This window comes from Dromaius novaehollandiae, chromosome Z, assembly GCF_036370855.1.
Source record: "Dromaius novaehollandiae isolate bDroNov1 chromosome Z, bDroNov1.hap1, whole genome shotgun sequence".
NCBI lineage: Eukaryota > Metazoa > Chordata > Aves > Casuariiformes > Dromaiidae > Dromaius > Dromaius novaehollandiae.
In genome coordinates, this window is record NC_088132.1 from 30,551,411 (window position 1) to 30,695,589 (window position 144,179).

At 39.7% G+C, this 144,179-nt stretch overlaps 1 protein-coding gene across 3 annotated transcripts; it reads left to right on the plus strand.

Moving 5' to 3' along the window:
• Positions 1–21,238: 21,238 nt before the first annotated feature.
• Positions 21,239–116,732, plus strand: LOC135324718 (death-associated protein kinase 1). 3 transcript variants are annotated; one of them, XM_064501548.1, is made up of 26 exons: positions 21,239–21,568; positions 21,914–22,076; positions 66,135–66,356; positions 78,126–78,264; positions 79,691–79,820; positions 80,104–80,152; positions 80,303–80,329; positions 80,776–80,928; positions 81,090–81,135; positions 83,301–83,390; positions 84,786–84,878; positions 86,463–86,582; positions 87,747–87,845; positions 88,651–88,749; positions 89,530–89,628; positions 91,191–91,388; positions 92,423–92,620; positions 95,469–95,567; positions 100,885–100,962; positions 104,051–104,273; positions 106,663–106,851; positions 108,642–108,839; positions 111,097–111,235; positions 112,326–112,446; positions 113,468–113,656; positions 114,304–116,732. In XM_064501548.1, the coding sequence occupies exons 2-26, from the start codon at positions 22,015–22,017 to the stop codon at positions 115,534–115,536; spliced, it is 4,293 nt and encodes a 1,430-aa protein (XP_064357618.1). In that variant the 5' UTR covers positions 21,239–21,568; positions 21,914–22,014; the 3' UTR covers positions 115,537–116,732. The 3 variants fall into 3 exon arrangements, with proteins under 3 accessions (XP_064357618.1, XP_064357619.1, XP_064357620.1); XM_064501549.1 differs by having other exon boundaries at positions 21,239–21,404; XM_064501550.1 differs by lacking the exon at positions 80,303–80,329.
• Positions 116,733–144,179: the final 27,447 nt, after the last annotated feature.

The following is a 144,179-nucleotide window of genomic DNA, read 5'->3' on the forward strand; positions in this document are numbered from 1 at the left end:
TCTTGCTAAAAAAGGATTAATAAATAGCTCAGAAGGGAAGATCAATTGTTTAAATGTAAATTAACTCAGTCTTGATCTCTTTTCATTTTAGAAACAAGTTTGACACAATTAATTCAATATTCATGCTCCAAAGCAAGGACTTGTGAAAAGAGCTGAAGGACTGAATATCAATGAACGCTAATGGAATTCAAAGCATTTTCTCAGATAGTAACTGATAATCCCAGCATCCTAAATGGCAGGGTTATATACAGAGACAGAATTGCACATCTGGTACGTTATAGTAACAGCCAAACGGAATCAGATAACCCCCCATCTGCAGGAGAGGGGCCAAAAGTGAAGAAAAATAAAAGGCCACCTGGTTTCTTTCTAGTAAGGGTGCTTTCAAAGGGAAATCTTAAGACTGACGGTTGCCCAGACTCTTGAGAGTGCCAAAAAGACATGCGCAGAGTTGATGCTCCATGTCTTTTCCTTCCCTCTCAGCAACCAGCAGCATCTGCAGCACAGGGAGGGATCAAGGGCCCAAGGGCTGGTTCTCTCCATTGCCCATGCTGGAAGGAAGCACCGAGAGCAGAGTGAGTAGAAAATACAGAAAGTCTAGGCAGAAATAGCTCTTCCTTGGTTGAACTGGAAGGGGAGAGTCCTTTAGAGCATGAGAGAAGGAGTAGTCCAGACACCTAGTCCTGCGCATCCTTCTCACCTTTTAATCCATGAAGGTGAGAGCATGGTTTTCATAAAAGCAAATGCTCCATCTCCAGTAAGCTCTGTCTGAGGCAAAATCCCAGAATCTTACTGCAGAAAGGATTCTCTGAATTCAAACAGTATCAGATAAATCTGTATTTCATAAGAGTTTTCAAATTTACATGAGGCTAATTAACAAAATGGTCTTTTTACCAAAATATAACAGCTATAGACTGCCTTTGTCCGTACATTTATTTCCTATTCATTTGCTTTGACTTCAGCGAAAAATGTAAACACTTTTATACTTCAGGTACACATTGCCTTCAAATTAAGTATTTATGTAATGCAATGCAGCGTAGGGTAGCAATGCTGAGAAATGTAATATGTTACTGGTAAATAACACCCAGTATCTTTAGGAAGATCCCAGCTAAGCACATAATAACCTATAACAACTGTCTAGATTACATTCATCTACTAAACAATCTTTCTATCCTGACAGCAGGCAGACTATTGTATCCATTTATTTTCAACATCCAAGAGTTTAAGTTGTATCTGAAGAGGATCCTGTTTCATTTTAAACTCTGTTCCTGTCATATTCTCCAAGTTTTGCTTTAGATTTTGCAAATAAATATTCAGCCTGAAGTTATAACATGAAATAATCACACAAAAATTACTACTTTCATGATGATGCAGATGCTTGCTGTCTTCTAGTCTCTGCATCAAAGGTAACTAAAGGGAATGTTTTGGACTTCTCTTTACTTTTTGTGGGTTTCTTGTGCTTTGAGAACGGTATAGCGCCATTGAAGTGCACCCTTTCATAATTCAGCACAGTGAGCCAGAGGAGAAAATAACAGCTCTGAATTTCCAAGGTAAAACCTAATTTGAGATCATCTCAGACCTGTCCTGGACAATTTGCCCATGTCTTTCGCTATCCAGCTAGCCTTTTTCTGCCCGTTAAGTGTACAGCAAGATCCATAGTAACTTCATTACCTTGCACTGCTAGACTTGACCATTTGCTAGGAAAGGAAGGACTTTCTGAGACCTGCTGAGGTAGTCAGGCTGAAACCAGTTGTCAGATCTGGAGTCATGAAAGACTTCCTTGCTTTTCATCAGCAGGACCATTGAAGAAGGGGAGTATTACATTACTGTGCATCACTTCTTGGGCACTTTGGGGGTAATAAATTCCTCCTGCCCAGTGACCGTGTGCACCTGCAGGGCAGTGAGCTTGGTGCTCAAGGCAGTCACTCCCATTCCTTCCTGCATGGGAGACTCAGAGGTGCTTTTCTGCAAACACCGAGGAAACGCACAGGGCAAACTTTTCACAGAAGGCCTCAATTTCACCCAGCAGTGCAGCTCTGCTGGCTGAGTTTAGATGATCAAAGATACAAGGATTTGCAAAAAGCAGGTTTTTTTCCACCTTCATCTGTGCCCTGAGCTACCAAATAAGAAACCACAGAGAGTTTTTCAGAAACACGTAACTCTTTTTTTATAAAAAACTTGTCATTATTTATCAGAAGATCTTCGAAAATAGAAAGTGAGCAGTTTACTTCTGCCTGCGTACATAAAAGAACTGTGTTCAGTCTCATGCTTTACATTCTTTCAGGCTCGTGTGCAGGCACAGTAGGGGTTTTTCTTGTCAAAGGAAATGCGGATTCAACACCAGGTTTTAAGCTGTGGGCTTTAGGGCACTGCGGTTCTTGAAACATATTGTGAATTGCAGCAGCAAAACAGATGATGCCTTTTCCTTCTGCAAACCTGAGTTTAAATCTTCCCCTTGGCTACAAGCAAATATGAAAATGGGGCTCTGAGCCTGCTTTTCTTGTTTTGCATACATCATGGAGCTGTTGCAAACCAGCGTGTCTTGCAACTTCTGTTAAGAGGGACCAAACACCAGAAAAGAAGGGGAGGCTGTAGCAGGCAGGAGGCAGCTGTGGTAAAAGGTCCTGGGGAAGGGAGAATGAGCTGGCGAGGAGCGTGACAGTACGGTGGGAGGGATGCAGAAAGCAACTGCTTGTTCTGTGCCTTCCTGTTGTAGATGTTTGGTCCTTTTCACTAGTGAATAACAAACCTCACAGAGGTCGTCTTTTTTAATCCGTCAGTCAACAAACCTGAACAATCTGTGCTAGCAGCAAACACTGCAAACTGTTTTCGATTACAGACGTTATAGAAAATTTCCTTTCTAATTCTGCCTGGCAACATTTAACTACTGCAAACATGATGCCATGTGATCTTTCTGCATCTGGTCACTAATACAGTCTTGTCTGGGATTAGCCTGAGAGCATCAGCATTCTGTCTTCCTTCCTTATGTTCTGGGCAAACTACAGAATTAGGGTTCACGTGTGGCAATCTAGAAGCTATCTGCGTATCGAGCTGCATGTGCACTCCTGCATAAGTGACTGTAGCCTGCTAGATTCTGCTTTTTATCATTTCTTTGACTATTGTTTTTCTTTTCTGGAAAGATCTAGACTTGAGAATACACATGTAACTATTAAGCCAAATGCTCAAAGCTTCTTAGGTCCCCATCTCCTGCTGATTTCAGTTATACACCTGAAATCCCCTGGAATATGAATGTGGAAGCCACAAGAGCAAACTATTTCTGGTGAGGAGTAAAAGGTGTTTGATGGGAAGTTTAGAGAGGAGAAAAGAGCCATGATGGGCATTTTTCATTCATCTGCCTGCCACCAAACTTCCCTTCCCAGAATCCTATATTGGTCAGTGGAGAACAAGCTGAGTTCATGGGGCTGACTCTTCTCCTTATTTCTTATCCACCAAGCTGGCTTATAGGCTGCTAAAAATATATTTCATTCTTTCCTAATATTATGTTTCCATATAAGTTTTCAGTGCTGTTGCCACGGAGATGGTATGCAATGATGAATGAGAGTAAAAGATGTCCTTAGGTTCAGAAAACAAATCTCGTAGTAACATAGTATGAAGAAGTTTGAAAACCACGCTCTGCCTTTTCTTATAGCTATACCATTTGCCTCTCTTCCTTATACAAAGGAGACCTGTAAAGCAAATGCAGGGTACATCTTGTGTCAATAGCTAATGGTAAAGAGAGAATATGCTTAATACTTTCTTTAAAAGACTGTTACCCTAAACTGAGTAAACAAATCTGATGGTGTACCACTAGGGTTGACTCAGAAGCTACAGATAGGAGCAGGATGACACTGTTTTTGGAGAAATTGCCACCCTCTTCATTTTCCACAACCTCATGAGGAGTTAATATCTAGAGTACAGTTCCTTGGAACTCAAACCAGATACTGCTCCTGATAGTCCCGTGGGCAGGATCGGAGTCATTTGCACCAGCACCGAAGAACTTTTGTTTGCCTGGAGGCTGATGCCATGCAGGAAGACTTTCATTGGGGATCTCTCCTTCCGTTGCTCTAAGTTCTTCAGACTGTATTGTTGTCTTGCTGCATTTAACCTGGAAAAATATATAAATAACTCAGATACAGAACAAACTAGCATCTAATAATGCCCATACCTAAACAGAGATTTGAACAAACCTCTAGATGAAGCTTAAACATCCCACTGTCACCTAGAACTGCAAAAGCTATGTTCCATGTCCCCATCCTATTTTCCATTGCTCACCTTTAAATAGGTCTTACGCTTTCCTCTTGCAAAGCTGTAAGTACTCATTCCTCAGTCACTGTTAATTCTACCAACAGGAAGCAAAATCTGTGTGACGTGCACAGTTATCTGTGTTTACACAGTCACATTTAATTATTGACCATGGCAGCATTTCTTTCAAGTGATTGCCTTTCAAAAGTGGATCCTCTGATGGTGTTATTATGCTACACTTTAAGAGGTCTTCTGCCAGCCTTGGACATAGGACTTCTTGAGCTTGGATAGCAAGTGGCCAATAAATATCCCACAGTTTCTTAGGGCTTCATCTTCGTTCCTACCTCCTGAGCAACAAACATGTAAGTCTCTATAGGTTTCCATACAAGACTATTCCATTGCCTTTCCCACTTCTTTGCTTCTAAAACAGCTTTTAAAAAGATAGTATAGCATAACACATGTAGGTATTGTATCGCATCTTTTTCTTATCATGCACTTTTCAGCACGGAAGGGTACAGTGCCATCCCCTGTGATTCCGTGAGGTTCAGATCTATCACAAGACAACAGAATGTGGGAAGTTTGCTGTAAATAGAAAGGCACTGGATTCATTGCTAGCGAATAACTGCAGTTGTAAAGTATTTGTCCCAAAACACAAACTAAGATTAGCTTTCACAGGAGGAAAGAACAGGGTGACTCACCAATGAAAGGCAAAGGTACTAATCAAAGGCAACTTTAGCAGCCCTGAAAGGCAGCTTCCTCAGCAAGCAATGTTCTCTCCTGCTGGGAGAGAAGCGTGTATAGCCTAACATAATTTACTTCATTTAGAAGTAAACTTGGTCTCTCAGTCTGAGCTATGCATAGAGTGGAAGAATATGCAATGTAAAAAATGTGGTCAAGCTGGAAGAAGAAGGAAACAGGAGGTGTGCTGTACTAAAGGAGCAAGACTCTGAGCTATTCTCAGTTATGGTTCCTCCTGACTTCTAAGTACAATGAATCTAAAAATGAAAAGACTTCACTTACACTGCCTAACTACAAAGAGGAGTGCTCTGTCCCAGCAGCCATTCGAATAGATGCCAGGGATCTGCTACCAGTCAGTCTTCTCCTTCAGGCTCAAAGGAGCTCATGGAGTTCCAGATCTAGAAGTGGGCAAAGAACACAGTCTCATCCTGGAAAAGAAAGACCAGTTCAGCTTCATCCATTCCCCATCCTCAGCCTACCTAACAAATGAGAGTAGATACCTGTTTTTAGTGAGGCAAGGCTTGTCAGCTCCTTTCACAACTGTTAAAAAAAAGATTAATTTTATTTCTGTTACTGCAGCCATTAGCCACACTTCCCACTAGCAGTCTCACAACAACAATGAAGGGCAAATATCTGAATTAGAAAGAACTGGAGATGGAGATTACTGTGGTCTCTTTTCCTAACAGAAGGTTCACTTTGGCCTTTGAGACATGTCCCCACAGTAGGAGGCTCTGCTGAAGAGCAGGATGCCAGGAGGAGCCCGGAGGAGTACTGTGTCTCCATCAGTACCCTGGCAACCACGAGTGCCACTTCTGTTCCCACGTCCTTTTAACCAGAATCTATATGGGAAGCAACCTCTTTTACAGGCTGTCCTGTGCTCTAGAGAAAGCAGATATGCTTTCTTTCCTACGGTAACACCTGCATGAATACACTCAGAACAGCATGCTGTGAACTGAGGCCATGTTGCAGAAACTCTAAAGGTAATCTATTATGTAAGGAATATCATGTTAGCTATTAATCTTTTCTCTTCTTATGTTGAATACTACATCCACATTCTTGCATGAATGAAGGCTTACATGAAAACATGAGGCTCCGTGTTTTGACTGGACACTGAACTGAGATTGCTATTTATATGTTTTACGACTACATCTGAGGCAAGAGATTCCTCAAAAACTCCTCTGCTGTCAAAACATATATATCCTTTAAGGAAATTGCCTCATTTGATGGATTTGTTTTTATTACCAGCTTCCTGGATACCATCTACTTTTTTCATGAGGTAACACTTTTCCATGGTCCCGTCTTACTGAACATCACCATCAGAGAGTATCTTTTTGTTTGATTTCCATTTATCTGTCATCAGTGTTGCTCCTGTGTTTCCCTTTAGATTCATAAAGGACCAGCTGCTACAGTGTGCCCTCAATATGTGGTGAAGGACACCAGCTTCACATGAGGCAAATAGGTTTTCAAGAGCTGTAAACAGATTATACCTTCAGACTGTTAAATGTCAGGAAGAAGAAAGGTCAGGTATCTGGTATTGCCAAGCACTGTAAGGTCACTCTAATGAGCCCTGCTAACACAGGAAACCAGAGATCAGGAATTCATCATTGTCTTCTGGAAATAACGACTGGAACAGCAGAAGAAAAATAGGAGAGGGCACAACACACTTGTTCCAGGACTTCTGCAGAAAACCCAGAGAGACTACCTCAATGTTTTTTCTGATTTCTAGGTCATTGAAAAGAAAAAGACCAGAGGCCAAGACTCAGAGAGCCTCGATCCCAGATTTGATAGACCGAGGCAGTTTGTGACTGCAGATCTGACCCTGAAGGAAGCCAGCACAGCACTGGACAGGACTGCAGTTGTGCCTCTGCCCTGTGGGACCAGGCAGCTCACCAGGCTGTTGGAAGGAACTTAGGTGCCATGGAGTAGCCAAGGCAGAAAGAGTCTCCAGCAACCAAAAATGGGAAGGGATGGGAAACAGAACAAGCTAAAAAGATAGGAGGAGGAACAGCCAAAAGAGGGGTAAAAGGCAGATAAGAAAAAATATACCACTGAAATAAAAGAACACAGGATAAAATGAAGGAGAGTTACACAGCATTAGGTCCCTCTAGAAACTACATCTGTAATTCCAGAGTGAAGAAATCACTGTGAACTCATCCCTCAGCATGTCCCTACCTCATTGAGAAAGAACAAAGGTAGTTTAAACTGTGAAGAACTACAGCTTACCAGCCATGCTTAAAGCAATCTGTAATATTTAATAGATATCACTGATGCAGCAGATATAACAGACACCCCTGTGCAGATAAAATCGCATGAGCAAAATAGTTCTTCTACCAGTTTCATATTAGAGTGAGAAGGAAAGAAAGGGAAGCAAAAGTTTTTACACCGGTAAAAAGGCAGAACTGTGACCACACCAGAGTGCTCTGCCAGCAAAGTACGTTAGTATTTCCCTGGAAGCAAAACACTTATGGTATAGACACAATCATTGTGTTACTCACGTCTTTGGTCTCTCTGTTAACACCACAAATAAAAGTTTGAACAGTGAAGGTGGCTTTCATTCTGTATAAGGGCCAAGGCTAATGTTTACCTTCCCATCGGCCAGCGAACTTGAAATCCTGGAACTGAGGTTAATGCGTGCATACACAGAGCCACCACCTATCTCTACACAAGAATGAATAGGGGAATCTTTCTTATAGCACTGACAAGAAATATTTACATTTCTTTCACGTTCTATAGTTTGGATCTGAAATACTTGTTTTCACCTAGAGCAAGATGTCATGTCTGATCTTGATCCTTACAGTTCATTTTTGAACTCCCGTGTTTTAGTTCTACATTCTGCTATATCAAATTTAGGTTATTGTCAAAAAGCTGTGTTTTGAACCAAGATTGCAAACATTCAAGTTACCAGCTAACCCAAAATGCTCTTTCTCTGGAGGAGGATGTACAAATACCTCTGAGGCTGTCTGGTGTCTACCATGCATCTTGCCTGGTAAGATTATGAGCTTCTAAGTTAGCACTAACTTTGTCTTTGCAGTGGTATCTGCGTTGTATGTCGGAATCAGTAACTGCAGTTTAAAAAACATCCACGGGCTTATGGAATTTTATAAGCTGTTAAATGTAATATTCAAGATAGACATTCATTTTATTTTATGAAAGTCAGTGTGTTTTGATTGCCATATATAGAACCTCAGGAGTTCAATGAAAGCTCTTCCCTTTCAGACCAATACAATCTAGATGCAATGGCTTTAAGAACCAGTTATTTTCCATTTTCAACAAATGCAAGAAACAATACCGATGACAGCAGAAAAAAATGAAACAATCAGAAGCTTATGTCTTATTCTGCTTGGTCACAGTGATGATTCACTCTTTCTCTCCTTGTTCACCTTTCTGTGCAATACTTGACACTGTGGTAGGTTATCTTTTTTTTTTTAGGAAAGCCGTAAATGAAAACACTTTCTTTTGCGCAGATATTTTAGAGTCCAATCCTACTGCAAATGTGAGAGAGGAAGAAAGTGGAGCCCAGTGGGAAATGTGTAGATCCAAGGTTCCCTTCGCCAGCCAGAGAAGATGGCGGTGAGCATAAGCAAAGCAAATCACTTAGGGTCAGGCATCAAAGGCATTTACTTTCTCCTGAGCCGCCCCCTTCTCAGCTCTGAGCCCACAGTGACCTGCTGAGCACAGCGAGGAAGGCCAACCACACAGGATTACTCAGTGTGAACAGACTAACTCCTAAAGTTTTCTCTCTTCTTTATTTTTGGAAGAACACATTTGGAAAGGGCTGTTTGAAGTGATATTTCCTTATTTTCTTTGTTATTGCAAAATTAAACCTTTCCATCATTAAAACGGTGTAACTGTCAGAAAACGCAGTGGGTGCTAATCCCTGTACAGGCACCTAGGGTGAACAGTGCCTGCTGCAGGGAACTCAGTGTGAAAGGAGCCAATTCTTCCCACTGCGATTCATGCTGAAGCTGGTGGGATCCCTTCTGGAGTCGTGCTATTCATTTCAGTGTGGAGCGGAAGACCAGGCCCCAAGCTAACCATGTTTTTTATACAAACAAGTCACAGAGGAACAAAGATAGTGATTCACGGAGGTTGCTATGCTACCTGAATTGCGTAGACTCGGTGTCATTCGCAGGGGTGCAATCCCTGAACGTACGATAGGATTTCCTCCTGCAGCCATCAGGCAGAAGCAATCCCAGCGCTTAGACTATAGTAATTATATACCATTTGCCGGCCTCTGAACTGTATCCAACACTGCAGTAGTATAGCTAGTGTGGATTATATCACCATATACGCTGACTTGAAAGAAAAAGTAAGAATGAGGATCCCACTTCCCTTCTCCTGTTTACCAGGGTAAAGCTGCAATGAATCCCCCACTTTATAATGGAGATGCTGGGTGACTGCGTCGCCGTAAGTGAGTACGGATTTTGGATTGCATTGTGGTCCCAGAGGAATGATAGCTATGTAAGGCAGATTAAATGATAACTTTTAATAGTCCAACAAATGGATTGTGCTTCCTAAGCCTTAGGGTCTGCTTCTTCCAGTGCTAATAGCTTAAAAAGCAGCATTTAGGGGAAATTCCTATAGAGTTTAATAGGGAATGATAAGCTTTCTGTGGAATGTGTAGAACAACCCGCAGAGTGCTACAGCAAGAATATAATTCTCCTTTCAAACCTATTGGCTGGTAGAGTAATTTCTATGGAATCTTACTGATTTCATCCCTATTCAATTCAATAAGGCTTTTCCATAAAAAACTGCCCTTTTACTGCAGCCCACACAGATAGAAGACACAGTAAATCTGTATTGTTTAATAGGAGGTAAAATTACTACTTTTCTGTTACATACAACAAGGTGGGAAGTCGCTGCTTTATAACTTCCAAGCATTTGATATGCAACAAAAGTCAGTTCACACTAAACACAGCTTGTTTCAAGAAATATCTTTATAATTATGCTGAAGTAACAGCAAACTAAAAGTCCTCCACAATATTCTCATAGATCTCTACAGTGAATATCAGCCTTAGAAGAACACAGAGGGTAGATCTGTGCTTTCCATAAAATTGTTCCTCATAGTAGGGAAATAACACAGATGAGAGAATCACAGAACGGTTGAGGTTGGAAGGGACCTCTGGGGATCATCAAGGCCAACCACCCTGCTCAAGCAGGGTCACGTAAAATGATGAATCTAGCTACTAGTTATTGCTATAAAAAAAATACTGTGAAAAAACAATCAGCGTGAAGTTACTGTCCAAACATGGCAGAAAAGTTGCGTTCACTTTAAGTCCCGGCGGGGAGAACAGGGTAACGCCCTGGAGCCCCTGACGCAATGCCAAGGCTCCAGCTCACTTCTGTGGGGCCGGTGCTCCTACCAGAGGGCCTGCCAACAGGAGGACTGGACATATTGTTGTGAGAATAATAATAGAAAACAAATATTAAAAGCACTAGCCAAACCTAAAAGGCACCTGAGCTTGCCCCTATTCGTTATGCAGCAACAGTTCCAAGACCAATTTTTGCTTCTCCAGTGTCATGAAAGTATAATTCAGTCCCTCTCCAAGTACTAGCGTAGCAGTTTCGGTGAGCCAGTAATTACATGGTAGAAGCTTTGTCTGCTGCACAGAGGCCTTTGATTGCAAATACATAATTTATAGGCAAGACACTCAAGGAGACAAGCAAAAATTGGTCTCAGAAAGTTGCTCAGCGCAGCAGCTACTTGCAGGCTGTTCTCCCAGCCCAAGACTGCCATGTCTCAATATACCCCAAGAAGTCTTCCCTTTGCCTCCATCTTCTCATCTCAGGATACCCAGCACATGCTAAGGTTTGCCTGCAGCCTTGTTTCACAGCAAAAACGAGGAAGTGGGTGCCGCAGAGTTATCTGTGGAAGGTCAATGCAAAACAGAGATCCCCATGTGCAGCAGAAGTCCCCAGCTAGCTTCTCAAAGTCTAAAGGTGACAGAGTACATGGTAATCTAATTTTCTATATAAGTGTGCTAAATATAGTGAAAGTACGCAACATCAGTTTTTCGGCATCTAATAGCCCATTTTACTTGGCTTCTAAACTGACCTTTTCACAGGTCCTTGTCTCCTCCTATCTGCATGGTGGAGTGCAAATCTCTCTCTGACTATGTTTATCCTTGATTTTATTCAAAATGAGTCCATGGGGCTCTTCAGTTCCTTGTCTGAGTCTCATTTTGATTCCGAGTTTGGTTTGTTTGTGTTTTTGTTGTCATGCAAATTGTAGTCATATAGAGAACAGCTCTGTTGAATTTGCTGCCTCTTGCTCTGGGCATGCTGCCTTTCTTTACTAAATTTGTAATTTGGTTATCTGTGTTACTGATGTTCGCAGAGGTTTTTGTGCACGGAGCTCAGGAAATTTCACAGCAGCAGAGATCTCTTTGGCAAGTCCTACGTTAGAAACAAGGTGTGAAAAAATGTATTTAAAAAATGATAAGAAGAGCCTGCAAATATTGTCAAATATGTGGAAGATAGAAAGAAAAAATGTCCAATTGCTTGTGCCTGTTTTGGAGCTAGAATTGTGTTAATGTAATCGTGAGTGTGTAATTGAAATGGACATCATGCTTTGAGCAGGGAAACAGCAAACATGATCGTATTGCAGGCGTTAGGAAAACAGGGTGGGATGAGTCTAAAAAAATGAAGTGAAGATGTCCTGAGGGAAAACAGAGGAGCACAACTAAGGACTAATACGTGGCTCGTCTAGCAAGTAACTCATAATTCTCACTTAAACACAGGAGAGGGAGAGAAATACAGAATCGGGCACTAATTTTTGTGTCAATGGCTTGCCTCCAGCAGACTCCAACTTGTGGTCCCAGGGGTCTGGCAGGCTGTTCTGGCATAAAGCCACACCATATCTATCTGGCTCCTGGATTTCTTTTTTGGCCTTCTGACAAAAGGCCTTACTCCTTCACGCAGAGGGGTGATTAGCACTGCATTTTCATTTAGTATTACTGCAGAGCTTAGACCCTTCTCACGCAGCAGAAGTAGGAGCGCCTGCCCTTATCACCTCTCCCCCCACTCAACCAGCTGCAGTTCCTGACGTGAAACATTGCTGGCAGGGTGTCTTCTCATGACCAGCCAAACCTACTTCAGTGGCTTTAAGGAAAAGTAATTGTTTTCATGAATTCTTTATAGCCATGAAATAGAAATCCATACAGGCTGAATCCTGACCTCAGTTACATCTTAAATCTGGAGGAACTGTTTAATAAGTGTAAATGGTATGTATTGTCTCTGTAAACCAAAAATTAAGAATGCCACAAGGATTTTTGCTTCATACCAAGTGAATAAAATTAAAACAGAGATACCTTTATGTATGGGAAATGTTCCTGGGCCCCAAACATTTTTTATGCTGATAAACATTTCATTAAGAACATGAATGTACAAATGAATAAAATACAAGCAAAGAGGAGAGAAGGTTTGTTAAAAATCATCTCCCTGCTTCTGTGATACTTTTGTATCGAACCTTATTTTTCAAAAAATCTGTTCTTTGTTGCCATAGCAATAGATTCCCAGGGTGAAATTATATCATACTGCCTTTCTTCCAGGTTTCTGCAATGTGCAATCACCACCCACTCTCCTTCATTACCGTCAATAATCAGCAAATCCTCCCCACCCCCAGCCTCTATTCATCCACATGTTTTGGGGCGGAGGGCGAAATATGTGCTGCTGTGACAGGTAGGGAGAAGCCCGGAGAATTCCCGGAGTGTTTCGAGGCAGCGGAGGGCCCGCTGGCTGAAACGTCGCCAGTCCGACCACCCGCAGGCATCGCCTGTGAACGCCCTTCTGTCTAGAGGCCCCAAGTCTCTTCCGCGAATGTGTCAGCTGCCAGGGCCGGGTGTACAAAACCACGCTGCGACCTGGTGCGAAGGGTGGGAGCAAGCACCTTCATTAGACCACCACTGCCAAAGCAATTTCGGATTTGAAGTAGAGCCCCGATTTCCTGAGGTAAAACGTTACTGCATTAACTCAGCGGGCCGCCTTGCCCTCACACCACAGTGGCTTCAAAATTCACACCTCTATAGCAAACCTACAGGCTGAGCAGAGTTAGCAGAAGACGTACCACTCTCTGAAGATTAGAACAGAATATCGTGTAACTTAACAGAATTGTACTGGCAAAAAAAAAAAAGGCCTCCATGTAATTTTATCGTATTTTTAAATGATATATAGGTAGCACTCCATCACCAAGTGCATAGCTCTGCATTTAGCTGTATGCATATTTCTTCAAGGTTGAATTCCTCCAAGCTTTTCTAACACTAAATCCCCAAAATCAAAGCAAGTGTGCAATTTAGATAATTAATTTATGTTAAACACTGACCTCGCTTAAATGATCCTGGCCCCATTACTTTAGGGGAGCATGTCAGTTTGTTATATTGATTCACACTAGCTCAAGAACTAGCCCAGGATAATTTTCTACCATTTCGTATTACTAAAAATTTTCCAGTTGGAATAGTCTAGTGGTTTCTGGTGGTTCTTCATGTTCTCCATCTTGCTACTTACAGAAAGCAATGCAACTGCAGATTTACAAAGAGTGCTGAAGGGACCGTAGTCCTGCTCCTTCCTCCTCCTCCAGCCCCAGTCCTTGTCTACTAGCACTGCTTTCACTCCGGAGTCACAGCTCACGGTCATACAACCGAGCAGCCAAACCTCCCGCTCCCCTGCTCAGATTCAGGGCTTTATCTCCCCTTGAGCAACATACACTGGTTTATCAATAGCCATTTTTAGTTTTTATCTAAATTTCTTGGTATGTCTTCGTTATTCTTTTACACATCCTGACCAGATTTTTCTCTTGTTCACCTGCTTGTAAAATATTTCTATACATCGATATTACTTAGCGGAATAAAATTGCTCTTCAAATGCAAAACAAAAGTTTCTACTTGGCTGAATAGAATGTATTATAGAAAATACACTCTTTGCAGAGTATTATGTATCAGGTCTTTGCAACAGCATGGTAGCTGAAAGTCAAAAGAAAAAAAAGAGCTGCATGACAGAACTCTTTCTCTTTGCTTGTCAGTTAAATTAGCTACTAAATATAGTTTCAGGTACAAGACAGATCAGTGTTAATGTATGTCTTTGTTAATTCAGGAACAAGATGTTGTGATAGCTCACTGCCCATTTAGTAATTTTGCATGGAAACAGTAGCATCTAGTTAAGCGATATTCATGTAAATAATGTATCATTATTGTAATGTAATTATGCATGAATCCATGATGATACTTTTATGCTGAGAATATAAAAATGCACATTCTCTATTTTAATGCTGGACAAAACCATGCTATTCCGTATGTCTCAAAGTCAGCAGAAGATTCTGGGCTTGAAAAGCAGTTCCTTTACGTAAGCACATAAATAAGAATTTCAGGGCTTTGTTCTGCAAGGGACTGCATGCTCTGACCACCACCAGCAGAATAAACACCCCATCCAGTACCAGTAGTTTACTTGACCAGATGCAGTGTTCTCAATATCTAGCATCTAGACATCCAGATCTGCTTTTTATAATCTTGGCTACAGTTTCCTGCAGGAATTTTCCATCCTAATGGGCAACTGTGACAACCACTGAGAAAAACTATATTGTTTCTGGCAATGACAGCAGGAACACCACTTGTCACACCTCTTTTATCTGCAGCTGATGAGCCTCCAGGGGTATTTGGAGAAGGAAGGTCCTTGTAAGACTCAGGATTTAAAAATCGTACTGGGGCAGTTGAGTATATAGGTACAGAGCAGCTGTTTTTCCTTTAAAAATTGCACAAAAGAAAATAATCATCAAAACATCGGAACAAATGGCCTATGCAGCCTAGCAGCTGAATTCATAAAGTAACTTGTTCAGCTTTGTCTGATACAATAATAAATCAATTAAAGGCATGCTGGGAGGGATTAATTCATCTGGGGGAAACCGATTCTAGCCGCCTTTTAATAAATTGTGCCTCACAGGACATGGGAGGTGCTTTCTGCTGTGCAGCCTGTTCCTCCACACCACAGCTGCATCTGGCCCTGCTTCGGAGATGACTGTTTTGGCCCAGATCCCTTGTTGCACCAAGTTTACTCCCAGCTCAACAAATAGATGTTATCATGGAAACTGTCATGACTCCCTGATATTCTGCAGGCTATCTGAGCCATCCATAGTGAGGTGGAGCAGTATTTAGGCTGTGTTATCTTGAGCTAGCAATGAAACCAGGGGGATTAAGGGGAATCAGGGCCAAAGAACCAAAGTTCAGCACACCATGGCTGGGCATTACAACCTCTCATTACTCTTTACCTGAGGTTGGGTGAGGGATTAGTCTCAGAAACTGGCTTGGGACAGATTTTTCCAAAGCACAGGGGACTTCAACTGACTGGGTTACAGGACTTGAACAATAAACACTATCTCAGTCAGCCAGGATAAAGTGTCACTTAAAGAACAGAAGCTTCTTGTATTTTTTTCCATACATTTTTGCTTGGTGAATCCACCAATTCACAAATGCTTTGTTATGCTACCTAGCTTTCTGCATTCCATGCACAGAAAAAGATACTGCAGGTTTTAAGCATGGCATGAGCAGTACCTGGGCAGAGGAATTACATGCAAAGAAAATGGCATGCAAACTTCAAATTCCTCTTTGCAGAAACTACAGGACAAATGCTGTCTCTGCTGTACATGTAGGCAAGATAGGCAAATGGAAAGCATGTGCACGAAACATGCCAAACATGATTATTGTATCTCCCAAACATCTAGATGACAACTCCATACAGACACATTTGTTGTAGATTCATGTTTAGGGATGTTTTGCTTTAGGAAATGCCCAAATACACTGAGCAAATGCTGCAAAACAGTCAAACAGGCATTTACTGGTATGCTAATGATTTCCACATAGGTATTTCACCAACAGCTGCACGGTGCCAGGTAGCCGGTGAGTTCAACCCATCCCATCCCATGATTTTCAAACTGCTGTCCCTGGTTCCTCACTATTTTGGAAAAAAGAGCAGTGTTTTACATGCATGCCTATATCATGTACTAAACCAGCAAAAGAAATCCCCCATAATTTTGTCTTTAAATATCACTTGTTGTATCTTAGTTTGCTTTAACACTATCTTTTATTAACAAATTTATTAACAAATCTTATTAACAAATCTTTCTGTGAGTTGTTCTACCACAAAAATCATGATAGGCACATAAAAGCACCAGCATGAAGACAGTTTCTGATCAACACAGTGTACAGATTTGGGTATTCCCTTGGTAAATGTTCTTTCTGAATACAAGATGCATTAATGCTAGCTTCAGTGCATTTGTATTTGATGTGGACTCCAAGGCAGTAAAAGACATCTGTTGTGCCAGAGCTACGGAGACATGAAAGATCTGGGGCAGCAGTTAGAAGCATTAATGACTTCACACCCAGACGTTCCCGTGCTTTCTCGAAAGGCACACCATCGCATAGGTGTTTTAACTTGTGGGAGCTCACCGAGACGGTCTCAGTGAGAAACCAGAATAAGGAGTGAAGAGGTAGGACAGCGTCTTTTTTCAGTCATTATCACTCCCTTTAAGTGTGCTACTGTGCAAGTCGGACTGATCCTACAAACGCTCTGCATGTATGTTTTAGTCATGTTTAGCTCAACAGCATTACTTCTGGCAGTTAAATACCTATCTATGCTTTTGGAGATGAGCCGTTATCCAGCCTATCCTTCCAATGCCTCATTTATAAAATGAATAATGCTCTAATAATATAATATAATAATGATTATTAATATAATAATAAATGAATAATAAATAATGCTCAACACTGATTTCCAAGGATAAGGCTATGACTGCCACCCTGTTATCCCATAACGCCGATGGAATTTGAACCCACAAGTGGCTCCGTCAGCCAGTGAGCCAAGGCCAAGTGCCAGCACGCACATTTCCCATCTAAAGGCTGGGGTAGGAGGGAAGTAGTGCGAGAGCTTTCACGGGCTACAGCACTAAGACACGCCTGCGCACACGCTCTCCCGTCGGCTCCAGGCGGCCTCTGACCAGCCTGCTTGGAAGGTGGTTGTGCTAAATCCCTGGCCGGCACGGTGAATGAGTGCTGTTGCCACACAGCAGCGAAAAAAATAATTCTACCTTCTACCACCCATCAGAGCTACAGAGGTGTGGCGAAGCGTAATTGAAGCAGCCGATGCTTGCAAAGCATTTTGGGATTGACGAATGAAAGTCATGATGTAAATGTAATTACCATTATTAACTTTTCTCCTTTAGCGTACTCTGGATTTTTTGTTTGCCTCCTGACTCAGGTTATAGAGCCTCTCGAAGAAGAGGAGAAAGAAGAAGCAGACACAAGGACAGCAAGTGCTACCTCAGCCTGTCAGCCATTGCCCCGGGAAGCTTACTGATCCGAGGAAATTTGTTTTCATGGTATCATATATTACTGATAATATTAAGCTTCCCGGTCTGCTGAACTTTACATTTCACAAGTTGAGCAGCAGGAATCCTAGTGCACACTGTGCAAGAAGCCGACGTAAAGCCCGTTATTATATGACAGTAAATGCTGTTATTATTAATATTAAACAAACATACCACAATACTGAGGTTGCCAGTCAAGTTCAAGGTTTATAGCACAATAAGCTGTACAAATAGTGGCAACAGATAGGACCTGCAATTTCCCTGAAGAATTCTTGAGGTGGCCTGAGAATTACCAAGGACTTAAAGCAAATGATTTCTTGATTTCTTCTTTCAGATGTAGGTTTGGAGTATTATTTGATCATACTGACAAATATTTACCCAGCATGTTGTTCCATATTTGTTTGTTACTGCAGGAAATCAACCAGTTTGAGCCCTGAATTAAAAATCCAAAAATCCAAAGGACTTTCTCTTGCTTCTTTAGAATAAATATTTTGTCTCACAGAATATGTAGTCCTATGTGCAATGTAAAAATATATTATACTAATAAAAGTAATATTTTAACTAAATATAACTACAAATTATACATTTTACCTTACTGAAAGAATGTGTTCACAAAATCTTTGTCAAAATGTTTTGATTTAGAGTAAAGCTTCTTTTCAGAAAGAAACAGTTCTGCCAAAAAAAATTAATCATCTGCAATTTGTTTTCTTTTAAATAAATAAACAGTAATGCAAGGACCTAATTTACATGGGAGAACAGTTACAGGAAAGCTAAGTCAAAGGGATGGATTTGTATTTAATTCTGATTGTGGTTAGTGGTTATTGTTAGGTCGTGTGGCAGAGAGTTTCATAATCCCAGTTCAGCTTCAGAGAAAGATCCATCTACCGTAGATGTGACGCTTCCTTTCTTCATCAACAGCTTGATTTTTCCAGCGGAGCAGAGCTGTGCCTTGGGGTCATCGTCACCAAAGGGCTGACATACGGCTCTCAGGCAGCTGGAACCACGCTCCAAAGTGCTTTGCACTGGACTCTGGGTTCAGACTTTGATTCGGTGAGATGCTGAAACACGCATTTAAACTCAGGTAATTCAGATAATCTGCATAGACTATGCACTGCTCCAAGTCAGGCACTCGATTAATTGCCTTGCCAAATGGAGGCTTCATAGGGGGATGTGTATTCTTGACCATAATTAATATCTCACATTGTTAGCAAAGGCATCTTACCTGGATGACAGTAATACATGGGACATTAATCTTGAAAAGATCTATCCTGCAACAATATATTTGATATGCCTGCTTTTCTGTTATTTTTACGTAGAAATGGGTATGTAAATTCTGTGTAAGTGTGCCTGAAGAGGGTTATGAATCTCTTGATGTGCAGAAATAATGTAGCTTCTATTTCACAAAATACTGCTTAGAGATATAGAGGCTCTCAGCGAATTTGAATTCTGTGTAGTATTTATTAAGAAATAGCATGGCCATTTTTCTACAAAGCAAAATATTCCTGAATCACTTGACATGGTAAGCTGACAGGCGCAAATCAGTAATGGAGTTCAATCCTTTGAAAACACATTTGTTGTTACTAATCTTGCACCTGCTCGTCTTCTCTGTCACACTGAAGTAATCTTACTGACATCAGTGTGATCACTCCTGATTTACATCAGTATATGTAAGGGGTTAATCTCACTTTATTATTTCTGTTATGTTACAATAAACAAAAAATATACATCGGTTTGAAATCCTGGAACCATGAAATCATGGAGATTTTGTTATTGATTTTATTGGGGTAGGATTTCATCCAATGTGCTATTAAACCTGGTAAGGATTAACTGCAATCACAAATTACACTTTGATAGCAATTTTAAATGATTTTTCTGATATACTACATGTGCAATCCAATATTTTGTCACAGAAGTCAAATAGCATTTTGAAAACCTAGCAGCGAGGCTGGGTCCTCACCTAGATTAAGGGTTCCCGAGCTGCAGGAGAAGTACCACTAGGGATATACGAGCTCTTTCAAACTGGACTGCAACAAACACAAGCTGTTGAGCATTGCTCTAAAGAGGAATGGTGCTTCAGGTGAGAAATGTCTCCTTTTGTGTCTCTGTATACCACTACACTGACGGGCTGCTGCCACGGCTGTTTTCACTTGGATGGAGCACGACTCCTCCTCATGCACACGACGCAGTGATGTGCTGTTGCTGCTGCCATCGCAGCAGTCAAACGCAACTCTTTCTACAAGTGATGTAGTTGAACAGAGAAACAAAATTCAGGGATCCCAGACCTAAATGCCTGGACATGCAATAATAGGAGCAAGATTTCCACCTCCAGATTCAGTTACTAAGTGAAAGAGAGAAACATTTTAAGTAATTCATTTTTCCGTTTACCCTATGCATCTGGGTAATTATCTCAGAAACAGTGTATTGATCCCAGTGTACCCCTGCTCTTGAATCAATAGTGAAATTTCAATTGCATCAGTTGAAGCAGGACTGAGTCATAAGGAATAATACTGCACTCTGTATCTGAGTAGCAGTTGCAATACAAAATATATACAAGCTACAACAAATGTTATTCTTTTATGCGCTCAGGACTGTCATAAAAAATACTGGAGCAAAAAAATGAAAAAACATGTGAAGATCAAGTAAGGTTTAAGATGGGTAAAATATGAGTGTTTCAAAAGTTCATTGGCTTGCTCCAGTGATATTCCCCATTTAGGACAGAGTAAGGGTCTCTGAAACCAAAATGAACTTTTGAACATATATCCAATGTTTGCTAAAAATCTTGAGCTGTGTTGGAAATCCAACAGCCTAAACTGTGTGAGTCATGACTTTGAAAACTCATTAGAGATAAATGCATAGCAGACAGACTGAAGACAAGGTGCAGCATCACAGGCCTGCATGCCTGGCTATAAATCAAATAGATCAAACAGTGTGGAGTGCGTAATCCTGAGGGTTACTCAGCCCGAGGAGAAGTCAGCGCTCGGCCCGCTCTGAACAGTGTTATATAACGTCACATCCAGCGAGCCATTCCGATGTGTTACCTTCATTTTGTGGGTGACATCAGTGGAGGCAGAGAAATTTTTAACACTTGCCCAAGGTCACGCTGTGAGTCAGTCAGAAAATTTCAGGGCTTCTGTGCTTGTCGCCCTGTACTTGAAGAAGGCCAGGCTCTCTCAAGTGCTACATTAAGTAAGTGCAAAATCGTACGGCTGCACTGAACTTTTTTCACCTTTGATGAGCAATTCTCTTTCTGAGAGCGCCGACAGTTCAGAGGGAAGTTAGAAGCTGTTCAGCTACCCAGCGTCACATACTCCCTTGGGGCTGAACAGCAGGGATGGCAGGAACTGGAGCAGCTAGCAGAAAACTTGCCTCCACAATGTAAGCAGCAGTCCAAGTCTCAGCTTGGCGTGGGACCAATATACTTACTACTGAAAATATCGAGCATCAGGAAAGCCAAACGCGAGCAGCAGCATGTACAAAGCTAGGCAATGTTAGCAAACATCCAACGTAAAGCGCAACACCCGGCAGAGATGCTTTAATATATTTCATATGAAAGAAAAATCCCTCATTATTGTTGTCTGGTGATAGAAGACTAACGAACTGCACTTAGACACGGACTTTGCGAGGGATCTGAGGGTGCGGATGAACGCGCGGCTCCTCGCAGTGAGTTTCGGGGTGGACCTGTGAGCCCAGCACCGTTTTCACCCCTGCCCGCGCTGGGCGAAAGGCCGGACTAGGCCTTTAGCGCCCGGCCCCGCGTGCCCCGGGCCTGGCACCACGCTGCCCAGGCAGGTACCGGCCGACACCCCGCCTCGGCGGGCACCACCGCACGGCCGGGCCGGGCCGGGCCGCGGCGCTGCCCCGGGCAACAGCGGCCGCTCCCGGCGGCGGCGGGGCGGGGAAGGGAGGGAAGGGAAGGGAAGGGAAGGGGCGGCCGCCGGCGGGCTGCCATTGGCCGCGCCGCGGAGCCGCTCTCGGCAGCCGTGCGCGGCTTCCCTGCGCGCTGGCCGGGGAGCGGCCGCGCCGCCGTCGCCGCCTTCCAGGTCCCGGAGCGACCGGGCAGCCGCGGCGGCAGCGAGCGGTGAGCGAGCGGCGCGGCGGGAAAAGGCTGCGGCTCCCCGCTTCCCCTCCGCCTCCGCCGCGCTGCCGGGGGCAGCGGGCAAGGCCGCGGCGAGGCGCCGCCCGGCGTCGGGGAGGGAGCTGCCGTGCCCCGCTTCGCCGCGCTCCGGCTCGCCCGCGGATCAGGTGCGGGGATGCCCGCGGAGGCCGGGCGGGGCGGGGGCAAGCTGCGCGCCGCGGCCCCGGCGGCACGTCCCCGTTGACCGGGCAACGGAGCCACGGCGGAACGTGGCGGCCGGGCGCGGGCCGGCAGGGAGGGAGGGAGCGAGCGCGGTTAGGCGGCGGCGCTGCCGGGCGGGGGAGGCGGCGGGAGCCCCTTTCTTCTCCCGTCGCCGCGTGTGGCGGGCGGCGGCGGGGGGCAGCGGCGGGGCCCCGCTGGCCGAGGCTGGGCGGCGGCCCGCGCGCTGGGGGGCGCCGCGCGGCCGTTGGCGGTTGGCCGTTGGCGGGCGTTCACCCCGGCGCTCTCCGCAGGGCGCGCAGCCGCGCGCGGGGCGGCCCCGGCGAGGCGGTGATGAGGGCGCCGAGCAGGGGCTGAAGCCGGCGGCGGCGGAGAGGAGGCGGCGGCGGCGACCATGACCGTGTTCAGGCAGGAGAACCTGGAGGACCACTACGAGACGGGGGACGAGCTGGGCAGGTAGGCGGCGGCGAGGCCCGAGGGCCGGGGTGGTGCCCCAGCCGCCTGCGCCCGGGAGCGGGGATCATCGCCTGAGGCGGGACGAGCGGCCGGGGCTACGCACCGGGACAGCCCGGGTCCCGCTTGCCTTGGCGTTTCGGGATAACGCTGGGAGACGGAGAAGGGGCTTGGGTTTTAAGCTACCGCGTGTTGCTTTTTAAGATCGAGCTAATGGGATTTTGGAGTTGGGCAGTTCTTAATTAACACCTTTTAATTTGAGGTGCGTGCGGCTCTAACACAGCTCGGGCGCGGGTACATAGTGCCTTCAGACGTTAGCTAAGGTTTGCCAGAATGGTACTGCTTCCTGTTGCTAGTCGAGGGAGTAACTTAAAACGCAGTGGATTTGTATCAAGGAAATCCTCGCTGTGTTTTTAGGCTGCAGCAGCGAAAGACTGTGTAGGTGTTGCATGTCATTTCTGTTTCAATAACATAATGAAAGAAGTGAGAGGAACCATGTAATTGTTTTTTATTGATGCCAGCGTGATGAGGATCACTTCTAGGCATCCCTGTTCAAACTGGAAGTCAGACCACGAGATTTATAGCAGAGTGCTGCAGTCGAAGCACCATCAGCTTGAACCTTGTTTGCTGAGTGCTGTGTAATCATCTCCTCCTGCCACAGCTTTTGTGGTAGAGAGCTCAAACTATTACTCGTGCCTTCTTTTTTCCAGTGCTTGTGAATTTTAAGATTGTTAATTTATCATTGAATTATCTTTGTTTTTTGAGGGTTCTCTTCAACATCCCTCCCCCTTTTTTTTAAGTATGGTGGCATTTTAATACATCAGTATAGCAGAAACTTTTTTAAAGTTCGTGTCAGTGACTTCTAAGCTACAGTCAGTGTTTAATTGCTACAGAGCAGGGTGTATGAAGCAGATGATCTACTTGTGTATACCCTTCCGGTGAAGGATCCGATACTAGTAGGCGTTGCAAACACGATACTGGCATCGACAGAACTCAGAAAAAGACTGATTTAAAAAAAAAAAAAAACACTTTATCAGGAAGTTCATTGGGCTGTCTTTAAAATAAACTTCATCACATTTATATAGCTTAAAAGCTTGTTACCTTAACTGTACAGGTATGTGATCGGTATGTAATTTTATTTTTTTATGAAGTGTTCTGGGTAGGTCTCTTCATATGTACAGAGTAGCAGGCCGTGTTGGATAGCCTATTCATATTAGCTTCTCAGACACCTTGTTAGAAAGATATGTTGTCATGCTGACCCATAAGTTAAGGTTATGTTGTCCAAATATTTTGGTTGGATATGTGAAATTGATTTTATCCCTGTGATTTTTGACAAGAATATGTAGAATGTTTTAGAATTCAGCTTTAGATTTTGGTACTGATAAAAACGAAATTATGTCTGTGTAACAGATGCTGATACCTGATTTATTTTATAGATTACTTTTGGATCTGTGCCTTTATTTTTTTTTTCTAACTTGTTTGGTTTCTTAAGTTTTTTCAAGGAGAAAACAATGTCTGTCTGCTTGTTAAGAAAGTATTATGGTTTATGCAAATGCTCTTGTATTTATTTAAAAGAAAAATTGTCAACAGCATGTTTGCTCCCCCATACGTATTTATTAAGTAGAATAATTGCGCTGACTAATTTCATAGGAAATATTTAAAAATGTGGGGATTTTTTCAAACAGACTTTGGAAATTGCATGCCAGCTCCAGAACAAAACAGTGATGACTGAGAGTTTCATTTTTAAGGTATAGAGAGGTACAAAAACTAAATAATGTTATCTAGTAAAAAAGCAAATGGAGTTTTTCAAATTGACTGAATAATAGTGGAATTTGATAAAAACTTGGTATGTTAAGATAGTCAACTACAAACAAAGAATTACAATACTGAAGTTATTTTTATTCATGGTAATGCTATATATGCTTGGCATTCTGTCTGAAGCCATGATATTTTAAGAAGTTATAAGAATTAGTTAAGCTCAATTCTTGTTTTTCCTGTAAAAAAATAAACAAAACTAAGCACATCATCTACTTTTGTTAAATAAATAAATAAATAAATGACAAGACATTCTCAAATGTTTGACAGGGCTTTTGCTTTAAAAACTAAGGGCCAGTTCTTTTACTTCAGCATAGCTTTGAGAAGTCCAGATTATTCCATTCATAAGTGTTGCTGTAAAAATAAGAGCAGGTAAATCTCGGGATGGTTGTTGTGTGGTGTGGTTTGGCGGTATTTTCAGCTTCTTTTTAAACGTAAATTTCTAGAGTTGGTTGAAAATCTCATTTGTAAGTCTCACCTCTTTCCACCCCCCCTTCTCACCTTTGTGTTTGCATATAAATGTAATTGCAAATATCAACCCCGAGGCTCAAAGCTCAAGAAGCAAATGAATATTAAAAATGCTTTTGACTTTAAAATTTCTTGTGATTGTTTGGGAACCTGAATCATGATTTTAGTGCTTGGGCTAAGCGATGGTGAAAGGTTCAATTTTGCTAATTCAACCAATTTCTTTTCCCCTTTTTAGGGAAAAAATCCTTTATTTCCTCTTATTTAGCAGCAGTCCTGTAGCAGTCAAGGTGAATAAATGAACGGAGAGAAGTAAACAGATAAGTTTTCATTAGCTGGGGGATGTTTGCGTAAATGGATCCTAAAGTTTCCAGGACTACTCGCCTTTTGAGCAGCTCAGTAAAGATGTAAATATTTTGAAAATTTAACCTTCTTTGTTATTTTCCCGTGTAAAATATTTATTTATCTTTATTATCTTGTGATGCTTCTGACAGTAACTAGAGTAAAAAGTAGCTTTGCTATTCTAGCAAAGGTCATTCAAAGAAGATCAAATGGATTGTGTAAATGAAATTTTATATTGAAACTAATATAGGATGTTTAAATATAGCTTACCTAAAATCCGGAGTTGTTTGAAACAAGTAGAGGGACAGTGATATGGCCAGGCTAAAAAAATACACTTCTTAGTTTTATGGCAGTTCAGAGTGGCTTTGCAGAAGAGCATTCCTCATTCTTTCACCAGTATGTTTGAGTTTGTCTGTTCTTTGTTTTGTTTTGACTTGTCCCTAGGAAAAATAATAAAGGAATTTGGAATTGTGCGTACTTACAGGATCACCCTTAATTGTCTTGTCTATACGTGATTTGTTTTGACACCCTTGTGTCTGTTCAAGTTGGTTTACGTTTCTGGTTGTCTTAAGCTTGTGTACCAAAACAGTCTTATGAGACTTGTGGATCAAATGGTGTGTTTAGTAAAGAACGTAGATGAAGAACCTGCTTTTAATCATTGCGTATGCTGCATTATATACGTTTTTTTCCATCTTACAAATCTAAAGTGATGCGTAATACTGCATTGTTCAGATCTCCTGCAGATGTGGTAAGTAATCATTAACCATCAAATTTCAAAGGCTGATAGAGATTCATTTCCTGCAAGGGTAGAGATTATCATGCAACAAATTTACTAAAGCTATTTTGTTCATTTTAATTCTGTCTGCAGTTGCAGGCTGTGTGACCATGCATTTCAAATACCCTGTTGCAGTGCCTTTACTTCAGCTTGTCCAAAAGACAGGAATTAAAGTTCATCGGTATTCAAAACCTCACCATGGTGAGCATGCAAGTAAAGACTCTGAAACCAGATCTGGCTAATCAAAGTGCAGGTGTTTTTTGTTTTGTTTTTGTTCCTGGCTTTTGTTTCTTGTTTTTAACTGAGGTTGGTCTTCTCTAGGAGTTAGAGCACTGTAGCAAATGTTCCATTGTTTAATTAATTACAGGGAATGTCACTGAAAGAAAGCTACAGCAGAGAGACACCTTGTGTATTTTTATATGAATTAATTTGATCATGTGATTTAATTCATGGTCTAATAAACACCTCTGCGCTTCTTCACTTTTTTTTATAACTGCTTTTTAAACTGCTTCCTAGAAGAACTGCAGGTTGTTAAAATACTGTTTTCAAATAGATTGATGAATGGTATTTGCCTTGCACTGTGATAAGATATGTATGTCTATATACACAATTTTTTAAAAAATTCCAAATGGAGAACTTAAAATGTCAGTTTTGATAGTGGTGTGCTTCTGAATGAGATGAGATGTCTGTATGTACGTAGAATTTGGTCATCAGATCAAATGTTTTTGAAAGGTGACAAGTAAGAGTGGCAGATGCCCAGAAAGTATCTATTAGGAAATTGGTATCAGCTGATAAAATTTTCTTTAGCTTGCCCTCAAATGCTTTTTCAATACAGTGAGAAGTATAATGTGGAGAATGAATGGAGGAATAGAACAATACTGTATATTAAAATAGCTATTATTAATAGTAGATTGCTATTGATTCAAAAAATAGAAAAAGGTACCTACCGATTTTTAAACTTCAAGTTCCTTTGGACCAGTGGGTCTCACTACGGTAACACTTGCAACTTGTTCAACATCCAAAATGATGATGGATCTCAGCAGTTTCAGACATCAGTCTATATTTGCTTGGTAGCTCATGAAGCGGAGAAGTTAGCAAGGTTAGCGTACTGCTTTTCACTGTTTTCTGAGGTATCTAATCGCCTCATCAGTTGTGAGAGAAAAATGCACAGGATAACATGTTGAAAGTGCTGATAAGAGAGAACAGGCAGTTATGCAAACATGAGGATGTGTATTTACAATCTGAAAAACACTCTTCTACCTTTGAGTGTTCAGTTAGAAGAGAAAATGTTTCTGCAGAGTGTGAAAAACGATTTCTGTAGTAAGCAGCAGGTATGTAGGCTGAAGACTTTTTTTTTTTGGTGATTATGCACATACCAGTCTTCAGAAATGCTGCCTTTTAGAGCTACAAAGGCTGTCCCCTTGTCTTTCCATATGCTGTAACAGTAACTGTATTGCACTCTTGTATTGGAAGGAAAGTAAAAACACTTAACAAAAGATGCTTGGCTGACAAGTAGAATTTGACCTTCATGGTGCTTTTCAGACCTGAAAACCTGAACTAGTCTTAATAAAAAGCTGACGTGCTGAAATTGTGTGAGTATTGTCAAGTTTCATTATGAGATGCATAGCATGTTAAAGTCTATTGAGGTGATATGTCCTCTTTCAAAACTGTCAAGTTTATGTTAATTGTGTTAGCTTAAAACCGATGTCAGTGGTCTTTTTAATAATGTTATAATGTAAAATATTTTCCTTTTAATTATCAGATTAGAAAGTCATATAGAAAAGAAGTGGAGCAATGTGAATGATGGTATAGTAAGGCTAAAAGAGTATTACATGTTATGTCCAAAATATTAACAATGCTAAATTAAAATTTCTGACTTCTGTTTTGTCCTATAATCTTACTGTAGCCTCATCGCAAGCTGCTCTATTAAAAGGCATGTGTTTTCTACAGAATTAAAATGGTTAAATATTGAAAATGCAGAATATACAAACCTTCACAGTATCACTTTTCCTGTAAGACTTGTATAGACAGACCAATAAACAATGCAAATGTGGAATTCTCTACTTTCATAACTATATGTATACAAATTCTGGTAATAAATGATAATGAAATACAGAAAATTGAGTGGACTATAGGAGTTTTTCAGGGACAAGGACCTGGGAAAGCACCATAAAAATGCTGGCAGCAAAGTCACTGTACAAGCAAGAAAAATAGTTAGTTGATTGGTTGGTGTCATTTGTGGGTTGTTTTTTCTTTAGAGAATCCAAATTGCTCATTTCAGGTTACCCCATAGAACCCTTTCAGTGGTGCATGTGAATGATTTCCATGTTGTATCAGTCTTGTCTGCTCTCAGAAGTAAACCTTGGTTATTCCATGCTGGGATTATCGTGGTGACACTGAGTGGAGCAAGTCCTGGCCCTGGTAGTTAACGTGAGGGCTAGAAAATAATTTCTCTGAAAAGCATGGTGGGAATAATTATTCATCTAGGTCTCATTTCACTTTACCTCCAAACTGTGCCTCAAAATGCCTCTTTTTCATAAATGTCTAATAAACGAGCTTTTGATTACGCAGGCTGCGTTAAAATGTCACCATTCAATACTACTGGTGACAATTATTGCCTTATAAAATGTGTTGTATTGTTGCTGCACAAGAGGTGCAGATTTTTTGGGGGAAATAACTGCTTGATTCTGCTTAGTTTTTCTCTCTCTGGAGAAAAAAATGTCTGCTCAATAGGTCTTTTAAAACAAAGTATAATTAAAATTATAGCTTGCAGCTTATTCTGTGTCTTTACTTTAAATGCACATAACTTTGCAAATTTAAACTCATCAGGAAGTAGATAAAAATATTTGTCTTTGATTTGCTTTCCTAGTTAGGCTCTACAAGGTACAATCAGTACTGGAATTGGTGTGTTAGGGGTGTGCTTGAACTTTCATTAGCTCTTTTTTTTCTTGTCCCCTCTCCTTTTTTAGTTCATTATCTCCTTTTACAGATGTTCAGATATGTCACTTCCTCTACTAGAACTGTGTGTACGGAACAGAATTTGGCTGTTTAGGTTAGGAAAAGGGAGGCTGAGGCTGCATTTTCATGATAACTGCATGCCAAGCTAAGCCCATGTTGACAGTGACTGAAAAGAACAGTATCACTTTCCTCTGCTGTGTGTTTCTGTTCCCTCTTTCGTGCCATCACTTGCATGCACGCAATGGTGCTGCCAGAGAAAAAAACACCTTATATCTAATTTATGGCAACAGTCCGCATTTGGATCAGCTGAAAGCACTGGTAAAATCTCAGCCTGGGCAGAGATGTGATTGCTGCTGTAAATCTGCTTCAAGTTAGATACATAGGAGGGATAGAGATAAAGAGTAACGTTGGTACAAGGCCAGAAGAGTACAAACTGACAACAGGGAAGTTGAGCTGGAAATTAGAATGCCAGAGTACTGAGGTTCTGGAGATACTTTGCAGAATAGTTGCCAAAACTGGTAACATTTATTCAAAGGCTTATCATTTTTTGAGGAAATTACATATTTCCTATGAGAACCACAGCTGGATTTAATGGCCAGGTGTCCTTATGTTTTTAACTGGCTTGGTTAGGCCTCCAGCAAAACAACACAGCTTATGGCACATTTTATATTATGAAGGAAAAGTGTCAGTTAAAGCGGTAGTTTTGTAGTTTCTGTTTCCTGCATGATATTGGCTTGCATAGCACTTCTGTCTCAGATTAGATGACTTTCTCAAACTGGATTGTGACTCCCTTACAGGAAGATAGGTGAGCCAAGGGAGGATTTTCCAACAGTCCTGAGAAGCATTCCTCAGCTCATAATGCAGTATAGTAGATTTTACTTAACCATCAGTTAAGTAAATATAAACCAAATAGTTTATGGCTGAGCTGGGAGGAAACAAAGAAATGTAGACAAGGAAAGCTTACCTCTAAAGATCGTGAAGCCAAAACTGCTTCCTTGTATGTCTTCATTATGCAGTAATGCTGCACAAGAGGTGCACTGGAGTAAATGGTGGGGGTTTTTTGTTTTTGTTTTTAAAAAAAGTAGAACAGTGTATAAGGGACTGAGCCACATGATTAATATAGGTGATTTTCTTATATTCTAAAACTTCATTGCTTGAAGGTGATACAGCAGGAGTGGAGCCCACATGTTTTGCTCTGTTGTTGGGTGATATTCCTGTCATTTTTAGTGCAGTTATGGAAAAGGCTAATATGAGAGATGGATTGCAGGGGCAGATGTCTACCCATATTGTTGTGCAATATGTTATAAAGGCCTCTTTTACACAATATTCTGCAGTTCTGATCACTATATTTCAAAAAAATTGCACCTTTTCTACTTAAAGGCAAAGAAGAACTACGCTGGTCAAGCTGTGGAGAGAAGCTTGTTATGAGAGGAGACTTTGAGTTTGGTTTGTTCAGCCTTGCTACATGAAGCTTGGAGGGGTATGATTCTTAAATATACTGGAAGAAAGCAAATACTTGAGGAAAGGAAGAAACTTTTGTATTTAAAGATGCATACTAGGTGTACATTTAAAATATTCAAATAAACATACACACTGGAAATTGAAAGGCTGCTGGTCTTCAGGGATGTGAAGTTTGGGAACTGTCTTTGAAACAAAGGTATATGAGCAGAGAACCTAAACTCTTTCAAGATTGAGCTTGTCAAATTACTGGAAAGGATTGCATGACACTGTTCTGGAGTTTAGAAATTAACTTTGGGGATGGAAGTAGGTGATAGGGATTTGGTCATTGTAGACGTGTTACATCACTTTTAACTCTCCCTTTCAAAGTTTCCAGTGCCAGTTTCCTGTGGGACATTATAATCTTAGAGGTTGTTGGTCTTTTGTATAAAAGTTACTGTATTTTTAGTGTGTGTAGGGAGGGTTGTTTTGTTTTGTTTTTTGTGTGGCATACAGTGATATTGAGGAGACTGTCTCGTAACAGATGCCCCTCACCCAAATCAAGCATGGCTCACACAGTTTAGGATTTCTTTGAAACACTAAACTGAGTAATCCATGTGATGGTCTGCAGCCATATTTGCTTGTCTCAATGTATTTTATTTCCTTCCCCTCCTTGTTCCCTCCTGATTGATTATGTGAATATGACAAATAGACAACTTACACTTTGAGAGACAACACTGCTGAGGAGGAAGCATCACTACACTGCTGCCCAGAGCATGTGCACACATTCAGCACCACCAGCAGGGACCGTGCAGGGCAGTGGTGTACTGCCCTTTAAAAGGGCAAGCCTTCCATTTTTATGAAAGCCACTGTCATCTGCCTGCAGTGCACGTCTGTTAGGAAGCTTAGAACATCTTGCCTGTACTTGACTGAAAGAAAAACAGTTCTTACTGGATGATCACAAACACAGGAGGAAATGGTCAATGCTTGGAAGAGTTTATAGTCAGTTTAAAGTATAACATTCTTACAACGTGATTGACAGGCATAGTCTCACTGAATTCATTGCTGAACTATTCAGAGAACTGAGCCTTTAGAAAGGAAAAAATAGTTGCTTTGGGCAGTACCACTTGGTCTATGCACTTCTTGCTTAGACAGAATATTGGGTTAAAGGTTAACTTAAATAGTGTAATGCAAATATTTGATTTCCACTGTATTTTATTTTTAAGCAATTAATGCTATATTTCTAAGTTTTCGCTGGTTATTGAAGTGACCCTCCTTCTGAGATGTAAATTGGCTTTGGGGCTTCCATCCCTTCCCCAATTTTCTCTCAATTATTAATAATTAGTCATAGTAAGATTTGAGGTACAGGATAGGATGCACCTGTAAAAGCATTTGGTTAGAGTACCTTATTCATGTACCCGTGAGACTTGGGTGACGTTTTCCCCAGGTCCCATTGTTGAAGTTGTGGCATTTTGAAATTGTTATTCTTAGGGGAGAGAGGGAGGGTATTGAGTTTCTGGAATCTGCGGTGACTGACTTCTGATTATAGAGAACTGGAATGGTGCCTTTTGTCTCTCCTAATCTTTCTATATTTTTTTTGAAATTTCTAGTCTTGTTGACCTTTGTTGCAAAGTGGTCTGCAGCTTAAGAGGATTGGACTTCATTGCAGAGATGGTCCCTTTTAACACCATATTTCTAGATGAGAAGAAGAAAGCTGGTGCTTAAAACTTGGAATCATACGATTTTATATCCTACCTGGTCTATACTGTTTGGTACTGCACTTTGCTTTAGGTATATAGGTGTAGCTAGGTGTAGGTAAAGCTGATTTTTACATTATTTGATAATATTCTGTTTTGACATTGTTTATAGCTAAATTATTTTGCCGAGTTTAATGAAGATTTAGAGGTGCTTTCCCCCTTCTCCCTCCTATCCATGCAGGCAAATAATATTAGTAGTTATTTCACCTGTGTTTAACAAGTTCTAGGCCAAGAACTCAGTGCTTTCAAGAGCTTCAAAAATGAAGTTGGCAGCTTATTACTTCCTAAGAAAAAAAAGTACACAGGACTCTTGGATGGTAATAAACGTTAGGGGCTTTTGACACCTTCTTTTCTTCATGCTGCTTCCAATTCATCCTTTACTGGGACACTTGATTTCTGTTTCCTTTCATGAAGACTAAGGAATATGGATCTTGCAGACTGCATCTGTATCTTGTCTACTCGTAGTCTCTTCTATTCTACAAGCATAGACTTTAAACATTTTGGTGTGGGAGTTGGGCCTTCTTTTTGGTGTATTATCTTCCTGGCAGTATTTTCTTATCTCCATGAGCTAGGCCATCTGTGCAGAATTGCTGTTGACTCCCTGGGAAAGGAAGGCACATCAGGGAACCACAGCTTAGTTCCTTATGTCTGGTCTTTTCGTATTTCTTTTTATTTGAAGGGCTGTAGGATATTGTTTAGTCCACCTTTCTGCCTAAAAGAAGGATCCCCTTTTCTTTTTTTGATGCTAGTTATTAACTGGAGAATAAAACATTCCAAATTATATCTTATAAAGCTGGTGCATTTCGTCTGTCCCTTCTGTTTCTTTAGAAAGAAGCCTTGACATTACTGTCTCTGCTAATGGTGAATAAATTGTCACTGCTCCCTGATCAGTGCTGCCATATATACCCATTGGCCTGCCCAAATATTTTTACAGTATAGATAAATCAGTCTAATGGGAGCGCCACTGAATGGGATAGTCCTGTTCTTCACTCACTGAGCTACAATCTCTTGCTGCTTCTCTTGTGCAGGTGTTTGTGCCCTCCTGAGGTTGGTCTGGAGGCAAGAGGGAATAACTGATTGAGCTCCCTGAACTGGGTCACCCTGGGCATGTCAGACAAATACCAGTGCTAGCTGCTAGCATGAAGAAGGGCGCAGGAATGCACAGTCAGAGAGGTGGAGACATCTGCTATGTGATTCAACATAGCAGTTGAATCAATTAACCTGCACCATGAAGGCTGCACCCTGAGTGAATTGTGTAAATGCCTTGCAGTTGCGGCCAGCTAAAACCAAATGGAAGAATTGGTCTGACCTGAGAAACAAAACTTGACTGTTTATTAATCCTGGAAAACAAGATCCATGACTGCACAGTCTGAGTATGTTTTCCAGTCACAACAGCTCTAGGGTAGCCAGACAAATCTTCCTTTACATGGAGGACAGAAAGGGCAATTTGGAATAGGTTTTTAAAACATTCTAAATTCCTAAGTGGTCAAGCTCATCTGTGAGTGAGCAGATGTGAAAGAGGACTTAGAGTGGGGAAAGGAGACAACTACTTGGCTGTAAATAGCAGCCCATAAAACCATAATGTATAGGGACAGTTACTAAGGCACTTGGTATGAGATTTGTGTATGTGACACAAACCGTGCTTTGTTTGGAGATTTTTCTAATACCGTGTTTTGGTGCCTTGTTAAAAAGCTCACTTCAGCAAAGAAGAGAGAGTATTTTTATCATTGGAAATTTTCTCAACTTAAACAATGTGTTTATAGATTCTTTTGGGTGATGAGTTTCTTCGTGTATTTGGCTATCATCAAGTCAATAACCAGAGAAGAAACAAAATTTCACAAGCAGAACATCACTGTGTCAGTGACTGTGCCGTGTTCTGTGGACTGTAAGCTCCTGGGGGTATGTTTCTGTTCGTGCTCTGGTAATGAAAGGTTAGTGAGGCACCTCTGGATTTTACAATGATTCTTTGCACCCAAAGTAATGAAACTTGGAGAAATTTATCCCATACTTCTAACTCTGTCATTATTTGGGAAAATTGAGTCATAAGCAGTTTTGGCCTTTACAGTCTCATCTCTACCTCTGCTTCCAGCAGTTAGGTTTTACCCTTCTACTAGCAAGCATTTGGTGAATGATTCAAACCTACAGCTCTATTAATTAATTTTTTCAAAGATACTGAAAAAGCAGCATTTTCTTAGATAAGCATCTTCTAATGTATCTAACAGGTACTACCATGCTACAAATGCCATGGATTTGTGTTCTTGTGTTTGTGCCCATTCAGCATAGATGCCTTTTAAAGTCAAAATCTGCATAAAATTTCTGTCTGAAGGTACATTATTATCTTTCATTAAAACCACTGGTCACATGCTATAAAGCAGAGAGATCTTGAGAATATGAAATACAGGGAAGTTGCTCATTGCTGTGAAAGAGTGGGTGAGGTAACTGAGAACTGGTGTTACCATCAGACTCTTCCTCCCCAGGCTGTAGGACAGATGCACCAGACATGGTTCAGAACCCATTGCCGTAAAAGGGAAGCTTAACAGGAAACGTAAGCATTTTTTTTATTTATGAAATAGCAGCAACAACAGTCTTTGCTTAGTGTCACCAAAACCAAGTGTTCTGCTCATGTGCGTTAATGTTCACCACAGGTTCCTGATTTAAGAACACTTATGACTGAGCTCTTGTGTTCGGTTCTGAGTCAGATGTACTTCATGTACATCCTTTAACATTTAGAAAGACTATTTTTTTCATAAACTCATTCATTTATGAATTAATGTTAATCTCTGAGGTAGTTTACAAATTTCATAAAAAGTCCGAAGAGGAAAATGAAGATGAAGTACTGAAGAACAGTAGAAGTGTTAAAACTTTAACTGTGGCAGTAGGTACTGGCATGGTGTATTATGTTCTTTAGTTACATGAATATGTACTTAGCCATTGATCCTGTAAGTACATGTATATGCAAGCTGCTGCTTATTGCTGTGAGGGAAGTGCTTTGCTTGAAAAACTCTGGTTTTAACTCCCTTCCTTCTGGCTTTTGCCCTTCCCCTGTGGGTATACCTGTTACTGGAACCAATTACAAGTGTGAGTACTATGTTTTACTACGTAAGATGGTGTCTTAAGAAGTCTTCAGCAGATGTACATATCTTCATACCAACTGGATTCCAGAAAGCTCCTGTCCAAGCATCATTAATAAGAAATGGCTGGCATCCAGCTATCTTGCAACTTACACAGCCATACATATTCCCCCAACTTATACATTAGGTACCAGTACATGTAGGTGTAGACTTTACTTGGGTGTTTAAAACCACTGCATTTATGATTAGACTTCTATCTGAAGCAGCTTTTTGAGTCTTTATTGAACAAATATAATATCTGTTCCTAATCTACAGTTAGACTAGAGAATCACAAAGTAAAGTGCATGTGTATGTGATTTCAGCATGGGACCTTTTCACATTATTTGGTTTTTTTTTTTGTTTTACCATCTTCAGGCTTTATGAGAGTGATAAATGTGTGTTTACACCAAGTTCATTTTCATATTGGTTATCTAGTTCTTCAAGTGTTTGGTTTGTCATATCAAATAACCTATATCACATTCAGTGAAATTATTTTTTCCAGTGCATTTTCACAAGGGACTAGCTCTAAAGTCCTTTAGAACAGGTCAGTATGTTTTCTCTTTTGTTGCAGCATATTAATACAATTACCAAAAGATGGTCGCTCAGTTACTTGGAAGTGCTCACTGAGAGAGAACCACAGAATACTGAGATTTAGTGAAGCTAATATTTTAAACTTGTCTTTTGTAAACTCAATTTTGTGATTTATTTCTAAACTGTAAAATTCAAGTGTGGTTTATAATGGATTCTTAGATGTCTTCATTTATATTACAAAGTTAAAAATATTCAAAAGTCTGGAGTTGATTTTTTCACATGAACATACAGAAGAAGCTAGCATTATAGTAGATCATTGTGAAAAGCCATTGGAATAACGTTATTGTAACGTATAAGGGGAATCGGTGCAGCTGTAATGTATGTAAATTATTGAAAGTGTCCATTTTCTGAAACAGTGCATCTTTAATACTGAACCTAAACTCTTCTAGTATGTTTGTTCACCCTGTGGTTGGTGTTCATTGGAAGCATTCCAGGCTGTTGGTTATGCTTTTTCAAAGGAGCATGGGTAGCATTTTGGTATCTCAGGTGGTCTTGGAAATCTATATTCTCTAAGGTGATAGCCTTCATCTCTTCTGTCTAGAGCTTCTACTGCATTGCACTTTTTTGAGTGGTTTTCTAATACTGGCGTGCAACAAGCAGCATGCATGTCCCTGACTCTGCAGGAAAAGAAGTTAGGGTTACTTGCAATGCATGATTCCACACTTAGGCTGTGTGGTAATGAGTGTGCTCGTGAGCAGAACTCGTGAGCACATTCCAACTTCCACTTTGTGTCTCGGGCTGAAACTGCTCTTTAATACAGATTTTTTGTATAATAGAAGATAAATCTTCAGAATGTGCATGTTGCTTCTAGTAGGACAAGATTAATGGAGGAGAAAAGGGTGATGCTGGAAAGCAAAAACTTCAGGCTTAAAAGTGCTTTTTTCTGAGTCGGTACTTTGTGCACCTTGTTTACAAGCCAGGCTTCTCTAAAGACACAGGTTGTTCAGAGAAGAACATGTGCATAAATATTTGCTAGAACATTGCCTCTATAGCAACCAGTCTTGTTCAGTTTAGGGCTAGGTAAGATGGGAAAGCCCACAATATTTTGATGATAGCCAAGAACAGAACCGCTCAGCTATTATTTCCTCAGGAGTCAGTCATTCTGCTCTCGAGTCACCTGGGCATGGCTATAGTTTGTATGTTTAACGTGCCTTTGTGAATATAGGTAGCTAAAAGACTGGAATGGAGTCATCCAGTGCGGCCATTGAGTGAACCCTTATGGGCTGGTGCACTATGGGATGTGGAGTTGATTCTGCTCTGTAATGCTCACGGAGGTATTTGGAGTCATCTCTGAGACCGTAACATCAGACTGAGCTTGAGGGATGGCAGCCTGTGTGCTACTAAGACGCGATCTGGTTGTGGCAAGCAGTGTCACTGCTGCTAGTACAAGGGTTTCCGCTGAAATTGTGTGATGGCATGTTTCTAAATATTCACTATTTTGTTAGCAAGTTGGAGAACAGCTGCTTTAAAGTCATCCTCTCTTAAATGAGATAAGGAGAGAAGTGTCACACTTGAAATACTGTTTCAGAGGTTAAGGTACGAGGTTAATATTAAAAAGTCATGGTTTTGTTGTGTTTTAAGTAATGTACCTAAGCATGCTTCTGTCTCAGAAGCCTCACTAACCAGGTATACGGTAACGGTTGTGAGAAACAGACTGGAGAGTACAAAGCGATTATGAGATGTAGTTGTGTAGCAGTGCTATCATTGGTGTACCAAGGAGGTCAAAGCCCTTGAGCTCTGCAGTATGGTTCAATCTCACTTAAAAAAAAAAAATTCTAAAATTTTCAAACTTAGGGCATCTCACATTAACTATGTTAGATGAAAGTTAATAAATAATTGTGTGGTAAAATAAATTTTCCATAAAAATTTGGTTTTCTGTTGAGCAGGTGTATTTTCTGCAGTTCCTAAAGAGAGAAGTGTCAGCATTTAGATACTATGGTTGTGCTTATAAAGAGCAAGAAAATTACTTTTTCCTGATAATGTTGCAATTGCTATTAGTGCAAGTAAGGCTAGACTATAATTAGTAGAAAAAATAGGGTCTGGACATTACTCAGCCCTTTGTATAAAGTTTCAGTAATGCTGATAATAACTTGCATTGCTTGTCTGTCTGTTGGCATAGTGACAAGCATGTGTGCCTGGTGCTCTACAGCCTGTACAAGTGAGTGCTAGATACAGAGTATGGAACTAAAGACAGAGCCGAGTTGTTTACATATAAACAGGAAGGCAGGAAGGTTTTGTCTGTGCCTGTCTCATGTGTGCCTCTCACCTACCTATCCTAACCGCTTAAAGCATTGTAAAAAGTAGAGAGCTTAGTCTATAATTGGATACCTTCAGACTTGCATAGTTAAACGAACTTCTTATAACAATCAGGAAAGTTGTTAGTACTTCTTTGTTTTGTATCTGCAGTAACTTATGCGCTTGTAAGGGGATGGAACTGTCCAACCTTCAGTGATGCTTCTAGCTTTTTCAGTGTACCTTCCCGTAATAACATCTGCTACCAAAGCTGACCTAGAGTACTTAACTCATTCAAATTTGCATTCCAAAACCCAAATGTGAATAGAAAAAAAATCTTATATCAGAGTTCCTGCTCATGCAGGAGGATCTGGTTTAAAAACCAAAATTGCAAAGCTCTGCAAAAGATGTAGTATGTCATTGTTCCGGTTAACAACAAAAGATGTACTGATTTACCTGCCTATTAAGGCATGTAAATTCATTGACAAAAGTATGATTGAGAATGAAGAAGATAGTACTGGTGAATACACTGATGTAAAAGAGTCTTTTCATTTCTGTGTGTAGCTTGGAACTTGGAAAACACTTTATGCTATTTGTACACAGATGCCAGTTTTCCTGTGCCAAGAATGTTCCTTTTTTTACACTGAAGTTCTAGCAACAGAGCAACTCCCCTTTCTGGCAAGAGTTTTATAAGTGCTTGAGAGCTGAATCTTTCTAATCCTTTTCTACCTCGTCCCCACCCCCACATGCTTTCATTTCTTGACTTTGAGCTGTGTTAAACTAATTTTAAACAGCATGGTTTGACCTAATTGCTTAGCAGCCTATGATCATGGAGAAATCCCATATATTGTCCACTAACCCTGTGGTCATAATTTCTTTAGTCGTGTGCTCTTTAGAAAGAAAAAGACTATATTGATGGGAGAGCTGTGCACTGGCACTGTCTATGGAGGATTTAGCAGCTGCAAGATCTCTCCTTTCTTTTCCTTTCATTTGTCCATAATACCGTTGTCAGTGCCACCTTTTCTGCTTGAAGACCCTTATCCTTCATGCTGCAAGGCACTTAAGAAAGAAACTCTTGAATCAGTGCCTGATTGAATCATGAGTCTGTATTTTCCTTTTCTGTCTAAAGGAAAAATACTTGGGTGTATGTTCCTGCATGATGTTCCTTAGAAGACTTAGGCGAGAATGTAGTATAAATTAGAAATACAGGCAAATATTTAAAGACTGAAGTACAAAATAGAGGAAGAGGAAATGATAACCATTAGCGATCTTGTTAGAAAAATCTTCTAATCTTGGAAGCAAGTAAAGTTAGTGGGATGAGAGGGAGTATAACTGGCTGTTGTCTGTGTGCTTATGCCCAGAAGACCTGTGCTACGTTCTTTGTACCTCACTGCAAACCTGAAGCCTTCTTTTCAATGCTGGTAGTACTTTCTATTTAGCTCCTTAGTGCCATCTCTCAAAAACCTAAAGTGGTAGGCTCACACAGAGTAGGTTCTTCATCTGTTGAATCTTAGATTTCTTGCCGTTGTTTGCTGTAGTGATGAATGAGGGACCACATTGTGAAGATTCTTAGTTTAGTTCTGTTTTAAAATGTGCATTGGTAGCGTAAATTAAGTCAAATGAAGAAATATTTTCTCTGGCTGCTTCATGAGGCAGATAGCCATATGCAGAGAACTGTGAAAGCTGAAGAATATTTCTATCTCTAACACAACAAGTACCAAATTAAGTGGGGGTGCAAGACTTTTTCTAGTTTATAGATTAGCATAGCAACCTGCAAATCCATATGCTAGTAAGAATGACCTTCAATGTCAAGTGTGAAATTGTTAAGGGTTATTGAAGTTAATGCTCTGAAAAATATGGTGGTTCTTAGCTGCTGGCAGACTTATTAAATAAGTAAATTAATTGTGAGCTATTAATTTTTTTTTCTTGGAGGACTGATCATGTCTCTCTAAGAAACTTCTCTATCACTGTGCAACTCCTGCTGACTTTAAAGCTCATTTGCGGTAGCACCTAGTAGTAGGCTTGGTGCTGTCATCATGTCCCTTTTTTTGAGGGGAGAAAGAAACCTGAGGTGGGAGGGATCTTCTAACTGACACTTCCAGTTGAAAATCTGAATGCAAACTAAATTACCATTAATTGTTGTTTTCCTTTTTATGTTAGTTCCACTATTAGAGCTAGCTTTTTTAAAAATATTTGAATTTTTCTCCCCTCCTCCTCCTTTTTTTGGAAGCTTTTTAAAAAAGTTAGGAAAGCATCACGACTGCTTGCCCTTTCAAATGTCATATGTATGCTACATGCAATGTGGAGTCAAAGGTCAAATTAGTATTATTCTTTCTATGCAATTTTACTGGTCTTTCTAGTTTATTTATACTGTAAAATTTTAAGGCCTGAGGTCCTGGCTTAGTTAAAGCCCATATACCCTTAAGTCCATTTGTAGTATGCCTTTTGGAGGTAGTTTTACTAGAAGTTATGGGGGCTCAGCATCTCTGAGAGTATGTCCCAAAAATAAGGGGTCTACTTTGTGGGTCTTGTGAGGAGATATGCAGTCTGTCCTTGTCATGATAAGCAGCATGACAGCTTTTAGCATTCATCTTTGGAAATGAGGACTCAGTCAAGTGCTGAAATGACTAGTCAATTATTCTTTGTTCTTCTTCTGTTCTGTCTGTTCTTCTTTGCAGAGTTTGTATCTTTCACCAGAGCAAGAGAGGTGTCTAACAGGATAAGAGCCTAAAGTTGTTGGTCAGCTTTCCTGTTGGAGTAGTTCATTTTTTCAGCATGTATACTGTCCTAGCAGAATCCAAAATGTGTTCCTGAAAGTTGCATTTGTAGCCTTCATTTGCTAGCTTAAACCAAACTCACTAATGAACATAAAATTTAAAGTACTCTGTGCATATGAAATATGGTTCAATATGTGCCTAAATCCATTTGGACCATTTTATTCTTCTGTGAAATCCTCTCTTCTGTGATACCCCAAACAAGTTCAGCCAATCAACAATGTCAAGTTAGAAAAGCAAGTGACAGTGTACTTGTGAGGGAGCTTACACACTTACCTTAAAAGCAAAGGTGCAGGGAGACTTGAGAGTCTCATATGTGCCTGTTTGTGTGTATGGGCATACAGGATATATGCCGCTTGGGTTTGTTTGGTTTTTTTGTCTTCTATTTTTGCCTCACATATACATTATATTGTATTGGCATGTTTTGAGAGGTGCTGTGTTTAGTCAACTGCATAAAATGAGCTATAATAGTTTGAAGTTTTCTTCCCTCTCCCAGTTCTCCAGTTTGCTTTTCGGGTGTTATCAGATTTTAAGAGCATTTGTAGTTGTCTCAGTTTATCTCTTAGCAAGTATAAGAAAGCTACGTTTAAATATCTTTAACAATGTTTAAGTGAGAGTGGGTTTTTTGGCTTTATTTTTAAATATGTTCTCAAGGATGACAAGCTCTACTGACTTAGAGTAAATGGGGTATCTTACTGAAACAGTGTCTCAGCTACAATCTGAATTGAAACACTGGCAGGAAAAAGCAAAATACCTAACTTTTAGCTTCTTAAACTGCGAATGGGATCCCTCCTCTTGGGAGAGGGATTGAATTGCTGATACCACCACAACTGTAGTTATAAAATGTGTGTGTGTGTTGGTACCTGCATGCAGGCGGAAGATAATGCACATTTATTAGATGCACCATGTGATTGTATGCTGCAGTGAGAGCAGGTTTGCTTTAGTTTTGCTATATATGTATGTACTGGCTCTGTCCTTTTTCTTGTGGGATGGCATGTGACACTTATCAAGCAACAGTGAGGTGATGCTGCGAGTGGCTGGTGCTGCCTGAAGTTCTTCCACTGTCCTTATCTTTTAAGCAGCTTCCCCATGCTCCAGGTTTGCACTGGAGCCAGGGGATAGAGAGCCGGGATAATCTTTGTAAAATCGAGGACAGGTTGTTAAGTACATCTGACAGTTTGTTTGTAAGTGTAGCTATGTTTGGATAGAAGGATCCACCCTCTCTTCTTCCCTTTCTGCCTCCTTGTATCAGAGGTCAGTTGCTTCTGTGTGCAATCAAGAATAACACAAATCTCTGTTCTGGTCTGTGTCTTGAATGTTACCTTTTTTACATTTGCTTTTTGTCCTTTGTACTTTGCCAGTTATTCAATCTCAGCACAATGCTTACTTCCTGCTGCCTATTGGATTTTTTTTCCTTGACTTTACCTCTGTCCTTAATAACCTTAATTACCATGCTGTCCTTAATAACTCAGAATGCTCAGAAGCTGAAATTTTTCAGAATGTTCACAATTATGGAAGGATGGAAAAGTCTTAGGTCTTAGTCTAAATGCGTCTCGTCCTGTATGCGATAACCTTAGCCTATCTTTGTCCAGCATCCTGACTGTATCATCTCCTGCTTCAGAAGGTTGCTTTGTGTGAGGCCAAGTTCACTCTGGCACTTCATGAATTTGCATCAGTAGGCTTATTGTTTTAAGGCTATCACAACTGTTTTCACTGGAAGTTACTGCAATACTGTGACCTCAGCTCAAAAAGTTGACACAAAGCAATAGTGAAGCTGGGATCATTAGCACTGAAAGACACAGTCCAGTGAATTATTACATCAGTCTTAATTAACATTGCTAATTATTAGTATTTTTCTTCTTTATGCAGATGCAACTGTGATGTACAATTTCACTTTTTTTTTTTTTTTAGGTAATGGTAGTCATTTTGAATTTTTGTTCTGAAGATTGTAAAATAACAATGCCTTTTTGCACAGGTTAGGAAGATGTTGAGAAAGGAATCGTAATCATATGCTTTTCACCTTCAAGTGCTTTTGGGAGGCTTTTAAGGGTAAATTTATTGTCTTCTGGCATTTGAAGTAATTGCATTGCTTTTAAGTGCTTTTTTAGGTCTTTAGGATATGTGGCAATCTTGCATCTTAGGTAAGAGGAGGGTCTTCAGAACCTGAATAATGAATGGTTTCAGTGGTAAGACATAAGTCAATTGGTGAGGCCATAACATGGCCTCTTTATCTGCTCATAATGAAGCAGCAATTGAATTAAACACTTTTTTTCTTTGGAAGCCTGAATACAGCCTCACTGTTGTCAGTGTAAACCTTAATTCCTGAGTAGCCAAATTGCACACTGGTACTTACACGTCTGTGGGGATGGGGAGACTAAATAGTGAAGGAACGTGTAGCCATTTATTATGTTGTTCTTTTTGCTGTATTATGGATTACGATGATGACTGTATTTTTTTTGACCATTCTTTTTATTGGAAGTTGCCTCTGCAAACATTGCAACGTAGGCTTTTTGTTTGTTTTCTGTGGAATTTAGGTGTAGCTTGCCAGCAGTGAAAGCTGCTGACAATATTTGGTGTTAACTTTGCTCTTTATAACGTATGTGAATTGGTGCTACTCCTAGAAAGCCAGTATAATAAAGTGTTAATATTTTCAGCTCTGTCCTCAGTACTTCAAAATTCAGGGAAGAAATCACATACAGAGAAAATTTGGGAAAACTTTCTGACCTGTCTGGCCTTTTTTTGTCTCTATTAATTCGAAACAGTGAGCTTTTATTTCATTTTAGATGATCTGTCTCATATAAAATCAAATTTGATGTTTCCCAATAGTTTCCCAAATGTAGTGAACTAGCTAGATTTTAGTTTAGTTTTGTCTCTTTACCTGACTGACTAATTTTCTGTTGTTGCAAAAAACTGAGCACTGTGAAAATGTACTGGAGCTTTTGACTGTGATACCCCACATAAGTGGTAGTAAATCTCTCATTGTTTGTATCGTGTTGCATGACAGATAACCTGATCTTCCTCTCCACTGGAGCAACTTAAAGGGAGTTAAAATTTCAAAAAAAAAGATCAAAAACTGTACTTGTTGACAAAACCAGAAAAGCTCCAGGTTCTTGAATGCTATCCCCCCAAAATATATTTCCTGTTTGATTTCTGTGGATAACGTTAATGACTGGGACATGGCTGGTCAAACAAAAGACTTGGGTGAGAGGTTTTCCTAACATGAATGAAAATTGAGGCAGCAGAAAATGCGAACTGCCTCAGTCTTGTCAAACAACCATTTCTTGCTTAAAGAAAGGTGATATAAAGTTGAAAACAACCTCCCACATATTCATGTTCTGCAGGTCTGCCCACTCTTTTTAACATCTCTCCTGCCTCTTAGAGTGTTCCAAGCCTAGTTCCAGGATACAGGGCAAGGCTGGCTTGAAGAACTTGAACCCGTTGCCATTTGGTCCTAGGCTGTACTGTTATGCTTTGCTCTGTGACTTGTGCCAACGCTGTTGTTTATATCAAACGGGAGCACTGAACATTAGTGGTTAGGAAGTAAGCTTTGATTTTGTGAGATAGTTGAGGGAGAGGTGTGACAACAGGAACAGGTGGTTGAGAGCATGGGTGGGGGGAAGTAGTCTACAGACTTTTTTAATGCAGTGTCACTTGCAGGCAGGCAGTGTTAGAAACCCTTCCCTCAGTACTACACCCTGCAGAGCTGCCATTGTGCTAGCAATCCGGCCCAACAAACATGAGCGTCAAGTATTTAATGTTAATGTGGAAATCAATTACATTGAGTTATAGAAAAATACTATTTGGGAAAGATTGTGAGGAAAAATCCATTAGTCAATTATAAGATTACATAGACAAGTCTTCTATTATTTTTCTTCACAGTACTGCTTTGTAAACTATTTTTATGTGCCCCCTTGACTTACATCATATGTCTGTTTAGTAGTTAGTGTACACAGACTCTAACTTTGGAACAGAACTTAGGATTCAAAAGTTATATCTTTCCGTCTTTTCATTTTTGAGTTTGATTATTGTCCTTTTTTGCATTACTGTGGTGTTTATTAAAATGTATTGCTTCCGCTGATCATGCGGTAGATGGGGAAAAGAATTTTGGCATTACCTTACTGAAAAATCATGTGAGATATGCCAGAAAAAGAACTACAGTGAATGCAAAAGACTGTTGTGGTTATTTCTAGGTGGTTGCTTGGTTTTTACATGGCTGTGTGTGTGTCTCTCTCTCTCTCTCTCTCTCTCTTTTTTTTTTTTTTTTTTTTTTTTTTTAATAAAGTCTTTGAAAGAGGGCAGTGTCCTTACGTTCACTATAATGACCATAAGTACAGGCAGTACTGGAGTAAGAAAGCTATCTGCGTGCTCAGATAATGTTCCTTGTAGAATCTACAACTCGCCTACAACCCTGCTCAGCGGAGATCATATTTTCTTTCATGTGGGTGCCATTTCAAGGCATCGTCTCATTTTAACTTCATCTTATCATTGTGTTCTTATCTCTGAAACACTCTTCTTTCAGCATCACTGTGAAATGAGTGCGTGCCGGGTTGTTTACAGCTACAAAGGAACTTTTTCTTCTCCTTGGAACTTAAAAATAAACTATCTTGATTATTTCTTTCTGTGCCTAGCTCTATGGTATTGTAGATTTAATCCTATAATGAGTAAATAGAAGTTTAGAAGCAATAATTAAAAAAAAAAAAACCCACAGCCTGTGATTTTTATGTCTGCCTTTCTCTACTGTCCCATGCCGTGAGGCTCACTTTGTGTTGCTGCAGTGTTAGGTGTTCCGAAAGGATGCCAGTTTTTGAGGAACCTCGGCTGGGAGGCATTTGCGTGAAGTTTCATTTATTTCTGCATCTCTGGCAGAGCTGCACCTGGCTGCTTAAAACAATGCCCGTGCTTAGCACGTTCGCAGGCTAGTGGAAGCCTGAGCCCACACACCTCTCAAGATTTCAGCTTGTTTATTCAAATGTTCTTCAAGGCAAGGCTTAAGAGACAGGAGGGGGGGAAAAAAAGAAAGGCAGGGGAAAAAAGGAAACCTTTCAGCAACAGAAAAAGTTTATCTCTATCCTTTGAGAAAGCTTTAAAAAAAACCATGATAAATATCTTAAGTGCTACCTAGTGAATGCATTGAGAATGACTGTATTTAAGTCTAATGGATGTTCTCAAAGGACTGAGCCTTACCGGTGTGGTTTTTTGTTGTTTTTGCCAACTTAATGATTCAAGTTAATTCAGAAGCCTTTCTGTCTTTCAAGGTGTGTATGTATGCTTTTAAATAAAAATATTTGGAGATTCCATATGCTTTTTCACAGACTTCTATTTCAAGTTAATTTTTTTTGACTGCCAACCCTGCAAAAATCATCCTGCATCATGACAGCTGAGCTATGTTCTTCTTCTCTGTCATCACCAACAAACTATCACTTCAGCTGTGTTTTTGCCAGCTAGACACTCTTAGGGTTACATTTTGAGTAACACCTGTGCAAACTCATTAAGTACTAGAGAAATTTCACAGGTGCCACTATAAGAATTACGAAGGGAGCTGTCTTTATTTGGTGGTGTAGCATTCTTCCACTTCTGGCAAAGCTGACTTTTTTTTTAAGCTGTTCTAAAACTTCTGTACCTTCCAGCAAATAGCATTTAGCAGTGATGCAGCTGCCAGGCTATAGCAGTTCTCACTGCGGGTGAGAGAAATACCTGACTTGTGAGGGAAGGGAAACTTTGAGACACAGCTGTGACTATCCAGATGCGAACTTGTGTGCCACTAGATCTTCTGGACAGGCTTCTAAGGCTGTGAATGACTACTTTTATTTTTGGGGACTCTTGAGGACTCTACTACATCTGGTTGCTCACAGCTGATCACACTGGATGCATGCTACAGTTTTTCATAACTAAGTAGTCTTCCCATAATGAGTAGAAGTATATCCAGAAAGTATGGATGAGAACACTTACCTTTTTGAAATTTCATGAAGAGCTGCTTTTTGACTCAGAGGTGGTCCTCTGCTGGTCCAGAAGCAAGTTGCTGCAAACATCTGCCAGCTGATTCCCCAGATAGTAAAAGAGCAGAGGTTGGTGTGTTTGGGAAGGTAGCACTTATTACCAGATGTTTTTGCTGAGCTGCTGTGCACGGTTGTTCATCTCCCTGTGTACTTGAGATGCTCCTATTCTGTAAATGGGAAAGGACACCAATAAAACATAGTGTAGACCATGGCTGAGGTTCAGGCTCAGCACAAGGAATGCAAGGGCAATACGAAAGAAACCAAGATGTTCTGGAGAGCTAGCATCTCTTTTTGGTCAAATCGGGCTTGGTTTTTGGCCAGCGCTATGGGTCTCCATGGCAGTAGGGACTGTCTCTCAGTATTGGGAGATGCATCCTATTCTGTCCTCCTGCCCTGGCATGGACTTTCATGTGGAAGCAGCTGCCATAAGGCTGCCTTAAGATGGCTGTCTGACACATGTAGTCACCTCTTGGTAGCCATTTGATCTGTGTTCATTGGGTATGTTGAGCTCTGTACAGAGCTCCTCCAATGAGGGAGACGATTCAGGAGGAAAGTATTCCCTCTGTAAAGGGTTATATCAGTTGAAGATGGCACTGACCCCATCTGTATGTCATCTTTGTTTCACCAGTGGAAGGCATTGTTTTGGGACTCCCTAGTCTGTTAGAGGCAAAACTAACTTGACTAGCATGTGATCAGCACAACTAAAGGCAGTGTTAACATGCACTGGTGAAAAGGACTAAAGCTGCACAGCATTCTGCATTCAGACAGCTGGTATACTTGACAGTGGAACCAAAATAATGTTCCTGTAGAGGAGTGAAAATTTCAGAAATGTTGCTGGATAGAGGCATAGAAAAACTCTGCTTTGTAAGGGAGGACTTGATATGGATAATTCAGATGCTGTGAATACAGAGTCATGCTGCAAAGGCATTAAACTGGCACTCTATTCCACAGAACCATATTTTGAGGGTTAACTTGGTAAGATGCATTGTTTTATACCTTCTTTAACTGGGCATGAGATCATTCCATGAAGTTGCACATGAAAATACTTCTTGCCAAACTGTACCTCTGGCAGTGCAAGCTTTGTCAAAAAGTAACAAGTCCCTCCTGAAATGCCCATTCCCTGAAACACAAAAGGACAATTGCAGTTTGTTCCTTTTCCTATCAAACCATTCTGTAAGGTCAGTTGTGGTAAACGCACTAGCATACTGATCTCTTGCTCTCTCACGCTCTGGTAGTTCCGTACTGACATTTTTTCTCCCCTTGTAAAGAGAAACAAGAGAGACCTCCACTCAGAATGATCTTTCTTTATCTGACACTTTAACACGAAAAGGAGCAAAATGAAGCATGACACTGAGGGAGAGCGTATTGTGTGGGCCTCCCTGAGACAATTTGCATTGAACTGAAAATCAAGTGGTTGGTTATAGGAAGAGCAGGCTACTTGATGTTTCAGTGAACAGGGGAGGCATGAAGAAACATGTTACAAAGCACACTGTAGTTTTTACATAACAGTTTTTATTAAAGATTCTTGCTTCTGTGGGCAAAACTTCAGCAGGCCTTGCTAAGAGAAACCTTGCTGCAGGTGGCACTTCAGGTAGATATAACTCATGCAGACACTTGCTTCCTTACGCCAGGAAAAGAAAGGAAGTGCATAAACGGAAGTTTTATTCTTGAGACTAAAATAAAATGCCTTGATGAAAAGGGTTTGTAGCAAAAATGTAGGGAAAATTTTAGCTAGAACTTTCTGTGCACTATTCAGGTCATTTCAGTCTATTTCCTCGGGGAATACCATCTTTGTCAAGAAGGCAATAAATGCAAGTAAATTTCAGGAATTAGTGCTGTTCAGTATTTGAAGTGTTCACTTGAAAAACATGTATCTAGGGAAAAAAAAGATCAAAGTAGGATGTGGCTTGTGACATGAAATACTTAAGGATTATTTGTCAGTTATTTCTGTGTGCAAAAATAAGTAGTAACTAGAATAAATGTATTTTTCTTATGGCAGACTGTCACTTGTATGCAACTTACTTATTAGAATAACGCATAAGATAGGAACTTCTGACCAAAGTCTTCTGTAGAGGGCTTCAGTGTCTAATCAGTCTGAACTGAAAGCCCCTCGTACCCTTCCAAAATGTCGAGGATGCTAAATCTCTGAAATCCGTTACGTAAAGAGTTAACACTCTTAGGAAGTGAGTTTCTCGTGTTTTTCTGAGGAAGTGGTGACAGCATAGGCGGCACAGTAGAATGCCTCTTGAAGGGTGGAGGAGGAAGTGGTGGGCAGAGAAAGTTTACTGGAAATACTGAAAGACCACTGTTGGGGAGCGGTTCTGCTTTTTTCCAGGGCCCTGCCTGCCCTCAGTTAGGATATTAGGAGATCCAAGTAGAAGGAAGATAAAGAACTGAATCTAGGAAGAGTACGGCTGCTGGTTGATGGTAGCAATGCACATGAAGAATTGGTTGAATCCCCTACTCATCCATTTGAAACTGTCTGCAGTAGAGCATGACTGAGAGGTGGACTCAGATACAGCTTTCCATGGGGATATTCCCCTCTTACTTGCTCCCTCTAACTGGAGAATACCAGCTTTCAGCAAAACATCCTTGTTAAAGCTCAGGCTACCAAGTCATTTGGAAATTCAAAATCGTTGCCTCATTTTGAAGCTATGTTGAGTCACCCTTCACCGCTTAGCCAGGCGGCCCCAAATTGTCCTACTTGTTTTACCTCTGGCCTAATGCAGTATATCAGTAGTTGCATATCAGTAGTTAGGGTAGGAGGGGCACATAAGGACAGGTTATACATGATAATTTCCAGTTTCACAGTGGAAAAATCTACAAAAATGCTCCTTGGTTAGGATATCACTTCTAAAAATGTTTTCTGCAGCTTGTGCACTCCTTTGCTTAGCCCTTGTAGTGGGAGAAGCGGAGGCTGATGTCCATGGGACCACCCTTTCATTCTGATGTCTAACTTAATCTGAGGCCTTCTTTAGAAAGAGCTGCAGCACTGGATGCTGGAATTGATGTGTGTGAGTCTTTTGTAGACTGGCTGAATTACTGTAGAAAGTGAAACTTTTTTGGTGCAATGTTAGTGATTAAAAATACCGAACTGTTTTGAATGGCAAATCTCCTGGCATCCTGTTAGTCAAAACTAAACTTAGAATAATTTCCGATTTTGGCATAGAAGCTGAATTTTAGGAAACAGCGCTTTTTAGTAATGCTGATGCGGACTTTCAACTTTTTTTGGTTGTATTTATTTTCACTATTGATATTAGTTGAGCATAAAACATTCTTGCATTAGTCAAACTATATTGCTTACAACAGTCCGTAATCTTTCCTTTAATATAATAATTTTCATAGCTTTCACAAATGTCATCAGAGTATGCATGTGGATTTTAGATCGCTCCAAAATGATGGTGCTTCAAGCAAGAAATCAAATTGTTAGATCAAAGCTTACAGAAGATAGCTTGTATGCACAACATCCATTTCCAGAAATCCAGCTAGAGTCGGGCTCAGATTTGGGGGATGTGTTTACTGTCTGCAGAAGACCACTGTGAGCTAGCTGCTGCTTTAGACTTTCGGCTGCCTGTGTGCGTACTGCCTTGCAGCATAGCCCTAGTCCTCCTGTGCATGGACAAGTGACTTTCTCTGGCTAGTTTAAGCTTAGTAGAAGCTATGCAGTAGATTGATCTTTTATCCCAAGTACAATTTACAGTATTTCTGGAAAATAAGTAACAACTTGGCTTGTATTATCGAAAGTGTCGAATGCTGCAACCTAGATCAAACTTTGGGATTCAGGTAAGTTCTGGAAGTTGTAGAGTACTGCTGTCTCTAGAGACCCAGTTCAACAGTTCTCAAATCTGGATCCACTACATCTTCCCTAATGTTTTTTGAGGCTTTTTAATTTTTCTACATACACCAAGTGAAAATAGAGATTTAGAGGGTTTGGGAATATATGCCTTTTTAAGAATGAGCTGGTTTATATAAAATACAAGTTAGAACATGATGACATCTCAAGAAATCATTTAATCCATTTTCCTGCCTCAAGACAAGATCAGCTCAACTACCTATGAGTATAGAAAGAAAAAGAAAAGCTTTTGTTATTCTCTGAATAACAGCACTAACTGCTGAAAACTGAAGCTTTTAATGTTCTTTTCTTAACTAAATGCGTGTTACTGGCTTTTTCAGGAAGGGTCAAAGTAAGTGCTCGTAGGCAGAAAACATGTTAAAAACCATGCAAAGAAAAGTAGATTTTTTTTTTTTTTTTTGAGAAAGTGGATGCCATTAAAAGTCTGGAATGCAAATGGATTGAGCCCTGAAGGGTGGGGGGGGGGAGGTAAGGGGAGAGGGGCAGTGATTCCTTAATTTCAGACAATTAAAGAAAGCCAAGAGATGAATAAGGTGATGATGCACCTACTTCTCTCTCTCTAATCTGATACAGACTTCATAACTTTTGGAGATTTGCTAATATTTGTTATTGTTTCATTCTGATAGTTAGCCAGTCATCCCTCCGAACACTTGAAGTTTTTCCCTCTTCTCAGGTTCCAACTGGAATTCTAGCTGGAAACCTTCTTGAACCAAGAGGAGCACTCCTGCAAATAAACTGCATGCTTAACCTGAGTCTGTGCAACTACTCGGCAGTCACACTCCCAATTTGCCATCCCAGAAGTACTATAGGACAGCACTGCCAAATCCTACCAGAGGAGGAGAACACTGTGCCTTTAATAAAGGGAACAAAGTGGCTTGTATTGGCACCAGTGGTTTTGATCGATTACTTTTGCACATACCTGATGATTGTTGTTGTAGCACCAAGTGCTAAAATGACATAATTTCAACCTTTAAACAAAACCTATACCAAAGTAACAAGAAGTAGCAGTCCTTACTTCAGTAAGAATTTGATACAAATATCAACAACTGAGCTCTAACTGAGAAGACAGAGAAGTGTGAGGGCCTTATTGGAATTATGATGGCACTTTGTTTCAGCATAAAATGTGTAAATTGAGTTGCTAAATCACATGCTCTCAGTTTTATATGGAAAGACGAGAGTGAGAGTTATGTGAGAAGAAGGGGGAGGAAAGGTGTTTTTTGTTTGGATGTTTTTTGTTTGTTTGGGGCTTTTTTGGTAAAACATGCACATCGCTGTCTCCCACACACACACTCCTAGACTGTTTAATCTGTTCCCTGCACTCAGACTGGAGAGGGTGCAAACACCTGAACCTTCTCTCTCTCTGGAGGAACTTTCACAAAATGGTTTAAACATTGTGAGTTAGAACTGAAATGCAGTAAACCAAAGGAAAATTGAATTACTGTGTTTTAGGATAGATTGTTCCCTTTAGTTCAGTTGTGGGGAGACTGTTGATACCAACATTTGTAATGATTTGGGAGTGGGATGGAGAGGGGGGAGGTCAAAACAAAAAAATTAAGTGAAGAAGTAGAAATTATGTTTACATTTTTGGAAGAATGATGGACTGAAATTAGAAAAAAAACATGTCAAACTCTACATACAAACAGAATTGGTTCCTGGAAGTGAAACATTCTGGCAAATATAAGAACTTCAGATGGTTACACTTTGCCATTTTTTTAAAATGGGACTGCACTTAGAAATTGATTGGCCTGTGCCCAAAAGCAGATGGACAGAGTAAATGTCCAAGAATTTTCTGCTGAAATACCATTGCTTAAAGAACAGAAGATGTGTACATGAGATGGAGGAGGGAGGGGGATACAGGGCGGGGTGGGGAAGAAGACAGATACTTTATATATTGATGCTGGCTATGCAGTAGCATTTGTAGATTAATCCTTTTGCCAATGCTGCAGATTGATGGGCAACCACATGATGTGCCATCTGCCACTTAGTTGTTAAGTTAAATTTAGATTTTTGTGTATGTATGCCTTTATTTTTTATTTATTCCTTAAAGCATTTTTGTAAGTATTATTCAGCTATCGAAATAAATGAGAGGAAATAGCATTGAAAGTAGCTGATTTCTATTTGTTTAATATGAAGCATGTAGAACCTTTCCAACTCTTAGCTAAATTTATTATTTATTACTTGGTTACAGCAAAGGATTTGTTTATAAAACTGTGTCTTTTGACTTGTATAAACTATGAATCCAGTTGTTTCCTATATCCATAAGTGATAGGTTCTGATGAATTGTTCCTCTCTAGGTAATCAGTAAGCTCTGCTGAGCTGGAAGAGTGCCAGTACCATATTTGAGGTGAAATTCTGTACATAAGTGAAGAAAACAGGAAGCGCTAGGGGAGAAGCACTCTTTAATACAGAAATAAAGCGTAACTGCCAGTCTTTTGGGGTGATTTTTTTCCAAGTATGTTGCCTTGGTGATGTGCTTTGCCCTTTTATTGAGAAGATAAGCTAGGCAAGTTAGAAGGAAACAAAGTCTTGGTACTTAAGATAGTTATGCAGCAAGAGAATGGTTTGGAGAAGGTGTCTCTCCTAGGAGACTTTGTAGGGAATACAAATTCGTGACAATTCTGACTCGGGAAGAGGCTTAATTACCTGGCCATCCCACTGAGGTCAGGTGTACGTTTAAACACAGGGAAGAGCAATAAAGAAGAGAGGAGAACTGGAAGTGAGGAGGAGTTTTTATTGTTTCCAAGTTTTGGATACCATGGCTTAGATGGCCAGACCCAGTGAGGCACACATGGGAAGTACTGAGGTTGTGGGTGAAGACGAGGATCATGAAAACCTAGAATTAAGAGTGCTTAGTGCGGAAAATAAATACAATTGACTGAAAGTTGTAAAAATAATGAGAAATAAAACCTTTTTTATTAGAAGAATACTGAGAATGGGACAAAAAGGGCAAGAGCTGAAGGTAATGAAGACTAAAGATAAACAAGAAGTGTATTAAAATGTGCAGCTTTGGAAGTTAGTGCTTCAGAAAAGGTGAAAGGCAAATGAATGATGTTTGTATTGCAAATATTTGACTGAGAAAGCCAATTGATACAGCGAGATGCAGCAAATTGAGTCGCATTTTGCACAGTGTCTCATCATATTGCAACAATGGGCCACCTGGTGAGAGCAAACCGTGTTTATTGGACGTATGGTAACTAGGAGATCAGTTAAAGATTGGGTGAAAGAAAGGAGAGTAGTAGGATACATAATGCTCCAAACTCTCTTAAATCTTTAACTTGTCAGTTATGTTGCCCCTGCCGTTAATTGTAATCAACAGGTGAGGTGAACTCATGAGATGGCTGCAGCTGTTTGAAGCAATAAAACATTAGATCAAAGCTGTGTAATAAAAAGTGGACATGTAAATAGCAGTATTACATAATAGATGGGAGCTATTCCCAGGGATCTTCAAGTGCTTCCCAAAATGATCCCATTAAATTGGTGCTGGAGAAGAAGTAATACTACCCAGAGGAAGAGTTTCGTGTGGATGTTTTCATCATCTAAAAGTAATTAGATCAGTACTAAATCCTATAATTTTACACAACGTTTTATAAGGCTCTTTTATATGATTTTTATGTGTGTGTTTTCCACTTAATTTGCATCTGAAATAGAGAAGTCCCTCTTTTATTGATTATAAAAAAAGAAATTGTAAAGGTTACTTTTAATACTGTAAGATTCGAAGACAGTCTGGAAAACAGAACTTAATCATTTTTTGGTTATCTAAATTGAGGGAAATTGAGTCATATGAAAAATTAATTTCACTTAAAGAAAAAATCAATAAAAGCATTAACTTGAATGTAAGACTAAGTCCTATATTACTATATGCTATGTTAATTTTTGGTCCATAAAAAAGCTTAATCACAAAGGATGAAACGTTTCCCCATTCTGTGTGGAGAGCAGATCACCAAAGCTTCAACACTTGCCGTCAGTCTGTCCTGTTTATTGATATAACTTGCATGATTGCTTTGATTTTGCCCATGAAATGGAACCTGAATGTTATAGGAACTGACTGCCTTTGCACAGTATATGAGATAAACCTACTGGGCCTGGTGAAGGGAATCTTGACTTGAATAGACAGATGTAAAAAAATTCTCCGAGGAGGATACTTTCTTTAGCGTTTCTTATGTCCCTCAGGATTCACTAGTGGTGAAAACTAGGCTATTCCCTACTTTGGCTTTTATGGCAGCATGATTCGTTTTTCTTGGTGGTCTCATTCCCTGGGATTGTGTGAGCCTGTTCTCTGAAACTGGCCAGAGACTGCACAGAGTTCTCAAGATGCATCTCTTGCAAAGCACTTTCTCCTGAGCAGGTGGCTTTTGAGGGACTTACTGAAATCTCTCATGTCCTATTGAGTTGTCATCTGCTAATCTGAGTTTCTTTATTTTAACTCTTGTTTGAACTCCTAGGTAAATCTCATTAATACGTGTATTAAAAAAAAAAAAGATGAAATGTCTTTGTAAGCCTTGGCTGTGGCTCATAATGATACTCTTCATGCAGTGGTTCAGTTTAGATAATGAAATCTTTGCTTAGGTAAGAATTTTTTGTGCGCGCAGTATTTGGTTTGCGTAGAGCTTTCCATTCTTTGCTGTAACTCACGTGTTCTTCTTCCTTGTCACTTTGAACTAAGACCAGTGAGATCTTAACATAGAGCCAAGTTTGTGTTCAGTATAGATAAGACTTTAATGTAATGTTCTTCATGTAATTATTTATATTACATTTGCTGTTTGTATTTCTGTTGTCATGCTTGGTTGTAATTTAATATCTCTGCCTTTATTTTGGATAGTTAAAATGTTCTTGAATGGTGTTTATATTTTCCTGTTGTGTAATATGTGAAACGTCATGACTAGTTACGCGAATATCTAAACATCCCTTTAAAGCAGTGAAGTACATCACAGTCCAGTGCTATCTGATTTAATATGAAGGAGGTAGGCTACAGAAGGAAAATACAAATAGCCTCTGTTTCAAACAAAATCTGTGCTGCTCTTTTTTTTTTCTCCATATGTTTTCATAACTATTTTCGCCTTGAATCAAACAATAAAACTTCTCTAACTGTATTTCGTAGTTCCTTCCACTCCCCTCCTCACTCCAATGTTGTAAGCCAATGCTCACGAATCATTCAAGGCAGGCACATTTGTAACTTTACAGGGAGATCTTGTGTTATCCAGTTCAAACACATTTTCCATGCTGAAATCCTTTTCAGTTTAGAGCTATGATTTGAAATAAAGCTTTCCTTAAAGGAGAAAATGTAAAGTCTTTGCCCTCAGACAAAACATAGAACTGCACTCTCATTTGGTTACATAGGAGCCATGCTTGGCAAGGGCTGTGCTTCAGCCTTCAGGCAAAGTACATCAGCAGGATGCAAATGTTGCAGGCTTTTCAACCTTTTGGATTTCTTTTTCAAGATGCTGTGTTTCTAATTAAAACCCTTTCTCAAGGACAGTAACTCAGTTACTGCATCCAAAGATAGAGTATGCTAAATATCTGACAATTCACAGCGAAGTGCATGCTACATAAACAACGTCGTGCAGTCATTTTTTTTATACTGTTTTTACAATACTTTTGTAGTAGCATACAGAGATGCTGACATATTTACATGTACACAGAGAGTGGGTGAACGTGTTTACATGTATTGTATATAAATAGGAGGGAGGGCTGTGTTTGTTTTTTTAACTTCTCCTTTGTATCACTCCATGGAATGAAGCCTAGTCATGCTGAAGGTACATTTCTTTTTTCGTAACTTCTCATTTCTAAATGTGAAAATTTCTTTACTTGATCTGCAGTTAAACTTTACTGTTGAATTATTGGTGCTTAGAATCCCCTCCTCCTTTTCTGCGTGGTGTACAGTACTAGTTAATAATTGTTTTTCAGCTTGGTAGAAGTGTGCATAGGTGTGTGCATGCATGCCTGCTTCAACAGAGTTGAACTTGTTTTGCATCAGCTATACTGGAAAAACTTTTTCGTATTTCTGTGAATAGAATGAGAATATTGCAAGGAGATCAGCCTCTTTCCTTCTGGGTATTGACAAAGGGCTGGGGGAGGGTGTATTGATGTACTTTGTTTTTCCTTTTAACATGCAGATATAATATACAGAAAATATTCCAGATCTAGCTTGCTTTCTTCAGCCTCTTTACTTTGACCCAGCCAGACCCATCTGATGAATCTACTCATGCTTTATAATACTTTTTTATTCCAGGTAGCAGTGTTGTTCAGTGAAATGTGATCTTGACCAAATCTGTGCACAGATAACATTCTGTACAGTAAGCCTTGGCAGCACCAATCGCTCCTTCGATCACTTGCCTTTTTAAATCTAAGGCCTACAAAGCTCTGTAATATATGCTAATCAGAGCGATATAAAGTGCATAAATATATATGTATATTCTGTGTATGTGTGTGCGTATATAAGCGTAGTATCTCTTTGTGCTCTGTCTCAGAGAACTTTAGCATGCTGTTATATCCTCCCTTAGGGACTAGAGGCTCCTCTGGGTTTCTTAGAAAACAGTGAAGAGACTGAAAAATCACAGAAGTCCTTTGCAGCCTAATGAAATTGTAGAAAGCAGCAGAGCAACTTAGGCCTGGAGCTTCATGAACATAATGCACTGAGGCTGATGCCACAAGGGGGTCTGCATAAGAGATAGATACATAGCTGAAATGCCCCCAGAAAAACAGACAGAAGCTTATTAAATGCTGGAGAAGGTAACAGATTGGGAAAATTCCCTACTTCTGTGATTCTTCAGCTTCTGTTTCATCCTGCAACCTGACTTCAGTGCAATTGCATAAAGTTATGGTAGGTAGTTTAGCCTATCGATACACTTTAAATGTTAACTTAACCCATCAGCTTATTACAGTGTTTGAAACGTCAAGCATTGATTTCTTCATTTTATGATACCCTGTGTTATAGACACTATCAGATTGTTTCTCTTTCTGTTAATTCCATTAATAAGCTTACAGTTACACTGGACAGACGGTGTTCGAATAGATAGTACAGCAGATGTTTCAGCTGACTTATACAGACAAAAAGATGGTATCTGAGAAAGCAATGCTTTAACTAGAAGTACTTCATAGAGCAATTATAAAGATAACTTTGAAGGAGGTTTTTTGTTTTCTTTGCTTAAAACATGAAGCAAAAATCCTTTTTATGTTTTGGATATTAGGTATTTAGGTAAATTAAATATTTGATGTATTCTGGAAGATAATTAAACTATTTTATTGTCAAGTATATTGGGTCAGTATGTAGGATCAGGGTACTTCTGAAGTTTGATAATTTGACACCAAAAGATACTCTAAATCATAAATGAGGGAAAGGAGATAAGAGACTTTTCCGGAGTTAATAAATGCATAAACACACCCATGCATAGTGAGGGACTTGAAGGTTGGGAAATATTTATTATTAAATTTGTTTGTCTTTGCTTTATAAATTTGTCTGATTTCCCTCCCCCCCCCCCCCCTTTTTTATTGTTCTTGCTCTTTTTGGCTTTGCCACAATTTCCTTAGAAATATTCTGGAAAAGTATCAGCTTGCATTTTCCACATGGGTATAAATTACAATTTGATTTAAACCCTGTATGTATTAAAGTGTTATGCTGCACAATCGCGTGATGTGTGTTATTTCTCTGCCTCCATTAGTGCTTGCAGCACTCCTCCATTTTCAATATCATGGTCAAATTTAATTAAATCCCTGTATTTGCTTTTCTACGAAAAGACTAGTTGTAACAATGATCGCTGTAGTGCACCATAAGATTTCACCTGCCTTGCTCTTAGCCGCTCACATAGCATTTGAGTGTTATTCTTTTTAGCTTAAATGCTGTATCATGTTTAACTTCTTCCCCCTCTTTTCTTTAGTACTGCTTTTTCCTGTCTCTCCTGAATTTACCGCTGTCATTAGCCATTGTGCTATGACCAGTGTGCCCTTTGCTAGAATAAATGTTTATGTGCAACCCAAGTGTATTTATGGTGATTAATAGGCTTCAGTTGCTTGCAGGTCTTTTTTTCTACCATTATCCTACCTAGTAATTAGGTGGTGTTGCTTCATGCTACAGAGTAGTCAAGTACTGTGAGCACCAGTGCTTAGACTCATTGCAGATTGCTAATGTCTGTCTATATAAGCATTTGAAGTGTAAATTTATGCTGAAGACTGTTTTGCCAGGTATTTAAAAAACAGGGGGGGGAAAAAAAGCAAATGGCTTAATCACCTATCCAGCATCCTTCAGTTACTATTTTCCTACAGTGTTCTCCTCTTCAGTGTATTTGTCATCTCTTTTCAAAACTCTCCAGTATTTGGAGGACTTAGAACTGAAAAGACTGTTGGCATTCTCTCAGTGTCTGTTCAGTGGATTAAACGTTGCAGAGCAAGAGAAGGAGCACAAAAATTTGAGTACTTTACAAGTACTTCCAGCTTTCAGGGCCTGAACAAATACAGGTGAGCATAGCTGTCAGTCCTGCATTTGTTTCCTGTCTGCTTGTACTCTTCAGTTGACTACAAAATTAATATGATGGGGGGGGGGGGGGGAATTATGCACTTATTTTCCCTAACATGCCCTCTAGGAAAAAGATGTGCATGCACGCTCAAAGAAACTGCACTGCAAGATCTCCTGTTTTACAGTATCCCAGTTTCTTTATCAATAAAGATAAATGATTTTTCTTTACAGGAAAAATGCTGGTAGCATTAAAATCTATTATTCTATGAATTGGGTTGTCTTTTGGGCATAGTACATATGAAACACTACTGCTTTCATATCACGTTTAATTGGAATGCTCTATCAACCATGGCTCACACCACCCTAATAATGCTAACGGTAGTTTATCTCCACAATTGGGTAAGTGTAACGCTTGGTATGAGTGACTTTCAACCCCCATCTTGTAAGCATTATACACATGAGAGGCTCTCAAGTGCCTCATAAAGTTTACTGTGTTTTGCAAGATCATAAAGGTAGCAGGGGGAAGGGGAACAGTTTGCCTCCAGTTTGGCATTGTAGCAGGACTGAAAACATGCAGGCTATTTTGTTTGATTCAGAAGGTGGAGAAAGACTTCATGCAGCTCTTACCGTTTACAGTTTCTGTAGAGATCTTCTCTTCCTTTTGGAAAGACGCAGTTTTGTATGGATACCTCACCTGAGAATTAACCTTACTAGCAGAAGCAGCTCACCTGTCCTTCATGACAGGAAGCTATACGTGGGTGCTGGTAGTGGTGGTGATTGATGGAGCTAACTGACACTGAGACTCCGGAGGGGGCTGTCATTTCTGAGAAAAAATGAAGGATGAACTCCCTACTTCAATTCCACATCCTCTTTACTTTCTTGTCATTTTCCAAACATCTCCCTTCCTGTTTTGGAGAACTTCAGGCTAAAAGGGCAAAGACAATTATAAACATCATGTATTGAAAAAAAAATGCTCTTTGGAGTTTGTACTTAAAAAAAAAAAAAAAAAAAAGATACAGGAGAAAGTTTTGAAGTAGTTGGTATCTATGTGGCTTGATTAAAAACGTGAAGAACCTAGGTGGATAACTGGAAGATGGGAAATAAGGAATAAAATGCCCTATTCTGGCAGCAGATATGCTAGATTGTTCTGCTGGATGAGTGACAGATTGCTGCTTCATTACATAGTTAAATGAAAAGTTAACTCTTTTGCACAAGTCTGCAGTCTAATGTTTTTAAACATGTACATCTTCTCAGTATGGATACTCTCTGCAGGGAACAGCATATTGCAAAAGTATTCATGACAGCACGGTACTGAATGCAAAACACGTCTCAAAATTTAAGGTCATATGTACTTCCACATCATAAAAGGTCTCAAATTATATAATTTGAGAGATCCAGGTAATTACTCTGATCATGGCAGTGAAAGTCCAGATAAATGTCTGTGCAATTACTGTGGATTTACAGCAACGCATACAGTCCAGCTCTTAAAAGCTTGGGAAAAGTAACTTACAGTGTGAGAGCATCGTGTTAAACATCTCTAGAAGTAAACCCAGAAGGAATGATTTTGTACATTTTAAATGCTGCAGCAATTTTCCTTGAATAAATAGTTGCAAAAGGAGAAAGCAGTGGTTTTTGGGTTTTTTTGTTTGTTTGTTTGTTTTTAAAGGAAGTCTTACAGGACACTTTTCGTCATGGTAAGGCACCCATTTAATGCTACTTTAACCTCCTTGCATTGAAGGAACAGAAGCAGATCCACTGATCCTGGCAGAAGGCGATTTCCCATCTTTTCAATAGCCTTCAGTTGTTTTTTTGATGTAGAGACAGGAAGGAAAATAACAATTGCCTGCTCAGCCATCTTTCCCTGCTGCAGACCTCCTCTGACAGAAATTGCTAACTGCACTTCAAGTTTATAGACTAGTATTTCAGCACAGCACTGTGTCCAGTTTCCAGGAATAGGACATTAAATTTTGGAAGAGGTTGTTTGCTCTGCCATGTCTGAAGTGGCTTGAAATCCTAAAGGGTTCAGTGAAGAGAGGAAGTCTGAGGAAAGGCCCAGGTGCTCCCCATCTCCTAAGAAGTGTTTGGGGGAAAAACCTAGAAAGCTCTGTGGTTGAGTTGCAGTTTCTTTCACAGACTAATCTAATAGTGTTATTTAAGTCTCTTTTCACTGGGTGAATATGATTTATAAAAAGGAAAGCAGGCAGTAAATAATAGTAAAAGCAGTATTAATTGGGTCTTAATACAACACATGTTCAAAGTAGTGCATATTAGTTTTCTAAACTATTTCCAAAAAGAAAAGTGCCAAAGTGTTGGAGACATACAGAGACCTATTGGTACTTTGATGTCAGTGTAATGCCTTTTCCTTATTTGCATTCCTTGCTTCTATTAAACTTTGTCTTTTGAATGAAGTCCTTCTGAGAAGATTGCGTGAATTCTCCTATGCTTGCCCTTTTGTGGCCATAAATATTAGAAATTGAGTCTTGGTTAATTCAGTGTCTCTGTGCCCAGCTTGTACCTCTTTGGGGCAAGAGTTTCTGCTGGCACAGAAGGAGCTAACCTAGAAAACACAATGTACAAGAGTTGGGGGTGGGGAGGAATACAGGACTTAGTATATGTAATGACTCTTGTCATCCCTAATCACTATGATCAGCCTTTTGAAAAGGAAGCGACTTACAATACCGTCCTCCAAGGAAAATTGATTTTTTTTTTCCCGTGATTCTAAAATGCATGTGTCTGTAGTTACAACTGTCCATAATTCATGCTGATGAATAGTTGTTTTTTGATCCTGCTAAAGAAAAAAATGAAGCTAAAACCAATAAAGAGTGGAGTTTAGATGCTTTCTTGGTGATTCTGTTTCCTCCCTGCATTATTTTTGCATGTTGTATTAGCAGGATGCAACTATGGCATAAGAATGATGGTGAAATGTAATGATTAGCTAATATGGTAAGTGCTTGATCTGAAACAAGTCTGAAAAAAACACTGATATAGTGATGTGATGCCAAGTGTCCTGAAAAGAGCAGATTTAGGGTAGTAATTAACTACCGGTTCAGTAAGAATTACAAGATCACAAACAAATTACTGTTATTAGCAGAAGTACTTGTTCTCTCATCAAACGGTCATCCTCCTTTGCTGTCTAATCTGATACTGCCCTGTGGAAAAAAAATGTTGTCAGCTACTTTAAGTGTGGTTTTATGTGAAATACTTTTTTTTTTTTTTTTAATGTAATTGTCTCCTAAAACAGAGCTAACTTTTGACCCACACACTTTAAAATCAAACCTACAAAAGCAGAAACTTAAAAAAACAAAGCAGTTTTCTGGCTGTGAAGAAGTCCATGAATGAATGTGGGATCCTAAACTAAAGGACAGTGGGAGAATATTACTGGGTATGAATGAGCTAGCCCTTACAGAGCTAATTTACACTGACTTCTTACTGGAGCCCTACTGGTTGAAGTCCAGTAAATACCCTTGGAAATACACCTCTCCTGTTTTTAAAATAGGAGTTTAGAGAGAGGGAGTTCTAAAATGTTGTGGCTTAAAGATCACAGGCATGAAGTAGCTGCTTTGATTGCAGCTTAGAAGTGATCTGCATGTGCAGTATTTAATAACAAACAACTAATTGTGGGGTTATGTGCTGAATACCACAATGGCAACAATGAGAAGGTTGTTTGGTGGATAACTAGTACTTATTCCGGATACCTGTTAGTTGATAACTATCTTGCAGTCTGGAACAATGTCAAAGATTTCTGGAGCCTGACCCCCTAGTTAAGTGTGGACAGAAGCAACCTATAAAGTCGTTTGGCTTTAAATAATACAGTAGTCTTCCAATAACACTTTTATATTGACTTGTGATACATTAGTGTATCCTTCCAGCAGATGGTTGTAGCTGGGAAAAAGAGAGAAAGGAAAAGACTGCAAAAATAAAGCCACATAGTTCAGAAGAGGAGGAGAAAGAACAAGTACTTATCTTACCTGGTCTCCTTTGTTTCAGTAGGTCAGCCTCCTGCTGTAACACGATAGTTGATGCATTGCCAAAATGAGATTAAAGAATCCTTAGCCTTTAAGGTGTCAGAAGCACGAAGTGGCTTTGGGGGAATGGTGTGATTTAAATACAGCTAATACTTTGGAGGAGTCATCTTTCTATAGCTTACAAGTCCACCGGTAGTGCATGTTTAAAAATACTTGCAGAAGGTTTTTAATTCAGAAGGAAGCCTGAAGTGCATTACTGTTCTTAGTGAAGAAGTGCTAAAGGAAAAATTCTGTCATGGACTAAAGATCAGAAATTCAAACATGGGAGTTCTTCAAGAAGTCAATTATATGTGCTTTTTGTTGTGCAGAGAAGGCTTTTTTTCTGGCCTCAGCGTTTTTTCTTACTGTGGTATGGAGAGATCAGGGTATTTGTAACAAGCCCTCATTCAAGGCAGTAGTTAAGGAGACAAGGAGATCTATTCCCACAATTTCTCTCTAGTTTCATTCAAATGCTGTTTTTCTGCTGAGCTTTCTGCATATAACTTTCTAGTATTGTGCTAGAACTCAAGAAACAAATTAAGGGTAGAGAAGAAAGCATAAGATTGCGCCTGTTGTGATTAAACAAAAAAATGCTTATCCATACTGGAGGCCACTGGCAATATTTCTTGACCATACTGTTTTATGTTGTGTGTGCACATATTGTGGTGTGCAGCCTTTTTACCCCATAAGCAGTACCCAAGAGTGGCACATACCATTCAAGCTTATGGGTGCAGTCACAAGCAGAAATATTTTGCTTGCCCTGTCAGCTAGTTTAGCCTTTTTTATTGACTTCCTGTCATGTTTTAACAGCATACCCTCTTGCTGACTTTGTTATGGGAACACACTGGAGTTTCAGACTGAAGTGATTCTTGCTGAACTGACAGAGGAAAAGATCCTAGACAGTAAGGAAATGAGGAATGCCAAGGTTTCATTTTCAGTGAAGTCACGGAAAGACAGTTGTCCAAAAAGTGAGCACCTGATTTTTAATTCCTCCTTACCCCGAGTTTGAGTAACTGTTCTGAGTTGTAGTGACCACCTTCATCTATTGTCCGACTTGGCAGTCTTTCTGGAAGTTTGAACTCTCTGAAAAGCTGATTACTTTTTAAATAAAGTTGAATATTTCTACATCTGCAAAGGAGTATGTGTTGTGGGGAGAGAGGGAGTCATTGCTTCTCCTGCTCATAAACAGGGGCCTAGAGCACTATTGTCAGCACTTCTCTGTGGCAGTGCAAATATCTAAATGTGTGCTCCAACTGTATTTCCATTAGTGCAAAACTATTCAGACCTCGTGGACAAAACCCAGAGTCTCTGTTGTACAGAGAGTTGTTGTGGAGTTAAACCGAACCAAGTCGAGAGGAATGAGATACTGTAGAGTATCCTGCCTGGCGTTCTGCTGCCAATTTAGGATGACATAGATCTTCCAGAGGTCCTGTGTCTTGCCTTGTCTGCCAATCCTATGTGAATGTCTTAGATGTTCAAGGGTCTCTCAAATAGCACTAGGTGCCCAAGATTAGGCAAATGAAGTAAGTCTTCCGGCTTACATATAATGCGATAGAGGATATTCTGGAACAACCTAAAGAACTTTTCTGTCCGTTCCAGTTTGTAATAATGTGTACTGCACGTGAGTACTGCGCCTTGCCTGGTGAACCTGGCCCTTGACAATTTTGTGTTCTTCGCAGTACAGTGCTACCCCTAAAACAAGGATATACAGCAGAAGGACTATGTACTTGGCAGAATCGAGAAGCGTTTTTAATGACAAGGATTCTTTTCATGCAGTGTAAAGTCATCTCACAAGTTCATAAATTTATTTCAGGAAATAATGAAGAATGAAACCTGATTGGTGATCATAACGCTGAAAGAAAACCAAAGCTCAAAACTTAGATTGTTGGTTGCTTCTCTGAGTTTGCTTCTCTCACTGCCCGTGACTGCATTTGAATACTTCTCAGCTGGTTTTGGCTCCTCTAGAGTCTGTTTCTAGCAGCGTGTTTGAGAAGACCTTCTCACTCCTGCCTTCTGCGGATAAGGGTCATTTAGCCATGACTCAGTCCAAGACTGAGTTTGTTGCTCAGGTTTTTGTATGGTGTCAGTACTGTAATGCTGGTGCTGGTGACCCAACAGCATGAAGTATTCTCCACCTGATCCAGCACTTTAAATCTGAAAATCTCGAGTCTCATTTTCCCTCACAGCATTTGATTATCTTTATTTATCCCATAACACAGTTGTTTATCGGCTGTCATCTTCTATCTTCAGTCTGTCATGCATTCCTTAATTGGTTAATTACTTCATCAGTGTACTTAGCACATGTTCACTCTCCAATCGTAAAGTAGCAGTACACGCTGAGTTTATGCATGGTGTGTAACTTCGAATAATTCTTGTTTGGCACTTCATCATTATGTGATGCCCTTTTTGCAGATGATGCACACATCAGCCCAGAGATGTCTGTGGTAGTTGTAAGCAGTGAACGACACACAAATACTAGCTCCTCGTCCAGGTACGGGGTAGTGTTACACATGCCTACGTGTTAAAAACCTGTATAGATAGCTTTGGTCTAACCACTACTAGAAAACTATTTTAGGGGACACCCCTTCTTTGGCCAACAGGATGGGCTAACTTTAGAAGATTTTCTCATCAATACCATTGTGCATTTCTGCAAATTTTTCTTACAGTGACGTAAACTGAGTACAGAATTGCTAGGGAATTCTCAGCAAGGGATTGTTTTAGAAAATTTACAAGGAAATCTCAGCAATATTAGCAATCCTGTTCTTTATTTAACACAGCAACTAGGTTCTTGGAGATTTCTGATCTGAATGTGTATGTACATATAAGCAGCAGCTGAATATGTCAATAGTAATGTGCTGGAGTTAACAACTTCCTTGTGTTATTTGTGGTTTGTAACACAATCACCATTTCTTGTTCCTGAACACCTACCTATTATTTTCACCTTCAAAATCTTCTTACTTGACGAGATGATACAGTAACTGTAATTCTTGACGTGCTGTCTAATCTGTGCTTTTAAAGGTCAAATATCCCTCTTCTAAAAACTGAGAAAAAAAACTGAGGATAGATTAAAGTGAATATTGAGAGATTATATTGATTGGAAGAAATTAAGGATTGTTTCTCTTGGAGAACAAAAAAGAATTAACATGTATGTGGAAGGAGGAGATGAGATACTGTTAGTTTTCCCAGTAATGTGATGCAGGTATTTGTCAAAAATCTACTGGTCTACGCAGGTGATACTTTTCATTTACAGATATGCTGTAAAGTGTGGGCGTATGTTCATGTGTATGTTTGTGTGATGTAAGCCCAGTACTTTAATTAATCTCTTTTGCTACCTGTAGCTATTTTCAGGTGCTATTCTAGACTGCACAAAAAGGAGGAATGTACTTTAGTTAATAATTCGGGGGTACAACTGTTTCACCGCCACAGTAGCAGGTGTAAACTACTCTTAATTTTAAACATCCTTGAACCAAATACTTTTCCTCATTCTTTCTCTCTTTTTTTAGTGGGCAGTTCGCTGTAGTTAAAAAATGCCGTGAGAAGAGCACTGGTCAGCAGTTTGCAGCGAAATTCATCAAGAAACGGAGAACAAAATCCAGCCGTCGAGGAGTGAGCCGGGAAGATATTGAGCGAGAAGTTAACATACTCAAAGAGATTCGACATCCTAATGTGATCACACTGCATGATGTTTACGAGAACAAAACAGATGTCATTCTTATTCTGGAACTGTAAGTAGCTCTAGAGCCCTTGGGAGGAGACACAGAATTATTTTGTGTGTGAGAGAAATAGATGCTTTCTCTTAAGAGTCATTATGATTTAATGAGTGTTCCTTACCAACTCAAAAGAAGATTAGTAATGGTCAGAGAATTCTTTATTTTAGGTTAGAATTTTAGCCTCTTGATTTTTATGCAGTGTCCTTCACTGCAAATGCACTGCAGAGGTAAAACCACATCCTACTAGATTTGGGTATTTTTTTCTGATTTTAATCATCATCAATATCCAGAATAATAGTAAATAAACTGATCTAAGGATCGGAGCTGAGGAAAGTACAGTTTCTAGGAGTTAAATCAGCTGGAGCAATTTTGCTCCATCAAATTTTGCTCTAGCAAATTTGCTGGATGCTCTGGCAAATTTTGCTCTGTTTTATGCTGGTGTGATGTCAGAATAACATTACTATTTTGTTTTTTGTTTTCTGTTATGTGGGTCAAAAAAACAAAAACAAAACAATTTTCCCAGTTCTGCACGGCTGAAATGTAAACTGGACTTTCATTTCCTTGTTTTAGTTCCCATTTTTCATCCAAGGTTATTGCTAATGGATTGAGGTAAATATGTCAACAAAGAACACTTCTGCATTGTTTCAGTTCTGGCTTCAGGTTCCTCAAAGCTTGTAGGTTCAGAAGTTGAGCTTTAGTCACTTTTTTTAAAGGCTGACTGTATCGGCTAGTGGAGACATGCATGTCTTTACAGCATTTGGATGCTGGTGCAGTCTGTCTTGTTGCCATGTTGGTTTAGAATATGTTTTGTGCAAGCAAGAAGCAAGTTACTTCATATCAGTGAAGATACAGATCACTACTGTGAAGTCTGATATTGAGCTGATAAGTGTGTTGTCTTGTTCCTTTTGCACATCTCCCACTTTCCTGAAACGTTAGTGCAGGTGACTGTTCAAATTGCCATTTCATGCTAATTATTGTTTAAAAAGACAGTTTAACTAAATTTAATAATAAAGATGGCTTTTATTTGACATTTTGCACTTAACACTTCAGAGATTTAAAGGCTTAAACATTTATGTTCCTAGAGTGATAGAATTAGAAGCAAATATGTCTGATTTGGAAGCTGGCAGCAAAATGCTGGACAGCATTATATCTTTTCTTTGGCTATTCATGTGATTTTGCTTATGTAGATTATGTCTTCCTGTTTACTAGCTTTCGTAAATACTCTTTTCACTTACCTTTAAAGGATGCTTCAGTGCAGCATGTTTTCATTAACATATGCATAGATTTACAATGTAGATTTAGGAAAGAAAATGGGAAATAGCTTTTGGAATTTTATTTTTTCTGCGCTATACATATGTATAATACTGCCTCGCTATGTTGAAACATATTTTCACACTTCTTTTAGTCCAGTGTATGACTGTTTACTATACTTGTTGTAATCTGGGATTTTCGTAGTTTCAGAAGTATACATATAAGTTAGTTTGTCAATATTTTGTGGATAATTTGAACAAGCAGCTTTTTTTCTTTTTTTAAAAAAAAGTTAAGTCATATTCTTCTATAAAGTAAAACTTCCTTACAGTTAGTATCAGAAGATCTAGTACTCTTGGGTTTTGTTCAGGACTCTTTAAATGTCTCATGAATATACAGCAAAATTAGTGTGGCTTGTCTTTCCCTCCCCATTCTATATTTGCTCTCACATGAAGTGATTTCTTATTTCTCCAGTTGTTTTAAAACCATTTCTGTGGAAATGTTTTCAAGTGCCAAGATAAAGTCTGGAGTGTAACTGTATCCAGCATGACTGTGAAACTGATGTATGAAATTGATGCTGAGGCCCTCTTTCTCTGAGCAGAGTTTTTAGCAACAAGATTTTAGCATTAAATCAGGCCAGTACTTCGTATCAAGAAACCTCATACCATCTGCAGTTGGACAACATTGATTTCCCTCCGTACTCTTCCTGTCTTTTATAATTCCCAAGCTGTCCACACGATAGGTGTGTTGATGGATTCACTTGCCAGTGCAGGACCTCTTTCCTAAGCATGTATACAAATTCTGTATGGTTTTGTTTCACCCAGTTCCCAGTATATTTTTCAATATGAAATCATTCGTTCTTTGTTATTAGCATCTATTGTTTGCAAACCTTACCATTCTATGAATAAGATTATATCTATCTAGGTAGACAAAAATCCCTAAGATTTCAGGTTCTTAAATTCTTAACATACTTCCTAAGTAGTATTTCAGAAAGCTTATGCAGCCACACAAAATTATTTTAGGCTTTTAAAAGTAACATTTTCCTATGTGTAATCTCATTGTGTTTATTATCAGTCTATTGCAATGCTTTGCTTCTGCTCTGTAGTCTGTCCAGGTGAAATCGGGCCAGTATCTGGACTCAAGAGCTCCGAAGAAAACTCGGTAGTCCCAGACAATAATAGGAAGAATGGAGATAGTCTTCCCTCTGTTGTTTTTGAAATGAAATACAAGCTCTTTTAGCAGCAAGGTTGCTCTGTGTGTGTCTGTACCTGCTGACTTTATCTAATGGAAGGAAATACTGCTTCTGACAAAGTGTGAAGCTCAACAAGCTATTTGCACTGTAGTTTAGCTAATCGTTTTACCTAGTTAACGATCCCTGTGTCGTTTCAGTTGGGGATCCTCTTTTTTCCGTACTACTATAGAAGTCTTGTAAGTTGAAGAAATGCTATTGTGATATCACAAAGGTAACATTTATTTAGTGAGAGGGACAAAATGGAAAAGGTGACATGCTAGCAATCACTTTATAAACTGAATATACTAGCTGCTGTAAGGGCAACTTTTAAAATTCTCAAAATCTCTACAATAGTATGTAAAGCAATTGAAAAGGCAAAAAGATTGTCATTTTAATCACAGGCTCTTAAATATGTGATCCACTTTTTTATTTTACCGTTCTAACATTTGCATTTTGTCTTCTACTCTGACATGCTTTGTTCTTACAGAACAATTTCAAACAAAAGAGACAGTTAAGTAATAAAGCTGAAATCTCATTAAAGAACCTCTTTTGCTGTCTTCAGAATCCATCGTAAGTGAGGCTTTTCCTTATTAATTAGAACATAGCTTGAGTAAGTTTTCTTTCCATGACTAAATTCATTATAGAGACTGCATTTTTCCTGGAACATGTTTTTAGTTATGACCATAAGGCGAGAGAGTATATCACATACAGATATGATATTGTGTAACTGAATTTTTCTTGAATTTAGAAAGAAATTAAGCCTCAACATTCTTGCTATGAAAAGATCACAACAAAATAAAAATCCCAGAAGAAACACTGCTTTCATATTAGTAAGCAAGTGTAATAATTTGAACAGCGATGATGAAAAGAATTTCTGATTTGTGTTTTTTAAAGAACCCTGCTATCCACAAAAGGCATGCCCCTACAGCTGTCCTTTTAGTCACTATCAATAGCTGTTAACATACAGTCTCAGGATGGTGTCTCCGTTGCCTATTAACTATTGATTTATATCTCTTGGTTCAGCAAATGGTTTGTAGTATTGTGTGCCAGCCTCTTGCGAAAAATGTACCCTGTTTTTATGCATTATTAATGACGTTTCTCAGACATGAGCAACTGTCTTCAGAAGTTCTCACTTCATTCACTTACTGCAAATGTATGTCTGCTTACAATAAAAATATTCAAGGTAGCAATATGTTTCATACAGGGAAACTTGTGGGCAGCTCATTAGTTATTGCAGTGGCATTGTCCTCTCAACACAGAACGCAAAGCAGACGTGCGCGCCAAAAACTTTGTCCATGCTAGAGGGATTTTCTCTTGGCTGCCTTATGCCAGTAAACTGATTTATATAAAATTCACATAACATTTAATTTCTGAAACTTTTTAAACCAAATGTTTATTGAAAAGGTTTAGCAGTCACATGCAAGCATGAAATGTCCTTTAAGAAACTCACTTTGAAAGTCTGTTGGTATATTTGGGGAAAGCGGACATCTTCATATTTCTAGGTCCGCTTGGTGGCATATGTCTTCTTGATTTGAAAATACTTTTGAAATTTCTACTCTCTGGTTTCTCTCATCATCTTGCAAGGAATGCTGTGCATATTAAACGTAAGCTGGAAAACTCCATCTCTTCCTCATCTAACTTAAAACAATAAGACTCTTATTTCTGCTTTTTTTCCTATCATACAAATAATTGAATCAGAATTATATGGTTTATAGTCAGAATTTTATGGTTATTTTTCTGCCCAGCTGCACCACTCAACCAACTACTGTCTATTATATGTTAGCAATACTAAGCTCTTTCCAGTGAGCTTCACTGAGACCATTGTCCTACCAGGCTTCACAGACTGTAGGAGACAGATGCCTCTGTTGCACAGTAATAGTTATTTTCTGTCCTCCAGCCTGTTCTGTACCTACTTGTTTCCCTTTTCACTGGCCTGATGGTTACCTTCGATACATAGGATGTCAGTCTCTTTTCCTTTGTTTTTCCTTCTGCTCTCCGATGTCTTCATTTAGACTGTAGATCCAGAGAATATGCTCACTGTGTGCTGTTTAATAGAGCCTTGGTTATGGTTTCTAGGTACAACTCCAAAGCATTAATACTAAATTAGATAATAGTTGTTTAGAATGTTGAAACATAATTCAGATGTTCTCACCTTTTCAAACAGCGTGGTTTTGATAGCTGATTCTTTTCATTAGAAAGTTATGGATAGGATTGTATGTTTGTGCTTTTCTCCTCAAAAAACATATCTTCATTTGTGAATTAGAAATCTTAAATTAAGTCCATTAGCTTTTGTAGCATATTTCTGAATGATAAATATCTGTTTTTAAAAATAAAAAGAGAGGAAAAATGCTTTAAAAGTCGCAGGTGAGAAAGAGGAAAATTACATTAAATTTTAAAGAAAGTATACAGGAGCTAACTTTTAAACCACTTAGAAGTTAGTCTTCTGCTTCCAGATGTCTCAGGAACAGACTTGCCACCTAGCAGTACCTCCATAGTGTCAACTAAAACAGAACGGAACCAGGAGAAAATGATAGCCCCATATATAAAAATTCTGATGATACTGTGAGTTGCTTATTGAAGCATAATCACAAATAACAATGGAATCATTAAATTTCCCTTCTGTTTTATCAGGGAGTTAACTTACAGTAGTCCAAGTAAAATTAAGACAAGCTGATGACACTTATACTAGCTTGACTTCCAATGAAGCTTTAAATCAACTCTGACATTTTATTAAGCTTGCCTGTAAGTCATAAGGTTGTTCTTGAATAGCTTTGTACTGAATTTTGAAAAGAATTCTTGGGAACTTAGTGCGAGGTAACAGAAAGCAAGCTATGCAACACTAGCTTCTAGATGTTGTACCACCTTTTGACTTCAGAATTCTGAATTACAGGCCCACAGATAGATCCACAAAGCTAAGACAGCTAAAAATAAAGACTTCATGGGGCTAAAAAGAGAGAAACTAGAGCAAGTGTGACTCCGTATCTCACTGAGCTCGTCTCGGAGGGTACGTGGCTTCTGGGCTCTGCAGTCACTAAGCAAAATGCACGATACTGTCGTACAAAGAGTGGCCTGTATATTAAATTCAAATGCCTTGGGCAGGATCTAAATCCTAAGGCACTTGCCTGGGCCAAAGTATTGGTAATCTTCTGTGCACGGTAACTCTGGGCACTTACAGAACTTCAATAATGAAAACCTAAATACCATGCCTTTTCGGATGCGGGAAGATTCACATGACTTTTCAGGTCTCCTTCTCAGGTGAAACCTAGTTGTTTAAATCCAAGTCCAGTTTTTCGTGCCTACGTTCTTCTGGGCATTCTGATGCCAGAACTTCTTGTTCAACTTAAGGGAAGAGTTTGGATGCCCTAAAGAAGGGAATTTACACCAGTTGGTCTGTCTGGGAGAAGCTGGACAAATGAAAATGCCAAGGAGTAGAGATGCCGTAACATGCCTTAGTTTTTCTGGTAGCTAGATCTAGAAAAATTAAGTAGGTTGTTGAGCGGGTAGGTTACTTGAATACAAAATACTTGGTAAATTTCAGAGGAGTGGCTTGGCAATCAACAACTCACAAAGGCTGTTAAACGAAGTGGGTGTAAAGATCTATAACCTTAAATAAAATGGAAGTAGCCATATTTCACATTGGTCTTGGGTTGACAGCTTCAACTTTGAAATACTGCGAGTTGTCGTATGAGAGCCATTCAACTAAAAAAATCCTAAAGGAGCCCGTTTCTTTTTTTCTGCAAGTTGACAGAACAAGTTTTTGGATTAGACAAGAACACTGATATCCCATAATAGAAAACTATCCAGATTATTTATCAAATTGAATCTGCTTACAAAAATTTGAATAAATTGCTTCCAGAATTTTCTTCAACTTTTCTAGTCTTTGCTGTTTTGAAATCTAAGCAAGGTTGATTAAACCTACGTTAAACCAAGGTTAAGTTTGTTCAGACAAGATTTTATGGTTTAGAGGGGTTTTTTTTTTGGGGGGGGGGGGTTGTGTGTGTGTTTTAAACTTCATCAGAAAACCTTAGATAATCATTAATTACCGTTTAGGTGATATTACAATATGAGCAGTGTGATCAACATAGCATGTGACTGAGTCATTAGGAGGTGACACCGGTGGTAGTGAAGGTTAATTGGGTCCAAGTTCCCAGCATAGGTTCCCATAATGACTTCCTCTGGGAGCTGGGCATTAGTTCTGTATCACAGGTAAGAAGGCCTGACAACTGGCAAAAGCACTATCCATAAATCCTTTCTCCGCAGGTGCGATATATTCCTTTTCCCAGAGGGAACTATGTGGGTTGCAGGCGCATCTGCCAGTTTTCCTTGGGGAAGGCTAGGAAATGCTTTTACTGCTGCTGCATTTTATAATAATGCAGCTGGTCTGAGGCTTTGTTATATTTGCCCCATTTTGGGAAAGCTAGCACCTCTGCCTAGAAATACCAGGAAAGCAACATATGCTAGCTTTGCTTTTAGTGAAAATGATTATACAAAATATTTTCAAAAGCAGAGTTGTTATATTTTTAAAAAATACATGCTCTACTGCTTGGAGGCAGTATGAAATGAAGTCACATTACGACAGGTAAATAATTACTCAGCCCCTGTTGCTTTCTGTTTTATAATATACTTGATGCTGAAACCTTCTCTTTGGTGTCAAGATGTGAGCTTGATCAATCACAAATGCTTATTTTTTTGAGCCTAATATATGATCAACTTACTGTAACTGCAAAATGTTTTTAGTTTAAAAGTAAACAAAGTTTTATACAGGAGTATTAAAGATAGCGCTTCAAAGGAAGGTGTTGTGTGACAGTGAATATAAAGATTTTGCAGCACTAATGGAATTTAGGTGTGACTTGACTTTAATCAAGTTCCTCTGTTAATCTGAGTGGTTTATAGTTTGTTGCTCATGCATTAATTTTTAGCAATCTGTACATCAGAGTTGTGCTAACTAACAAATGAATTGCTTAGAAACGTATCTGGTAATTCCTACCAGCAAAATGAGAAACTGAGAAAAGCTGTGTACTTCTAGAGAGTACAAGGTACAGATGCTCTAAAATGATCCAGAGGGAGACACAATAGCACTTGGTGAACCTATTGCCCACACTCCCTTCAGGAGGCGATTTTTTTATCCAGGCAGTGGTTGGCAGCAGTCTGTTAAGTACCGAGGGTCTCTGTGGCGAGTCTGCCTTCTTAAAGGCAAGCTGAAAGTGAGGTTGCATGATTCAGGCTGTTTCAAGGAAACCTACTGAATCATCTGGTTTCAGCCAGATTTAAGCAGGGCTTTCATGCACCAGCAACCTCCAAGCAAGCCTCTTTTTTGTGCGTGTGTGTGTGTGTGTGTGTGTGTTAATTTATAATGATGCTGGCGCATTGTAATGAAGCTAGAAACTATGTACTTTTGGGGAGAAGCTAGAATTTAAAAAAGAAAAAATCAGTTTTAGAGGCTGATGTGTGGAGTTGTCTGCCCTTCTACTCTGAATTAAGACTGCTGCTGTGCTTGAGATAAACATACCCATAGGTGTGTTGCTGCAGCGGGGTCTTCTGTTGGAGCTCTCCCTTCCAGTTTCACCTCTGGAGTTGAGCACAGGATAAAAAAATGTGCCGTGTTTATCTTGCATGGGGACTATATTGTCCTACCTGAAACACAGGACTAGACTTGGAAACCCAACAGCATTTTAGAAAATTTTTGAGGACTGAAGTATCTTACATAGTTAGTATCCTTAATTGCTTATTATAAGCCATTTGATGATCTGTAATATTTCAAATCCAGTCTGGATCATGTAGTGATTTCTTATGGCCCTAATTTATATGAAGTCTGTGAAAGCAGACTCTGGTGATTGATTTGAGGGCTGTGCGTCCAGTGAATTAATTGTGGAGTTGAAACTTAGCTTGTAAAGGATATTCGGGGTGGACTTGTATCAACTCTCTTGTTTGAAGTAATTACCGTATTGTGATACAATCATTTTCTGTACACCTGAGGCGCTGTCAGGCCTGGCCAGAGTCCACAGGAAGGCAGCAGAAGAAGCAGGCTTCCAATAAATGTTAAAGGTAGCTAAGAAACAATGTGTGTGTTATCAAGCTCTCACGAGGATGTGGGTCCTGGCTTTTCCCGTACAGGGACAAGCTAACATGGGATCTGTGGGTGCAGTCTGAAGGGGGGGGGGAGGGCTTTCTTGGGTAGCAGGGCTCTTCTAAATTTCTAGATTCCCTTGTGTGTTAGTTTGATATTTCGGTAATCATTGTTGTAAAACCCTGTTTCTGTTGTGCTTTATTTCCCTGTTGGTAAGATTAAACAGTACGTGTTCTAAGCAAGCTGTCTTGGCACCATACCTGCCAACAGTTACAACTCCCAAAGGCAAAAATGTGGTGCTGAACCCACTCCCACCAGCTGAGACGTTGCCAGCAGTAAAAGTTACAATGGCCTGATCCGTGAGCGTGTACTGTGTACTCCAGACAGGATGTGTCATGCGAAGGGGTATGCGGAAATCCCGTAGATCAGGGGTGCACACGGTTCAGGAATTGTGCTTTGGGTGTGCTAGATCCAGTCACTTCTTAATCAGATACTGCTTAAGAGACTGCAGAGTTACTTAGGGCCGTAGTACCTAAGCGTCTAAACAAGCACATCGACACTTTGGAAAAGTGGAGTAGCTTTGATACCTAACTCCTAATTTTTAAGAGTCTTTAACAGTTGGGGTTGTTTTGTTTGTTCAACCTCTTAGCCTCTCTGGACCTCAGTTTCTAGCTCTGTTAAGTACTGGGTGTATTACCTGTGAAATACAAGTAATATTCTATTTCACACTGTTCTAAAGCCTGTGAAATGATGACAGAGGGAACATCACTACAGCTAACCTTTGGCAAGACAGGAGAACAGCACTCGACAGTTTTTAAACCAGACTCCATTTGCATGATCTGTTAGAATATGCTTCTCTCCAGAGAAGAGCTATACGCTCTCATGCAATTAACTGTGCAAATGTGACATATTTGAGATAAGTGAAAACCCATGTTTATCAAACTTGTAATTTCATGTGGTCTAAACTTTCAGGGTATGAAATTACACAAAACAAAATGATTGCAGACAAGAAGAGACTGAGAATAAAGAGTTTTTTTTTCCTTTTTACACAAAGTTATGTTTCTTTATGTTAGGATCTTGAAAAAAGCTAAACCCTGAGTATTAAATTAAATGTGTCTTTCAGGTTTAGAAGAAATGTGTGTAATCAGTGCTACTGTTGCTACAGATAGCTAGTAAGTTTTACAGAGACCGTGTAAGCCAACATGAGAGAACAAGCCTGTTTGCTGCAGTCTTTCAGCCCCCTTCCTTTCCTCGGCTGAGGGGTCGGCTGCACAGCAGTTGCAGCTAGGTACAGCTGCTCTGCCTGCTTACCAGAACCTGTATGACGGCTAGTTCAGTGCTGAACCTGAGTTGATAAAGGTGCTTAGTTTTGCTGTGACTGCTGTCACAGCTGCTCACTGGCTTGAAAAGTAGCCAGCGTGTGTTTGCATTGTATGGCATGGATGTACTCTTATGACAGCAGCCGTAAACGTCCACATGTATTAATAAACATTTGGAAACAAGTTCTATGTAATCTAGAAGTCCCTTAGCCCAGAAATTGGAAATGAGGAGAAATGCCAGCGCTATGTCACTGCCCAGTTTTCTGTTTGTCATCGGGAAGTGCTGCAGAGGTGCAGACCTTAGCCTGAAAACCCTTTACCCTTTTCCGTGAGAAGCAAAGCATGAGATAATACACACGTGCATCCATTTGTAAGATCCTACTGACCAGCATCTGTGGTAAAATAATGAACTGTATTTAATCTGTAGGAATTCCATTTTAATGTTTCTAAAACAAACAGGGATGATTAAAATGACCTTTCTCCCTTCCAGGCTGTAATTCTTATATTTAATGGCACTTTGTTCCAATAATTGCTTTCATGAAGAAAATATTACAACAGCACAAATAAAACTAAAAACAATACCCTTATTATCTTCTAGGCAGCTGAATGAAAGCTCCAAGAACTCATTAAAATATACTTTGCATGCAATTTGCAGTACAATAATGCAAATTAAGTCTCTTGAACAGTAGACATGATAAAGCATGTCAAATATATTTCCAGAAACTTGCCCAGACTGTTTAGCCATTGTTATATGTTAATCCCATTATTTTTCATAATCAGAACTTTAAATCATGAACAGATTTTTTTCCTACAGAAAGTCAACATGTATGAGGGTGTACTTTCTGGATTTTTCAAGTATCAGTACAGTGCAAAAGGCGGGAAATAGTATGACTAGCTTTGTAGTCTCCAACACATCTGTAGGCAATAATGCTGTTTTCATAAACAGGAATAACAGGTTGCCAGACCAGCCAGTGATCTCAACATATGTCTTTAAATTGAGGGAAGACTGCATGAGGTTTTGAGGTGTTTTTTAAGAAAAGTTAGAAATCGTGTTTCCTATTTACTAAAATTCCATGTGTCTTGGCCCTGTTGATAATAATCATCATTCCTGCCAGATGACTGACTAAGCTGAGAAAAGGGTCATTTTCAGTTTATTCCTTTCCCTCAAATGCAGGCTTCCTCAGGATCTGGGTAATGCCTATGCACCCCCTTCAGTTCTTACGCTCTTATTTCTGCCTGTGCAGCTAAAATGCTGCAAGTGATCTTAAAGGCAGTAGTTGCTTTTCCACTATAGGAAAGGTGTGATAATTTTAATTCCAAGTATGACATGATGAATGTGACACACTATTTTAAAGATTACAATGTATTTTCAAAGAGTTGAATGCTTTGGGGAGTTTAGAAACTGCATAGCAGGACAGCTACTAGTATTTATTTCAAAATATTTATTTCAAAGGAAGCTTTAGCTTTTCTGTTTCCCAATACATAAAAACTCTCACATTTTACTGGTACTATGAGCCAATTCATGTTTTGTTTTCTTAGATGTTCAGCTACATTACTATGTTTTGAGCATACTTACTTCTCATTTAATTTTATTCTTTATTTAAATTTAGATATAGCTGACCCTGTTATGCTTTGGGGTTTTTTGGGGGGGGGGTTGTTTTGGGAGGACTTTTTTTAGGTTTTTTGTTTGAAAATAAGATTTCTGTATTGTAATCTTTCCCCTCTCCAGAGGAAGAGGGATAGAGTTACTGACTGTTTCAGGTATTGAATTATGCAGTTTTCATCTTCTGGTTTGATATTGATGGTGTTAAAAGCATCAATATCAAACCAGAAGATAAGATTGCTCTAAGAATAGTTATGCTAAAAAGAACCTAGAGGTTAAAGCAAGCTTGTCAGTAACTCTGCTTCTGTTCTCCAAGTGTTGCAGGTGGAGAGCTCTTCGACTTCTTAGCTGAAAAAGAATCTCTCACGGAAGAGGAAGCCACAGAATTTCTCAAACAAATACTTAATGGTGTTCAGTATCTCCATTCTCTGCAAATTGCCCACTTTGATCTGAAGGTATGTTGAGCAGATTAAAAATGTAGACAACTGCAAGCAACATCCCATTAAGTCCTTACAACACCAGCCAGAAATCTGCCATCATGCAGATATTGGCTGTAGTTTTGTTTTGCTAGCTTATGTAGACAGGGGAAAATTCAGCCATTGAAAAGAGATTATTGAACCATGAATAGTTCTCATCTGTTGCCACATGGAAAATGGCAACTTAGAACAAAATGATACCATACTGAGAAAACAATCTTCAAGTAAAAACTATGTTTAGGACTGTATGGAACGTGGATGTGTGGATGGGATGTGGATACAACATTCTGGATAGGATGCCTTTTCTCAGTGGGTTTTTGGGGGTGTGTGGGGGGGGTTTTGTCCTTGTTTTTTTTTTCTTCCTGTTATGTACATCCTATGTTCACTGGAAAGTTATCTATAGGTAGTAAAATGAAACAAGACAAAATTGCCCATAAAGATTCTTGTAGAACCCCTTTTTTTGTTTTTGTATTTTTTTTTGTTTGTTTTTAAGAAGAAAAGCTTTATTTCAAATGAACTTTGCATCCTTTTGGCAATGGAAAGAGATCTTTTGCATGTAAACTCAGTTAATGCTTTTTTATTGTTTAGTTTCAGAATATTGAATGTCTTCATATGTAAGAATTTTTGATAGTTTTATGTCATCTTAATGTGGGAAGGCAGCTGAACATTTGCTAAAGTCTGCTGAAGTCAGCAGCTATGTCAGTGATAGGAAAAGGAGGCATTATTATTATATGGCAGTGGAGCTCACCACTTCAAAGAATAGGTTTGGTCTTTATAAGGTGATCATCAAGATAAATGAGTTGTGAAAATAAAATAATATACTTTTAATATTTCCTCACAGCCATTGTGTCTGATAAAGCATCCTTACACTTGATAAGAATATGCAAATTGAAATATGCAGCAAAAATAGAAATGTAGGGAGGGAAGGAAGAAAATTACTTTTGCCACTTACCTGCACATCAGCCATTATGTTTGAAGTAAAAAGAAGTAAAAGAATGGTGATATTGAAGTTCTTAGTGGCTCCAAAAGTCATCTTTAACTATGTGAGCAGAGCATGTGTAGCTCTGAGAGCTCTTCAGGGCATGCTAGCTTATGGACGTGATAGGATGTGTTTCAGCTCACTTGGTCCACATGAAAACTGCAGTAGTTATATTTACAAAAGGTAGAATCTCAGCCCCAGGGAAATAACAGGAGCCTGTCATCAGTGTGAAATCCTGATTTATTGTACTTAATTTTAGCATGTTAGGTCTTAATAGCAAATGACAGGATTTTCTTGCTGAAGACACAGATCAAGAGACTGAAGTAGATACTGAGCGAGGGCTCAGTGCTTAAGGGTACTTGTATGTATCAGACATTTTGTACCTACTTATCTCTTCCCTCTTCTTCTCCTTCCTCTCTCTTGAAGCCTGAAAACATAATGTTGCTGGACAGGAATGTACCAAAGCCTCGAATCAAGATTATTGACTTTGGTTTAGCACACAAAATCGACTTTGGAAATGAATTCAAAAATATTTTTGGAACACCAGAGTTTGTTGGTAAGAACACTGTTCTTTCTTCAGACTACTCTTTTTCAGTATGTGAAATGGTATGTGTGGCTTAGCTTGGTTTGGCTGAGTTACTGTTTACATAACTTGTGTGCAATTTGTGACATTTTGAAATTTAGTAGAACAATTTATAGTGTTCATTAATAACTTAGACTTGAATTAGAGTTATCTTTATCTATCAGCATCTTGGCTAGTTATGTCTGACATACACATGATCAGAGTGACGTAGGTCTGTTCTTTGATTATGTACTGATTTTCTTCTTTTTGCCTTCAGCTCCTGAAATAGTAAATTATGAACCTCTTGGTCTTGAAGCAGATATGTGGTAAGCTATTGAATCTTTTTTGAGATAAATCTCTCATAATTATTCTAAAGTTCTAACTTTTTTTTTTCTTTCTCTCTCTCTCTCTCCCCCCCCTCCCTCTCCCTCTCTGTCTCCCTCCCCCCGCTCCTTTTTTTTTCTTGTTCACTCCAGGAGTATTGGTGTAATAACTTACATTCTGTAAGTACCAAAATCTACAGGTGATTCTTTGGGAATACTAATTTTTTATTCTGATTCTATCCTCTGGGTTTTCAGTTATATGATTTCATTTTTGTCAAAAATTCACGTAAAAATTCTGTGCAAATCAAGCCAGTCTGCACATAAGTCGAGTGATCATAAAAGCAATAGTATAGTTACTGAAAGAACAGACATTAGTCAGCACTGAGATAGCATGGGAAGCTGGCTTCACATCTTTAGGCGATATTCCTTAAAGGCTTTACTTTAATCAACATTCTCTGAAATTACAGTGAAGCTTTTTGTCCTATTAGATCAAATCTTCCTTAAAATACATTTGCAGTTCTAAAGCAGAAAAGAAGTACATTCACCTTCTGCCTTGATTTGATCATAGAGGGTTGAAACAGCAATATTACAACATGTAATGAGAGGATTGTTCTGTCTTTCTGCAGTCTAAGTGGTGCATCACCATTTCTTGGAGAAACCAAACAGGAAACATTAGCAAATGTGTCTGCTGTGAACTATGAGTTTGAGGAAGAGTTCTTCAGTAGTACTAGTGCCCTAGCTAAAGATTTTATACGAAGACTTCTAGTCAAGGATCCAAAGTGAGTTATTTCTCTTCTCATATATGTGCTGTTGCACACTGAATTATCTGTAGCATTTCAGATTACATATTTTGCAATGTTAGTTTATTAAAAATATAGTATTATGTATTTTTTTGTAATTTTTATTATCTGAAATAGTTGTATCTTTTCTCCTGTTAAAGGAAGAGAATGACTATTCAAGATAGTTTGCTGCATCCTTGGATCAAGGTTAGTATGTAATATGTTCTCTCTTATCCTGTTTTTTAATCAGTCTTTATTTCGTATTATACTTTTTCAGTTTTTTAACAAAACCTTCAAAAGAAAAATTGGCATATCTGTTCAATAGATCTTACTGTTTCAGAGAGCTGTCTCTATGTAAACTACTAAGTGCAGAGTGTGGACTTTATTAAGGTATCCTCCATGTTGGTTAGTGGTAGGCAAGTACTGCAGTCCATTATGAAGATTAAAATCATGCTCAGGCAGAGAAGTTAGTGTTCAGAAAGCATTGTACTGACAAAGACACATTCTCTGAATCCAGTCCAGTTTCCCCTCTGCTCACTTACATTTGTCATCTTCTAATCTCCATATTTAGATTGGACAAAAGGGTCATCTTTCTTCTTTCTTTCTTTCCTTCCTTTCTTCCTCTCTCTTTAGACTAAAGAAAGCAGTTGATGTGGGGCAGTGATCCACTTCTTTTTGAGGGTTCCACAGTGGTTGATGTGGATCAAACTGTTGTGGTGCAGCTAAATTGAGCAGGAGAGAAAGAGGAAAGAGACCGCTCTTTTTAATATGTGTATAGTATACCTATCACTTAATGTAATCAATTGCATATCACGTTCTCTTTGCGAACAGTAAATCTTTTCAGTGCCAGTAATTTCCCCGGTCTTGGGCGTGCACTTTCCCTTGGAGGTTTAATTTAAGTTGCCACTGCTGACCTGATAAATAATGACTTGTTAAGCTCTGTTATCTTGATTACTTCAGTCCTTTGTATCTGTATCTATTATAAATCAATTTCATTCTAGTAGTTCATTTTCTTAGAAATTAAGCCTTAGGGATGTTGACTCTTACTCAGTAAAAGAAGAGCTGTGAGTGTTTGAAACCTCTGCTTACTGGTTCTCTGAGAAATGGAGAATGTGTCCATGTCACAGCTGCTCCAGTTCATAGCCTGACATCTTGGGGCAAACACTTAAACACCAGTATGCCAAACTACACATTTGACTGAAAGAAGTATTGGTACCCACTGTGCTTTGATGACTTTTCCATGGCGCAATCGTGAACAGCTGGAATGTGAAGCAGGCAGTTAGGGTAGTGATGTTTTAAACCACTAGAGCAAGCATTGTCTGAGTTTGTCTTTCAGAGCCCAGGGCTTCCACTCCTGGAACAAGAGATGCTGATTTGTACCCTCTTCTGTTCCTTTATATTTTAACTTTCCAGACATCCTTCCCTCATACCACTGCTCATATCCTCCTTCCCATCTTCCCATCACTGCCTTCACCTGAATATCTCTATCAAACTGAGTTTGTAGGGCCTTCCAGACTCCAAGTCCCAGCTCACGTAATGCAAAATTTGGTATACTCTACTGGAAACTGGTACATGATACTAGTCTGAGAAAGATTGAAGGGTACAGTGTTAGAGATTTCTGCAGAAGTAGGTGGGATGGTCTTCTGGAGGCAGGGGGAGTGGGGGCTGGACCCAGCAGAGAGAAATTACAAACCTGTCCAACTGATTGCACTGAGACTAGTAATAACTTGGACGGCATCTAAAATCAGGTGGGATATTTTCCTGGAAGATAAGATTTATCTAGGAAATGATATCCAATACCTCTGCCAGAGAGAGAAGTTAAGGACAAAGCTGAATGCTCTATTGACTGTTGGGGGTTTTTTTGTGTGTTAAATTTCCTTTTGAAACCTTTATGTCTTTGTTTCAAAGTGGCCTTTCAAACAAATGAGGTAGTCAACAGCACTGTCTTATTTCATCAGCTTCATATTTTGCTAAGGCAAACAGCAAGGAAAATAATTCATTATATTAACCCTGAACCCAAAATTATCATCTCAAGACCACTCTGCTGGAAGTAAGGGAATCCACAAAACTTAGTTCCGTTTTCCCATCCCTACAACTAGAAAAAAATTAGTGTTGCATGGAACATTCTCAGGTATGGATTTTCTTCAGGGTATTTTCTCAAGGTATTCCAGCTGCATGCTCCACTAAGCTGTGCGTGTTGTAATTGTAAGCACACCATTTTTTTATTATGACAGTATGATAATACTATTATAATGTAAGTAGAAGTCATCACTGAAGGGCAGAGAGACTTAGAGACAGGAATATGCTTTATGGAAGTTGTGGTTGTAATTGTGGGATAGTTCCTAATGACCTTCTTTTACTTTTGCCCATAGCCTAAAGACACCCAACAAGCACTTAGCAGAAAAGCATCTGCAGTGAATATGGAGAAATTCAAAAAGTTTGCAGCACGACGAAAATGGAAAGTAAGTTGTTCAATAAATCTTCAAAATGATGGCAACATGCAGTTACAATAGCACTGCTTGCTCTGGGGAGACATAAACATTTGTGATCACTCTTTTTTTATTTAAAGGCAATACAAAATCTCAAACTCTTTATTGAGTAGAGGAAAACATTTTGGCACTGATCGGTGCCTTTCAGAGTAAAGGAGAGGGAAGAAGGAACCTATTTTTGTGTTAATCTGGAAAAAATTATTAGGTGCTTGAGTATGGTAATAAGGGAGAAAACTTCTTCATTATGATCTGCATACAAATGCTTGTGTGTGGATTGTTTGTTTTATGCATCTAGTTGTATGCTGTCATCATCTGTCTTGGTAATGTTTGCAGACTAAAAGCATTTGTAAATGTAGGCACATGTTTTTGTGACAGTAATCTGAGTATATCAAACATCCCTTTAGCAGGCCTCACAGAATTAACTGTTCCAGTAAACCATTCAATAGAAAAAGAAAAAAAAATTAGTCTGTTCTGCAAGGGATTTTTGGTCTGAGACTGCAAACCTGTTTAGAAGAAGACATCATTTAATCTTTCCAGAAATGGGGCATGGCATTAGCTGAAAGCATGGGCCTGGGCAAGGAGTTGTTCATCAAGACAGGCATCTCCACTTCTTCAGTGTGCACACTGGGGAATTCACACTGAAACTAAACAAGGACAGGACTATTGTATGAGAAATCTGTTTATCATGGGGAGGGTGAAACATGAGGCAACAGAGGGCTGTATTATTAGGAAAGCAGTTCAATGCATTGTCACAAAGGCCAAGAAATAGGATGATTTTCTTAAGTCATGGAGCAGTGGCGCAAAATATCCAGCTAAGAAGTACGTTTACACCAAAATTTAATGTTTGTGTTAGGTGAAGATCAACTGCATGTATAAAACTTAAAGATTAGTCTGCTGCCCTAAAACAAGATGGTAGTGCTAGGAATATCTTAAACTGTAGTTGTAATATGGCACTTAAAGGAATGCTGTCAGCTAATTTATGCTTAGTTTAGGTTTTCTGTGTGCACGTACTCTAAAATCCCCCTTTTTCAAATATTTTTAACAAGTTTCAGACTTGGATAAGAGGATGTAATGGAAATTTATTTTACTATGGATTTAAACATCTTTATGAAATAGAGGAGTGATCCAAAAAATATTAGGTAGCTGTGCTAGTGTATATGAATAGCCTGTTTGCATTAAAAGTTCCAGATGAAATTGAAGGTGAATAAAAGGGAGATGAGGGGGAAGGTTTGAATCAGACTCCTGTTTGTTTGTGTTGGTAATATGACAGTATTCCTTTAAAATCTCTGCAGTAGCATCCTATCACAAGTATTCTGTTTTGATTTTTTTTTTTTTACATATAGCTTTTCTCTTCTTATTTTTAAAAAGCAATCAGTGCGCTTAATATCCTTGTGCCAAAGATTATCAAGATCTTTCTTGTCCAGAAGTAACATGAGTGTTGCTAGGAGTGACGATACTCTGGTAAGTATATATTTCTATGGTTAGATTGCTTTAATAAGTCTGAAACTTAACAGCTTGTGAGATGATTCTAACACGAATATTGGATTGTTGTAAATGGATATAATTAATTATTTTTATATATAAGAAGAAATAGGTCTTTAAGATAGAAAAGTGTTATCCATAATCTGATCTTCTGCATAAAATAAACCGTAGAATTTCATTAATTAATTACTGTATTGAGCCTGATGACTAGTACTTGAATTTAATTTATCTTGATTTTGAAATTTGATTCATGTGGAGCTTTAGTAATGTAGTAATTGTAATGTGAAAAAGTTAAAACTGAATTTTTTCATGGTACTGTATAGCATAACGTAATTTTATTTTTTCTTTACTTTAAAATATTCAAAATTATTCAGAGAACTTGACACCCTCCTAGGTACAGTGAATGTTGCAGAGTGTTAACAGAGTAAGCAGTTTTTAAAGGAGGAAATTTTAAGAGTTGGCCAGTCTCAGTTTGTGGTGTTATATTGTCTACTAGATTTAAGTAGTCAGGGGCAATAGTTGTATGCTTTGTAATTAGAAATGCTTGTAAATCCAAAAGCCTTCTTATTTAGCTTACTCTCCAGGTTTTACTACATGCTTCACAAATTCTGTGATCATCCAAGTATATATGTTAATATATTTAGAGCTGGGTAAGCTCATCTTTTCTGGGCAATAGTGGGATCAAACTTTAAAGAAGAGTTTTTTTCAAAGCCTTTTTTATCTGTGATATCCTCTCTTTATCCTTCCTGTGCAACTCCAGCCTCTTATTTCCACTTTTCCTGCTCTTATCTTTCTGCTTTCACACTCTTTGTTCTCCCAGTCCTCCCCCAGCCATGCACTCTGGGTTGTCAGTTGTCACTATGCCTTTTAACACTCAGTCAGCATTTCACACCCGTGTTACAGCCTAATGCTAGTGTTACTCTAAAAAAATCAGTAACTTCTGGAGAGGAGAGAGAAATGACCCAAATATTGGCTTTTGTGACTTTCAGCTCTTTGATATTTTAGTGCATGGAAGAAGACTAAAGTTACGTCCACAAAGGTATTTAGGCTCATTACTTAAGTTTTAGGTTCATAACTGGTCCTTTTGAATAGACGACAGTTAAGTCCAGAGTACTTCTGCTGTGGCCTATCTCTGAACAACTCAAAATTTCATCTTGCATTTTATAGTTGTGTACTTTTTTTTTCTTTTTTTTTAACGTTCCTATCACATACACAAACATAGTCAGTTTTGTTTTATGCAAATGGTTGAAAGTCCTAGGAGAAGAAACATACATGCCTAATAAAGGAAAACCTTGTCTGGCATCTCACACAATATATGATGGGTTCGTATATAAAGAAGAATGAAACATATTGTACCAGAAGAGAGCTGGATTTTCAAATAGCACATATACATTTTAGCCGTATGCTTTCAGGAAGGATCATATCCTTGTAGCTGAAAGGTTGTACAAGACTCTGAAAATTTGACTTTTTAAATTTTTTCCATGTCTTGGCAGGTGTTGAGATAGAGAGGAATTTTTTTTCTTTTAAGCTAACAATTTTTCTTCTTTCTCGTTTAATTACAAGGATGAGGAAGATTCATTTGTGATGAAAGCTATTATTCATGCCATCAATGATGACAATGTTCCTGGATTACAGCATCTCCTGGGATCTCTGACAAATTACGATGTCAATCAACCCAACAAGGTAAAGTATGGGTCTGTGCTGAGGTGGGTGGGGGACTAGCTCTCACCCTGTTGAATAGAGCAGTGGGGTTGTAAAGTAGAAATGTAACACATGAAAAAAAAAAAAAAGTGGATGGGAAATAATTCTGTCTTCCTTTTGGGGAAATCTTACTAAAGTGTTCTGTGTTCAGTCTTCTCAAACTACCTGAAAATGGAGCCCAAAACATATTCTTACCTAGGCCTTGGCAAAATACAATTCCAAACGAAAAGTAACAATCAAATCTATTTTCAAGAGCTTTCAAGTTATCAGCTTTTTTTTTTTTTTAAGTTGTTGTTTCTTAGGGCAGATGAAGATGGCGGAATAGTCCTATCTTTTTGGTATTACTTCCTTCTTTTCCAGAGGCCTTTTAAAAACTGAAAGTATGGGGATAATCGTACTGCTGAAGTTGACTTTGTAAAGCACTGTTAAAAAAAAAGGTGTCCCGTTCTGCAGAAACTGGTTATCTCAACATTATATTAGATTGTGCTGTTCATCTATTTCAGAAATGCAATGGTTTTGCTTACTAAAGTATTTCAGTTTACTGCTGCTGTACTAAATTGGATTATCAGAATTGAGACCAGGAAGCTGAAGTTCTGTTCCTGGCTCTTCTGGTTGACTTTGAATACATCATCTCTGCTCCATTTTTCACTTTCCTGTAAAAAGGGATAGATTATACTGATCTGCATTATAAAGTACTTCAAAAATATTGATGAAGAGTGCTATAAAATTAAAGCCTTTATTCTTTTGCTGTTAAGAGGTCTTGAACCTTTCAAGTTACCAGTGTATTTTTTGTTTTACTGCTACAATTCCATGTAATTTTCTAGTAGGTTGCTAGTGATTTGTGTCTGTGAGGTATTGTGACCAATTCTGTATGCCTTAAAATGCACATATAAAGGGACTGCAGAGGGGAACATCCTTGTCAAACTGGGCTAACGAGAGTTTAATGTTAGTATTCCTGTCTTGAAAAACTTGGCTTTAATGTATAGCATACTGTTTAGTAAATGTAAATGTGACCTCATCCCAGAAATAAAGAAAACTGAAGTGCAATAAACTTCTTTGCTCCATGGGATAAATAATTTTCTCTACAACATGCTCTCTTCCTTAGTGCCTCAAAAATTAAGTATATTGTTTATATTTTGTTAATAGCATGGAACACCTCCTTTATTAATCGCTGCTGGCTGTGGAAATATTCAGATGCTTCAGTTGCTTTTAAAGCGTGGATCCCGTATTGACGTTCAAGATAAGGTCAGGGTTCTACTTTGTCAACATTCGATAAGTGTTCTTGAGTTTCAGTACAGTTAGCAGAAAACAAACACATCAGACCAGGTTGTACTGGACATGAAAACATCTGAGCTGTAGAGTCTATTACATAAGTTATCCAGTGCCCTCTGTAGCAAATCTTTAATAATTTCAGGTGTTGCTACTGCATAGCCTTCAATTTTGATCACTTTAGCTGAATTTGAGCAATACTAATCTTAAAATGTGGTTGTTGCTTATGAAATTGCTTTGATTAATTTAAATTAATAATTGCCCTAAAACATACTGGTAAACTTTATTTAGTACAGGATGGAGTGATAAATGCACATTTTATTGATATAGACTATTGCTACTAAAATTCGTAAGTGTGAAGAGGGTATGCTTTGCAAAGCACGTTTTTTGAAACACTTATAATCATCTGGAGCTCATTTAAAGCAAATCACTAGAACCACTGTCTCTAGCTAGTAGATGGTAAAATATGTAACATAAATGTTTTTATCCTGTGACAGTTTTTTCCTCAAAAATGCCTTTGCAAGGGAGAAGAGGATGTAAAGCTGTAAAGATCTGTTAGTTATCCTTGCACAGAGGGTTGGGGTTTTTTTCGGTTTACGATTAAAAAAAAATCAAAGTTCTGATATAAGCCATAGCTTGACTAGCTCGCATTTACTGCTATGAATCTGAGCTGTTCAATGTACCTGTGTACATGTATGTGCATGTATATCTCAATGGCAATCTAAAATTAGGACAAGTTGTTTGATGATCTATGTAAAAAAAAAAAATACATTTTGGACAGGCTGGATCTAATGCAATCTACTGGGCTTCTCGACATGGTCATGTAGAAACACTGAAATTTCTCAATGAGAATAAGTGTCCTTTGGATGTCAAGGATAAGGTAAGAACAAAACTTTCCATCTTTTTTGTAGATAGGTTTTGGTTTTTTTTTAATATATATACATATATATATAGCTTCATCTTAGCAAAGGGAGAGGGCTTGCCACTAGAATGATTTTCAACTATGCCATAATCCCAAGAACGTGACTGGCTTTTTTTAGTGTGGTTTTATAAGCTGACATATAGGGCTCTGATAACAGAGCTTTTAAGTAACTGCACGTACTGATTATTTTTCTGACAAATGTTAACCAAGCATGCATATAAATGTGGTGAGTACATGGTGGGTAGGTGGGGAAGTACAAGCCTAAATTAATTTTCTCATGAAGACTGGTTTCACATTGGAACACAGGGTAAAATCGTGATTCTGTTTTTCATTTCTCTTGATTGAAAATTGCTTTTGTCTGACAAGTAAATTTGACTGTTACTAAGTTGACTGTAATGAAGCCTAACACTTTATAGTTGATGATCATTTACCTTGTCTTCAGCAGTGTTATTTGAGTAATGTTGGCACTAGAAATTGGTTGCTGTTAAAATCTTATACCTTAACAATATTTTTATACTGGCCAAAGCTGCAGTGTAGAGGCACTTATATATACTTGCGAAATGTAGTTGGTCAAGGACCCAGTGCAAGGCGTATTAGCAAAAGTAGTGCTCAATTTATCCTGATTGGGGTATTAAAAAAGAGGTTACTCTTTTAATAAAATTCAGACCATGCATGGTGGTGTGTATCTATGGGTGATGTATGAAACTACACTGGAATGTTCTTCTTCTATAATTGCAGTCTGGAGAGACAGCTCTCCATGTCGCAGCTCGGTATGGGCATGTGGATGTGGTTCAGTTTCTCTGTAGTATTGGATCCTATCCAAACTTTCAAGACAAGGTGAGTCATAGCCACTTTCTATTTTTCTTAAACAAATACAGCTTTAGCATTAGTGGTCAAAACTCCTGGTCTTGCCTTGATGCCTCACACATGTTTGAATTTGAAAAAAGTAATAGAATTATGGAGGTTTCTATACCTTTTAATAGATGAAGACTATTCAGAAACAGTGTGCATGAAACTGCCACAGCAGTACTCATAAAACACAGGTTCTCTTGAAAATGAAAGCTTAAAAATGAAGAGAACTGTGCATCACAAAGGTATGGGTGATGTGTCCTGAATTCAGGCTAATGCTTTTTCTTAGTTACTGCCTTGACTTCTGCTTTGTTTTTTTTTTTTTTTTTTTTGTCATGGAGATTCCTTAAATGTAAAGCTCTCATTTGGAAATGAACTTGCAGGAGGGCTGCTATAAAGAAGGAAGATAAATCCTACCTGTCAGCTGAACTGGAAACTCTTACGGGAAAACAGGAAGGAAGAGAATTAATTTAAAAGAAAAAAAAATCATTCAACCCAAATTTCACTAAGATTCCATAGTCTATTTGAGTTCCTCCAGCCTTTCGAAATGCTGTATGCTGTGGGACTATCTTTATATTGTTTTAGCAGCAGAAGGTCAAAGGGCCCCAGAAAGTGCTGTTTGGCTGTTACTTTTTCCTCAGATTTTTGCAGAATCATTTGATGATTCCAGCATCGATAGTATCCTCATCGATATTTGCCAAGTACAAAAGGGTATCCCATTGCTTAGAATTTAACAGAATGACTCTTCCTGTTTTTTAATCCTCCCTGCTTTGCATTGAGCTACAGAAACAATGTTTTCCATACCTGATTTTTATAAAACGTATGAGTGCCTGAATGATGTTCTGCAGAATTGTTATGAACCACAGGAAGATTGAAGGTGAATGTTTTGAAGCTTCTTTGGTTCAAACAAAGACCAAATTAGAATTTCAGTCACAACTGAACTTGAAGTAATTCAAAATGCCCACAGCTTCAAAGCCGTGTCTTAATGTGACATTAGATGACTCAGTTTCCTAAGTACCTAAGTCACTGCCTACACTCAAAAATCATTTAGATGTGCTTTGAACATTGTAAACAGTGATGTGCCTCAATCTGCAAGTCCCGTGCAATTTAGATCCCCTTGGTGAGTGATCCATTTTAAATACTGTATTAGTCTCTCAACACACAGGATGTAGAAGTTGCTTATGAAGGAGGATGCGTTTTCAAGTAAGAAGTAAGATAAATAGCTTTATCAGCATAGAAACATCACAATTAGTGTTGCTTATGTGCCAGTTATCGTGCGTAGATAGCTTTATGGTTAGAAATATGGACTTCCAGAATCAAGATAGTGATGAAAATCTAGTGAGTTATCACAGTCAGTGAGTTTATCAGCAGGAATTATTCCCACTTTGAGAATGTCAGCATTAGAAATTACCACACCCTTTTATAGGGCTTACTTTAATAGACTGACTTTTTTCTTTCCTGACATCTTCCTGTATTTCTAAGTTAACCTGGAGAATAGTTTCTGCTGGCATTTGGCTTCAGCTTGTGTGTTTCCTAATCCGTGTTGATAGGAGGAAGAAACACCGCTGCATTGCGCTGCTTGGCATGGCTACTACTCCGTTGCCAAAGCACTTTGTGAAGCAGGTTGTAATGTGAACATTAAAAACAAAGAAGGGGAGACTCCTCTCCTAACAGCATCTGCTAGGGGTTACCATGATATTGTGGAATGCTTGGCAGAGCACGGAGCTGACCTTGATGCAACAGACAAGGTGAGTAATGGGTGAATGAGCTGTTTCTGGTCAAGAATTATGTCCAGAGGTCACAGGTGTCACAGAGCTGTACCTCTGAGTTGCTTCATTTGAGTGCTGCAAGACATCATTATTTTTATGACATGAGTTTTCTGAGTGGATATTGATGGCTCCAGTAGTCTTTAAAGTTGCTGAGTGATTATTTTTCCATGATTGGGTTTTTGCTGTTGCATTATCACCTTACTAATTAATAACAGTTTATGAGCAACACACGTTCAAAAAAAAAAAAAAAAAAGCAGGAACACTGACTGCTGGAGTTGGCAACAAGCTGTTAACTTGAGAGAAAAAAAATCTGTTTGCCTTTGATACTATGTGTCAGATAAATCACAGCTAAAACCAGTAATCTACATTCCAGCTATTTAAAAATAACTCCAGTTGATTCAGAACCATTTTTTGTCATTCAGAATGTGGTCCCAAGGAAGAATCTTTGCATTTTATTGCTTATACTTACACTATGCTTGTCCTTATAGCTAGCATTATTCCCGATCAAATTGCCATTACATCTAAATAGTTGTTAAAGCAAGAAGAATGCTTTTGCTTCTGAAAAATTAAATTTGTTTTCCCAGTCACTATCGCTTTAAGCTGTTCCACAGAGTGAAAAGGCTCTGCCTCTAAAACTGTTGATTCCTACGTAGATTGTATGACTTTTGCATCGCTAACTTCTGTCAGTAAACACGACAGTGGTTTAAGATACTCAACTGGTTGTTATTGTTGGTCACTCTCCCACTCCCTAGGGAAGTCATCATCATAGAATGTTTATTTGCACTTCATTCATTCCAGTGCAAAGCCCAGTAGCTTAATAAATCTGTTTTCATGCCATAGTTGATTTGTTCTGACAGATATTGTGCATCTCCCTGCCTTCACTCTCAAAGGTAAAAAACATTGCGATTCTTGAGGCAGGGAGATGCACACAATTGCCATGAAATGATCATGACTCTGAAAAGTACTTTTTTGCAATATTAAAATTTTGCTTACAAGTTGTCTTTTGATTTCAGGACGGGCACATAGCCCTACACCTTGCTGTAAGAAGATGTCAAATGGAGGTGGTTAAAACTCTTATCAGTCAAGGATGTTTTGTAGATTTCCAAGACAGACACGGCAACACTCCTCTGCATGTGGCCTGCAAAGATGGGAATGTTCCTATTGTGATGGCACTCTGTGAAGCAAGTTGTAATTTGGATGTGCCTAATAAGGTAAATGGAATATGGGTACTGAACTACTTTGTTTAATAATAGCTCACCTATTGCATAGATGGCCTTTTTCACTTCTCTGATATGAAAAGTGTTTTTTTTCCTTTTTCCTTTCTTTTATTTTTTGTCTCTTAAGGTGGCCAAATGCAAAGCATTAAATAGCTTGTCTTGTAAATTTACGTAAGTTTGTTTTAGTTGAGTGAAGACAGAGCCCAACTGAATTAGTTGTCACAGCATACTTTGTTATTCAACTCTAATGTTAAAGTATTTGCCAGCCTGCTTCCCTAGTTATGTGGTTTTGCTTTGTGCAGATTACAGCTAGGAGCTGGAGAACAGATGAAATGCATTTCTTCTGGCTTAAATGAGCATTGACTTGAAGTGATTTAATAATAATAATTTACTTACAGAGTTGAAGATTGGCACCTTTTTATAAAAAATCTTTGAATTCTTCCAAATGTTGTGAAAAGATCTGCACCTTCATCTAACAAGTGATGTAAATCAACTGCAGATTCTATTCCCAGTTACAAAAATACATGTCATCTTGACCGGTTTATGTTTTCATGCCTTGAGTTGGTTTATTAAAACAAATTCTAATCAAACATTTATCTAAAAATAAAATTGCTTGGATTTATTATTAAACCAGTTGTTGCCAGCAGCGTACATTATGTCTCAGAATTTAAATGTTAAGTGTAAAAGTTTTTCAGAAGTTCGAGACAGTAGACTGAATGACATGCTTTGGAGGAACTTTCTTGTTTCTTTGTTTCACATAGGTGTGATGATCACAGAAACACTTGGCAATTTATGTACCTCTCTAAATTTTGATTCCAATGCATAGGACTGGATTACTGCCAGCTAAAAATGCAAAATGTCCATAATTGTAGTAATCAGTTTCCAAAGAGAGAAATTAAGAGCCTGTCTCTGAAACAAATGCTTTGTTGGCCTCCTTTGTTGTGCTAGTGCTGTAGGGTATGCAAAAACTAAATGTAGTATTTCGCAGGTTTAACATTCTGAATTTCCTTCTAAGGATCTTTAAATAAATCATAAGCTGCTTCGGGAATTTTCCTATCACTGGTTTGAATAGCTTTAACGTCAGCCATTAAACTCTGCTGACTTGCTATGCAGGGTTAGGGCTTGATATTTAGCTTTGAATGACTTTCTCTGATCTGGAAGGATGCTAAAATGTTAATTTTATATGCCACAAAGTTTAAGAATTATTTGTAGAAGTTCTTCTGTGATTTGTTTGTTTCAAGTGTTGCAGCTTCTTTTTTATTTGAAAGCAGTTCTGGCAATAACATACTACTAATTAATGTTTTCATTTATTACAAAAACTCTAACCTTCTCCACATCAGCCAGCTTAGGAAGGCTGTGGGGCTTTTGGCTTAAAGGTTGTCCAGTACAATCAATTTTGTTTTTTAATAATTAAGATCATCAACTGCCAACTGAAAAATCTTACAATAATGAGCTCCCCAGTCCTGCCTCTGAGCTTAAACCTGATTGATTGGGCAATTAAATCCAGATCCACAGTTGAGAACACATTTTGAGGAAGGTGAGTTAATGCAGCCAAAGACTGGATTAGCACTTCTTTTCATAACTGAGAATGCTGAGCGGGGATCAGTGGCCTGGCCTCAAGTATACAGTGGAAAAAATCATTAGTCTTCAAGTGTTCGGTGGATATGGTGCCACAGCTATAGAAGCTGTGGTTAAAGTTTGTGTCCTGTTATTCCTTTAAGACTCTAGTATACTAGAAGGTACTTTAGAGCGTGCTTTATTTGAAAGAGTGACCCAGGGTCTTATGAAATAGAGGATCTTTATTTCCACTTGTCATCCAACAGTGAGCCCTGAAATGTGAGTGAATTACCATAATGACTGTAAATCCTTGCTTCTCAAATGTGGCTTTGCCCAGCATAAACGTAATGCTAGTTGAAGGTACTGTGTGTTTCTTCCACAGACTATGTGCAGTAGAACATCATGTGCATTTATTTGAGTTGAGGTGTAGGCTTCTGAGAAGCAAACATCTTTTCAGTTCAAGTTTTCCAGCTGATAGAAGGTTAGCTTTCCTTTCAAATACTTTTTCATGAAGTAAGCATGTGAGTTTACTTCTGAATGTAGGATTAGAACAGGGGTAGGAGCGTTGAAAGCAGCCAAAGGTGTGAGCAGGTAGAGGAAGAGTTACAAGCAGATGATATATGGTAGTGGTATTTGTAATGATGGATGGGAATGTGAAAGACCAGAAGTGGATGTCATGAGAATCTGCTGTCAGTGGAGACTCAGGGGAAAAAGCGAGACGTGGTGAAGGATTACTTCCAGCAACTTCCTCTTTTGATGTTGTTTTTTCTGGATGTTTTTCTGTCACTGAAAGAACAAATTCCTTCAGGTTGACAAAGCAGCTTCTCCTTAATATTTCTCTTTCTTTTATGCCTTTTTTGATGGGGAAAGGGAGAGTGCAGATACTTAATTTTAGGTAATACTTGCCTTAAATAGAATCAAGGGCTTTAAAGGTTAAGGATTTAGTGTTGCTGAACTAGTTCATATTTAATTAAGCAAAATGGAATTCAATTTACTGGAAATTAGAAAGACAATCTCGCATGTAGTCACATACTGTAAGAATTCCTCCACAGTTGTGGGGGACTTAGCCATACAATTGTTTCCCATTTTTAAATAGTCAATCTAGCCTTCATTTCTAGTTGAGCTTTAAGGCATCATGCTCAAGCTGTAATCAAATTACTTAAACTTTTGGAAGACCTTCATTGTGTATCAGTGTGTATAATGATATAATATGCTTGATTACTCATAAAAATTAGAGCGAGGTTCTCTGACTACCATAATAACACATTTTTTTTCCCTACCTTAGTATGGAAGAACACCTCTACATCTGGCAGCAAATAATGGCATTCTCGATGTTGTCAGATTCCTGTGTCTCACTGGCGCCAATGTAGAAGCTTTAACCTCTGTAAGTATGACAGATACTGTTGTGCTTCTTTCTTGTTTTATGTATGACAGGAGGAAACAATTTAAGATTCCTCCTGTAGAAAAGAAAAAAGGACAATGGTCTAATATAATTAAATTTCAAAATTTAAAAAAACCTGTTAGCCTATAATACATCCCTAGCTTGAAAAGCATTCTCAGTTGCCCACCTGTCTCCTTCTTAAAACTAAATTTGAAACTAATTAAGATGCAGTGCAGCTACCACTTCATCTACAGAATTCCTTCAGCTACAAATTGTAGCATTGTGTTTTCTGTATGCCCAGTAGGCCACCATCTTAATACATCATGTACCATTTGTATATGCATTAAACTTTTTTTTCCCCCGCTTTTAAGATGGTTAAAAAGATGCATTTTCATGTTGGAGATGTGTGGGTGAGTGGATGAGTGAACTAGCATGAAAGTGTCTTTGTAAAACATTGTTCCTGTCAGATCAGTCAGCACCACTGCTTCTGATCAGCATCTTCAAGGTATTTTTCATTCTCAGAAGGAACATCCTCCCGACTGGCATACGCACAGGAGGGTGAAGGACAACTAGGCATCATACACACCATTACCTGTGTTTTATGAAAACTAACCACCTTTTATTTTCAGAAGAATTGGATCAGTTTACATTGCTACTTGCCCTAACCAGTGCATTCTGCTCAGAAATAACTATTGTTCTCTATACTGAAATCATATTGTGATTTAGTTTTAGCTGAGTTCATGTTTTGCAAAATTGTTCTCCGTACAAAGTATCCCTGAGACTGCTGAAATGGAGGGGAAAAGGAGAAAAATGCTGTCTCTCATTTGTTTTATGCATTTGATAGAACTTAAAACAGCACATGATAAGAGGATAAAGCAGAAGACAATAAAACTGGTTTATCTTCTTAACATGTATCTCATATGTCAGGGAAAACCTTTAAAAAGCAGTCCTTAAAACCACTGAACTTGGAATTGTGGCTTGAACAAGTTTAGCATCTACAAATGACATTCTGAAAACTACTGGATTGTAGATTGCCATATCCCCTATTAATAAGTAATGAAATGTGCATAAACCAGACTTACTGGGGTGTTTTATAGCTTTTCCTTCTTCACCTTTTTTTTCTGGTATATGTCCCATTCTGTATTTGTATTTTCACTACTAAATACTGTACAGATAGGATGTAACAAAAGGGTTGTGGGGGTATTCATGAGCAAACGTGTCAGTTTGTTTATGTCATGATGGCTTTATTGACATAATTGCCCATGTGGATCCTCTCCTTCCAAGATGAAAGTACTTTTTTTCCCTTTAGCTTATATCAGTTGGAAGGAGATGACAAAGTAAATCATAGTGATACTCAGTCTGGCAGGAGAAACAGGCTGGTTATACATTAGTGTCCATTATTGCAGCACTGTTGTAGTAGAAAGAAGCAAAGAGGAGGAGAGGGAGTGAGTGAGCATCCTTGGTGATTTTAATGACACTTCGGTTTTGCATTAGTTTGCTAGGTGAATGTTAAACTGTTCTGAAAAGTCTTATTAACAGCTCTTTCTGAGCCACTGCAGTAGAATTAATTGCCTTTTTCTTGTCTCAGAATTTCTCAGGAGTTAGCTTTTTTTCAGCATTGTTAAATAACTTTGGACTGGAGTGTGATTTCTCTCCCCCCTCCCTTGGTTAGAGCCCATTTTAGAACTAGTTTAAATTTTGAATTTGATTGCACACACATTCTTAAGTGATTTTAGAAAGCCACCTGCTCCTGAAGTGTATTATTTTCAGTTTTTAAATATCCTTCAAAATGTCCTGTGTGCTCATGTGCTAGTTGGCACCGTATTGCCACTTCATCATGGAAGTTTCTAACATTTTACCGAACTTAAAATTGTCAGATTGCTCAGAACCTTTGAATAATGATGCTTGCAAATGGCCAGTTAAATTCAGGACCAGCTCCTGCGTGCATGACTGCCTGATGTACAGAGGAGGAGCCAGTCAGTGATTGAGATGAAATGTATCACCAGGTGATAAATGTTTTCATGGGTCATATAAACAGGGGGGTGTGTATGTGTGTATATATGTACATATACACACACCCCCAGCCCCCCACACGCACAGATACAGACATACATATGTGTGTGGGGGGGGTGTATGTATGTGTGTGTGTGTATATATATATATTTCTATAACTCAGAAGCCAGCTTTGCTTAGCCATTGCTATCCCAGTGTCTAGATACTTGCTCTGTACTTCTCAAGAAAGCCTGAGTAGGAAAATAACTTACTGAAACCTATCTTCTGGTTTTTTTGAGTATGTATTTTCTAATTCTCATTGTGTTCTGCAGTTTATCCTGCAATTGACATCCAGAAAATTAAACAGACTCATCTTGTTCACAGAACTTGGACAGAAAGGAAAACCTTGTTGTATTAATTTCTTTTTCATGGAAGGCGCTTTCTTCGCTTGTTAATAAATTGGGCTTCCAGATCCGAGTCAAAATACTCATGGAAATATGAAAAAAATTGCTGGCATCTGTCAAGTTAAACATCTCAAAATGCTTTTGTTTAGGTAGATTTGACCTACAGTTCTGTCTGCTGGATTTGGTGCTTTCTGTCCATGCTGCTGTGTTGGTAGCTCTGGAGTATCTTTCAGCTAATCCACTGGCCTTTTTGCTTGTCTCTTTTCCTCTGTGCTCTAGCAATCATGATTTCAAAAATAATGCCTGTCAGGGAAAAATGCCTTAGCAAAGACGGACTGCTCTGTCAGGGAATTTGAGTGAATTGGACACCAAAAGTAACCACAAGGCAAGCAGGGAACATGACTTCACCAACAAGGGTGCAGTCCTACAGCACCCAAGCAAGGCAAGTAGAGCAGGTCTGATGACAGTAACTAGCCTCAGCCAAGAGTCTGGGTCATCAGACAAGTCCATAGCAATGAGGCAGGTCCAAGCCCAATTTCAGCAAGTCAGGTCAGGATTGAGTCAGGTGAGAAAAACGTGGTCAGTCTAGGGTCTAGTAACCATCAGACTAGTCCATATTAATGAGGCAAATTTGAGGTCAAGCCAAAAAGTCAGGGTCTGGGTCAGACAGATACATGGCCACACACAGGCATAGCTGCAGCATTGCTCAGGCAGGGACCAAGGGTGAGTGCCTCAGCTTAAGTGCAGCTCTTGAGCGACAGGTGTGGAGGGGAAGCTCTTGATGAGGACTTTTTTCAAGTCTTCCTTCACAACAGTTTGAACCAAGATTAAACAGATATGCTGCATCAGAGAGGTGGTCTTGAGCTCAGGAAACCCTTAGAGGGGAGTGAACCCTGGGATCCAAGAGTGCCGTCCCTGTTATAGGGAGGCTTGCCCTGTGCTCCCATTTGCTTAGACTTATACCAAACCAAACCATTCCTGTTGCCATTTTTCCAGTTTCAGGAACAGTCATCTCCATCTCTCCATAACTATGCTGACTAGTCAGGCTCTGGCTGAACCAATCAGCTGCATTCATGGTCAAATGCTCACCAGGTAATGATTTCCTTTCTGTTTGTGCCCAAACAGCTGTACTTGTGCTAAATGTCTGATATCACAGTACAGCTGTTTAACCAGAGCCAGGCTTGAAGGCAAAAACAGCCCCCTTGGAGCAACTGGGCACAGCAAACAAGGATGTCAAGTTACGCAGGCCATGTTGCTGCAATTCCGGTATGCCCAACGAAAGGTGTGGGACTTGCTCCAATTCTAAGGGAAAAAGCATATGCAGGGATTTGTGATTGAGTATGTGCTTCATGCTATAGTTTGCCAGGGTTTCTCCAAGTATGTGTTGCAAGGATAAAATGCTGGGCTGTAGAAAAGAGCAGGGCCAAACAATAGTCATGCTTTGGACTTACAAGGAGACCGAGGATTTGAGGATCTGGATAAAATCCACACCTGAGGTTGGTGCAGGTCACCATAAGGATTCTCATGAGGGGGATCAAGGTTTCCCCTTTATTTGAAGATTGTTGGATTCCCCCAGATGTGCCCAAGATTGCAAACCCAGGCAACACCAGGAGCATGAAGATGTTTTCCTGATGACAGCCTAGCCCCCCAAACACTGAACTGTTCTTCCCCTCATACAACAGGCACTCAGGATGAAGTAGAATTTGGAGGGATAGGATCAGTTGAAAAGATAAGATGCTTCTCCTCTGTTACATCTTTTCTAAGGAAAATTATTTAAAAAAATGCATTCAAACATTTCTTTAGTAAAGTTGCAGTTAACTATGGAAGAAATTTAAGGGCGAGATGTTGGTTCAAATTTAGTCGGTTCACACCATCAACTATATTTTTTGCTGTTTCTTGCTAATGCTGTATTCCTGTTCTGTTGGAATCATCTGGAGTTATGGAGTACATAATGACTTTTATGGAAAACTGAAAAGGGCTTCTGTAGGTGGACGCTCCATTGTAAAAGATACTTATTTCTGTATTCCCAGAAACTACTTAAGATGATGTAGATTTTACATGGAAAAAATAAAGTAAAATCATAGATAGAAACTCAAAAAGGAGTCTTAATTTCTCAATACTCTTTCTTAATGCATGAAAGCTCTTCTCTAGGAGAGAGTGAAAGAAGCAAAATACTCATAAATCAGAGTTATCTATTACCAAAGTATAAAACAACACAATAGCATTAACACAGTCATAAAAGTAGTACACAGTTGTTCTTTCAGCTTTCATATTAAACTGCTGACATATGAAACACAGGTAATTGAATGTCAGGAGCAGAATGCTGAAGACAGCTTTGCTTCTCCTTTTAAATTTGCTGAAGCAATTTAAATCACAAGCCTTACACTGTTTGTGTTTTTTGAAAACCTTGGTCCAGTGACTGATTTGTCATTGTCATTCTTTATCCGTTAGTAAACAGAATTCATCTGTTCTTCATGTGAATGAATATGCTGGTGTATGTCCCCTTTGTGAAATGTTTAAACTTTTTTAGATCTGGTTACTATGTAGTATCTAGAAATGGCTGTCATCCACTAAATGATTGGTGAGAAAAGAAGAGGAATTCAGAGGGGGAATATTGACATCACTCCAAGCCTCTGAATTCAAAGTATCTTGTTATAGTGGCATCCAGATGCCAGTTCTCAAACTAAATGTTGCTGTTCTGCATTTTGTCTTAACTTTTTTGGACAATTAAACAGGACAGAGATTCCAGTGAGGACAATTTTTGCTGGTTGTTTGTTTTTTTTTTTTTTTCCCTTCTCCCAATCCATTTGTGTCTGACAGCAATTATTCTGTTATTGCCTTCAGCAGAGCTGAGCAATACTACACGTGTTTTTTTATTATGGGCAAAAGGAAAGAACTGCAGCTAATAATTTGTCTTTTAACAGGATGGGAAAACAGCAGAAGATCTCGCCAGAGCAGAGCAGCATGAACACATAGCTAGTCTGCTTGCAAGACTCAGAAAGGTTGGAGATGCATGAATTTAACTGTTTTACATTTTTTTAAGATAGCAAGAAAAGTTTGACTGTGGGAAATAATAAGAACAGCAGGTATTTATCAAAGCCATTCTAAAAAGCTCTGTTGCAAAAACCCTTACTGAAATGGTATCATTTTTTTCATTTTTAATTTAAAGTAGTATCCTCAATTAAAGTTTCTGTGTACATATTAGTAAAAATGCCTACTCTACACTATTCTACAGGTGTACTGTTTCATCTTATCCTGTCTCTGACAATATCTAGCAATGCTATTTGCTTCTAAGGAATTTTAAAGAAACCCAAAAAAAAAACAATTAAGAATTAGTGCATCCCACAAACATACAAGATGACTTTTTTTCCCCACCATCACCACTTTAGCTAGACTAGGGTGATGAAGTATGAGAGGTCTGTTTAGAATTTCTACTACCATATGAAATAGTTGCTTATGTTCTCATTGTCTTCTTTTTTAGTTTGTTTTAATAATGCAAATTTGGTATCTCGAAATTCCCTGCTAACTAGAATGCAAAACTGATCTGGCCTTGTAGAGTAAGTCTGACACATCCAATATGCATTGATTATTTTGCACGTGCACCATCACTCATGCAATAAAGGTGCAGAGACCACTTGCCTGGAGCTTCCTGGCAACAGCCAGACCAGTTAGAGTGCTGTTTTAATTAGGCTGGTAGGTATGTGGAGATCTGAAATAAACGGTCATGCTGCTTCTTGACAAATTTCAGGGTAGGAATATGAGATGGCATATACCAGGCACTGCCAAGGTTGAAGTAGAATTATGTTTTTTCAGTCCTGCCAGTAAATCTATACTTGCTAGGATTGTGAAATCAATGAAGATGTCAGTAAGTACCAAAGTTCAGGGTTCCCTAGCAATGATAGCTGCTGTATGTTTTTGTCATAATAGGATACATTTTGCGTAGCTTTTCCCTTTACCAAACCTTTGCCTCTTTCTACATGCAGGTGGAGAAGTGTGTGTGTTAGTTATGATGTAAATATGGAATAAATACACATCAACCTGGAACAAAAGGGAGAAGATCAGATAAATCTCTTCTGTAAGAGATTTTAATAACTGTAACATCATTCTTGTTAGCAGAGTATGTTTATTTATCACAGGCCTGCCTAGATACCTGGGGAAGATAGAAGATAATTTTATGTTTGATCAGACGTTCCTTTGCAACAGAGATTCTGATAAGTGACAATTACTAAACTAGAACTATATGTAATAAACGACTGAAAAGGTTGCAGTACTATTCAAAATGGACAATATCATCTAGTACAGAATGCTCCTGACACTTGTTTCACATTCAAAGTGTGTAGAGGAGTTTACTTCTAATAACACACACGTGAAAGACCTACTGTCTTAGTGGCTTTTACGGGGCTTTCGGTATTAGCAATGGGTAAAGAGTGTGCAATATTTGCATTGTGATGAGCTCATTTACTGCATGCCTGTTAGGAGCTAAGGAGCTAAATTAGATGCACTATTAGATGCTGTCAGATTTCTCAGCTGAATTGCTGCATGCTCTGCTAATCTTTTTTGGGCTGTAGGTGCTCTTTTAATGACTCACCCTACATGTTCAGCTCAGTACAAATGCAGAACAATAGAGCCTCTCCCCCAGCTCCAGATGGGGGAAATGAAGGAATGGAGGAAGAAAATAGTTCCTTCAGTCCTTTACCTCTCTATCTCCCTGTATTCTTAAAGCAGGTCTTTCTAAGGTGCAAAACACAATAGTTTGCTCTCCTGCACTGCATCCCCTTGTTGAGTTGAATTTCAGGCTAAGCTTGTGTGGGGAATAGCAGAGCATGTATGTCTGATTGCTTCCTGCTGGGAGAAGAGAACCAGACAGATTTGATTAGTTCATCCCAGACTCCGTTCTTCGCAGGAAGAAGGAATGTTCTTCAGATACTACAAGACTGAGATAAAAAGAGGTAATGAGTGAGCTCAAAGCTGAAAGCTCTCCTGAGGGAGATGCAGCTGAGTTTGTGCAAGGCCTTGCACATGAGAATGAGTTTGCAACTGTGGAGGAGTCAGTGGATCCACACAGAGGGCAAACAATGAAATGAGAATCAAGTAGGGAAGCAGATAAATTGAGGCCTGGGACAAGAGGCAAAGGATACAAACTGAAACACAGGAAATTTCATCTGAACATAAGAAAACAGTTCTTTACTGTGAGGGTGACTGAGCACTGGAACAGGCTGCCCAGAGAGGTTGTGGAGTCTCCATCTATGGAGATATTCAAGGCCTGACTGGACACGGACCTAGGCAACTGCTGTAGCTCACCCCGCTTGAGCAGGGAGTTTGGACCAAATGATCTCCAAAGGTGCCTTCCAACTCTTCTGTGATTCTGTGAAACAAGTGTAGAGGATATAGACTTGCAGCAGAGGGGGAGGTAGAAAAGGTGAAAGGAATAAGTGTTTGGGAAAAGGAGAGATAAGAATGAACTATGAAAAGCAATATTTACATTGCAAAAAAGAAGAAAAGTCAAAACAAAAAGAGTATTGGGAGTGGGGAGGAGGGGGAATTTTCCCAAGTGTGGTAAGTACGGACAAAGTTGATGGAAAGAAGAAGGGAACACAGCACAGTTTCAGGGTTGCTCAGATAGTAGCTGTCATTGCAGAATGCTTCAGTACCACATGTATGTTTTATAAACTTACAGATACTAAATGTAAGTTTACAGAATCTGGATATCATGGTGATACTACAGGACCTCATGGGCAAGGAGAAAGGATACTGGAAGAGGTTAATTTTTCTTCCTTTGCTCTCTCAATTAGAAGTCAAAATAATCTCAGTCACTGATGTATAGCCTGATACCAAGGGTCCAGTCATAAAGTGTGGTTTTCATGAATAGTCAGGTGGCTCTTGAGAGAAGCCATCCAGATGTGTCTTGGCCACATATCCCTGCCTTTCTGGCTGTAATTGTGCACTCGCATGATGAAGCAGATGGAGGAGCCAATCTAGATGAACATTAAACTGGCAAGAAAATATTATCAAAACCCTGCATTTTCAGTTTACTGGGAGACAGAAGTTTCCTGCCACAAGTTCTGATTTCTTGTTTGTGTTGAATTTTAGGATGCGCACAGAGGGCTTTTTATTCAACAGCTCCGACACACACAGAATCCACAGCCCAGAATCAAACTGAAGCTGTTTGGACATTCTGGCTCTGGGAAGACAACCCTTGTGGAGTCTCTCAAGTGTGGCCTCCTAAGAAGCTTTTTTCGAAGGCGTAGGCCTAGGCTTTCTTCCACAAACTCGACCAGATTCCCGCCATCTCCTTTGTCTTCCAAACCCTCGGGTATGGCTTCGAAGCTGTAACATCAAGAAAACACTTACCTCGTAGTCTCTATAACTTTAAACAAAGAGCTGTTGCTTGTGCTGTAAAAGGCAAGGTCAGGCTACACATGCAAGAAATCGTAGCAAAGGAGGGGAGGTATTTAGTTCTCTGTGTGGCTCATGCCTAAAGTAATAGCTAAGAGAAGCAATGGGTGCGAAGAGCGTAAGAATAGTTTAACCTTTTATTCACTCATACAGAGCATAAGTGAACTTAGTAGAGGACAGGGCTTTTGAGCACTTGGTTTATTTTTGCCAGAAGGTCCTAGAGTGCAAGAGTCGGTATCATGACCAGATGCAATCATCATGTTTTGCAGTAGTTTTGTCTGCCTTTTTGGTTGAGAAGCCTAAACAGGTTCTTCGTAAAACTGAAATAATTACTGCATCTTTTATATATAAAGTGGCAGTATTTAAGTAATAACTAAAGATTCAGAACTGCCATTCATACTTTGGAATACTTTTAGCTGAAGGTACAGGAATGGATTCGCCAAGTTAGAGGTGTATGGAATTGTCTACAAGCTAAAGATGAAAATGAAATTGAGCTTTACTAAACTTACATAACTTTGTGAAAATAGTAGGGAAGCCTCGCTCATGAAATACCAGCTGACCTGTGTGAGGTGGGAAGAGCTGCAGGATGCTGAGGAAGTAGCTAGGGCTACAGATCAGCATGTGACCAATTTTGGAGAAACATGCAGTTGTAGTAGAAAGACACCAGAAAGAACAGTAAGTTATTCATCCAAGTCCCCTTTCTGACACTGAGATGTTGTGCAGAGTGTACTTGCTATGCAGGCACTTTGAAGATCTCAGGTGAAGATTGCTGTATTGAATTAATATCATTTAATAAGTTTTAGATAGGCTCAAAGATGCTTTTTTTTCCTTTAAAAACCTTTTGCTAATATTTGCAGTTTTAGCTTTCGTCATTATTTTGGGGTAATGGTAGAACAAGGTTAGTAAGTCTACTTCTCCTTCGGTCACTTTAGGAAGCTATGAAGTAGGAAGCTATAAAGTGCTCACAAAGTGACATAAGACAGTTCTAGCACAGAAGTTATTGCTGTTCAGATATCACAGGGGACTCCCATCCATGGCTCCAGAATTATTAAATTAATCAATGAGAAGTTCTTAGTTTATTTATCTTAATTTATTGTGTCATGCAAGAGGAGGTAAATTACTCAAGGCATAGCAGTTCTGGGGGTAGTGCAGGAAGGTTTTGACTGGAGACAGGTTTTCTGTGTTGGTTGGTACCAAAACCAAAGCACACAGGTTTTGCAAACCATTGCACACACCATTATAAAATTGAACAAGACTGCCAGTTACATTTAAGTTTGTCAAATCGCCATAGAAATAACTGTGCATTTGAAGTGTGCATGTGGAAACAACTTATTTAGATGTAAAACTTGAAAGTTGTGGGACTATGGCTTTTTTTTAACCTATGCTTGGATTTTTGATTTTTGCTTATTTCAGTATCTGGACCTTTTGGATGAATATTATAGGTGGAGTCACTTAATCAGATGGACATTTAAAACTCAATACAATTTAGTGAATACCTGGTCATGTGTGTGTGTTCAAATGCTGTAAAGATCAGTGCTTGAATTCACCAATTATGAATATGAACCAGCCTAAGGATTGAAATATTATATAAGAGGGTCAAATATAAAAGGGTAGCTATATTACTCACAGTCAGGTAACTCTAATACTCATATTAAAACATGAGTATTAGAATTCAACATCCAGGGGAGGGATGAAGTAAATCTTTCCTTTCTCCACTAGATGGTGCTGGTTAATTAAAAAAAAAAAAAAGTCCTTTTCTTTCTAATATGCTCTTCCAGAATTTCAATTAAATGTGAACTAAACAAGTTGTTTATTAGTACAATAATTTCAGTTAAGGGCCTGCTTTTCCCCTACCCCCCTTCCCCAGAAGTAGTTACTACAATACAATTATTAGTTGTAATGATGTTTTTATCCTTACTTATAGGATTCAGCTATACAAAAACATAGCATTTTTGTGCCAATAAAAATAGTCCATGCTATGAAATTGCAATCCTTAGCTAAAAAAGCAGTTTATCTTTGCCATGTAAAAGAACTTTAACTCCTGAGTTATTCTGTTTTTCTGTGCTTTCCACCCCAGCAGTAGATCAGCCAAGGGTTTTGAGTGCTATATGGGATCATTCTGTTTTCCTTTTCAACACTTAGAATAAGGATGTAGTAGCGTATGCTCACAGCTTGGTAATCCTGTACTTTCTTGGAAGAGCAGTTTATTTTTTTAATGAGATTTTACGCCTAGCGTACTTATTTTGAAGTGATAGGGTTGTAATTTTCCCATGGTTTGTAATCTCATTTTCCTTTCCCTGACACAGTTTCAGTAAGCATTTCAAATCTCTATCCTGGCTGTGAGAACGTTAGCGTGAGAAGTCGTAGTATGATGTTTGAGCCAGGCCTGACCAAAGGGGTGTTAGAAGCTTTTGTTTCTCCGGCTCATCACTCTCACTTCTCTGCTGATGACCAGTCCACCAAGGCCATCGACATTCAGAACGCCTACTTGAATGGTAAGCAGTGCACTGGGCTGGCATGCCATAATTCTGCAGGACATACAGTGTCATGTTGCTTGCTTTAAAAAAAAATCTGATATCGTATGATATTGACCATGGTTGAGAATTCAACACTGTAGAAATTAATTCTACATGAAATGCTATACCTGTCATGTACATACTAATCACTTGTGTCAGATCTTTATACCATGTAGAATTGCTCTGGAGATGAATTACCAGGACAGCGGGGAGGAGGCATCTGGCATAATAGGAGTAGGTCAGTCGTTCATCTATTGGTGTGGAGGCCCCTGCACTATGTGTAGCTTGAAGAGTTTATCAGATTTAATCCAGTCCCATAGACAAAGTGTCCTCACCATGCATGTAGTTCACAGCTGTCTGAAGGACCTATCATTCTCACCCCACAAGGGGCCTGGACCACATCTGTTGAGCACCTGGACTGGAGCTTCTGCTTTAGTTTCCTTCCAAAGGAAGCTAAGCGCTCTGCAAACAGAACCAGTGAGCAGGAAGTGGGGTCTGTCAGCAAAATCATTTGAAAACCTCACTACTGTTCAAAAGCAAAACACTTATTGCAGTGTTTTCTCTTGGCCCAGCAGCTATCCTTTCTCCTAACTACACATAGGTGGTAGTAAAGCTTTAGAATGTAGAGACCATACAACACCGTTACTAATCTTCTCATCATATAATGGTAAGATCTCTTCTAGTGAAGCCTTAATAAGGACAATGTTATGCATACTTTAGCAGTTGCAGTTTTAAGGTTGAGTTTGAGTCTGGTGTAATCAAGCTTTTATTTTGGAGAGTGTAGCATATTGAGGAGTTTGGTGTGTAGCTAAAGCTTGTTCTTTGTCCAGGCTAATTTCTTCTTTCAGAGTGATATGAAATCAAATCAAATTCTGCAGTGAAATAGAGTTGTGCAACAGATCGTCAGAAAGATTTTCTTTTCTCTTTACTGTTGTGGTATAAGAGGAAACCGTGCCCATGCATGAATGCTGAACATCTGTACCCACAACAACAGATTTGAGGTTTCTGGCTTTTTTCTTTTCTCCTAGAATATTTGAAGTGCAATTTTAGTCAGCATTTGTTTAATAGAAATAGTACAAATTTATCTGACTTCAGCCTAATCAGTTGCTTGGGAGTGCTCAACAAGGTGCTAATACTATTCTCACCTGAAGCTAAAGCAGATGACAGGAAGAAGCATTGTACTGCTGGGATCCTTAACATGGTGATTCTTCAGTCCTGATTTAGCAATGCGATGTGAATAGTGTGGGGCCTTTTGTTTTGTTTTCTTTTTTAAAGCAAAGTGGGTTCTTTGAGAATGTCCTTCAGCTGTTTTTAATGCTAGCAGTCTCACCTTAGAAAGAAAAGATCATAAATATGTTGAACTGGTATTTTGTGGGAGTAGGGAAAGAACGGGAGCAGTCATTCTTGTTTATTTGAAAGGAATACAAGATTCATTGCTTTTGTGCAAGGTTAAAGGCCAATTTAATGTGTAAGGCAGCATGAGTTTAACACACAGGTGCTTCCCTGTGGCATACAGCTGAATGTCCTAGAGAAGTGAATGTGAAAGAGGAACAGATTGTGAAGACACAACTTTTCTGTTTCTGAGACTGTCTGATACCTGCTCTGTTTGTTCACAATTGCATTTGCAGTATTATTTTATCACCTGCATACAGTTTATCTTTGTGAAAATTTAAATCAGATTAACTCTTTTGTTTGTCTCTCTGTGGCTGAAAGATGCTTTGTGCTAGCTGAGGAAGCATGATCTCTCCATCTGTTTGTCTATTTTGTAGGAGTTGGTGATTTCAGCATCTGGGAATTCTCTGGGAATCCTGTGTATTTCTGCTGTTACGATTATTTTGCTGCGAATGATCCCACCACAATTCACATAGTGCTTTTCAGTCTTGAGGAGCCTTATGAAATCCAGTTAAACCAAGTGACCTTTTGGCTTAGTTTCCTGAAATCATTAGTCCCAGTTGAGGAACCAATAGGTATGCTGTTCTGTCTGTTAATGAACTGTTAGGGGACTGGGAAGATAAAGCTTCTTGTTTCTCTGCAACTTTGCAAATCCTCCATGTTGAGTCTTGTTATGTGTCTTCATCCCCTTTTATTTAAATCAACTTTACACAAGGTTTTTGTGTGACGGGGAAGTTTATCTCTGTGGAATGAGCCTGAAAAGAGTTGTATGTACCAGTTAGTCCAACTAAAATGGATAACGAGGTGCAAATACAGACTCTTGTGGGATGGGATTTACATCTGCAAATGACAGGTGAAGTTATTATTTCAGATAAGCTGTGTGAGAATCTCCCAAGTGTTTCAGAATGTTGGAATCGTTTTAAATCAATTCCAGATGCATTGCTTAAATTCTACTTAAATCTAACCCTAATTAAAGGTGATTCCAGCATAAATTAGGCTTGTCAACGTGGAGAGGGCTGAGCAATATTGCCTCTCAGTGCGTGCCATTCTTACCACTTTAGCTGGAGTTCTGTTTGGACTTCAAATATGTTATCTTAACCTCTGGCACATCAGGATGGATAGAAACCAGTATTTCTAGTAATCTTCCTGTGATATCGGTTAGGACTTTGCACAGGTATTAGCGAGATCACTCAAGTTTCCGAACAAACTGGAAGTTATTTGTCAGGCAAATATTGTATATACTGTAGTATATGTAACTTGTTGTTTGTAGTTGAACACTGATCTGCAAATCCTGACAGTTTGACAGAAAAAAGTAAGCTCTGACATCTGTCTTGACTCTCCAGTGGATCTAATTAGACATTCATGGAAAACTTACAGAGCTGCTAGGGACTCACCAAACAAGCATATCAAAATACTTAGTGCGGAGAGTGTTCCCCCTCTCTTTTTGTTGGTCTAGTTAATTCTGCATGTGTTATCTCAGACTGACAGGTGACATTCAAGAGCCAAAGGGCAGGCCTTCAGTTTTCAATTTGGGCATATGCATGCCTTTCATTTTCCATTTTGAATAAAAGCAAAAAGTTAATAATATGAGTGTTTAGATCTAACTGATTTGCAAGCACTTCTGGAAGTAAAAGCTCAGAAATTTGCAGAATAATATGAAAGCTGAAAATGCACTTAATTTGAAATTGCTGAGAACTTTTCAGGTTTCCTTAGTCCAGTAAGGAAGCTTAGTTGTTGATCTGGCTGAATGAGGATTTGAATTAATCATTTATTTTTGATGATCTAATGATCAGCATAATTCAGATACTTTGCTTAAATCAATGTTTATATTGGTCAGATTAATTTGGATACTCATGCATTTTTAATACAAATCTCTTGAGAAATAGGTAGTAGTTGATATTAGCAGAAAACTTAAGCTTTTGGTATTTCCTAGTCATTTCCTCTAAGTCCTTCAGCTACAAAAAAAAAAGAGATTTACAACTGCAGAATACTTATCTTGAAATGCTATGCAAAGGTTTGGGGAAATGTCTTATTTATGTATGAATCAAGTTTCTGTAGCTCTTGATGAAAAGTCAGACGTGAGCATATTTCTCCCATACAAAGTTTTGTCAGACAACAGCAGGATTGGATGTAGTATCTTTTTTAAAAATGTGTCTAATATTGTCTCTTCTTTCTGGAAGATCAATTTGAAAAAAAAGTTGTATAACTGTGTGTTCCATACCATCACTTCATTCATATGCCATTTGTGTCTTTCTTTCTTTCTCATTCTTTTTCATGGTATCTCCCAGGCTTTCCTACTTACTCTCACTTAAGTGAGAGTTCATTGTTTGTGTAAGTACTGTGAAATAGCATTCATACTAACGTATGAATGTTGTAAATCTTGTGTTGTATTTATAATCCTCTAAGTTGCACCTGTAGTGCTAAGGACCATCCAAAAATTCTGAGAAACCCTTTCAAGAAGCTGTTATTAGTACAATTATTTTTTTCACATTGTTATAGTCTGTAGTTAATAGATCTATCATTAGCATTATTAGTTAATGCTTTATCGTGTTGAAATAAAATCATATAATATCAATATTTCCGATGTTATTCAGAGAGGTCAGCTTTTCAAAGTGGACATAATATAGACAGTAATACAGATAGGTAACAGCCAAAAACCAATCATTCAGTTGCATAGAAATGTATAGAGTTGTGCTTAAAGTTGATGAATCCACTGCAGAAGTGATTGGTATACCAACAATGTAAAATGCATCGGTACTTTCCTGGCTCAGTAAGAGAGCCATCTTCATAGGCATGTCTCATAATAAGGGAGTGCTCTTGTTTTTCATCTAGCATTTGCTGGCAAGCTGAAAACTCCACTGCGTGTTGTTTTGGTTGCCACACATGCTGACATAGTGAATCTTCCTCGACCTGTTGGCGGAGAGTTTGGATATGACAAAGACATGTCATTGCTGAAAGAAATCAGGAACAGGTAAGAGAGGAAACATACCTGTACATAAAAGAAAGTGCCATACTTTGCCTTTGAGGCTTTCTTCTACTGAAAATCAGGAAGCTGATTTTGTGCAGAAAATGCAATATTTACCAGCACTACAGGGAGTGACCTGCTTTGAACAAGCCAACGTTAGGGAGGTGAAGTGAGCAAGTGATGCCTAAAATCAGTGAGACTGGAGAAGTCTCACCCTGTCAACACTCGGATACATTGAAAGGCCAGTATTAACCATCTGGCTAACATCTTGGTGCTTAGGTTTTCCCTTAGTCTCAGAAAAGCGGGTGATTTTGAGCCACAGTTGCCAGACATAAAAGAGCAAGCTTTATGGAAGAGCCACGCTTTCCTCTGAAGTAATTTAGGATGGGTAGGAGGCAAACTAAAGCAGTCCTGGATGTATTCTATACACAGTTTCTGAAGAGCTGAATAACAGTGTTGACATTATTGAGTAATACAGGTGAGAAAGTCAGCCAACAGACACCTAGAAATTTGGAAGACCTTCCTGAGCAAATAGTTAGAGGGCACACTAATTGCAGATTGAAAGCAGGAATTTTCACAAGCTGATGCTATTATTTCAAGTAAGAATACTTTATATTCACAGGGAGGACTTAAGTGGGTACCACATGGTACAAGGAACTGTCTGTCAATGGTGTGAATATAAGTCACAACTGAGCTATTTAAAATAAGAAGAAACAAAAGAGCAAATATGAAGATCTTTTAAAAAATAGATTCCTATAGTCCCTTCTCTAGTGAAATGTATGTTATGAGTCCTGTGGTTCAGTTGTAATTTTCTTATGTATTTTCAGCCATCTTCCTAGTATTTAGGAAAGACAATAATTATCTCTCAACATCCCTGTTTATCTTCAAGAAAATAAAACTGCCTGTATACTTCTTCGCTTATAAAGTATCTTTGCATAATCAATACTTGATACTTTCATGAAACTTTTCCAATATTCCTTGAAGAAAAATAACTGTTGTGTACTTCAAGGCTGATGTGATATGCAGCAGGATTAAGAAGTAAAACTGGATTTGGGAGTAAAAATTAGTAAATAATTGTTGTCTTTTTCTCTCTTAGATTTGGAAATGATCTACAAATCTCAGACAAGTTATTTGTCTTGGATGCTGGTGCATCTGGGTCTAAAGATATGAAGCTTCTCCGGAATCACCTGCAAGAAATAAGAAGCCAGATAATTTCTGTAAGTAATGTCCGATGGTATAGGTTGGGCCAGCCAAAATGTGTAAATCTTGGATAAGAAGTTACTGTAAATTTATTATATGCACTACAAAACTTAAAGAAGTTCTGTTTGAATATTCTAGCAGCTTATGTAGCAGACACCGTGATGAACATACTGCTGACTCCAATCAGTCAGCATTTTTCAAAATTGTAGGTGTTTTGTACAAGTCACCAAAATTATAATCTCTTGAGAAATAATGGAGATTCTCAGTTTAAAGCTTTAGTTTCCTATTCTGAATTGACACTGATTGGATTCTAGCACTGACACTTTTTTTCCCTCCCTTAATTGTCAGAATAGTATTAGAGAGAAACAAAATACATATAATGTAGGTACGTTTTTTCATTAAAAAAAAAAAAAACAGTAGAGTAGAACAGTTTCCTCAGCCATTAGAAAGATAATTCTTGACATAGATTGAATATATGTTATTTTTTTACTTGACCCTTTTACTCAAAAATACATACTAGTAGTCTTTAGTTAACTGAAGATAAAATAGCCATGGTTTGTTATCATCATCATGAATCCAAAGAGACTTCCATACCAAGGGTGACTAATTCAGGTTATTGTGTAGCTTCTGGGAAATCAGTTTAAATTCTTCATACCAAAGTCATCATTAATTGTGTGACACACCAACGAGAAGTTCTGTAGCTGTTTCTAACAAGTTTTAAAAAATAATGAATTAAAAGCAAATTACAAAGTTCATTCTTCAGGTTGAGGGAAGTGTTTGCTTTTAAGTGAAATACAGCCTATTTTATGCTCACAATGGTTTTTCAATTTAGTATGTTTTAGTTTTTCTGCTTTGACAAAACTTTCTTGTAGCAATTGTTACCAGGATGAAACTCTGGGAGCTTTCCTTGCATGAGAAGTGGGGGCTGTGGCTTGAAACTGTAGGATGGAGGCATCAGTGACTTCGGAAACAATTGACAGATAAAAGTACAGTACAGTTACAAATGTTACAAATAGGTGTTTTCTGTATTTTTGTAAGATGTGCCCACCTATGACTCATCTATGTGAAAAAATAATCTCCACACTCCCTTCATGGAGAAAAATGAATGGACCCAACCAGTTGATGTCCTTGCAGCAGTTTGTATATGACGTGCAGGAGCAGCTTAATCCCCTAGCAAGTGAAGATGATCTACGGCATATTGCACAGCAGTTGCATAGCATAGGAGAAGTAAGTGATTTTTATTCAAACTGCATATCTTTGTTAGCAAGATACTGCTTTGGTAGAATAGTGCTTAATGTGATTTTGGCAAATTTCCCTAATTACTTTTGTTTCTGCTCCCTCTTTGAAGACATCATACAAAGCAGAGACTGGTTAATAATGTGTTATTGTTATTGTCTTGTGTCTCCTAGTTAGTTCATTCAACATTATTTCTTTGAGAGAGGAAGAGTTAGATTTATTACATTTATTATTACATTAAATTACATTTGTTGCTATAATTGTAATAACATAAAGTACCTATAAAGGGTTAAATATACTCTCATCTTAAAATGAGGTAGTGCTTAGTGTGTTTACTGCAAATGAGGAACTTTTGTGTGTCCATTAGAAATTGAATCATAGGAGAACACCTTTGCATAAATAGCCTGCAGCTAGGCTTTACTGTTGTTGTGTTCTAATGGTTTTGTTCTTAATGGAAGTCAAGAACCAAATCTATTCTTTGTTCTGAATATCTGCAGGAAATCAAACTATGCTGCTTGTTATTCGTCTGTCAGCAGTGTTAATTAAATGATTATCTATTTCATAAGCTATTGACTAAATGCAGGGTATCATCTTGTACTTCACAAGATACAGATCATAACTTTCATCTTTTTGGACAGATCAACATTATGCAGAGTGAAACTGTCCAAGATGTTGTGCTTCTGGATCCTCGCTGGCTCTGTTCAAATGTCCTTGGAAAAATCCTGTCAGTGGAGAACCCAAAAGCCCTACATCACTATAGAGGTCGATACACTATAGAGGACATCCAGCGTCTGGTGACAGATAGTGATGTGGAAGAACTGATACAGATTTTGGATGCCATGGATATTTGTGCGAGAGATCTCAGCAGTGGAGCAATGGTGGATATTCCTGCTCTCATCAAGACCGACAATCTTCACAGATCTTGGACAGATGAGGAGGATGAGGTGCTGATTTATGGTGGTGTTAGAATCGTTCCTGTGGAACACCTTACCCCATTTCCCTGTGGAATTTTTCATAAAGTTCAAGTGAATCTCTGCAGGTGGATTCATCAGCAAAGCACAGAGGGAGATGCTGATATACGTCTGTGGGTAAATGGATCAAAGATTATGAATCGTGGAGCTGAGCTTTTAGTGTTGCTGGTCAACCATGGTCAGGGTATAGAGGTTCAAGTTAGAGGACTGGAAACAGAGAAGATCAAGTGCTGTTTACTTTTGGATTCTGTATGCAGCACCATTGATAACTTAATGGCCACAACCTTACCAGGCCTTCTGACTGTGAAATACTACCTTAGTCCTCAGCAGCTGAGGGAACATCACGAACCAGTAATGGTCTACCAGCCTAGAGACTTTTTCCGTGCACAAAGTCAAAAGGAGACATCATTAACTAACACCATGGGGGGATATAAAGAAAGCTTTAGTAGTATACTGTGTTTTGGATGTCTTGACGTTTACTCCCAGGGAAGCCTAGGAATGGATATTCACGTTTCAGATCTGAATCTACTTACCAGGAGAAAACTAAGTCGGCTTTTGGATCCGCCTGATCCCATGGGCAAAGATTGGTGCCTTCTGGCCATGAACCTAGGCCTCGCTGATCTTGTTGCAAAATACAATACAAATAATGGAACACAAAATGACTTTATCTCAAGCCCAATCCATGCCCTTCTGCAGGAGTGGAGTAATGCTCCTGAGAGCACTGTAGGTATCCTCATGTCTAAGCTGAGGGAATTAGGTCGCAGAGATGCAGCAGACTTTTTACTGAAGGCATCTCCTGTATTCAAAATAAATTTAGATGCTAATGGTCAAGAGGCTTATGCTTCAAGTTGCAACAGTGGCACATCTTATAATTCAATTAGCTCTGTAGTGTCACGGTAAGAGCAAGTGTTTTGCATGGACAGTATCTTTTCAAACTGCAGAAAGGATAAAAGAGACAGTAGAAGAGGTTCTATACATTTTCATTTATGATGTTTTACATCAAAGGGTCTTTATCCTTCTTCAGCACCACCTTTTTGTGTATAATCTTTCTACTTTTAACTGTGAATTGTTGCTCTTTATTTTAGCTATTAAAAAGGCTGGTGTACTTCTGGTATTTCAAAATTATACAATGTGCTGCTTAATACTGCCATTTTAACTGGGAAGTCTAACTTTTGGATGATGTACTAGAACTGTTTTATAAAAAATTTCAGTTCTCCTCCAAAAAGGAAGAAGAGGGAGAGGAATAGCACATATTTCCTGAAATGTGTATTTCTTATAGCCTGTTTTTTCTTTTCATCATGTCCTCTGCTTCACATTTTTTAATATTTCTAAAGAGAAATCTGATTACCTTTGTGGTCAGGCTGCCTGAATTTAACACCATGTTATTCATAGCTGAAAAAGCGAGTGCCTTTTGCAGAAGGGAGGGTGCAGTTGAATCGAATGACCCTGCTGAAGTTATGGGAAGATGCTACCTCTGTTTCACTTAAATTGTCTGCATGCTTATCATTGCAAGTGGTGCTTATCTTTTTGTTTTTCCTGCAGTTCTAAGACATTGGTGGTGACTCATTATACAGAGCATTCTTGTGCCAATATGGTGGGTACAGATGTGCGATACCTGATCAACTTTGATTTCAGTCAGTTTATAACGTGAAAATCTTTTAAACTTGCCAGTTGTCATACTTCATTATTTCCATATGCCTCAGGTAAGAGTTCATACCATCATAGAATTCAAAAACCACACACACAACGTGTTGGATACTGCAGAACAATATTGTATAGCTGTCAGTTGTCCTTTGTGTATAACCAATGGTTTTCTACTATTAGCTCCTGGGTTGCTTATTTCCTGTACTTGAAAACTTTGGGGGCTTGGGGAAGGGGAAGAAAAAGGAAGCAAGATTTCTTGCAGTGGACGTTAAAATTGATATGAGGGAAAATGACCCATTCGCTGTTCTAAAAAGCATGTAATTTTAATGGTGCGATGTGTGTTTGTGTATATATATCGTATGTATATATATTAATACTATTTTTTCCTTAATCTTTACAATGTAGTAAAATTTTAAAGGATTTTTTTACAAATAAACTCTTGGCTTGTTGCATCCTTTTCATTCATCCTCCGTAGCTGAAAGGGACCAAAGCTTCTCTTTTCCTTACAGCTGCAGTTCTGCAGAGGCAATGCCAGGCTTTTGAAGTTCTGGGAGCCTTCTGTCCCAATTTAGTGGGATTTCTCAGCACTCTGTAGGATCCTGTGATTAAAATATTTATTTATATTTTATTAGGTGACTCCTCTGCAAGAAAGTAGGTTTGCATTCCTGTTGACAAGTGGCAAGACAAAAAGGTTTACTAGATACCTTTTCCTTTGTTTTTATACACTGAAAACCAAAATGGCAGGTGCTGGTCTGTCATCAGGAATCCTCCAGACTTTCTCTGTGTGGTAAACAGACTGCTGCATTAGAGCCTATGCTGTAGTAGTGGTTCCTTGTATCAAGGATCTTCTCATCACATAAGAGTCTGTATTGCTGCTACTTTTTTAAACTCTCATCTTCATTCACTTACAGCTGTACATATGTGTCTCTATACTGTACTCCATGCAGACAGCTCTGCACCATGCATCCTCCCTCTGTACATCGCATAGCTGTATTAGGAGTTAAACTGACTCATCTATAAAATGGGAATTACTGTTTCCTATTACCTTTCTTTATGTATGTTATCCTTGCTTTATTAAATCCTTCCCCTGGCATGACTGGGCTGCCTTTGTCAAATACTTTTTAAAAGTCTAGTCTACAATAAGAACTATCGGCAATAAATAAGTCTTACCCTGACGTCTCTCTGCTCTGATACTCTCCTTCCTCTGACCTACCGAGTTCAGAATCTCTCATCATTTCAGAAAGTTGCCCACTGAAGAACCCAGCTTTCTGCAGCCCACTTAGGGAATATTTGCCTCTTACCTCTTGCTAGCCACCACCATGCTTTGCCTTCTGCGTGTATGCACATTCAGGAATTCTGCTAACTGGGAAATGACTTTCTCATATCATAAGACTTGTGAGTTTTCTGTTTATCTAGCTGGTTTCTTCAGACCTCAACCTCGAAGGTAGGTCTAGTTTCAAAGTTACCTACACTGAAACTGTGTGAATGCAGAGGATTCAGACTTGGTATCACAAGTCGTGAGAGAGCAGGGACTAAATTTGAGATGCTTGCCTTGTGCAAGGCTGCTGGCCGTGTTTGTTAGCTTGGGATTCACTAAGGTTCTGTTACTGACTGGTGGAGTTGGAAAGGTTGTCTAGATACCAGCTAGCCCCTCACCTGTCCTGCACTCCAGATGTTTTATGCTCATTGAAGATGCATGGTTAACTTACCAAATTTTGGCTTGCATAGTCTTTTTTTTTTCTTTTGTCTTTTTCCTTTTTTTCTTTTGCAACAGCATGTTAGTTCTTGACAATGTTCTGCTTCCATTTACTGTAAAATGCAGCCTTGGAGTATAACATTACTTTGTAGATGCTGTGATGGATCTTTGAATAGCAGTAACTGCTTATTGCATCATTTCCAGTTTTCATGGTATTAGGTTCAGGAAAGTGAATCACAGTCACAGGATAGCTCTGGATTGCTTTCCTATAAACCATGTGCAGCATTACTGACATTCAAAAAAAAAAATCATCCTAAATGGCAACTTCGACAGAAAATGGTTAGCAAAGCGATACAAGTGGACATCTCTCCCACTCTTCAGTCATTTCATTCAGATTTTTTATTTCATTTTGTGAATAAAATAAAGAGTAGACCTTTACTCCAAAATTTTTAGACATGTTTAAAGTGCATTGGTCCTGACTTACTGCAGACATGGAGGAAATGGAAGTCTTGGAAGATCAAAAAATGCAGCTGTAAATGTAAATCGTGTATTGTTTGTACAAGGAACACACTAACCACATTAACTTCATCTGGTGAAATAAGTGTAGCAGGATACTAACATGCTCCATTAGGGGACTCTCTTCCTCATACTTTTTTCTAGCTTAAGAGCCGAGCTTCTGAAACACAATTTTAGGACAAAGCAGATTAGCTCCAATCTTAATTTTGTTACCAAAATTAATCATATAGAAAACTCCCAAGCTTACAACACAGTTACTCAAGTCCCAGACACATTACAGTTGCTTTTACTATTCAGGAATGTTTGTTTGCTGGCATATGGATTTCAATTCTGAAGAAATTTTCTGAAGAAGAAGATATGCAGGAAGCAAGTATTTTGGTTAAAACCATTTTTGCAGGTAGAGTCTCTTGTCCCAGGCATGTAGCAGCAGGCACAGGATAGAAGAGTGCTTCATACTGCTATTTGTATTAGGGACTGGTTTTACTGCTGACCTGAATGATGAGTTTGAAAGGCACAAGAGATCAGTGGCTTCGTGCAAATGATAGGGTCAGAAAGGAAGGGCAATCAGGTAAACTTGGGTGGAGGTGGACATAAATTATTCTCTCCTTAAGTTAATGTAGACTGCAGACAGACACAAGTTTTAGGATTTTTGTGATTCAAATGATTGAGAAAGAGTTATGAAACTACGGGGATTTAGCAATTTTTAAGTGTCTGAGATTCACAGTGAAGGGAGTCAGAATGCAGTTCCCTAAGTGGTCAAGTCCTTCTAGAGAGAGCTACAGGGAAGCTGTTGTATCTGTGCCAGAGCCAGTTCCACAGTCTAATCCTGTGTTGGCTGTTTCCACTCTGGGAGAAGGTATTTGTTAGTTCATTGCAACTTTTTATGCCAAAGATGCTGCGTTGCAGCATCATTACTTAAGAGATTACTAGATTTCAATTGTGGCATGTTTCAGCTTTGCCAGTGATATAGAAGAATAATGCCTAAGTTGCAGCTGAGCTCCAAAAGAAGCGGACAAAGTGTGCGTGTGGACTGAAACCTCTCATTAGGCCAGATTAGATGGAGCAATGCAATATCTTCTTTGAAGGTAGCCTGAAAGCACTGCATATACTTTCAGAATTTATTTCCATTAATTTCTGTGAATGGCTCTAATAGTTTGTTAAACTCTGTCCAGTGGGTCACAAAGGACAGGAAGCAGGACCACAGATTCACTCTCCTATCTTTTCAGTTTCTGTCTGACTCAGAAGGCAAAGCACTGGATGGAAAAGAAGAAGAAAATCAATTTTTAATAGTCTTGAGCTACCTGCTTTCCAAAAGGGTTACAACCAAGCCATTCAGACTTCGCATTTGTAAGTGTTTGGGTCTACAAAAGACAGGTGAGCTGTAGAGAGGAGAGAAGACTGGTGGTATTTCTTCCATACGGCTGCACGGTTTATCATAACAAGCTTCAGATACACAGTGGGCCAACAGCTAATGCTGCCTTAAAACCAGATCTGTGGACCTGCATCAGACTTGCATTAGCCACGTTGATCTAGCGTTTTCTACACCAACCAGGCTACCTCAATGCGGTCCTAATCTAAAACAAGCATATTTAAAGGCTGTTTTTCAGAATCTGACCATGCTACTGATTCAGTTGGATATGCCATAAAACTGCAGCCCTATATTGAGTCCTAAATATGAACTGTGTTACCTGAGCCCTGGGTCCTGCTATCACTAAGTCCAGGACCCCTACACAGCAGAGTGTTATGTACTCAAACTGGGATGACAAGAGGTCCTGCATTTCGTTTCACTTGCTGCATTTCAGCAATTTTGGAGGCAGGGGAGTAAAGTTACGCTGCAAAGGTTAAGGAATTTGCATGAGTGAGTCATGGCCAGCATGAGACACCAGCATGTGGTGTATGGAGGGGATACAATTTTTGCTTTTCAAAACTTGTCAGAGAAACATGGGAAAGAAGAGAAGGCTCTTGCATTTGGTGGGGTTAGATTGTGCTGATGCTGTTACAGGATAATGTGTGTGATACTCTGAGTCACTGTGTGTTTCAGTTTTTTGAGATGCTCATTGCATTGCAAAATCTGCTGTTGTAGCCTGGCCACAAAGAAGGAGGCTTTGATCATTATCATCTCTGTTGCCCACTAGAGATGAATGAGTCTCACTTGGACACCCCCTATCCAGAAGGCTTGCAAGCCAAAAATGTAGGTAGCAGACTGAATCAGCCAGCAAAGAGAGTGCAGAGAGACGGGTGACCCCCTAGGAACATACCAACAAATCCTACTATCACTGAACTTCGGCACCAGAGCTGTACAGCCTTGTAGCATTGGCACCTTTTTTAGCTCTGACTTCTTGTTGGCTGCAACTGTGGAAAAATTTTATTCTACAAATTGCTGAGTGGTGTCAATTGCTGCTAAAGCCAAAGCTTTAATCCTTGTGGAAAAAGAAAAGCAAAAGAATGGGTCTGGAATTTTATTCTGAAGGAAACTGTCAGTGCCTGTGAGAGGCAATGCCAAACCCAGCTCCTCAGTCGCAGGGCAGAACCAGATCCTACTTTCTTAGGCCCGTAGAGTGAATGATGTCCTCATTCCTAAGGTACGTATCTGCAGGAGGAGCAGAAAAGAGATTATTTTGGAGGCATTCCCACTCATTAAAGGCCTTGATAGCTAGGATTAGATTATTTAATTTTGGTTGTATGCAAGGAGTCAAACCATCATTATCTTTGACTGGCACACTTTGAGTCAAAATTTTCTGCAGACCCCTGGGGATCATGTTGGGAGCTAGAGAATGTTGTAGCAATTAGCCTGGAAATTGTGGAAGAGAGTGAGTCACTGTAACCAAATTACTGTCAGATAGGATGGGCTATGTCTCCTTGCTTGCTCAGAGTTAGAAGGAAACATTGCTTGCAGCTGTTGAAGCTGGCAGGCAGGCAGCAGTAAAGAATTCAGAGCTAGCTTGAACCAGACAACTGCAGCAGCAGATCACTTAGCTTCATAGAGGAGCTTGGTGAATATTTAAGTTGGTGAATTAACAGAGTTTTATTGTGTACTTCCATAACCCAAATCAAGGCCCAGAACTTAGAAATGCTCCTAGGAGGAAAGGGATTTCAAGACTTGGAGTATGACCCTTTCATCCCAGGTAATACTAATGGCTGCAAACTGCTTTGCAAAGAGGTTATTGCTGCTTTCTAAGGCAAGTTTGAAAAGGAACCTAGTTTACTGCTTTCAGTTTGGAAGTACAGGACAGTTGTAAAGAATGAATACAAAGTGACCAAACTGCCTCCCTGCTTTCCATTCATTCTCCAAGTACCAAGGTTCATTTGTACTTAACAAACCAGGGAGAGCATCTTCCTAAGAGGGACTGAAAATCAAGCAGTGTTACAAGAAGAATCACTTACCCAGCTGTGACTTAGTGCTGTGCAATTAAGATTATCCTCCTCTTTCTTACTACCATGGCTAAGAAAGCTCTGTAGAAAATCCCTTGTAGCCACCAAGCAAAGACATTAGTGACAAAGAGTGGGAGAAATCCTGGCTCGCTTTGTCCATTCCACTCTGCTAAGGATATTTAAATCTTCTAATCTTCCGTGCTACTGCAGTTGTTTCACAATTCCCTTACTGGACCTGCCTTTCTGCTTCAAATTACTCACCACAGGAAAGAGTGCTACATCAGGCACCCAAATGCACTGGGTGAGTCAGGTGTTGCACAGAAGAAGAGTACAGGTCAAAGCGAATGGAAGTGCCTGGGGCTGTCGCTGGCCAGCTAAATGCACAATTTTTATTATGGTCCTAGAGTCTCTCTGTGCTATTAGTCAAACCGTGCTCCTGACTCCAGCACAGTTCAGTTGTGTGGTATGAATATAAGCTCTTTGGGTTTCCTGTGACATTAGTAGCAAATACAAAATATTGTGACAATTTCACCCTCACATCTTTAAAAGAGAAAAGAGTGATAGCTGTTTTATGCTTTTCTTTATGGTATCATTGATTTAAAGCATCTTCCACATTCCACCAATGAGCTCTGGAATAGGTTTCATAATACAAGTTTCTCTCTAAAACTCAGCTATGGCATTCCTGTACCCATGTGAAGCTGAGCGTCACTTCATTGAGCAATAATGGGAACATGCCTACGTTGTTCAGTGTTATCTGGCAGCACTTCTTTTATTCCCAGAAGTGAAGCTGATGTCCATACAAGAAGGGCTGGAACCCATTTGTTTTCAGCAGTGTTCATCATCTCCATTTCTAGTCATTGTCTCTAGGATGTGGCTTCAATGAAATCTCTGATAGAGAAGTTTTCCCCAAGGAAGAAACCTAACCATTGTAGCAGTTCTCTGTTCAGAGAAGCTACTGACAGAGACTGCTTCCATCTGTTGCTTTGACTGTTAAGCAAGATAATATGCAAATTGTTTCTGCCATTATAAGAATTGGTTTCAAAATTTGATATAAGAAGCTCCTTCAACGCAGTATCAACCTGGGGCCACAACTCCTTGTTACGCAACTCTATAGTAACTATGACAGCAGGGTCATGACTTCTGTAGGCCTCTGTATTACAGACGAACATGAATGAAGACCAGCTGCCCTAACTGATTCCTAGAGACTTGTTGATCTACACATACGCAGTAAGTGTGAAGCATGGGGCTCATTCTACAACTCATAAAACCTGCAGAGATTGCTTTTGCCACTTCAACCCCACTGTTAATTTCCACCAGGCCCACAGCCAGATTTTGCATAAGCTGAAGAGCAGACTTCAGTTTGCAGCAGTAGCTTAGGAGAGCTGAACTGCATACCTGGTCTCAGGCCCTATTCAAGGGCTTAAGTTTCTCTGCCTATCCTTTTACTCCTGTTATCTGTGTGCAACTCCACGTGCCTGTCCAGCTGAGGTGAACTGCAAAAAGTGAGGTGTGCAAACAGTGCTGATGTCATTTTGAGAAGCTGCAAGGTCAGACCTCTGTGGTTGAAATCGAACTGGCTTGTAAGGCCATTGCAGTTCCAACAACAAGATATTTTTATTGTCCTTCTGCAACTTCCAGTTAAAAATCAGCCTAGTAAAGTCATTTATCTGTTTTGAACCTAGGAAATGCAACAGTGTCTAGAAAGTTACTGTGTAAGTGGGGTTAAATTCTGAAGCATGACTATTAAAAAATCTGCCTCGAATTGCTCATCTATCACTCCAGTCTGACAAGAGATAGGGCAATGCTACAAGTTTTGCAAAGAGGGATGACATATGCAGATCCTGCTAAATACAGACCCCTTTGCTAACGAGGAGCTTCTATAAGAAAACTCTTTTGTTAAAACAGCTTCCTGTTTTGATTAAATCTGAACTACATAAATTATTAAAATTCACTGAGAACTGGAAAAAAAAATAATTTCTGCTACCTATTCTATATCCAAATGTGTATCATGGTAATTCCGACTCCAGATATCTTTGTACTCTTCCATCTTCTTCTCTGGATTTTGTGATGGAGAAGATGGTTTGTCTCATTGCATTTTATTAAGCCTACTTCCAAAACAACTGCCAGTTTCTGAGAGCTCTTCCTGATTTGTCAGAGGTTTTGACAAATTTTTATTTTATTCTGTTAGCAGAGTTCCATAGCAAATATGGTACAAACCTGACTGCAGAGAAAACTGTACTTAATTTGGCAGGAGTTAGACTTCTCTCTCCTCTGCTTGGTAGCTACATGTTTTCTGTCTTTGCTCAGAAGGAAACTCTGTTATTTTGGACTGCTGTTAGTACAGCAGAATAACCACAGGACGTGTGCATCTCCTTTGCAAATCTGATTATCATTTGTGACTCTGGGGAGCTCTCAGTGCTTGAGGACATGTCTCAATATTTACAGATCCCAGCTGAAGATACATTTTGGAGGTGCACGTTTCTGTAATTCAGCCAAGGTCTCCATTAGCATTACCAACAACAGTGACTCCTTGACGTGCCCTGCTGTCCATGGAGGAGGGTGTGGTACTAGGTCATTAAGCTGCTTTTTCCACTTAGTTTTTGTCTGACGCACACTTAATTGTGAGGATGTCCTTCCTCTTGTTGGTGTCCAAACTGTTGATGAGGTAAGGGATGTTGTCCAAATCATGCTACAGTGAAAATGGATTTATAGCCATAGGTGCAGTGTAATAGTAGAGTCAAACTCAAGTTCTCATTCTGCCCTCTCCTGTTTTCCAGCAGTGGCCCTGTTTCATTCCTGATGGGCAGAGATGTGAGAGCTGACACTGCCAAAGGGCTGTCCTGGACTCCCGGGTCAAGAGGTGAGGACTGCAGTGCAAGTAGTAAGTGAGGGTGAGAGATTTTATTCAGCATTCTGCGCTGTCTCAGGCTATTTCTATCAATGATACGCAAGGGGGCTGGGCGCTGCAAGTAGAATGGGAATGTGAAAAATAAGGAAATGGGTGAAATTAATGGCCTCTCTGCCCTGCCAAATGATTGGGGCTGGTAATTAGTAGCTGTTGGTCAAAGGCGTAGTATTCAGACATTGGGGACTGAAATTAGAGCTAGGGTCAAAAAAGGTTGGTGTTCTTGCAGGAAGAACTGATTTCACAAGCTGTCTGGCTTTGGCTACGTCAGAAATAGCCATAGCTAAAAATAGTCCTGCCAACTTTTAGTCCGTTGAGGCACATCTGGGAAGCCAGATGCGTTCCTCCTAACCTCTGCTACCTGCCACTCATATACATGAGGTCTATTTAAATAAAGCATTCAGGGAGAGGGAAGACAATAATCAAGTGTTGAAATAGCCAGAATAGCAAACATATTGAGGGTATTTGCCTTTGAGAGGCTTCTACACCACATTCTGTGGAGAGTAGAGCCAGTTTTAAATGGCAGCAGGAGGCCGGGGCAAATGTTCTGCGTTACACGCTGTGCGACTGTGACGTGGCGGGGGCCTCGGGAGAGGGAGGGCCTGGGTCAGCCATGGCTCTGGTAAACAAGAATGAGAAATAAGATCAAACCCTCTTTCTATATCCAGCCCACGTCCTTGCAGGGATTGCTGGAGAGCCCCGTACATCAGGGTCTGGCAGAGCTCCATTTATGTCGATTACAAGACATAGTTCAGTTTTGCCAGCTGCGTGAGAAACGTCTTGACCAGAGGAACAATTTGCGTTACTGCCTTTTCCCTTAGTAAGCATTGTGTTTAGTTTTCTCTAAGCTCGCTCAGAAAATTAAGTGCTGTAGAAGTCATTGGGAAACAGTAAACAAAACTAAGTGTTCAGCAGCTGAAATAACTTCATGTTTGGGGCAGAGAGAAAGGAGCAGGTGCTCTCCTGGCTGATAGCCACAGTTCAAAGCCTCAGTCCTTGTCTTTTGGTCAGGAGACTGTTGGTGACTGAGCAGCAAGTTTGTCCAAGGCTGAGGTCTCTTATTTGGAGGGTATTTTGTGAGTGTTTGTAACCATTTCCACCACAGCTGATGGGGTTTGGACACCCTTTTGCAACAGGTTCTGTCATTTGGGGGTTTTTTCATATTTTTAATCTTTATTCTAATCCACAATATTTTCACAGCAACGGAGAGAAAAAAAAAAAAAAGAGCCTGTATATGTCTGGGTGGGTGAATTTGATGCTGCCTGGCCTGAATCCCTGTGCAGCCTGACACAGGAGAGGATTCATTGCAGATTCCCCGTGTCAGGCTCCCACCAGGACGTACCATATCTCAAATCAGCACTCGAGCCTCGGCACTGTAAGATTTGAGGGCGTAACTTCACAAGTATCCTAAACTGATCAGAAGCTGTGTTGCCACTGGAAGGGGAAGTTCTGGCCTCCCCGGCCAAGCACCATGGTCATGTCTTTTGGGCTTATGCTGGGAGCCATGTGGCTGTGTGCTCTGCCAGGTCAGTGCACTGATCAAGGAGGAAAATACTGCTCGTTTAGCAGGTATGAGAAGTCACGGGTGAGGAGAAGGGCCAGGCTGCCTTTTTCAGTAGTGGTGCTTTTTCCAATCAGCCTAAGCTGCTCATGAAGGCGTACCCAGAAATAGTTCCTGCCTCGAATGCAACTTTGATCAACAAAGCCTTTGTCAAAGCTGGTACATGCCTGCAGAAGTTAGGCTTCAATATTTGTTTTAGCTAAAAGTATTTCTACAAGCTCTGATGCAATTCTGGCCACATGTCAGAGGCCCTTGGCAGAAAAGACACTTATAAAAAGATTGCAGTAAGCCGAAACACTCCTCTGCCCCCTACTAGGGAATCAGCAGCTCTCCCAAAGGCAGGAACACGGGCAGATGAGATGGTAGAGCCTGTCCCAGCAAGTGTTAACCTGGGAAGGGCCGGCCCTGAGCACCGATCACAGCCACCCTTCCGTGAAGGGGGAGATGCAGCAAGTGTGTCACTGCCGGGCTGAGCACTCCTGAATCACAGCTGTCTTTGAAGTTTTAGGAGTTGCAATTTTGTTTCACCTCTGTTCACATATGAAGGAACCTATCACCCTTTTTTTCCTCCCTGCAAGCGCTCTCTGCACATAGCTCTCTCTGGTCCTTCTGGAGGTGATGGTCAAGCTAGCGGTCAAAGCACCGAAACCGTGCTTTTTGTGTTGTGCTCCCGCCTGTGTGCCACAAAATCCCAGCGGCCTTGCGGAAGTCGGAGGCTCTCCCTGACTCAGCCCCCTCGTGTGTAATGAGATAATAACGCTCCCATGCCTGGGAGGCAGGGCCAGGAGGGAGTGTTTTTAAAACTGGTTGGTCTCACTGCAGCAGGAGTCATGTAACTTCATATGGCCACTGCTTATGCTAAGCTACTTGGGGAATATAGAGTCCCACAGCTGCAGTCCTAGAGCACCATCAGAGACACAGATGTGGGTCACACCATCCTAGTTCAGGAGGAGCTGGGCTTTAAGTGCTGTAGCAAAGCAAATGCTGGGAGGAGGGAGGCTAATTGGAGACATGGATGGAAAGACTCAAAATATGAAGAAAGGATGTGGTGCTGCTTGCTGTTAAGCACTTCTGAGTAAGAATTGTTTATATGTCATCTGACCCTTTTCATCTCTTTCACCATGCCCAGCAGATATATTTACTCTAGTGGCTTTTGGATTCATTGCTTTCTTTTCCTCAGGAACAGAAAAAAACCTGATTTTGCAGATATGCCACAGTCGTGCTGATGTGGTGTGTCAAACCAACATAAAGAGTAAACTGAATTACAAAAGCAAGTTACAAAGCAAGGCTCAGTCTTCCATTTCTTGCACACCAAATGCTTCTGTTGAATTCATGACCAGTATCTAGATCACTCTGCCTGGGAAAGCATTAATTAAGAAAAAAAAACCACACACACACACACTAAACGAATTGGAAATTACTTCATGTGATACAATAACAAATCCTGCTGAATCAAAAGCAGCCTCTCTGATCCTGCTGCTTTGCAGGCTGGACTCACAGAACATGTTCATTTGCTGGGGCTTCTCTATCCCCCAAGCAGCAGAGATTGCCACGCTGCAGCTGAGGCTGTGCTCTGGGATTCACCGTGGTGCAAGGGCCGCACACAGGGAGCTCGCGCAGAAGAGGACTTGGTCCCGGGCCACAAGGAAGCTGTGACCCAGGAGCAGGGTACTCCTTTCGAGCATGCTTTTCCCAGGTATTGCATTTCAATACCTGACACCAGACACTATAAATCACAGTGAGCTTTTTCTCTGGCTAGGCCACATTTACTCACTGAAGAAATTACATTACCTCTTCTTTACCCCTCTGCCTTGCAGAAGAGCATGGGTGTTTCTTGTGTAACCATATCAGCTGCAGATGTATTGGTGATGCAGCCTCCTCCTGACTCCTACTGCCCCGTGATGTTTTCTGCCTTGGCTCTAGCCATATTGTGCGCTTTGGGGTGGTCACGCTGCATGCGAATAGGAGGTGATGTGCACTTTCAATGTGCCCTTTGTGCAGCTTCCACACTCTCCATGTCTTTAGGTAGTCAATATATGTAATAATGGAGAGTAGGAAAAGCTACTTTTAATTCTATTTACATTTAGGTTTTCTCTTTTATTTACTCTAGCTCATATCGTGGGGGGAGAAGAACAGTAATATAGTGGGGCTTTGGTAGTCTATATTTGTGAATTATTTTCCTCCTCATTTATAAAGCAAGTGTAAGGATCCATCAAGACAGATGAGCAGGAATTCCTGGGCTGTGTTGTGAGGAAAAGCTGGTATGCAGTACACTTTCCACCTGCCACCTAACTTTTCCTATTCTCCAGTGATTACGCCAGACAAAGCATTACCGAACGGCTGCAGGCATGTGTGACCTGCAAGGGATCTCACATTGCTCCAGGTGGGGAGAGCATCGGCCTTTGCACCCCCCACCTTCAGAAGTGCAGATGCACAACCTTTACCTTTCCAGTAGTAAACAAATGCACCAGCCAGCATCTGGGATACATCTAGCAGCAGCGGCACTGATAGAAAGTCATCTTCCTTATCTGAAATGGAAGTGAAAAGAGTAAAAATTCCTTCAAGCGAAAACTTCAAGCCAGGCAGAATGGAGGTTTCCCCTCAGCAGGTGATTCACCCAGGCTTTCAGAAAGGCAGCTCTCTGTGTGAGCAAACTGCTTTTTCTCTCTTTTTTTTTCCCTAAGCATTCAAACCAACATTTGTTTAAACTGTTCAAAGCTAGCTCCAGTGGTTGAGTACATTGAAAGAACACGTGTATTGCTAAGCAGAGGAGTTATCCAACCAGGCTGTGTAAAGATTTTTTTCACTGCCCTAAGTACCCCAGCTACTTTAAGCACTTGTAGGGAAAAAAAAATCACTAAATACCTTTGAAGACTGCATTGAGAAGTCTGTATGTTAATGATTTTGTTGGAAGTGAAGATCTTCTTGGAGGAAATAATCTGTAGACACTTTCTTTCCTGCTCCTATCTTCAGCCTGGCTAAAAGAGACAGTAAACAGACCGTTTGATACCCCTAGAGGAGCTGTTTTTCCGGTGTTGGCTCTTGCGGTTCCCACAGATGTCTGCTGGAATTTGATGAGTTTCTCAAAGCAGTTGCCCCAGTTGTCTCCCGATGGCATCAACCACAAGACGTCCAAAGCAGCGACCACTCCTGACCTCATCCTGGCAGTGGCAGTTTTCTTATCAGTAAAACTGAGAAAATAGCCGACATGTCTCTCGGTAAGGATTCCTGTAAGGATGTTGACCAGAGGATGCTTGGGGCCTATAGACATGGAGACAGACACTGTCCCAGGCTGTCTAGCAGAGACACAGATAAGAAAGTTCAGATTTGTCTTCGAGGATAAGCAGGAGGTGCAAGGCACTTTCTGAGGGCACCCTCGAAGGGCTCCCAGGTGGTGTGATACATGACATGTAAGAGCTCCTTGTAATTGCAATTGCCACATTAAATAGAGGCTGCAAGGGGCTACTGAGAGATATGCAACTGTGTGAACCCCAGTTAGGAGTGAGTCAGCTTTGAGCGAGCTGCACCTTTCAGGGAGGAGATGCTCCAGCCACCTCTTACACAGGCTATGCTCTAACTTAACAGCAGTCCCAGATCCCAGAGCGTCCCTGATTCTTGCTTTCTTGTTTTCAAATGTTAGAACTGTATGAACTGTATTTGCTGCTGCTGCTTCTCTCCTGAAGTCATCCAGACTAAAGCTGCAGGTGCTGCACTTTGGTATGAATCAGAACATAAATATCTTCACAGTCACTGCCACTCACAAACAGGTTTATTTCAAAATGACCATTGCACCATTCCTCCTTTGTCTGGCTGTTTTACAGCCCTTCCCGGACTCCTGTCAGCACGCTTGCCGTCGGGAGGCAGCAGAGACGTCTCATTTCGCCCCCATTCACTCTCTGAGGCACAATCTGTCCAGCTCACCTGTGAACAAGGTGGGGAGTCTCCCATCTGATCTTTTTATATGATAAACAGATGTGGTGATTTCACATGGTCATTTTTTTGCAACTGGTAAAAAATGCCTCTGCATTTTAAGCCTCTGTTTGTGGATGCTACATTGCCTGGGCTGGGAAGCAGAGCGCCAGGTGCCCGATCCCACCACCTCCCTGCCCTCACCGTCCGGGGCTTTCTGCACAGGGGCTCCAGGGGAAGCACGGTGGCATCGTGGCACCAGCTCTGCTCTGTGCCTCTCCAGGAGGGACATATCCCTCATCACAGGACTGACAGCCATCTGCTGCCCCTTTGCAACAGCCTGCCTGTAGGCTACCTATCCACCAGACTGAGAATCCAGTAAGCAAGAGCACAAATCAAAAAATAATGTTGTGATCTACTTAATGGGAAAAAGGCTATGTCGACCCAAGCTACTGGCAAAACTTGTTTAATTGCTATAGCTGCTAGCCAAATATGTCATACTCAAACACAAGCGTTTCAAGTCACCATGCAAGCAAGCCCCCACTCAACACACTTAAACATCCCCATAAATGCTTGGCTGGACAGGAATGTACCTAAGCATGTGCTATTTCTGCAGCAGCAAAAAGTGTTTGGAATTTATTTCATCCTTCAAAGGGAAAGCCTATGCCTTTCTCTGTCAAACACTCTGGGTGCTGCATCGATCCATATTAATAGGTGTGAATTTGTCTCACTCTGCTCAAGCTCCATACTGACGAATCTCCTATAGAGGAGACTGTCTTCCACCGAATTTTCTGCTTCACGCTGTCCTTTCAGTTACCCTTTCCCTGTAGAGAGCTGGGCTTTTTTTTACAGTGAGAACAACTTGGGAAGCAGGATAGCTAGAGTTGGCAGGGATGTTTACAACAGGATAGCTTATTTAGTTAAAAAGAAAAGACATTTACTCTATTCTGAAAAAAAAATCAAGAGAAATAAAGTTCTTCAAGTGAAAAAAGAAAACTCTACAGCGCTCATAGGAGAAGGCAGCACATGAAGCAGGACTCAAAGACAAGGGAAAGAAAAGTGTTTAACAAGGTCTATATGAAAAAGGGGATCTGATCTTCTGCCTTTACCCTACCTGTTTCCACATATGAGTCAGATGGGTGACCACTAATTTCATCTGCAACTGGCATTACTTTGTCAACTCTGCCTAAAGAAAATCCTCAGTCAGTGATACTCAGTGCCTTCCCTTCTCCACACATGAGCATAAATACCTCTGGGGGAAGAAAACCACGAGGGTTTGACAGAGAACGAAGAGCAGGGGAACATGCTGTGCATAAACGGCAACACCACAGACATCGAGTTACCTTAGTCAGAGCTCTCAGTTTGGGCTCTTTGGGCACCGGATGTGTGTAACTGTGAAATATTGCTGTAATGCCTACACTGGTGTAGTACACACTAGTGAGCCTTATATTCTGTGATGCAGAGCGTAAAACAGTTGCAAAAAGGCTGCATGAGCTTCACAGAAGCTTTGGGACAAGGAGATTTCTTCTCACCAGCTCCACAGGACCTTCCTAACACAGAGGTTGCTTACACAAGTCTTAGAAAGTTGCCAATTTCTCAAGTTAGTTCCTTCCACAACAGAAATTGCGGTTTCTTTTCATTTTTCCTCTGGCAAATAGTATCTTGCACACTGTCCAAAACACATTCTCTTCAGCTAGACTGCACACATTTGTGCATAACGTGACGCTAATAATTTTTTATTAGCACTTTTAGTACTACAGCACTGAAAAGAATGCATTAAGACCCTGCGTTACAAGTAGACAAAAGACTCTCATTCCCTGAGCAAAAAGAATTAATTCCGTCATCCCATTGAAGCAGATAGCTCAGGCATTTAGGGCTTGACCTTACAAATGTTTGTGTGTACAGTTTAGTCATGTGAGTGAGTTTACGGAAGTATATGAAATAACGTCCATGGATAATACTGCAAGGCACGGGTTTTCACTGTCTTTGGAACTGGGAAGGTGAGAGGTTTCTGCCCAGCACTTTAGAAGCGCTTTAGAAGTAGAAAGTATAGGAATTGGAAAGTGTTCTATTTTTAAAATTCATATGAAATAATGGATTCCTGACACAAAATGCCTGATAATATGTTGGGGTTTAGTGCTGATCCTTTCAGCCTAAATGCTTTTCTAAGAGGGTTGGTTATAAAAAATTGATATTCATTATCACTATCAGTTTCCGCTGCTGAGGAGAAGTGGATTGTCACATCACGCTTAGCACTCACAGATTGTTCAGTGTTTAAAGTGATTTACAGGCTTTTGCTTACCCCGGAAGACTTCACGGTAAACAAAAACAGTCGAACAGAAAGGAAAAACTGCTGCTGCCTCTGCCTCCTCCCTCTGCCTCCTTAGCCTGCAGACCGCTGATTTGCAGCGCAAAGGCCCACTGCTCCTAGCGGCTATTACTGCACTGACCTTTTGCTCCAAAGCGCTCCAGTTATTTTTCCAAAGAAGTTCAGGTAGGAACATGCTGCTTCTAGCTCTCCACAGCTACAATTTATCCTTTTAGGAACCCATTTGTCTGCAGCAGTAATACTTAGGTAGCTGTAAGATCTTCTGCAGGTATATGAGAGAGCCAGCTGTGCAAACAGCTGGACAACAGGGATGTAAGAAAAAGGTGATTCTGTGTAATAAAAGGTGAGGGGGCAGAACTGATGAACCCTTGTTATCTTGGGGTTTCTCTTTTGTCTGCTATTCCTCCCTACAACCGTGCAATCCCTTTCTCTCTATATCCCTCCACATTCCCACTGGGCAAGAAAGAGTTTGTGCCATGGACAGCTTGTTGGCCATGGACAACAAGGAGCTGTATGTGTCTCAACTGCGGTAGGTGCCCACTGTGGTGACATGTGTGTGACAGCTGTGGTCTACCTGGCTTTCCCTTGACAGAGGCTATGATTCGGGTTTCCTCTCTTCTACCCAAACACTGCCTTCCGGGCAAGCTGGATACTTGTATTCCCTTTATAATCTGATCCACGATGGCCAATGTGCTCAAAAGGCAAGGGGGGGGGGGGTACAGACATAGACACTGTGATCCCTTAAGTCTCGTATTCTTAGGGAAACAGGGTTAAAAAACCCAGAGAAGGTAGTGATGACCTAATGAGAGGGAGCATGAGCAGCGCAAGCATCAATCTCACAGTTTACTCTGCACAGCCTGCCTAAGCAAAACTCTGACTGCAGGTCTTCAAGTTCAGCCTGCGGAAGGATGCAGGATAAGGCTCTCTGCACTCTGCTATGATTCACCTCAAACTGAGTATTTTCTCGTATTCGTAAAACAGGAAAATGGAAAAAGCTGCCTCTGCTGAATTTCTGCTGGCAACCTCTGCTTACAAGAAGTCCCCGCTTTGTGGTGTACTCAGCAATTTAGTGAGAGAAACACTTGGGTAAGTGACTTCAAAAAGTTGTTTGAATAAGGTGAGGTAATCCTGGCTTCTCAGAAGCAGTGGGAGGAACAACCAAAACACGTAGGAAAGCAACAAGAAGGTGAATTACTCAGGCTCCACCAAGGACACAACCAGAGGTGAGGAGGAGGTTGTACAGGGACTTGAGGGCAAAACGGTGCTCTTACAATGCATCTCGCCTATTTAGCATTCACCAAGAGCAACCTACAGACCCACTATCTGCAGTCTCATCAGAAAAAGAGCAGCTAGGTTTCTATGAATGTATCTTCTGCTATAGGATGTGAGTAACCAGCATGCTCGTCCGTTCCTCTGCTTGAGGACAACAGCAGCAACTCTGCCAAGACATCCACATCACTAGGTCTTGATATTGCCATTCTGCTGCTTTCTCCTCCAAGTCTGTAGTGAACTTAGGATGCGGAATTACAGTGGGCATCTCTTGGTGGCCCAGCCATAAATGGAGAGGATGAACTCTTGTAATCTTTCCAGTGCTTTACATGAAGCAAATGGTGCTGGGCATTTTTCAAATAAGGTAATTTCATTTTTGCTTTACCTAAAAACAAACAAAAAAACCACACAAAACCCTCACACACACAATTTGAGTATTGGCTTTCATCTTCTGCCCCTAAATTTTGGGCAAGCCTGTAGTGAGGTATTTGCTGGCTTGCCAGGATGGGGCTGAATGGAGATTTTCTAGACACCAGTCCCAAATTCTTTTCAGGATTGATCCCTCACTCACTCACAGGGCTTAATTAACAAACATGTTTGTGCTTTGTTAGTTCATGGGAGAATGCATTACATTTAATAGTGATACCATTACAATGAGGTATGTTACTATCTCCTTTTTGTTTCATCTTGATTACCTCCAATCAAGATTTAGCTGAAAACATACAATGCGCATTACCACAGCATCTAGGGCGTCTGCTGCCCTCTGCTTCTTTCAAAGGATAGTGATAAGGCAAGGCTGACACTTAAGGAAAGAGAATTTTACAGAGTCAGTGGTGTTGCTGATAAAGATTGGGGGAAGGAGGGAAAGAAAAAAGTTTTTTTTTTATTTTTGTTTTTCTTTTTTAAGAAGAGGTTGAGACATTAAAGAGCCTCAGGACATTGTGAATTAACCTGGTGGGTGGAAGAGAAAAAGCCAGAGAAAACATTAAGAAATTCCACTTCTACTCAAATCAGCTATCAGTTGCTTCAAGCAACTTTGTTTGTGTTCATTTTCACTCTGCCTGAAGACCCATCAGCAGACAACCTTTGTCACATGAGGAAAGATTAGGAGAGAGGTTAGGAGAAGACCACTGGCGGCAGAAGAGCCAGCAGCTGAGGAAGTGGACTTCTACCTCGCTGAGCCTAATGCAGGCGGCGTAAACAACCACCTCAAAGTTGCTGAGTTTGTTTGGGGTTGTCTGCAAAGCACAAAATTCTCCCAGAGACCACGTGAAACGGGCACGTTACAGCCAGAGCTAAAACAAGCAGACTTTTCCATGCTAGCCGTTCTGATATCATTTAAAAAATGTGCATGTTAGTTCCTGTCCAAAAGCAAGCACAGAAAGCTAGCCAATTAGCCAAGTCTCAGTTATCTAAACTATTTTTTAAATAAAATCTGTACCTATCAGGCTTTGCTTGATAGCTTTTAGAAGTTGTTTTAATGTTTTCAGTCCTGTTTAGACAAACCGGCCAACTGAAGGCTTGGACACTACTTCAGCATGGGGAATGTTTTAAATATGTTTTTAGGTGTAGTCAGATACAGGAAGAAGTATGGACTAGCCTCAGCTGAGTTTCGCCACCTTTACTTGAGCAGTAAAGCAGAGGAGGGGAAACAAACATGCCTATGTGGAATTAGAAATTCCTTTAGCCAACTCAACCAAGTCTAATCCTGGAATTTTACTGGATAATTTCTGTAGTTTTCGTTTCAATGACATGGGGAGCTTTTTAATACTAATGTGAAAGAGCATTTTAATTTAAACACAGAACATCACTAAAACATGTTCTTACATTAATAGTTTGCCTTTCTTTCTAGTAATTTTCATGTACTTGCCATGAACACTTCATGACAGTGAAAATTCAGCTTATTGAACAATATATGAAAAAACATAGGTCACATTATGAGTTATGGTGACATTATTTCAAGAAACAATCATCACTCATGCCAAAAAAAACCCCCACCAAATCCCAAACCCCAATACACTCTTCTTGCTAAGAAAAAAATAATAATTAAAAAAAATTTTGGTTATACACTGATAGTTGCCACTGTACATATAGTCAAAAATAGTCACAATGTAAGGTTTCATAGGTAAACTCTAGACCTGTAGCATGCTGATTTTCTTTCCGTCTGTCTCTATCAAAGCATTTGGGGATTAAGCATATAAAACCAGACTGGGAATGTATCTTGGCCTGAATGTCAGGACAGGGCCTGTGTATAGATGCATTGAAATGTGCAGCAGAGAAAGCCTGTAGGAGCAGAGACAGATGATAGCTGGAGAAACCTCCCTTTACCCAGGCAGATTAATGGCCATGGTGTGGAGGAGAGATGCATGAGCCCGTGGCTCCTGTATCCTGAAAAGTGTGGCTGCTGCAGCCTTAGCCACCTAAAGAAAGCTAAAGAAACCCGGGTTGTTCTCTTTTAAACACAACATGCTTTTGAACAGTTATTTTTGTTTAGTTGAACATGAAATTCTCAACAAAAGTTAACAAAGGGAAGAGGAACCACCCAGGGCTCTGTTCAGATTGCAGTGTGTGCTCAGCTGTCTGCCTTTCATGCTAATAGGAGGTGTTTGGGAATGTTATCATCGGGCAGGGGAGCAGAAGACAACCTAGGCATGGGGCATCGGGTCAAGCCCTCTTTCCGGTTATAGGCAAAGGTCAGACGTTTGCATTAAATCGTAGCTATTGTAAGTAATGAGTTTTTTGCAATCCAGTCTGTAAAATAGCTTACTTCTCTGATAGCTGAGTCTCTGACTAGTGATACTGATGGGGAGGGAGGAATCTGTTAAAAAAAGGCACTGAAATGTGAATGGTGAAACTCAGATTTGAGCAGGCCCAAACGCTAGACGGCCGAGCCACCTTCCAGCACAGCTGTATGCTGGCACAGGCACCGCACCAACCACCCACTGCAGCCCCTGTGCCAGCACTGCACCACTGCAGGCCAAAAGACTGTCTGGAGCAAGAGCAGGGGAAGACACTGGTGAGTGGGATTGGCACTGGTGGTAAAGACACCACTGTGATGTGGAACAGTTACCTAAAGTATCTCTTGTTCAGTGATGGCCACTAACTATGCTTGTTTCACAGAATCGCAGAATCACTGGAGTTGGAAGGGACACCTGGAGATCACCTGGTCCAACCCCTCTGGTCAAGCAGGGTCACCACCAGCACATTGCCAAGGATCCTGTCCTGACAGTTTTCGAATATCTCCAAGGATGGAGACCCTACAACCTCTCTTGGTACCCTGTGCCAGTGTTCAATTACCCTCACAGTAGAAGGGTTTTCTTGTGTTCAGCTGGAACCTTCTGTGTTTCAGTTTGTGCCTGTGCCTCTTGTCCTGTCACTGGGCACTGTTGAGAAGAGTCTGCGCATGTCTTCTTCACACACTCCCATCAGGTATTTATACACCTTGATAAGATCCCCCCTCAGCCTTCTCTTCAGGCTGAACAATCCCAGCTCTCTCAGCCTCTCCTTGATGAGAAATGCTCCAGTCCCTTAATCATTTGTATGGCCCTTCACTGCACTCACTCCAGTATGTCCATGTCTTTTTTATGCTGGGAAGCCCAGAACTGGACCCAGCACTCCCAGGTGTGGTTTCACCAGTGCTGAGTAGAGCACTGAGGGGAAGGATCACCTACCTCGACCTGCCGGCAACGCTCTTCCTAATGCAGCCCAGGATACCACTGGCCTTTTTTGCCATAACAGCACATTGCTGGCTAATGTCCAACTTGTCCACCAGGATTTCCAGGTCCTTCTCTGCAAAGCTGCTCTCCAGCATGGGGTTATTTTTCCCCAGGGGCAGGACTCTGCACTGCCTGTTGTTGAACTTCACGATAATCCTCTCTGATCATTTCTCCAGCATGCTGAGGTCCCTCTGAATAGCAGTGCAACCATCAGGTGTATCAAACAATAACTAAACCATTGTAAAACACTTTCAGCTTCATTTCACATTTAGATGAGTGTCCCACTGTGCAAATGCACCTTCAGTGCCCCATGAGGAACCGGTACAGAAGGTCGTTCCTTCTCCCACTCTGACCTGAAGCTATGGGGTGTGTATTTGGGATGCTCCAAGGGGTTAGGATGATCAAAGAGGGAAAGGTCAAAAGAAATTCTGCTCTACCAATAGTGAGGAGAAGATCTCAATCAGGCAGGTCCTTGTTGATCAGTGTGGTCCTAGAAAAGACCTGCTGTAGTACCAGACATAAGTGATAAAAATATTTGAAATGATTATGGAAATCTGGCAGTAATTACCAGCATGCTAGTGTTCAGAGGGCTGAATATGCTCCAAGTGGATCTCAGAGACTGGCAAGGCAATGCATATTGCTCTGATTTATATTACTTATATATTATATTGCATCTCAAAAATTAACACCACCCTTTGCATTTATTTGCATTGGCAGAAGGGGGGAAAAAGAGAATGTATAATTATTTACCATGGCAAACTTCCTTACTGAAGAGACTAGACTGAGCTATCCAATGGTCATTCATTAGATCTCACTAGCTATAACAGTTTTATTTCAGACATTGGTCTCTGCCTCTGTTTTCCTATCTGTAGAATAAGAATGAGTCACATGAGTCACTACTGCTTTAACCCATTCAGCACATGCACTCATTTTTTCCCTACTACCTGATTTCCATGAAAACCGATTTTAAAACAGTATTTGGCTGTTTCAATTGCCCTCTCTTCTTTCGTGAATAGCTTTTGTTTAACCTTCCCTCACATGATCTGTTAATGAAGCCCAGCCTGTAACTTTTCAGTTTAAAAATAATTCCTCACATCACTCACAATCTTTAACCTTATCATGGGAAATGCTTTACAGCATGTCAACTTGCCCTTTAGACACCACTGCTCCAAGAACAACAGAAGACAGACAAACAGATTTTCTTTCACAGTCCGCAGCTGTTTACAAGAGCTTGCAGAAGTACAAACATTATGCTGAAGCACTGAAAGATTTCGGCTTTTCTGATCTTTATTACTGCTTCAGTTTCAAAACAGAAATGGTAGATTGTTTAAATCCAAATGAGATTTCAAATATTAAATAGTATATGAAATGCTCCTCAAAGCCTTCTTGGAACTCAGTTAAAATACCCTCACTGTGATCCGCAGAGTAGAGATGGGAAGCTAGAAACTGGCCTTAGTCAGATCAACCTTACAATGTAGGCAGGATTTCCAAATAACTTTCAATGTGTTACAATAAGAATTGTAAATCAAGAGAATCAAGAGATAGTAACTACTTGTGTTTAAAATTTGCAAAGAAATATTCTTTTTAGTATGAAGAAAAAAGCACCAAAGTCCTTTAAATTTTAGAGAAAGATGTCGATACAATGTGGAAATTATTCTGTATACATGAACTTTCACATCAGCTATTTAACATGATACTTCCCCATGTTCTCCTACTATTCCCCCAGTGTTAGCTTTCAATATCATAAGCCTCCTGAAGCTCAGAAATGACTGTCAGGCAGAAATCAAGAGGAGACACTGAGTAAAGACTGAGGCCTCAATCTAACTGATGTTTGAAATATCAAGTATGTGAGTTACACCATGGTCAAAGCTTCAAGGCTGATTTCAAGTGTGACTCAATATTTAGCATCTCTAAAAAAATACAAGTTAAGGTAAAAGAAAAAAGAAACCAAAACACAGACAAAAATAACTTCAGCAGAACAAAAGAGACCTTGCAGGAAGACAACATCGCTTTGGGAAACCCTAACGCAGCAGAAGGAGCAATACTAGGCTGCCCTGTCTTGCTTGCAAGGCAAGCAATCCCTTGCATCACTCCCCAGTTCCTGCGATCAGGTAAGATATTGAGATGTAAATTGAGTTGCCTTTGCCTTGTGACAGGCCAGCAGAGAGGCTGGAATGCAGTTTCTTATCTTGCACTTGGGTGAGGAAATGATGGTTTTTGGGAGATCACAAGACTGCTGAAAACAAAAAGATGTTTAAGAAGGGTAGTGTCACTGCTTCCCTGCCATCTCCGAGGTCTTCCAAAAACTCACAGAACCGTATCTATGCTCCCTTGAAGCAGATGCTGCTTCATTTTCTAACCTAACAAAGACGCAACTAATTTCATTACGAGTGTTTCAGCTGAAACACAATTTGAATCTGATTTCTTACCAGAAAGAATGCAAAACAAAGATTCTTGAGTTGGTATTTATAAACACTGTTAACGCCAAAGGGACCTTATAAACTCCAAAGTGATTTCAGATCTTTGGTGAGGAATGTCCAAGTCGGGCAGGAAGGGTGGTTACTTTTCATGCAGCCACAGGAAGAAGGGTAATGTGAGAATCTCTTTTTACCAAAGAGGTAAAAAATGTCTGCTGTTTTTAAAAGCTTGTTTCTGAAACTGGTATTCAAAATATATATTAAAGTTAGTAGCACTTTTTCTTTTAAGATGACATATAGGTATCTTTTCTATAACTGTTTTCTCACATCCCCCTAACATTCTGAAAAACACGTCGGTGTTGGAATTTTTCTGTACTTGTTTTCTGTAAGAAGAATCCTTACTGTAAAATATAAGAAAAACATGATTACTTTGCTAAAAAGAAAGCTGACCTGGTTCTTCAAAGTTCCATTTTCCTACACATACACATGACGAATAACCAGACTCTGGCTTTTAAAATCTGCTCAGTGCTTCTAAAATACACCTGTGCTCTTTTAAACTGGATCAGCTTTCAGTTGACCATAAGTATAACTGTGACTGGGAAATAATTTTGCTGTTTTTCTGGTAGCATCAAATAAAAGCTAATCAAAACCTTGCAGTGAAATGAAGTCATATGCACTTGAGGTTAGATAATACTGTAAGACACACCTTGATTACTACCTGCCTGCTGTACAAGTCCATTTTTAAGTCAGAGTTTAGTAAGTTAAAATGAAAGAAACCAGATTTAAGTCAGATGAACTTAACCTAGCAAAAAAAAAAAAAAACATGTTCACGATCATCACTTTTTAAGCAAGCCAGATCAGTTTATGTATTCCATAGATCCTGAATTTAGTCTTCATATTAATACAAAATCAATGTTTGCCTAACTAAAGTAGCCTTTCTTTGCTGTTATGTGGAGAAATCCAAACAAACCATTGATTTTTACCTCAGTAAGGATCATGGCACACAAATTACCTTGAGACAGCTGGTCTATGCGAACTGCTTGTGTGCACGCTCTTACCTCGGTAAGTGTGACCTGGATTACTCTTCTTGCATTGCACAGATGTTTCTGACACATTGCCAGACTTGCTGCAGCTTTGCAAGTCAACTACCATTACCCAGGAGTTTTGCTTTTTGGATTTCTGGGTCTTTTTCTTGTGATACAGGTCGGCCCCTTCCTCTGCACAGTTGTACCAAGAGAAAGATGAGGAAGAAGGACTTAAAGCACGAAACAAGTTTCAGAAATTCTGGATTCAAGTAAACAGAGTGGTTGCAGTGGGAGAGGATTGTGCTGCACACCTGGGAAGAACAGCGGCAGCTGAATTTCATTTCAGTAAGATACTTCTCTGAAGATCGATGTTGAGTTGACTCCACCAGCTGCACAGGCAACACATCGCTATGTAAGCTCTTGTGCCTATTGAGAAATACATGGCCTCAGCCATCTCAAAACTTGTAGGTCCAGATAGCCACAGGGTGGTTGTTAGTCAGCATAGACAGGCTATCTTTTAGCTGTTGTAACAGAAGCATGACCAGTTACTAAAGAAGTGTTGTTGTGTCTTAGAAGAGTGATATGTCTTTGGCAAAATAGCCAGAGTTCTGCATATACTGAGTTCCCCAACAGCCACTTTTTTAAAGTAATATGGAAAGTTATCTTCCAAACAGGAAAGATTTGAAATAAAGGACAGGGGGTCTTCTTCCTTCAAAGTTTTGGTCTTTCTGCTCACTACAAAAAAGGACTGTTACTACTGTGATTAGCATGGCTGTCCAGGTCTCTTCTGGACCAGAATGGCATGGCATGAGCTGAAGTTTGAAGATGAGGGACTGAGGAGCTCTTGCTTTCAACCTATGTCTCTGCTAACATGGAATGAGTGCTCTGCACACATGACCCTCATGCTATTACTGGTTCCCACAGAGATGCTTTCAGTACAGCAAAGATTGCTGGGTGATGGGTGTCATCAAGTAGGGTGTCATGAAGTAGCACAGTTTTGATGGAAAATAATTTTTAGCATTATCTCTCTGGTTAATACCTCTAACTGCTGCCATTGACCCTCTGTTCATTTCAGCAGACCACCACCACACTAGGCTCTCAGTCTGGCATGTCATGGTGTACAGACAGGAGCAGTGGGAACAGCATTGGGACAGAGGCTGCCTTGTAGCAGCACTGGGAATAAAATTAAGTATTAGCTGTTTAATATGGCATGTTTGCCTTGATTCATGTTATTGACGGTCTCTGCAGCGTTGCTGGCAGTCTTGGTGTTCATGACAATGTCATACAAATCTCAGACAGGACTTGCTTGCACAGTTCAGGTAGTCCTAGGCCAGTTTCCTATCATAAGCTTCTAAATGGCAGTCTCGTGATGACAGGGTCTGATCTTAGCCCCTGCCATGCCAATTTCTCTTGCATATGCTTATGTTTCTGCACCTGGGCTCCAATGCTTCCTGTCTTTGCTTCCCACCAGGGAGCATAGAGATTTGGGACCTCAGGATTAGTCTAATTAGACATCATGATGAGTCAGTGTGCTGCTGGGTTGAATAAATAGGAAAGGCAAAATGACTCAGGGAGTACTGAAGGCAGAGAGACAGAATTTAGCTGTACAACAACAGTGAAACCAAAGGAAGACGGGGAGGTAGAGAAATAATGCTGCTGAAGAAACGGGAAAAGCACTAGGGGAATGGAGATGGAGGACATACCAAAATACCTGGGGAACTGATATGTCCATACAACAGTTATGACTCAGTGCAAGATGAAAGTTAACATACTGTCCAAGAATCGCAACAAATTGTTGGTTAAGATTTGCTTATGTAGGGCAGCTAAATAAACTTGCAGTGTGAACTTATCTTCAAAGTGAAAATAATAGAGAGAGAGAGAGAGAGAGAGTGTGTGTGTGCGCGTGTGCACACGCGCACTATGAGTCTCCACAAGGAGAGGTAGCATGGTACAGCTAGTACACTGTGGTATCACATGCTAGCTGCTGATGTGGTAACTTCCCCATATACACAAGACCTCATGCCATCCGGAAAAGTATCGATTTGTCTTGGTGCATCTTAGCATGCACTACAGAGCAGAAACATGTGATTTATGGTGCAAGACTTTCTGTAGCTTTGAATTTACCTCCTGTCACACTAGCTAAACATCTTGCCTTTTAAAAAAGACTCTTTGTCCACAGTTCATTTGAGAACTTAATTGTAGCCTTTGGATGCTGAGTTGTATCAGATAGAGTTGTAGAAATACAGCTAACATAAATGGGACTGAAATGTCCCATTGCACAGAAAATATCAACAAAAAGCTGTGAGGAAAAAGCTTTTCAAATGCCACAACAATTAAAAAAATATTCCAGCCCCTAACTATGAGGTAGTTGCACTATGCAAATTTCATCTGAATCTCCTGAGTTATTTACATGTGAATTGGTTAAGTAGTGAAAAGCTTCCTGGAAAGATACAAATGCATATACTTATTCAGGGCCTGGATTTTCATTTTCCTCTGGAAAGAAGGAAATAGAACATTTCCCTTGGAAAAGGCTGGTCTGAAACTGTTGCTTGACAATTAGAAATACAAAAGAAAGCTGTTTTGTTAAATGGCAAGCACACAGACATCTAGGTTAATTTTTCAATCTGTATACACTATTAATTATTAGATCTTGTGCAAATGTGCAATGTCGATTATTGCAGTATATGGCACTTTTCTTCCTTTTTTTTTCTTCCTTTAAAAAATTCCCATTTTCCTGCTCAAAGTGACATGTCTGCTTATGTATCAACCATCCTGATATATCAGTTCTGAGCGTCCATTTGCAAGCTTATATTGAAGTAAGTAGCTTAGCTTTAAAACATCTTGTTTCTTGGCAGCTTTATGTTCACTGACTAATCAAGGAAAACCATTGTTAGGTGTGTTTACACTTACATTTTTGTGAAATCAGTATTAGTTCAGTGACACGAGACTTACATCAGCACTTTCAGGAGAAAACACAACCATTACACCTTCTCCACATGTTTGGCTGCGCGGGGCTACTCCGGGCCAAAGACTGCTCCTGTGATAATCTGCGTAAGGAAACATGTTTGTTTTAATGACACACTTTGTGTCTCAAGACATCAACGAAAAGGGAGAAGCACACATCATATGATTTCTGCCTTACTGCTGTTGTGCAACAATCTATAAACCCATTTTTTACATAAAC

Bases quoted from the DNA above. Each gene is read 5' to 3' on its own strand.
- LOC135324718 (XM_064501548.1), top strand. From the start codon at position 22,015: ATGACCGTGTTCAGGCAGGAGAACCTGGAGGACCACTACGAGACGGGG. The intron at 79,821-80,103 runs GTAAGAACACTG...TTTTGCCTTCAG, and splicing joins TGGAACACCAGAGTTTGTTG to CTCCTGAAATAGTAAATTAT. The intron at 86,583-87,746 runs GTAAAGTATGGG...TTTTGTTAATAG, and splicing joins ATGTCAATCAACCCAACAAG to CATGGAACACCTCCTTTATT.